The sequence below is a fragment of the Lissotriton helveticus genome, chromosome 5_1 (assembly GCF_964261635.1).
Source record: "Lissotriton helveticus chromosome 5_1, aLisHel1.1, whole genome shotgun sequence".
Lineage (NCBI taxonomy): Eukaryota > Metazoa > Chordata > Amphibia > Caudata > Salamandridae > Lissotriton > Lissotriton helveticus.
In genome coordinates, this window is record NC_136065.1 from 2,029,034,630 (window position 1) to 2,029,178,808 (window position 144,179).

Genomic DNA, 144,179 nt, shown 5'->3' on the forward strand with positions numbered 1-144,179 from the left:
GCATCGAAAGGGTTACCCTGTTGACGATCTAACCTCTCTTTTAAGGCAGTAACCTCCAACTTGGACGCTGCCAGTTCCTGCTGTACCAACAACAGAGCCTGAAGCACGTCGTCCATAGTTGCCATGGCTTGAGCCTTCTTCCGACCAGGAGGTAGTAACAACGTGGGCTCGTGATTCTGTCACGGCTGTTGATCCTCAGGGTCGGAATGATGCTCTAATGGGGTCCACCTCCAGACGTCCCCGCACTCTAGCTAAAAACCTCAGAGTGCAAGGCAGTCAGGCGAGGGAAAATATAGATAGAAAACAGGAACATCCGGGACAGGGACCTGAAATGACAAGAGGCATACGTTAACTAAATCCCCCGTTATTCTAATCTTAATCTCACTGTTGTTAACACGAACCCTCACCTGATTATGCTCAGGATATGGCTCTTCCCCTGTTTGAACCCCTTCTTCAGCTAAAGGTAAAACAACAAAACAATGGTTATGGCTCTCTTGTAACCCCCTACTTTTTAGGTGTATGTATTCTGGTAACCCAACACACATTCACTCACCAGTTGCCAAAGAGAGGGAAGCAGTAAGGAGATCACCGAAGGAATTAAGGAAAGAACAGGCTCTTCCCCCGCTCTTTATCGTTAGATAGAATCTCCGATGTTCCTGACTAGAAATGATAGAGTAAACAAACTGAAATACAGCCAACCGGCTTTTCACTCCGAATGAGTTTATTCAGAAAACAGTGTTCGACACAAACGAATTAGGAGGGGGCAATCCTGCGTCTCCTATTCGCGGTAAATGCTTTCTCTATGAGCTCATAGTTCCGGCGTGCAGTGAAGGGGGAAATCCAAGCGTCTCCACATGTACACCCGGAAAAGTAACTAAGATAACACAAAAGCGTGGAGGGGGCAATCCGGCGTCTCACACGCAAAGAACAAACAAAGCACCAGCCGGTGCCGAGAACTCAGTTCTTGGCTATAAACGTGAGCGACCCGAAGGGGGCAATCCGGCGTCTCCGGGTTCCTCACGATATAACAATTACAATTCCGCAAGTGCGCTGAGGGAGCAATCCGGCGTCTCACGCGCCTTGTGGATGACTCACGCAAGATCAATCTTTACCCGTCTTGCTTCCAGCTTGCTCTACAGCCGCAGAGCAAAAAGACGAACCTCACCTTCCCAGCAAATCCGCGGGGACAGGGCGTCCGCCAACAACAGCATACCATTGGACAAATCACGAGCACCTATTACAAGGTCCCACAAGTCTTTATACACTCTGACAATTAGCCCCCAAGGTGCAAAGCATTCTGGTAGATGTAGTTCATCATCTGGGCAGGCACCTTTGTCAGACCCTGACAGTTGTTGTCCAGTCGTTCCTTCAGGGATTTCTTCTTGGTGGTGCGGATGAGCTGGTGGTGCTTGCGGGTAGCGTGTTTGAGGGCGGTCATGTTGTCGGTGGTCCGGTCGAGGAGCCAGGCTTTCTCGAGGGTGCGGCAGGTCTTCTTGGAGTCCTTGAGGTCGTCGGTGAACCAGGATGCCTTCTTGCTTCTGGGTCTGCTGGGAGGGTTCTTTAGTGGCGCTAGGTCGTCGGCGCAGGCGGTCAGCCACTGTGTGAAGTTGCGGGCTGCTTCGTTGGGGTCCGTTGTGTTGGCGGGTGGGCTCTGGCTGAGGGAGGTGGTGAGCTGGTCTGCGGTGATCTTGCTCCAATTCCTGTGAGGTACCTGTTGCGGGTGGTGGTGGGTCGTGGATCTTTTGAAGCTGAAGTGGACGCAGCTGTGGTCGGTCCAGTGGAATCCGGTGGCGTGGCTGAAGGTGATGTACTTGCTGGAAGAGAAGACGGGATCAAGCGTGTGGCCGGCGTAGTGGGTGGGGGTGTTGACCAGTTGCTTGAGTCCGAGGTTGGCGAGGTTTTCCAGCAGGGCGGTGGTGTTGCGGTCCTTGTTGTTCTCCAGGTGGAAGTTGAGGTCCCCGAGGAGGATGTAGTCAGTGGAGGGGAGGGCGTGCGGGCTGATGAAGTCTGTGATGTCTTCGCTGAATTGTGTGCGTGGTGTCCGGGGGTCTGTAGACGAGGGTGCCTCTGAGGGTCGTCTTAGGGTCGGTGTGAATCTGGAAGTGGAGATGTTCGGCAGCGGCGAAGGAGTCGTTGGCGTCGGTCGTGATGCGGATGGTGTTCCTGTGGACGATGGCGATGCCACCTCCGGTCTGGTTGATGCGGTCCCTCCTGATGATCTTGTACCCGTCCGGGATGGCGATGGCGATGTCGGGTGCAGAGGAGGCGTTCATCCAGGTTTCCGTGAGGAAGGCGACGTCCGGTGATGTAGCGTCGAGGAGGTTCCAGAGTTCCACGGCGTGTCTGTGGACGGAGCGGGTGTTGATCAGGATGCACTTGAGGTGGTTGCTGCTGGTGTTTGTCTTGGCGGGTGCGGGGCAGGTTCGGAGGCAGGTGAACTTGCAGGTGCAGCAGGTGAAGGGTCCGTGGGTGCGTCTCGGGGTGGCTCGGCAGCAGGCGTGGGTCCGGCCGGCATTGAGTGCGTTGAGAGTGGCGGCGTCGTAGGTCAGTCGGGTCGTCTTGCCTCGGTGGGGAGGGCCAGGGGTCCTGGCGCTGAGCGCAGGCCAGGCGCGGATGGGCGCAGACGGGCTTACCTTCGGCGCTCAATCGGCGCTCCCGCTGCACGCATCCGCTGCGCGGTCGCTCTGAGGGCGTCATAAGTAAGGTACCGGAAGGGAGGAGCAGCTGGGTGGCGGGAGCGGGACGGCGAATGGAATCACAGGGGGACGGGGCCGCATGGAGGCAGCGGCGGGAAATTCCAAGAAGCAGCGGGCAGCGGGAAATTCCCAGGAGCAGCGGGAAATTCCCAGGAGCAGCGGGCAGCGAGCGAAGGAATCTGCAGGCAGGAGGCGGCAAAGGCAGGCAGGAGCGGCAGCAGTGAGTGGGGCGACCAAGCCCTGTGGAGGGCTGAGCGGTCACTGAGGTGTGTTAGAAGGAATACAATTTATGAACTGCAAGTAGCAAAAGGGTATCTGTGTTAAAAGTAGTAACCCACTTACCTAGCTATATAAAATAAAAATCCCTCATCTGTAATGTTGCATGATGTGCTTTGCAGGAGACACATTAACACCCTATGTTACTTTGATTCAAAACTGGGACGAGACAAAAAACAAATCTTTCCAGTAAATGGGTTAACCTCCAGAGTTATTTTACCATTATTATTATTCCCTGTGGGCTACTGTGCACACAATGATCTCGGCAGCATGTGCCTTTACCCTCTAAGATCATTTAAAATTTATTTATTTATTTATTTATTTATTTATACAATTTTTAAAGCGCTGCAATTACCCAGGGGTGTCTCGGCTCTGTGAGCTATGTTTGATACCACCAATGTGAGATCACTGAAAACCTGTCGATGTACTATCTAAATGCAGACTTTGCATCCAATTAACCTTAACAGATTTACTGTCACAATTCTCCTTGTTGCCAATTCTTTGTGGCACTTTAAAAAAAATAGATGGGTAAGTTAAAGCCCAGATTTTGTGTCGAGTTGCGTCACTTTTTTGACACAACCCTGACGCGAAATCGCATTTGTTAAATCTCATAATGTGCTCAAATGTACTCAAGATAGACTGGCTAAACATAAGTCTGAGGTGTTAAGATCTGATTTTACTTCTTGTGATGTTCCTTCCTGTGAGGTCCTGGGTTCTGATGCCACTCCCTGTGATGCCAGGTGTGATGCTACGCGCCATGGTGTCATTTGTATAATGCCTGAGTTGCTTACTCCCCCCGCTTTTGTTTTTAGAACTCGTGTCCTAATTGTCACTGACCAAAAGTACTGTCTAATTAAATATTCAAACGGCATTCATACACAATATTTGCAAGCTGGACACTGGGACATTATACAGTAATATTCCATCATTGTTCGCCTCTTAAAATCCATGAATCCATTCTGCAAAGACCTCGAGTAGTGGAATCAGGCTAGATAAGGCCTGACGGTCAGAGCTGCAGTTCAAGAAATTCGGGAAGCAGGCTTTAGTCCTAGCGCTCAACATCATGTGTTTCTGTGCAATCACTTCACTTCCCTGTACCTACAAACATATATGAAAACGCCTTTCTGTAATGTAACAGGCGACTCGCGAAAGCGCTCCAATGCCCTATAGGGTAGATCGAGCTGTATAAAAATCAAAAATAAAGAGGAACCTCCCTGTGCAATCTGGGCTGGAACCTGTAGGTCACGTTTATTTCAATTATAATTGCTGCATGATGCGCGCTACAATACGGATACAAACAACTGAGGACTTCTGATCAGGACTCGAAATGATTGATACCTTTTCCGGTTTTCATTGCGAGGAAATAGAAACTCCGCCCTTAGTCACCGGGTCCAGAGCAAAGCACAGGAGACCAAACTAACCATGGGGCATGTTTCAGCCAAATCAGGCAGACAATAATTAACGAGCGGCCCAGATCAACTTGAGTCCCGCCCAGTCACACTCGTAGCCACGCCCACTGACACCTGGAGCCACGCTTCTGCAGCTGTAACGCTCCCGTTTACAGATGTTCTCACGCCACTGTCTTGCTGCAGGCACTCCCAATTACAGATGGAGACGCGCCCCTCCAGAGAGACCACGCCCTTCTCATCTGTAGACACTCCCACCTCTGTTGGATCCAGCCCCGGTACGCCCGAAGAACAGGCAAAGACACGCCCCCTTTACAGACAGCAAGAAACGAAACTTTTATAAAGCAACATGGCGGCAAACAAACAGCTGAAAGAGGAGGTCTCCTGCTCCATATGCCTGGAATATTTTACAGACCCCGTGGCTGCGGACTGTGGGCATGCCTTCTGTCTGTCCTGCATCACTCGGTACTGGGAAGGGTTGGGGACAGACTTCCCCTGCCCTGAGTGCAGACAAAGCAATAAGAACAAAATATTACGGCCCGTCAGACAGTTGGGAAACATAGTGGAACTGTTGAAACATCTGCACACCCCGAGTGCGACCGTCCAGGGGGAGAACCTGTGCAGAGAACACGAAGAGAAGTTGAAACTGTTCTGTGAAGATGACCAAGAGGCCATCTGTCTGATCTGTCGAGAGTCCAAAGACCACAAGACTCACTCCGTTCTACCCATGCAAGAGGCAGCCCAGGAGTACAATGTGAGTAAAATCCAGATGTGTGATATGGGCGGTGGCCTCACCAAACTCATCTAATTTTAAATGTTGCCCAGGATTACATGGTGTGTATGCCACAGATTTATCTTTGCATAGGTTCTGATTCAGAAACGTTTTTATTTCATTTTGCACGTCGTGTATAGTCATATGTTCCTATTTATTTATTTGAAGAGTTTTATATAGCGCTGCCTAGACCCGGAGGTTTCAGCAGTGGCGGCTGGTGACCTTTGAAAGTATTTGGGGCGTAAAATTTTAGTTGGAGTGCACTGCGGCGAGCGAACGTAGCGAGCGAGCCCTCGCAACCTAAGGCGTGTTGGGGGTGTTATCCCCCCGAGAAATGTTTGAAAAAACAGTGGGCAAATGGTGCATTTTCATGCAAATTTTAGAAAGCAAAGTTGTACTGTGCACCCTTCCTGCCAGTATAATTGTCTATGCATTCTGGGCAAACATTGAAGTGAACACTGAGTTCTCCCACTCCCATTTTTTATTGTTAATTTACTGCTCTTTCAGACCATTTTCACCACTCCTGAGTCACCACTCATCCGATATTTTATATACCTGAAGGACCTATCTATTGTAGTAAAACATATAAAGAGAAATAGCCGCCATTGACACAGTGCTAAGAAAACAAGTCATGTTTCAAACAAGGTGCTCTTCATGAAACATATAGCTTGTCCAGTTTCACATAACCACTTTAATACTGTGTCTCACAGAACAAACTGAAAGGCACATGCATTGGTTTTGTTATTCAGCAATGCTGACTGAAGACGAGGGCATTTCCTTCTCCTTAATGCCTTGGTGACCGTTAGACCTCCCTGGGTATTAACAAATGCTAAATCCCTGACCATGAGTGCTGGTATTCATACTGCACCCATATGAAAATGAGCATGATCAAAAGTGTTTTTTAGGTCTCGCCTGTGTAGGCTGCGCATGCGCAGTTTCGCTGGCGAGATTTTATGTTTTTTAGTACCTTTCAATAACAGGCTGTAAGCCCCGCCCCTCTTTCCCATTGGCCGGCGTCACTATTTATGCTAAATGGCGGCCAGCTATTGGGAAAGAGCTTTTGCTGACGTAGACTTTTCTCTTTTTCTGCCGTCCCACTTGGACGGCCTGGCCTGCTTTCCTTCTGCCGTAAAAGGTTTCTTATCTTTATGGGGCCAAACACATGGCCCCATAAAGATAATAAACATTGTACTTAAGAAAGCAGGCCGAGGCCGTCCAAGTGGGACGGCACACAAAGAGAAAAGGATACGTCATGGCGAGCATTTTTTTAAAAGGGTTCCACCTTCATTTTTTATTCAGAAATTTTTGTCCTGCATTGTGTTAATATTAGTGTTATATCATTCTCTAAAATGGCCGCTCCGATAACACTAATCCTAACACAATGCAGCACAAAAAGATCTGAATGAAATATGAAAGTGGAACCCTTGTGACCGGCGCAGTAACAATCATTCCATGAGAACCTTTATTGGGGGGAACTTGCAACCCGTTTAACAATGAGAGTGACGTTCTTCAGTTTGCCAATCGTTATATCCTATTACTTGTTAATTAACTATACCTGACATTTAGGGGCAGCCTCTTTTCTCTTTCAAGTACTGGCCTAGGAGCGGTAGTGTAAAATACGCAATTGCAAAATAGGCCTATGGACAGGGAGGGTAATATTCGTATGGCTCCTGTGTCCCAGCACAGATCGCACATTTAACGCACACACAGACGTGTCCTGCAACAGTTTGCATTCGATGTCCTATCGGCGGCCCTGCTCTTTATTGGAACAATGTTTGCACCTTTTAGATCTCACGCGGATGCGCGCCAGACGTAGTTCTGCCAGTGAAATGCTATGCGCGTTGCATTCTGGTACATGTAGTTTGAATTTGGAAACGTTCTACTACAAATCACAGCATGCGTCGGATATTACCAGCAATGGCTGCCACCTTGAGAACTGTGTACCAGGTGCTCATGCAGGAGGGGGAGTGACTCCAGTCAGTGTCCTGCTCACTCACTTTGCTGAGAAGCCTCCGCCCCCGGGCTTCCCTGGCTCACAGAATGCCCTGCTTCAGATGATCATCTACAGGCGTTAAATAGTGAGCTCTGTTGATGCACGCGGACCGTCGCGGTAAGAAGTTGGTGCTCCAGCCGGATAGACGCTCTATGGAGAGGCCGCTGCTTCCCACGAGAGAAAGTGCCCTCTGGCCGCCTTCTGGGGTGAAAGGGGCAGACCTGCCATGTGCATCTGGGTCCTGGGGGATGCTCCAGGGGCACAGTCACTGGCAGGCCCCTTCAGCTCCATAAATCCATCAGCTGCAGGCTGTGTCCTGCTTTTTCCATGTGGTTGTGTCATGCAAACCTTGTGTATTGTCTGTTACACCTGCTCGCTTGATGTGAAAATCTTGATGCAGTCAATTCTGACTGTCTCCCCGTGTTAGCTACTAGTTACTGGCATGGAGTACTATTGGCGCGCTAAAAACCGAGTACAACTGACTCTGCCTTTCTACTCCAGTGGCTTTTAAAATTCTCAAACTGTCCTCATTGCCGGGGTATTTAAAGTGTGGGTCTGAAAAGGGGTTGGTTCCTTTTGTATGATAAGCAACTCACTTGTAAGGGGCAGCGTGGGACTGGCCAGCATGGCATTCTGGGCTGGCAGTGGTCTGACGGGTCGGTGTGGGCTTTCTTTTGGCCGCTGTGGCTTGATTTCTGGGCTACTGGGCTGTTGTTTGCTATTGACGTCTCTGATACTACCACAAACATTGCCTGAGGCAAGGACACATGTATGCAGTATACTGTACCTTGTAAAACCCTTAGACAGCTTGTCATTATCGTGCAATACTTCCCTCGTTTGCAGATGTGAGCTACTTCTTAACTATGCATTCACGTATGGTTAAAACACTCATTCAGATATTCACATGAAGGCAAAAGAATTCTCTAATCGCCAACATGAGGCTAGAACAGCCATTTCCAAATAAGTGACTGTTTCCCCAACAGTCGCATTAAAGATAGTCGTTCACCAAACATTCATACAGCACTCATTTGCGTTCGACCGGTCACATGCTACAGAAACGTTTACAATAAATGCACACGTTGCCAGGATAGCAATTCACTGTATACTATAAAACAATATTTATTGTCCTGGTGGAGTTTCTTGAGCAAGATCGAGATCTCCCTATAAATACTCATTCAGGCAACAGAACAGAATATGGAAGCTTTGCTAATCATGAACTTCAAATGACTACTAAGTCACACAAACAAGAATTTGCAATGCAATAGGTCTCGCAGTTACAAGAGTTAAAGCTATTGGCATTGTAAATGACTGCCTTTTATTTATGTTTTTAAAACTAAAACAATTATAAAAGGCATTGTTATTTACAATGTGAATAGCTCAAACTCGCGTAAATGCGAAACCTGTTGCATTGCAAATGCTTGTCTGATACTTTATCTAGATGACTGAGTGACAGCGTCATTTTGTATTCAGAGCTATGGCTCGGAATAGGGTTGTTTCCATTAGCCCCAATAAATGCCGATTCATAAAACAAAATGCCGTTCTGAGGGGTGGTGACAGCAGCGAGCACATCCCCCACAGTGGGCACAGTCCTGACTCTCGCAACAAAGAGCTGGGGTGTTCGCCTCACTGGCAGGAACACAGTGCTGGAGAGTGAGAAGCCTGGAAACGAAGGGGCAGCTGCATCTCTCTCTGCAGGAAGGGCCACTGGGATACATATGCACCACACACTGTAGACACTCACTGATGTTGGAAATCAAGGGGCTGCTGTAGCCCCCGCAAGAGGGGTCCACCGCTCCAAGTCACTGTCTCACACACACCTCCACATACCGTACACACTTCCAGATATTCACACGTTCAAACTGCCTTAAAAACACACATTTCGCTTCTGCGTGACTGACATTCCCTCATTCAAAGTGCATCACACAATCTCTTGTCAAAAACGTATAAACAATCAGTCACATTTGTCTGACTGAAATTCACGCATATTTGAGCGTGCGACATACACACGAAAGTGTAATCAGTCATATATATTCACCAATTTAAATATGCATTAGTAACGGGCGGGCACACACACTTGCGAAAGGCACTCCACTTTACGCCGTGTAATGAGCACACTCATATACCTGCGCACGCCCCATGCCTACACTCAACACACTATGTCACAGGTACACTCATATTTAGAATGTCAAGCAACCTGCCCCACACTCCCGATTGATTCACCCTCCCCAACTCGGTATGGTCCTGAAAAAAAAGAGGTAAAAGCGTACATGGTCGGGGAGAACGCCTGATAGTACAATGGTTACTAGAAACACTTACAAACACTGTGCAGTTGGCCCCAGATGCTCAACTTTGTCACTCTTTCTCCCTTGCCACAGAAGAAAACCAGCTGTTTCACCCCTGGCCCTCATAGATGTAATTCCAGAGCCTGACTCCTGCACTAACCCACGTGCAATGTTGTAAACAGATTTCCGCACGTGCCGTGCATATAAGACACCTGGTGTTCCATAAGTGCCATACCAGAATTAGGCGTGTCTTCAATTTTCGGTCTGGGGATGCTGTAACAACAGTTGCATGCCTAGTTCCAGTGCTCTCAAGACTGTCTCAAGGAGTGTGACGTAGACTAGCGCCAATAGTACAAGCCCCTTAAGTATCCATTTGGCGACGCGGAGTGCTATATAAAACTCCCAACTAAGTACATAACACAAAAATATTAACTAAATCAACAAAAATTATGAAAAGTGACGGTTGCTGCCCCTTCCACTGCCTTCTCGTGCAGAAAGAATGTAATATATAGCTTACAGGAGAACCAATGGAACAAGTTGGGGGGCGGCAGTGGCACGAGGAGTAACTCACTAGTCAAATTTACACACACAGAAAACAAGTTAAAGCTACGGTCCTCCGCGATTATGTATAACCAGAAGCAGGCACGGTTTGTCAATAAGACAAACAGGATGTGAAGACTTCTGTTCATTTTCTTAGGTTCCTGCTTCTGCCCCCCCACAAACTAACATCCCCAACAATCTGGTTTGCGTAAGAGGAGGTGCAAGTGATTGCTACACAACATATGGCCTCGCAATGCTTTTTGCAATCTGTGCTCACCAGTTGCGGACAGCATGACGGGTTGGCGAGGGGGGAGGTAATCACAATTGAAAAAATCTTACCTTCACGGGTCACACGCTGCCGCCTCAGCTCCTGCTACTCCTGGCCGGTTTTCCACAGGCAGCCTGAATACATGCATGTGGCGCGGTCTGCTCCGACGTCACGGTCACAGTCACGCTTGCGTCAGCAATGCCTGCGAGGCCTGGCATTGGCAAACGATGCGTGCCTCTCTCAGCCAATCCAGATGCTGCTCCAGCAGTTCCATGATTGGCTTGAGCAGGGATACTCCCCGCTCATTAGGAGACCGGGGGCTGCGGCATGAAACAACCCTCGGTCTCCTAATGTGTAGCCCTAGTGTGCATGTTCGGGCTGTTCGGGAAAAATTATCACCCAAAAACCAAACATGCACACTCTCTTGCTGCTGCGCTAGCCCACCACCACTGACCCATGCTGTCAGTCAAACCTGCTGCCAGTGCGTGCCCCACCCCCTTCAGAGCCATCCCACGCCTGACTGCCTTGGGCGTGGCCCGGTCACTGGCCGGCCTGAATTAATTATTTGAGTAAGTTAAGTTAAATTAACTTAAACTGTTTAAGTTAATTTAGTGACACTGACAGCGCCCCGATGCGACTCGATGTCTGTAGTGAAGCAACGCCCAGCGCCCTAATGGACGCACCGCCATTGGGTATTGGCGCTTTGCATGAGAACAGTTGTACTAAAGTTACATCAGTTACAAAAGCATTAAAAAAACAGCTATAAGTCACTTGGAGCATGGGGTAGGTGGGGGGATTGAGACAAGGGGGTAGGAGGAAAACAAACAAAGTCGGGCAGGAAGGGGGAGGCAGCCACAGGATCACAGAGGGAGGGGGCATGGGAGGGAAAGGAAACACAGCAGAGAGACGAGGAAAAACATTGCCCAAGGTCCGGCTGGGTAGGTGACGGCCAAAGGGTGAAACCGAAGCCAATCTCCTCTATAGCTGCCTAAACAGCTCCACCGGGCATCGGCCATGGTTGCTCGGGCTCAGCAGTCAGTACTAACATAAATGGTTTCCACCCGGGGGCATCGTCATAGTTCAGTCAGCGGCACCAATCCCGGTGATACTGGATATAATGGGATATTATTCCAGATTTGTTTCTTTGCATTCTGGGACTTGTAGTTTTATCTTTCTATTATAAAAGCAGGATTACACGTCCCAAAATGGAAAGGTAAAATCTGGACTCCCACCATGGCACTGAGATCTAAGTCTGTGCCTCTGTCGATGCAAACTCCACCTCTGAAAGACAGTTGCATAACACTGTGATGTTTGTAAGTAAGTGAAAGTAAGTATTAGCTTTATGCTGGGGCCGGTAAAGGAGGAATGTGCCTGGCAAATTATTTATTTATAATTTGTCACTATTCATGGGCCACCTCCAGCACCATCCACACCATCTGTGGCCACCCTGGGTTTGTATTCAGAAAGTGGGCAATTTGTGGTCCTAGGTGGCATAATGGCCAAAGCTTCTGACTCCGGAACTAAGGAACCACACCGTCCTCAACCTCATCACCCTTAACGTGGTACAGCAGGTCACACAGCGAACATCCTCCAAAGGTCACATCGTCACTCCTCTCCTAAACATCACCAATTATCTAATACAAACCACTCGTACCGCAGGACTGGTCCCATCACTTAGCCAACCCTAGCCCCTTGCCCAGCATCCTACCACAAACCAAGGTCAAAGACTTCTCCATAGATAACTTAATGATTGAACCCATCTTTCACCCTATCAACTCCATGTCTGACACTGTACCCTTCTCTGGTACTCTAATGTCCTTGCTGACAGTAAACGATCCATCTGCAGACTGGAAAGATAATGAAAGAAAAACAGAACTCCTGATGACCTCATTACACTGAAGTCCCTCTACAAAACACTTAGACAACTCATCGCATCAATCAAAGCAAAGTACAATACCAACACGATGAATAAAGCCTCTAACTGAAGCAGAACACTTTTCAAGACAGTGAACCTCTGCACCAACCTCCTGCTGGATCAATCTGTTCCTCACTCCATGTAAAAGTGCAACCGCTTCTTCAGTGAAAAATACAAAAGATCCAAGCGTACATTAACAAAACCATGCTTGCTTCAGCTCTAGTGCCCACCCCTTCCTTTACAATCCTAAAATGGCTATCCTTCGAAGCTAATCTCTTTCAAATCCCACCAACATACTCAACTCGCATTAATCGAATATATACAACGCTTACCTGTACCACGCATGGCTTTACCACGCGAATTTTACTTTGCATGTGTCTTTACCACGCAGCAATTGATAACGCAGGATTCTACTCCGCAAATTTTACGTTAACTAACCTCTTACGTCCCTTCTAAATTTACATAATGATGCTGATAGGCTACAAAAACATTTTCAAAACTGCTGAACAAAGTAAAATATTGTTGTTTATATCAAACCAATACTACATATTACCTTACATTTTAAATTTGTTTTAATTTACAATGCGCTTAAATTATTTTTTAAGTTTTAACTTTTGATCCTTATCTCACCTCTCCACGCCTTTCACCAGCAGCCCTTCGCGGAAACGAGCGTCAAAAGTAACACGTCTTTAAAAATAGAGATAGGACTTCTATAATGACGTACACGCCACGTCGCTGGGTCGGCTCTTTCCTTGATCGTCAGAGACACTTTACAGCGCTGGCTTACTGACAGGCTGGATGATTTAGCTCCTAAGGCTGCCCCCCGGCACACGGTGGCTCGGCAATCGGCCCTGTGGTTTACGGAGGCACTTCGCGTGGCCCGTAGTCAGTGCAGGGTGGCCGAGAGGGCGTGGCGCCGTGTGTACGATGGGGAGGCCAAACTTGCCTATAAAGCGGCGGTTAAAGCATACCATCGGGACATCCTTGGTGCCAAGAAGGACTATCTGGCGAGGAGGATAGAGGCATCGGCGAACTCCTGTAAGGAGATCTTTAATATTGTAAAGGAGTTTACTACCCCCAGCTCCCATCCGCCCCCGCCAGCTTCGGCGGATGTTTGGGCACGCGATCTTGCTGGCTTCTTCACAAGTAAGATCAAGGCCATCCAGGCCACCTTTGTGGAGGGACCGGAAGGAGGCAATGATGTTAGGGCGGACTGTAGTCTTCCGCAGATATCTGCGGTGACGCTGTCCGATTTCCCTGCTGTTGCCTGTGATGTCTCTCAGGCGTTACTGGCCAATCTTAAATCTGGCTCGCCACTTGACCCCTGCCCTGCCAAATTCTTGGCCGGGATGGTGGCGGTGGTGAATCCTCTGGTCAACTCTGTCCTCAATACCTCCTTGAGGGAGGGAAGGGTCCCCAGCTCTTGGAAAAGAGCGATGGTGATCCCCCTCCTAAAAAAACCGGGTCTTGACACCGAGGTTCTGGCTAACTATAGGCCAATCTCGCTTTTACCTGCACTGGCAAAAATTACGGAAAAACATGCCCACAGTGTCCTGTCGAGCTTTTTGGAAGCTAACAATCTGCTCCACTCATCTCAATCGGGTTTCCGTCCTAATTTTAGTACGGAAACGGCTCTGTTGGAGGTCACTGAGATCATTAGGGAGACTCTGGATGTCGGCGGGAGGGCCATGCTGGTCATGTTAGATCTGTCGGCGGCCTTCGACACCGTCCCCCACAAGGCGCTTTTAGCGAGGCTTTATGACATCGGCCTCAGGGGGACGGTGCTCAGGTGGTTCACCTCTTTCCTTGAAGATCGCCGCCAGACGGTCTGGGTTTCCCAGAGCTCAGCCGAGATGCCGCCACTGGGAGTTGGGGTTCCACAGGGTTCTGTGTTGAGCCCCACGTTATTTAACATCTTTATGTCCCCTTTGGCGGCCTTGGTGGAGGCTTACGGGGCCCAGATCGTCTCCTACGCCGACGACACGCAACTCCTCTTCACATGCGGGAAAGATCAAGAGCTTGATGGAGAGAGAATCCGGGACTGCCTTGCGCTGGTCTTCGACTGGTTCCAACGGAACAGTCTGAGGGCCAACTCGGGCAAGTCTGAGATTTTATTTTTTGGATGTGTCGTCGAGCCGGATTCGCAGCATTGGTGGCCGGCCGACATGAATCCTCCCGCTCAGTCCTCCCGGGTTGCCAAAAATTTGGGCGTTAAGTTAGATAACCAGCTGGCGCTGCGAACCCATATTCTCGGTCTGGCCGGTACCTGTTACGGAATCCTGAAGATGCTCCGCAAATTTTTGCCTTTGTTGTCGGAGGAGCACAGGAGGATTACCGTTCAGGCTCTTATCGGCTCAAGGCTGGATTATGTAAACGCCCTCTTTCTTGGCCTTCCCGATTACCTGGTTCAGCGACTCCAGGTGGTGCAGAACTCTGCCGCCCGGGCAATTTTCGGCCTTGGTAGACGCGCCCATGCCTCGGGGTTGCTTCAGAAGCTTCATTGGCTCCCTATTAGGAAGCGGATCCTGTTTAAATCCCTAACCTTGATGCACAAAGCTTTGCATGGATCAGGGGCGGGATATCTACAGCGGAGACTGCACTTTTATCATCCAGTCCGCTCTCTCTGCTCGGAATCCCTCTTTAAAGCTGTGGTTCCACGGGTGAAGAAGGCCCGCGCTGGAGGGCGATCCTTTAGCTGTCGAGCTCCCCAGATGTGGAATTTGCTTCCACTTGCGTTGCGCAGTACTGCCAATTTGCTTCAGTTTAGGAGGAGCCTGAAGACTTGGCTTTTTAATGCTTAGTTTGTTCTTTTTATTAAACTGTTTCTTTTTATTTTTCTTTTCTTTCAGTTTTAGCTGTGTTGTGTTACCTTTTAGGAGCCACTGGTGGAAAAGCGTCGGGACACTCCTTTCGAGTAGCCGTACGCTATACAAAAACAACGTAACATAACATAACATAACTTATGGTTTTTTTTCTAAGTTTTCTTCTTTTTTTTTTTTTTACATTCCGCTTGTTCATTTTGGGGGGGAGACCCCACAGCCCCCCCAAACCTCCTTTTTTTGATCGTTGCGTGGTAAAGACGTTCGTGGAATGCACCCGCGTTGAAAAGACGTTTGCGTGGTAAGTTACCCGTAGTAAACGTAACGCGTGGTAATGACTTCGTAGTAAATGATGTTTCCCGCATTAATCCTGTTCTCATGAAGAAGAGCCTTACTCTGGCCCTTCACCAAAGCTCTCTCTGGGGACGCTTTTTCACACCTACTCTCGATTGTCAAACCCTCCTTCACTAAGTACATCTTCCCAGAAGCTCTCAAGACAGGCCAGATCCTCCCGCTCCTAAAGAAACTTATATTAGACCCTGATGACCACTCCAACTACTTGCCCACTTCTCCCCTATCATTCCTCTCCAAGATGATTGTAAGAGATGTGTATAGTTAATTTCTGGATTACGTTGATTCTAACCATCTCCTGCTTAACTACCAACCTGAGATTCCTACCTGCCACATTGTAGATGCTGCCCTCCTGCCATAGATGAAAGTGATACCACAGTTTAATATCACTGGACCTCTCTGTTGCCTTCGACGCAGTTGACCAACCCATCATCATATGCATCCTGGAGTCCTGAATCGGATTTACTGACAGTGTCCTCCACTAGTTCTCCTCTCACCTTTCCAACTAACACTTGTTTATTCACATAGGCACCTCCAGGTCCCAAAAGATCACTTGCTGAGTCCCCCGAGATTCCATAATGTCCAGGGCCAGACTGACCGTAGCAGACATCATGCATTTTCCCTGTGGGCCAGAAGGGTGGGGGCCGGTTTTTGACCTGTGGGGGCGCTTTTGTTACAGGGGGCCTGTTTTGTCAGTAGTGCTGTAATATCTGACCCTGTACAAAATGCGGCAGCATTGCTTGACACTAGCACCCGCACCCCTCATCCCCCCTCACCCCACCTCCTCCCCTCCGGCTGGTGGTTCAAGGAGAATTGCCAGGACTGGTTTCTGGTCTGGTCGTGATAATGTTCCCTGTCATCTTCAACCGCAACACGGAGCTGCTTGGTGCTTTACTCACAGATAACCGCATCAAGATTTACCAATATTCTGATGATACACAGCTGTAGTTGGAAGACTGCTCTGCTTCAAACACCCAATACCTCAAACACCCCCTGCCATTCATCCAGATCCAGATATCCAGCTCCTCCCTGAAGCTCACTGCAGTCAAGCCAGAATTCCTTTTATTTTCCAAAAACAACAAATAAGAAACCTGGTTTAATGACATGAACTGCCTTTGAAGCACACCTTTCATTGAATGCACAATCACTTGGATTCACTCTCAGCACCAACCTCATATTCAAGAAAAGCTTGCAAGCCCCCCCTCCCCCCGAAAATAAAGGAAGACATGGTACCAGCTCTCCCCTTTAAAGAAAATGAAGCAATTTCTTCCAGAAAGCATTTTCAGAACTGCTCTCCAAGCCTTCGTACTCCTGCATCTGGACAGTAGTAACACCCTATTCCGTGACCACCCAGACTCCTCTCTGGCACCAATCTAGGGCATTCTACACATTGTAGCAAGTCCGTCCAAGGCCTGAAGTAACATGATCACATCACCCCCCTCGTGATGAAACTCCATTGGCTCCTCTAACCGACCCACACTATCTTCAAAACCATTTGCATCAGTTACAAAACCTTCATGACCAGCCTCCCTGCTTATCTTGCAGACAAGCTCACCCTCTCAGGTGGTGCATTCATTTCTGCAGCCAGAATACCATCAGACTAAGAAGTGTAAAAAAAGAAAGAAAACAAGGCAGCAGGTCTTTTCCATGTATGCTCCCAGTATTGGGAACTCTACCGTCATATCTATCATGTCCGCTTCCACTCTGCTCAAATTTAGGAAACATTTGAAGAAACACTTCTTTAAAGGACACTACCACTAGTGCACTAACCGTCCACAACCCAGTTTTCTCTCCTATCACTCACTGACTTAATTCTTCTCTGCGACCCTGTATAGTCCTCTCTGCTTTTTTGCTAGGTTTGCAATATTAATATTTCAGATACGCACACACATACCTATATGGATACATGCATACATACCTGCATGCATACATAAGAAAATAGCACTAAACTGGCCGGAAGCAAATAAAAAGGTTGAAAGACTGAACAAAGTGGTAAAAGAAGGAATGCATTTGGCAGAAAGCTGTGGGAGGAATTGGGAATAGTTGCTGGAGAGAATGGATGCACATAGAGTTCCATGTATGCCCTGCTTGGAAGAGTACCTTCTGCGCTATTAAAAGAAAGGAAACTAAACACATTTGTGAATCCAGAGTGAAGAATGTTAATAAATTATACCAAAGAGGAAAAGTGGGTAATGAGAAAGGAAGATTTTATAATGCAAGGAACATTTTGACTTAAAGAAATCTGCACGGATAACAAAAAATATTAGGGGATGTAATTCTGTAATAAAGAAAAGCATTGGTTGGAAACCCATTAAAAGGGATAACGTTGTTCACTTAATCTATACACACGAGTCCTTTGTTATACCTACATTTAGAGTGGAGTAGTTAAAACGAGTGACCAAGTTATGCAAAATTAGAGACTATACAAAGATATAGGTTAAGGAATAACAAAAAAAACGGTGGAAGAGGAGAGAAAGAGAAACCTAAGAAGCATGCAGACTGTTTGATGAATTAAATGTACATGGGAGATGCAGAAGAAAAATGTTAATTTTTATCTGTAAATAGGAATGTTGTTCTTTTAGAATAAGTTTTGGAAAATAATAGGTTTCTATTTCGCTTCTTGGTAAAGTTTAGACTTGCCCATAACTATAACATCCTCAAAGTGTTTGGTATACCTGAAACTGGAATGTATGGAGCTGAACATTCTATAAGGTGTGGAGACAGATGCCGGAGGAGATGTGTCTTAGAGAGTGAGAGAGCAGTTAGGGAGCAACCTGGTGGATAAAATGCATACTGAAGAATAACATTTGGAAGAAAAGGTATACTGTGTTGCCTCCATTATCACTCTATTTTTTGCTTTTTCTAAAATAAAATCCTCTTCAATGTAAATAATAATTTTTCTTCGGTGTTTTTTGTTGTTTGTGGTAGTTGTACAGCAGAAACCAACCAGTGTGAAAAGCTTAAATGCTGTCAACGTGATTGGAGTAGTAGCTGGTGTCTTGCTACTGCATCGTGATGTAGTGTTTTTAGATCTCGCCTATGCAGCGCGCACGAGCTGCATAGGAGAGAGACCTAATGCCATCAGTACAGCTTTGGGGGCAAAAACGTGCACGCGTTGCATTGCTTGCAATGGCAACGCGTGCACGTCTGACGATTTCCTTGCGGGAGCGTGCGGCGCCATATGGTCGCACGCTCCCGCAAGGGAATCGCGCAGGTCCCCTCCCCTGCTGCCGCGCACTTGTTATTCCGAGCATTGATCGCCCCAGCAGTCTTCACACTCAGACACCACAGAGCGCCGCTCTTGCATCACAAAGGAATACACTGAGCCTCGTGAGTTATTCCAAAGAGCATCACTCTCATTTCATACGTACTGGCTTCATTCCGACTGAAATTTCAAAACACAAGGACACCTGCTGAAACACCTGCTGAAACATAGGGCGTGTTGACCATTTTACATGAGGCATCGTATACTATTTTGCGGAAAGAGTGCCCACCCATCCTTGCTCTCTTAATAGCAGGAACACACACCAAGCCCGTCCCACATGATCTAAGTTGGCATGTTGGGGCATAAGGAGTGAGTAGATCAAACAAATAGGATGGACCTGTCCCCTGCATAATACGGTGGAAGACGCACAGTGTCTTGAACAAGACTCTCTCTCTTATCGGCAACCAATGGAGGGAGGCCAGCGCCACCTTCGATGATGCCCTCCTCAGGCGCATAAGAACCAGACGAGCTGCTGCGTTCTCTACACCCTAGAGTCTTTGCATACATTTAGCTGGTGCACCCAGGTACAGAATATTGCCATAATCAAGGCGCGATGTCACCAAGGCATGTACCATGGTCTTCCTGGCTGCAGTAGGTAGCATATCCACGGTTTTACAAAGGCCCCTCAGGACTCCAAAACAGGCGCCTGCCACCGGCCTGGTATGGTACTGAAAGGAGAACTTTATGTCCAGCCATACCCCCAGGTTCTTAGCCTGAGCGCAGGGCATAGGGGTGGACCCCAAACTCTGGGGCCACCATGCCGATGACCACACCGACAGCGCTCTCCCTACCACAAGCACCTCGGTCTTATCGCCATTCAATTACATGCATGTTAAATGAATGTATTTTTTAACATGTTTTGACTTTTAACAGTAAGTTACAAATGTTTTGCTGCATTGATTTTTGTTTAAAATGAGATTACCACTATTGGATTCTTTGTTAGACCTTACATTTATGAACCAGTGCCATGCTGCGATGCACACACATAGCATACGTTGTTTTGCCATCTAGCGTTGCTTATTACGTGCTAGGTCTTCTTCACCTGTATTTTCGTAAACTTCTTCCATGATTCTTTTTTGATAATTGATTTCCCCCTTTCCTATTTATTTTTAGGTTTCTACTCGTCTTTAATATTTGTAATTTGTGTACCATCCAAAATGGCATAAGTTGTGAGCAGTGGTGGGCTGTACTATTAGCAGGGAGAAGGGGGGGGGGAGGGTGCGGCTGGTTGTGAGACATGCAAGATGCACCTTAAATGGGGAATAAATGAATAGTTTGCCCTTTGGTAATGTGAGATATATTACACCGTATATCACTTTGTGATTCCATTTGGTTTATTAATATCCTTTTCATCAGGAGAGTCTGCATATGTAAAGAACAAACTTAAGTTTAGACATTAAGGGGTATATTTATCAAAATGTCGTGCAATGCAGGGCCACAAATACAATTGCTGCTCTGCATTGCTGAAAAGCAACATATCTACAAAAATAGTGCAGGGGTAAGGGACTTCTAAATCACCCTCAGCATAAAGCTGAAGTTGTAGAGGGGCTGGAGAAGCATGAATTCGGGAATGACGAGCATTGGCATAGCCAATAGGTCTCGCTTTTGGGACCTTCTAAGTATTTAGTTATCCAGGACAATATTCTTGGTGCAACAACAACTGGTGCATGGCTAAACACTTAAAAGGTCCCAAACGCGAGACCTATTAGCTATTCCAATGCTTGTTTAAAGAGGTGTGTCTTCATCTTTTCTCTAGACTGGAGCAGGGTTTGGACAGACTTTCTTGATATGGAGATGTTTTTGCAGGTCATTGGTGCAAAGATAAAGAAGGGCAATTGCTTAATTTTTCCTTTTTTTTTTGCATTTCTTTCCTGTCTGACTGATAGTGTTATAATCAGGGGTGTGCCAAGAATGACCGGAGACTCTGAGCTTGTCAACCAGATGTCCTGGAGTTGCATGTCATGATGACTTTGTAAATGCACTTGTTTAAAGGTGGTGCGGCCTGGCAATGGGAGCCCAGTGATGTGGTTCTATTTTTTCATGGCCTTCATTAGGGGTGTTGCAGTATGTTATGTGCCTCTAATGGCGGAATAGTGTGGATCTGGGAGGCCGTGTATTAGGTAGCATTGCCACTGTCCAGATGAGCAAGTACGAGGGCATGTAAAGCAGTTATGAAGTTCCTGTCTAGGAGGGATGATTTCACTTTACCCTGTAGAGAGCTGGAATCGGACAGTCTTGGTTTTCTCAGCGATGTGTTCTTTGAGGATGCGATCAGTGTTAAGTGTGCATCTGAGTGACTTGCCACTGGTTGAAATGTTTGGGTTCTAATCCTTACAGGTGCATGTCATTGTACCTGGTTTGTACTAGTTCTTGCTTGCTGCCCTTGGCTTATAACAGGATCTCTGTCTTGGTGGGGTTGAGCTTCAGGTGGGTGCTGGTCATCCGGTCTGGATGAGCTGCAGGCAGTGCTTGAGATGTTGCATGTCTGCAGCAGATGAGAGTTCTGGATGTATTGAGGAAGACTTCTAAGAAGGCTGTTAAAGATAATATGCCAAGCTCTTTGGGGTAAGTAGTGAATTTTTATTGGAGAGCACAGGTACAAGCATTCTAGAATAATCAACACTGAAGAAAGATAACACATTTACAACAAAGGCCAAAATGAAAAGAACTCATGGTGGGGTAGGAGAATGCGAAGTGTCTATGTGACATCACATTCTTATAATGGGTGATGTTCTCCTTCGTGACAGCCTAGTGGAGAGCATGGCTAAGCAAACTCTAGACCTAATGACTTGTGAGTACAGTGTGTACAATGTTTATGCTAACAAATGCAGTCTGTAGCATCATAAGGGCAGGTGCACAGCTGAAATGTTCACTAACTAATAATATGCAGAATAGCTTTTGGTAATGTTAACACTTGGACTGTTCTTTAGAAAATACTTCATGGCCACGTGGAACAACTGAAAAAGGACCTGGAGAGCCTTCAAACATGGGCAGTGGAAGAAAGCAGGACTGTGTCGAAGGTAGAGGTGAGAGGTTTCCTGGCTGTATTTGTAGAGAGATGCGAGACATTGGGGGCCTCTGACTTTAAAGAAGCCGAGAGGCAAGGGGGTACTCTCAGAGTCAGAATTGGAGATAAGCGATATGTTGGGTATTCATGACCGACCTTGAGGTAAGAGAGAGAAGTGCTCACCAGCCAGGGACAGAGAAAGACCTGAAAATGCTGAAAGGACAGGGAAACCTGCCCTTTCATATAGCGGGGTAAACCAAGGCTCATGGAAATGACCATTTCTGCTGTGTGGAGAAGACCATCACTTTGCTTTTCAGTGCCACAATTCTAACAATCTGGTATAGATAACAGACGTTCAACTAGTCTCTGAAGCTGGAGCTGGCAGTAAAAGAAGTCTCGTAGGGCAGCCACCAGAACCCCTGAGTTGGTCCAGGAGGCGGGCCAACAGACTGCAGAAGGAATGTTTAAGCCACTTTGTACAGCAGAGTGACTGCTATTCTGCATGGCTAAATGTTAGTGGTGTGGCATAGAGAACAGTGGCATAGAGGAGAGTAGTGTAGAGTGGAATTGTGTAGAATGGAGTGAAGTTGAGTGGAGCAGAGTGGTATAGGATGGAGTAGTGGAGGACAGAGTGGATTAGAGCATTGAGTAGTGGCCTGGAGTGGTGTAGAGTTGAGTGGAGTAATGTTGAGTAGAACGCGTAGAGAAAAGTAGAGTGAGTGGGGTGCCATAGAGTGGTAGCTTAGTGTGGAGTGGCATAAAGTAGAATGCCATAGAGTATAGTGGTATGGACTGGTTTGGGTGGAGAATACTGGCGTACAGTAGAGTGATGTAGAGCAGAGTAGTGTAGATTAGAGGGGAGTAAAGTGGCATATAGCAGTGTGGAGTAGAGTAGCAATCTTTGAAATCAATTGCAACAGTACATTTTAATGGCACCAGAGCACAGTGCTTATTGGCAATACTTCCTTCTCGTCCAGATATACAAGTGTTATTGGTCTTTTATGTATCCCTCTTTCACCAGCTACATGTTATATAAAGACTTCTGTTGTACTCGGCTGTGGTGGCCAAAGCGAGAAACATTCAGTCCTAAGGTGTCTCTTTGTTGTCAAAGGGGCAATAACTGGGAAAGCAGAAACACTGGTCTGGGAAACAGGGAGGTCTTCCATTAAAGTAAATCACTACAAATAAAACTGAACATGAGTCTTTTATATACAACAAAGAGCCACTAGGGGCAATTTAATATGACTGCAGTTTCTCCAGTCTGATATTTCATAGGAACATGACGTCTTTTTGTCATCCACTTACCATCTTAATGGTCTGTAGTGTTCAACATTGCAATGCACGGAAAGGCCCTGGCTCAAAACTACAAACATTGGTTTTGCAAAGTGTATTGGTTTTGTCAAATTTTTTTTTAGGTCTCGCCTTAGCCATCCCGTTAGGGATACTGGGCGAGATTATAGTAAGGCTTTTCAAAAGTCTACCCAAACTGCGGATTGGGTACAGTGCATGTGAATACAACCACGTGCATTCAGCTCACCAGGCTGCACACCCCCTCACTCGATATATGCTTGCTCGCCTTTCCTTTGATTTCCGCCGCGAAGCCGGGCGCGTGCACATCGCACGCCTGTGAGCCTCGTCATCTGACTTCAAAGGAGTCCGCTCCCCCGCCCCCTCATCTGACACCCCCTCCCCAGCTCTTGTGTTTAATTGCACCTGGTGTTCCTGCAAAATGGTGTCCGCTATCTCCTAACCTCTTGAGGCGCCCGCTTCATGCCATTTAATCTTGTTTGCATTGGATGCTGACAAAACTCTGTTCTCGTAACTTCCAGGGAAACTACGTGTTTTGAATTGCACTTTCACAACCCTTTTAGATCACTTAATTTCATGCGCGTCACTGGTATTTTAGGTTATCTCCCTCCCACTTCACGTTTGGAGCCCTCCTCCCACCCTCCGAGAACAAACGCAGCGTTTCTGTTACCCATCCCCTCCCTTTCCGTGTGCTTGGACTGAGGCAACAAGAGGCACAGGCACCCGCTCAGCTCTGTGTCTCTTTCACAATGCTTGGCTGCTGGTTGGTTATTTTTGGAGTCTACCTTGGGTTTGTGTATCAGCACGGCTCCTGCGTCAGGGGTGCCGTGCTCGAGTTTACAAAGGAGTACATTTTTATTGTTGCGATTCATCTCTTCTATAGCCGCGTTGCATGTACAGCGCATAGTCATTCTCTCCTCCCACACCACTATTTACTCTTTAGGCCCTGCCCTACTTCCCCATTACCATCCTCGCCTCCTTCATCACGCCCTCCCTGCCTCCTTTTCTGTGCCCTTTCGCTCTACGTCATATAGACACGACTGCTTGTAATAGTTACCGCTTGTTTTAAGTTGTGCAGCTAAGAACGTGCTCATACCTTGTCAACTTCATTAGTATTATTCTTAACCGCGCATACAGAGTAAACACTTAAGCACTTTATTTCAGACCCTTTTAGAAGGTTTCCGTACCTAGAGCGATGGACACATTCCAATCAGCGGCTCGGGACTCTGCACCTACTACCTGCTAACTCCAAGGTTCAGGTGGCACTTGAGGCAGGAGCCCAGGAGAGAAACGTGTACATTTTAGGACCCAAGCTCTCTATTTTCATTTCATTTACCCGATTCACAGGAATGAAAGTATTCGCACTGCCTGGAAAAGCTGCCCTCGGTCTCCAACTTGTGCCATTCTAAACCAGGGGCACCCAGAATATGTTCCACTAGCCCTAGTACCCAGCGTCTTACACACACACAAACACACCCTGATATTATTAGATCTTTCAGCGGCGTTCAATACTGTCAGCCATACCCTACTTTTGGACAGGTTGGCCGGTTTTGGGGTTCGGGATTCAGCCTACCGATGGTTGGAATCTTTTCTATCCGGGAGAACACAGAGGATCCAGCTGGGAGATAGGATATCAGGAGTGGGAGACCTGACATGTGGAGTCCCCCAGGGCTCAGCATTGTCCCCACTCCTGTTCAACCTATACCTTCAACCTCTGATAAACACACTAGCTGAAATGGGCTGCCGTGTGTTCAATTATGCCGACGATACACAGTTACTGTTGAGCATAGACAACACTATACAGGCCCAGTCACACGCACAGGAGGTGCTCAGATATATAGTCCATTGAATGTCCACGAACCTCCTAAAAATAAACCCCGAAAAAACCGAGGTGCTGATAGTTTCATCAAACTGCTCGCCCTGGAGTGACCTATATTGGCCTCAGGAATTGGGCTCGACCCCTAAGCCAGCCGACGCAGTCAAAAGTCTAGGCATTAAGATAGACAGTGCCCTCTCAATGGTCAGTCAGATCTCCACTGTGGTTGGAACCTGTACTGGCCTCATAATGCAGCTGCGCAAATTAGTTCCACTTCTTTCCCAGTCAATGCTTCGCACGGTAGTTTCTGCCACCATACTATCGAGGCTTGATTATGGAAATGCGCTCTACCTGGGCCTACCAAAAACTTTAATCAACAGATTGCAGGTGGTCTTAAATGACGCAGCTAGACTCATCTTCAAACTCCCAAGAAGAGCACATGCCTCTCCGCTATTACAGAGCCTTCATTGGCTGCCAGTTGGGCAAAGGTCAGTCTTCAAAAGCCTCTGTATAGCCCACAAATCCATCTATGGACAAGCCCCGGCGTACATTAAGGAACGGCTAGAGATTTACAGACCTGAAAGAAGCCTCAGGTCCTCTGACGCCCAACTGCTTGTATGCCCCCGGTTCAGACTGGCCACAAAGGGCGGGAGATCTTTCTCCGTCCTACTACCTAAGCTCTGGAATGATTTGCATGAGGCCCTCCGCAAGGATGGCAATCTACTCCGTTTCAGGAAAGCCTTAAAAACAATTATTTTCAGAGCAACGCTTAGCCCAGTCTAGTCTTGCCCAGTTCTTCCACTCCCTTTCGGCTAAACCGGTTGTTGTGCTTTGCGGTCAAAGCGCCCTGAGACCTGCAGGTGAATTGGCGCTATATAAGCTGACAATAACAATAACACTCTCTCTGTCTTTCACACACACACTCTCACACACATGCTCTCTCCCACACACACTCTCTCTCACACACACACACTCATACACACTCTCTCACACACACACACACACACACTCACTCTCATACTCTCACTCTCACACTCTCACACACACACTCTCTCACACACACACACTCTCACACACACACACACACACACTCTCTCTCTCACACACACACACACACTCTCTCTCATACACACTCTCTCTCTCACACACACACACACTCTCACACACACTGTCTCACACACACTCACACACACACTCTCTCTCACACACACACACACCCTCTCTCTCTCACACACACACACACACACACACACTCGCACACAATATCTCTCCCTCTCTCACACCCATACTCAAACACACACACTCTCTCTCTCTCTTTCTCTCTCTCTCACACTCTCAAGATTAACAGTAAGCTCCGCCACAGCTTCATGCACGGGGTTCACTAGGAGGGAATGCTCAAGGCGTCCCTTTAGGTCCCCGATCAGGATCTGGCCCTCCTGTTGCCAGGAGCAGGAGTCGGCCTCTGCGCGCACTCCTGATCAGCTGGATGCCAAGTCCAGTCAAAAAAGCAGAATACCAGTTTCACATGCAGTCGGACACTCTGGAAAAGGGGTACGTGCCTCATTACCACCCAGGGAACATTTCTGCCTCAACAATCGTGCTTTCATAATTCGGAAAATCTTTTGCTTCACCTCTTGTCAGACTCCCTACATAGGAACTCGCTATCTTAAGGGTTACCAGATTTTAAAATCCAAAAACCGTAGCATAGAAACATCAAGCGGAGGGCAGAAAATGGCTTAAGTAAAGTCATTAATATGTAAAGAAAACACGGACAGTGAGGCAATAGATGGAAGTAAATGCAACTTTTACATTCTGTATAATCTGTTAGTTAATACGCTTTGGCTGGAGGCTTCTCAGGAATGCTGCACTGGAACACATGAACACCCCACTTCCTCTCTGTTCATTAGACCCTCTCTGAAAACCGTGATAAGCTGCAAGTTGTGGTGAAAACTCTAGACTGTCCCAGCAAATTCTGAACACTGGATAACCTTAATAATCACTTTTTTGTGTCTGTGAATCTTTGCATAAGCGGTGCATGCACTGCCACACTTATTCAGTTCATCTTGGTGCAATTTGCGCACATCCGCAAGTCGCGCTGGTCATCAGGTGATCGCGTTGCTGATTTCCTACAGCCCTTTGGGGTGGGAACTGGTGACATTGATCAGTCTGACCCCTTTGCTCTGACACCACCACAAGCCTGCTTGTTTGGAATCTTAACTCCAAGATGATCCTTTGTGGAAGCTCCAGTGCAAGAACTTTTATGGAATTAAGCAATTTGTCAGTTTGCCATTTGAGTGCTCTCCCTCAGCTAGCAGCAAGATAATTTTTTAAGCCGGTTTCTTAAAATGGAGCACCCAGTTGTGACAGTGTCAGATGATAATAGGCAACAGGAACATTTATATACGATCAGCCATGATAATCAGTGGTGCACTGGAAAATGACCTGTGGTAAAAAATTGCTGTCTGCTGCTGATTTATTGGTCATACAAACACTTAATTCAATCACAACTTAAATGAATTAACAGGAGTATGTTTGTCTCCAGAGGCTTAGCAAGGTGGTGGTGAGTGGGTGGCTTTCCGCCCTGGGCAGCACGAGTTTTGGGGGCAGCGGCCTACCCCGCACTCTTACACCGCCAGCCACATCGCACACCATTTGTCTGAGCCTCGGCGTCAGACTTCAAAGGAATCGACTCCCCCGCCCCCACCCCATCAGACTTCAAAGGAATCCTCTCCCCCGCCACGCAATACCGAGAGCTTGTTTTTATATAGCGTTGGACGTTACCCAAGTGGACGTTACTAAGCAGGGAATATTCTGGAAGTACATAACAAAATAAACAATTCAGCCAAAGATCCATCACTAAACATCCGCAGACTGTTCTTATTAGTATATAGGGCTGCACTGAAGCACAGTTAATCCTAAACATTCCTAATAAAGTAAGTGGAACTGTTTACTTGCACATAGAATAAATATGCATTTTATGATTGAATTGGGTAACAGTAACGCTGGATATTTACAGCACTTAAAAAGGACCGAAGTGCGGCATGAAGCACTGTCTCAAAACAAGTAAGAATAATTCTCCATATTTTTATTACATTACATTATCTTGTGGGCAACCGTTTTCTCTACCTATCGATCGCCCTCACTCTATCTCTCTATCGCCCTCACTCTATCTCTCTATCGCCCTCACTCTATCTCTCTATCGCCCTCACTCTATCTCTCTATCGCCCTCACTCTATCTCTCTATCGCCCTCACTCTATCTATCGCCCTCACTCTATCTATCGCTCTCACTCTATCTATCTATCGCACTCTATCTATCTATCGCATCACCACAGCATCACTCCACACCTCCACAGCATCACTCAGGGGCACCACAACATCACTATGCGCTACCACGGCATCACTGAACGCCACAGCATCACTCGTCGCCACCACATCACTCGTCGCCACCACAACATCACTTAGCGCCACCACACCATCAATCTGTGCAACCATTCAACAACAACTGGTTCAAATATGTTCTATCAATGTTTCAATCTTTATTACAAATGTCACAAAAAGATGTTAATATTTCACTTCTGTTCTTAGATTTTCTTTACAATAAAATACACTGAACATAATCTACATAAAAGTTATTTACATAAGTTTAAGCTATTGCCATTATAAATTACAATAGCTTTTATTTAAGTATTCATTATTAAAAAATAAAAGCCATTGTTATTTGTAATATCAATACATCTAAGACACGTAAATACAACACATATTGCATAACAAATGCTATAGGTGTCACATTTGCGAAAGTTAAAACTATTGGCATTGTAAATGACAAAGCTATTAATTTCGCTATTTTCAAAACCAACACATAAATAAAAAAATTGTCATTTACAATACCAGTAGTTCAAACTTTCCTAATGCGAGACCTATTGCATTGCAAATGCTTGTTGCCTGTTTAATGGCTTAAAGTTTTTTTTAAAAAATAAGCATCATAGCGCTTTTTTTCCTGTTAAGGAAAGAACAGGATGCAGAATGAAAGTCGACACAATAGACACAAAGTAAGCAGGAGGTGGAGAGAAATGGGTGAATGGGTGTATGGAGGACACCCGTGGAATAATAAACAGAAAGCATGAGCATAAGCAAGATTGCGATGAAGCATATAATTAAAAGTCGGGAAGACTTAGGGGTGGGGAAGGAAGGAGGCAGATTGCAGTTCAGTATTGCAGAGGAAAAGGACAGCAAAACCCAATTTTGAGGGGTGGGGGTGAGCAAGAAGGAAACATGTCCAGTGGATGTAGAGTAATCGGAGATGCAGAGAACGGATGTGTTAAGTGCATTAGAGAACAAGGAGAATGAACGAACAGGGAGCATGGCCCAGAAATCACTTTTTGAGGCGGGCAGGCAAATGGTTCACAGGCGAAATGGAAGGCAAATGGGAGGGAAAGCATAATGCAGGAGGGAAGGCATGGCATGTAATGTAACCAGAACTTCCACCACTGGAACTGGGGAGCTAGGTTGGAGTCTCAGCGTCCGCACAATACCCTACGATTCTGACCAAATGACTGAACATCCTCGAGGCAAATAGAAACAAAAAATGTGTGTAACTTGTGCGAAAAAAATTGTGGCCATGTTAAATGCTCCAATACCATCAGGGTGAGCTTGTGCTATAAACCTACAAAAAAGACATCCACACTCTGCTGACATGATCCAACAGTTGCTATGGAGGCCATATAGCCGGTATCACAGGCTCCAAAGATTATTTCACACTTGAAAAATGGAAAGACAAACTTTGACTCCACAGGAATTGGTTGGCTGTATTGAAGAGGAGCACAGTACGAGCGAACACAGACAAAATTAGTTTTTAGGTTTTGCCTACGCAATGCGTACGAAGTACGCATGCGCTAGCAAAATCTAATGTTATCTCTATGTGGGGTCGGGTATCCGCCCCCTCCTCCCATTGGCTAGCTCCATAAATGGAGGCTAGCCATTGGTAGAGGGCTCTGTCTGTCAATCCCAGACCAGATTCGGGGGCGTTCCCGAGAATTTTTCCCTTTTGGCTACGTCACGCGACGTCAGCCAAAAGCCGGGAACGCCCCCGAATCTGGTCCGGCATTGAGCCGGCACCCGCCTTCCTGCTTGTTTCCCCTTGCACTCGGGAATGTCTTCTCCGCCTGTCACTGCTGTTTGCCTCCATCCCACCCGGCATTGCTCCGTGTATTCACCGCCGCGGCCCCGAGTGAGAGGAGGAAGCAGCGCCCGCCTTCAAGCCCGGGCCGCGCTGGGATTGGCCCAGCCGGCCGAGCCCCCTTCCGCGTCATCGCAGGAGGAGGAGGAGAGAGCCGGAAGGAGGAAGCAGCCTGCATCGACCGTCCCTCTCCCCGTGCAGCAGCCTCAGTTCCAAAAAAAAGTATTTTAAAGCGAACTATCCCGGCCCAGTTTCTTTTTGTCAAATTCAGTAGTTGCAAATTTTCGAGCAGCTTCAAAGCGGAATTGTTAAGATGGCCGCTGCTTCCATATGCAATCGCCAGCGTTGTCCGCTCTTCTATGTCTCTGGTCTAGTGGCTGAGCCTTTGTGTTTGCGGAAACCTCTGCTTCTGCCAATAGAGAGAGTGTAACGGCCGGCCCGCGGTGCTGGCTGTAGCGACCCCCAGTGGCAGCGCCGCTTGACAGCAGCCCGAGAGAAAGAGGAATGGCGCTGAGAGAGCCCGGGCAGTGAGAGGCCCCGGCATTTAGCGCAACCCGTGCCGGCAGTATGGTGAACACCCGGCGCTCCCTTCGCAGCAACACCGCAACCCCGGCCGCAGAGCCCGCTCACTTTATCTCCTCTAGGACTCGCTCCGGCATGGGGTCCCGCAGTGAGGCCGCTGCAGAGCAGGTCAGCCGGGGACAGGGGTTCTGTTGGGCTAGGAGTAGTGGGAAGGGAGGCGCCTGGACTCTGCAACAGCAGCACTCACAAGTTCTAGGTTGTCATCTGTCTGTGTGTGTACACACTGCCCCGTGCAGTCAGAGGGAGGCGGGCCAGCGCCAACTGTGGCTGTGTCTGGGACTGCACCCCACTGGACCCTGCACCCACCGGTAACCGGTCTTTGCAACCCCGACCGGCAGCGGAGTCTTCCATCTTTACCAATTCCCGCACACCCAGAGGAATGGAATAATCCATAATAAAAAACAAAAAAAATCCTATAAAAACGGGCTTAATCCCGACATTGTCCTACAAAAGATCTGAACCAAAATAAACTTTGAAAAACATATCACATGCCCAAAAAACTTCCAGCCAATAAAAGAGGCCAAGCCTTTAGCAGCCCCACTCTAACCAAGAGCCAGAATTTCTAGCAGACCCCATCCCAAATGTGTCTCATCGTCATTAACGACCTACCCCAAACAAAACTGCCACCCAACTTCTTTGCTATAACTATCGACTCGACCTCATAATTTGTGTACCCCGTTCACTTAGAATTGTTTTTCTTACCCTCCAACTTAAAAACCTCCATACATAAAGGAATCACCGTAATAGCAGAACTCCAAACATTGACATCTATGGGATAATTGTAATCAACTTGCTCAATCCTTCTCGGATACTCAACAGGTTTAGAATTGTGAATACAGCAACATTTCCAACCAAGCCCTAATGCGGTATGCCTATGCTAGGTTAACCATATAGAACATTAACCATAAACAAGATTTTACTGTAACCATTACCCTACTTCTCTAAAGTCAAACAATCCCCACTTAGTCATGACATAGGGGGACCCCAGCCACAAAGTCTTTACTGGCTTTTCAGGATAAACACTGTGTATGTATGTGTATTTATATCGGTCGATCTTTTTTTTTTTTATGTCACCTAATCCTAAACCCACCCATTTGCACCCTTGCGTATTTATGTACTGTTTTCTATAGCTCATACTCAAACCGCTTGGGGTTCAATGCATTGTACAATGTATTGCGGTACTATAGTGAGCGATGTGTTGACTAATAATAAAAAAAAAGGATATAACTAATGTACAGAGAGAGGTGATTATCTTATGCATACATTTTCATAATATGTACAGCAAATCCGAAAGATTGGAACATAAAGGAATTAGTTAACATTGGTAGATAAGTTCAAATTTACATCAAACAGTGGGGTATGTGGATAAGTACAAGGAGTGCAAACATTGGTAGTTCATTGAAGTAGGACCAGCTATGATAAAAAATCGTGTTATATATATATATATGGTTTAACAAAGAGTTGATGTGTTACACTTGAACCAGAATAAATAAATACATAATATACAGACTGTGATTACAGATGGAAGTCACGTTAAACATTGTGGTAATGTATAGAGTGCAAAGAGAGTATATTAAACTATCAGGTCAAAAAGAGAGTAGATCTAGAGGATGTGTGAATAAGTTAATTACTGTAAGACTCCTATCTAGCAAGTCCGTAACAATGTTAAGAATAATTATCCATAACATCAGCCGTAAACTGAGTGCACTGAAAAGCATCAGATATGCCATATTTAATATAGATGCACTTGAAAAGCATCAGATATGCCCTATTTAAGATAGAACTCTAACTTTAACAAAGGCAAAACCATTGCATTGTAAATGCTTGTTTTATAAGAGTGAAGGAAAGGCTCTTTTGAAGTGGGCTTCACTTTTAATCTGAGCTTTCCAAGGTTTTTCTGAGAAGCAGTTTGTAAATAAACAGGAGACAGGTGTGCGGGGAGGAACAGCAACAGAGGGAGGAGAGTGAGTGGGAAAAGGAGCAGCAATAGCAAGCTGGGAGGAGAGAAGGCGGCATGCGGATGCACTCGCAGGAGTGCTCGCTAGTAAATGGGAAAAAAGTGCCTTCAGAGTAGCAGCCAGTGGAAGGACACTGGCCAGTAGCCAGTGACCTGAAGTTGTACTTGGTCCAAGCTCAGCGCCACTGCATGGACAGGCAGAGCACCAAGACGTTCAAAGTCGATGTGCTGAACACTCAGAAGCATGTGAATTAGAGCGAAATTGGAATCAACCAATTGTAAGTTCAGGTAAAAATTGGGCGGATTCTAAGCCCCTTTTAAGATTTTTTTTTTCAAATACAAGAGATTTCACACACAGACAATACCTAAAAATAGAGCATTGTTACAGTTTATATGCGAGAGAGGAGTAAGAGAAACCACATATCTGACCTGTGGGCAACGACCTTCAGAAACCTTTTGTTATATTATGTGAAAAGTGCTGCATTAATAATAAGAGTGCAAAATCTGGAAAATTATTTTTTTCAACCACAAAACAGCAATGACCATCACAAAAGCAAGAACCAGGTTTGAGTCTCTGCTCAGCATCCTGTGATCCAGGGCAAATCACTTAATCTCTCATACAACAAAAACAAATGTGAACTGTGCTCTTGTAAGGAGTTCCAATACCTTCAGGTCAGGTTGTGGTCTGGCTATATAAAAATGGCAAAAAAGAAAAAAATAGTACCTCAATGGAGAATGAGCAGCGGACAGACACTAATTAAGGAAAATCGACGTGTATTTGGTCCATGCTCCACACAAGGAAATTAATTGAGGCAGGAGCTAGAAGCACGTTGGTGCAGGACGAACATGGATATTGTTGTCCTGGTCATCTTTCTTTACCAGCCACTTTACAAGACATGTTGCTGACATTTGCCGATAGAACCAATCAATATGTGTGTGCGGTATATCTTTGTAGAGGTATTTTGTCCATACATGGGACGCTACTCTTTTTAACCTTCTGTGATGGGAGATCACTGGATCTAAACAACAACTTACCACACTAGGCCCATGTCCACTGCTCTTGCCAACATCCAGCATTTAAGGATTAATGGATGGTTCCATTCTTGGCAAAGCATGTCACTGAATAGTTAAGAGCCTCCTGTACGTGTGTGTAAATGTATAGACTTTAGTTTGCATTTTCTAGTTTTTTATTCTGTAAATGTTTTTTTGTAAGTAAATCCACTATTCATGGATTATAAAGGCCTACAGCCTATATTACTAGTAAATCTGTTCTAAACCGTGTGCTGGGAGATGCGGGAGGCGCAGCGCGTGCACAGTGAAGTGCACGGACACTCCTGGAGGCAGCGGGAGGACTCGGGAGGCGGCGGCCACACCCCCTTGCTACCGGGGACTTCAAAAACAGACCTCGCGTCTCCCGCTTCGCGGGAGGCGCAGCGCGTGCACAGTGAAGTGCACGGACACTCCTGGAGGCAGCGGGAGGACTCCGGAGGCGGCGGCCACACCCCCTTGCTACCGGGGGACTTCAAAAACAGACCTCGCGTCTCCCGCTTCGCGGGAGGCGCAGCGCGTGCACAGTGAAGTGCACGGACACTCCTGGAGGCAGCGGGAGGACTCGGGAGGCGGCGGCCACACACCCTTGCTACCGGGGACTTAAAAAACAGACCTCGCGTCTCCCGCTTCGCGGGAGGCGCAGCGCGTGCACAGTGAAGTGCACGGACACTCCTGGAGGCAGCGGGAGGACTCGGGAGGCGGCGGCCACACCCCCTTGCTACCGGGGACTTCAAAAACAGACCTCGCGTCTCCCGCTTCGCGGGAGGCGCAGCGCGTGCACAGCGAAGTGCACGGACACTCCTGGAGGCAGCGGGAGGACTCGGGAGGCGGCGGCCACACCCCCTTGCTACCGGAGCCATTTCAGTCAGCCCTCACTTCCGGCCCCGCGGGACGCGTGCGCGGGCGGGCGCCGGGCTAAGCCCAGGCAAAGGGCGGGCCCTCTACGGCCCTCAACGGACATAGGAGGACGGGGACGGGCCACTACTTTTGGCTGTTTGCTGAGGTAATCTATCGACTTGTATTTCACAAACACATGCCCAAGCCCAAAGCTGGGGAAATGCCTAATACTATCCCAGATGATATATTCGCACATTCTCCATCTAACTTCCTATGGCTGGATGACCTAAATAGTCTGTGCAAGGCTAAATATGTTCCAGCAGCTCTCTCCCCCACGCGAAAACGCAGCAGCTTACTATCTCGTACAAGGGAGCTGAAATCTCCTCCGGATACAAAATCTATACCTTTCAGGGCTACGCCGGCCAAAAGGAAGATCGAGGGGGGCAAAGATAATGGGAGTCTTACTAAACCTCAAACATCTAATAAACTTTCTGTAAGTCCAATTCCACCTTTAATTAATTCTCCTCCTACTGTGTCACCATCTCCCCATCAGGCCCTTCTGACCATGATCGAGCAATTGCTGAAATCTTTAATACACCCCTTGATGGATAAAATCAGTACGCTGGAGAATAAGCTCACGGGGCTGGAGAACTCCATTGAATCTTTCCTGAAACCAACAGCCCACGTCGTAACCACTGATTGCTCGCCGACAACCGCCCCTACAAATCTACCTAACCCGATTACTCCTTATGATGCGGCGCCTATTCAATTCTCAACCACCTCTTCCTTGCTGCCCACCAATCCCACAGGCCCCCAGAAAGTGACAACATCACGCCACATCCCACTTAATCATGTGCGAACTACCCATATACATTTACCGCCAGAAGCTGCACCTTTTGTAATAGTTCTATCGGGAGTCCCTGAACTAACAAAAGGCAAAACTGAGAGACACAATGATCTTATGAATAAGGTCAAGTTCTGGTTATCAAAAAACAGACCTCTTCCTTACCATCTTGATGGCCGTATAATAAGTGTCCGGAGGGTGGGATGGCTTGGACCCCGTAAAAAAGACATCTTGGGGGATTTGATCCTGATACGGTTTAGGAGCAGACACATTGTGCCATACTTGCAAACATGGCTACCTCAAAATGCTGATGGTGTCATCTCTACTTGGGATCTATATGATTTTTACCCTTATACGCCCTATAAGTTTTCACCTAATACCCGGGGCTTTGTTAACATCCCAGTGGGCAGAGGAACCCATTTAAGTAATGGCAGTAGTTTTTCATGGGCTCCTAACTGTCCCAAACCGGCATCTTACAGTTCTTTGTGTCGTAATTACTAAATCCTTTAGAATACTGTGACCTATAACGTTGCCTAATGGTTGTGTAAAGTATGCTTAATGCGTTAACTGTGCAAATCTAAAGCTACTATGAGATTTATTTTAAAATGTTTTTAGAATGTATTGTGGTATTTGTCTGTATGCTTTTATGATTTTAATTTTTAAAATCGAATAAAGCTTTGTGATTTGATTTGGGTCAAATAATGAGAGATAGAGAGTTGAATTATTGCCGAGTTGTTGCTCAAGTTTATTGTATATTTCTTTGATTGTGTTCTGCATCGCAAAGAAATGGTTATGTATACAACTCTACGTGTATGTCTGTGAAGCCCCCCCCCCCACTGTTTGTGTCAGTTGCAGAAACTGTGATTACGTGTGTGTGAAGCATACAAATACAAAAATGTGCTTTGTTTGGCTGTTTTTAATGGAGGGAAACTTCAAGAACCAGGTGGGGGTGATCCGTACAACATTTGCGTTTCTGAAGAAGTTTCTGGACAAGGAAGAGCAACAACTTCTGAGCAAACTGGAAAAGGAACATAAAGAGAATATGAAGAACATTCAAAAGAAACTGAGTGAACTGGAGAAGCAGCAATCCACCCACCGGGACCTGATCACAGAGATCCAGGGGAAGTGTCAGCAGCAGGATGTGGAGCTACTGAAGGTGAGAGTTAACTATCTATAGAACTAGAGGGAACTACTGAAATATATTATTTAAACTTCACTTTTCATGCACCACTCGGCATTGCTTGAGATTCACATAAAATTGCATTGGGAGTGGAAGAGTTATACAAAGTAGAGAGGTTGTCATTCACTACATTGGGGCCTGTTTCTAGAAGTTGTGGACGAGTGAAGTGAAGTTATTCAACCGTAGGGATGAAAACCAATACCTGAAATCCTCTTTTGAGCAAAGAGGTAGGAGAGTTCCATAGAGAAGAAGTGAGAAGTCACCTGGAGCTCATTTGAGTTTGTCTGCTGTGCATTGCACTAAATAAGGTAACCTTCTGCATCAGTTTCCTTTTTCCTTATTTACATCAACTTATCAATGGGTTTATGAAATAGTTCAAAGCAAACACGGACGGAGCGCTGAAATGTTTCAGACACTCACCCCCAGTCACAGATCTGGGTTGAATCTATCATCGTTCTTTAGCTCACTTGGCCACCCCAGTTCAGACACAGCTATATGCAAATCAGTCTTGACCCTGTGCCTCTTGGGAACAGTTCAGCCCGAACTGCCACGCCATGTTTTCCCTGGACAGAAAACAAGCATCCTGGGACCAGTTTCGGGCTAACGGCCCTCATCAGCCAGGCTAACTTGAATCCAGTGGGAAAGTGAGCAAGGGACCCACGTCTAGGCATACCCTGCCAACTTAGGGCAAACAAAGCACACACAAGGAGATGATGGACTGAGAGCTGAAACTTTTCAGGAACTCGCCACCAGTCACAGATATGGGTTGAATCCTTCATCGTTCTTTAGCTTACTTGGCCACCCCAGTTCAGACACAGCTATATGCAAATCAGTTTTGACCCTGTACCTCATGGCAACAGTGCAGCCCGAACTGCCAAGCCATGTCTTCCCTGGACCGGAAACAAGCATCCTGGGACCGGTTTCGGGCTAACAGCCCTTATCAGCCAGGCTAACTTAAATCTAGTGGCCATGGTAATAGGAGAATCACAATTTCAGAAACTTTCACGAGGAGAATTATAAGGCAGCCGTTAATTAATCTCACCCTGTGTTTAGGGATGCAGAAACACTGTTGAGTTTAAAAGAAGCTTCTTTGCAAAAGTCAATTGATGTACCAAAGCGAATTGAGAACCCCAGTTTATATCAAGGAATTAAATACTAGGGATGGTGTGTGCAAAAATAATTTCAAGGCTAGTACCGAGGATGTACATGTGGTGCAGGTGTCTGGAAGGAGTAAGGTTAATGGGTGGAGCAAGGACAGAATGCAGTGGCCATGACAAGGGGCTTTGTTTGGTGTTGCGGAAACACCAAACAGATTCCAACTTCCAGTGCATGTCCTGCCATGAAAGCATGTTGTTATAAATGCAAGAAATTGAGACACTTTTCCAGGGTGTCATGTGGAAAAGTGAGTGAGACCAAGGAAAATGTGACCATGTGCAACTGTAGCAAGCATGATTCAGTATACCGGTTTCACCTCACTGTTAGTGCGAGTACCAGGAAAAGGGTTGAGGGTTGAGCAGGAAATGAATAATCACAAGGGAAGATTATAATGACCAAATTACATTGGAGTGTTGCATCCAGCACAGCTGTATAGAATTGGAGGATGGATTTACCAATTTCATGAGTTGCACCAGTAATGTCAAATGAATGCTCTTTGCGCCGGGGTCTCCGGCCACTAAAGCGTTTGTTTCTAAGGGTTTTTAGACTGATCAAGATACCTTCTTGATGAAGAGACTTTTTTGAAATGTGACGATTTTTAATACAGACAGGAGTCAGTTTAGGAACTTGTAAGCATTGAAAAGTTGTGATGTTCACCTATTTCAGTAAGAAACTGCCATCTGCATCTCCACAATCAATAAAACCTTGAATTCTCTAGAAACAGACCCTGTTGAACTTGTTAGCAATCTTGAGCACGCTTCAGGCTCTAGGTTTCTTGGTGAATGCCCTAATGTTGCAGTGTGGGGTTATTCAAGGAGCACATGCTTGGCATTCTCGCACCATACATTTTTGGGGTCTGGAAAAGCATGTTGGGAAATCTAACTTTTTATTTTGAGATAGACCCCAGGAGGAATTTGTCACAATGATGTCCATCCGGTGTGTGTCCACCATCTTCAGATAATTTTATCCACCATTGTGTTCAGAAGGCTGTATCTAATGGGACCGAAAAGCAGCTTCAACACTTGATTAATAAACAGTCCACTTCGAAGCCATTTCAAAATCAGACGAATTTGTTTTCCCAAGTTCTAGAGGAGATTGTGACCATGGGACAGGTTCTCATAGAATAACAGTTTTTGCTGTCTCTGGGGTTTCTTCACACCTTTTTGTTCTGGACAGAAATCTTTTTAGATTCTGTGTTTTCACTCCTGTTCGTTGGTCTGTGTTTTCACTCATGTTCATTGTTGGTAAGAAAGCAGACTGTGTGAAATTATTTGAGGAAAAATTTTAGCAGATCCATTGTGCTAATTACACCATGGGGGCAAGGTCCGATCCTAGTTCAGGGTACAACTCCATGGATGATGGCTCCACTTGGGCTGAAGGTAGAAGGGAATAATTCTCCAAATCGGAAAATCAATCAATCAGGGTAATTGTAAGCGCACTACTCACTCTTGAGCGTCTCAAAGCGCTGGGGGGAGAGGGGTAAGCAGCTCCATTGAGTCGAAGGGCCAGGTCTTGAGCAACTTCTTGAAGATGTTCAGGGAGTGGGCGTGTCTGATGTTGATCGGGAGCTCGATCCAGGTCCTGGCCGCAATTTTGGAGAAGGTTCTTCCACCTGTTTCTCTTGGGTACGTGGAAGGAGATTCTCTCATTGAGGTATTGGGGTCCGGTGTTGTGGAGGCATTTGTAGGTGTGGGTGAGTATCTTGAAAGTGACGCTCTTCTCAGCGGGAATCCAGTGGAGCTTCTGTAGGTGTTGGGTAGTGTGTTTGTGTTGAGGAATGCCGAGGACGAGTTTGGCTGTGGTGTTCTGAATGGTCTGGAGCTTGCGGAGCAGAGACTTGTTAAGCTAAGGAGATGGTCATTATCTCTCTTGCGCCTTCAATCTGGAAAATTGTCCTATTGTAGCTATAAAAAGGAAAGAAAAAGGTAAGCTTGCATTGCCTCCCAATGAGAGTCTATAGGAGTTTAAAATGTCCTATTCGAAAAACATGTTATGTCTCCATCATCCTAATGTATCTTCCCCTCACCCTTTGTAGGTGGAGGTGACTGTGTATGAGTCAAGGCACTCAGCAGCCTGTATATCGTACTGACTGCTCAGCCTTTTCTCACCAGAGGCTGGTAAATGAGTACCATTAAGCTGGGTAACAAAAACCATCTAGTATCCATAACCAGAAATAACTCTGGCTGCTAGTACGTGCTTCAAAAGTAGACTAGCATTATATTATTTTCTGTTCTGTAAAGTGTGATGGTGAATATCTCACCTGGATACTGATGCCTGTATTCTTAATCCTGAACTTCCTCCATTTACAGTGACACATCCTGCATACAAAGATGTAAAATATTTAAATACAAAGAAGAGACTTTAAAGGGCCTATGAAATATGTGAAATATAGCACGGGACAAAGAGTGGGGCCTTCCATTGGAATTGAATTGTTTTATATAGTTCATGCGCACAGTGTTATCCATCTCGCATTTTATGAATGGATGGTCTCTTCTCTATGTGGTGCCTTGAAAAGGTCAAAGAGATTGGACCTGCTTTTAAATCTAGGGGTAGCGGAGATAGACACTGTGAGTATATTTTCGGTGGCCCGGCATGGGCTCTTTGGTCAAGAAAATACTTTCTTTGAATCGAAGGTTGTAGACATTTTGAAAAACCTGTCCTCCATCTCTTTTGTGAAACAATTTTGTTCACCTTGAGAATAATCGATGTTCATAATTACACTATTTCTTACATTTTGTTATCTATTTTTCTTTTTCCAGCTTTAAACAATTTTCTTGAGAAACGTTCAGATTTCCAAAGTACTAAGTCAACATTTATCGAATTCCTAGTGAAGGAAAGTCTGATCATTGTTTACAAGTTTTGCTTAAGGTTTATAGTTGAGTACCAGAGTTTAGAGCCTGTTTGGCCTTGTCAGGCCTACCCCAATCCCCATGAAGATCCTCCACCAGTGGTTGTCAGAACTTAATAAAGTAGTCCTGCAGATCTGCAATGTCCTACGGTATGTTTGCCATGGCTTCTAGGTTCCATAATTTGGTGTACCACTTGTTTATGGTAAGGGAATTGCTCGAAGGTGGACGGGGGGAGAGGTGGTCTGCTTTTGTTCCCCAATATGCCACAGTCGGTTGTCTTTTCTACCCTTTGACATAGGTTTATAATGAAGTTATCACAAAAGGTCCTATGATTATGAGTCTGCCTCTGAAGGGCTGCTGTAATCATTCAAAGCATCTGGCTTCTCCTACGCTTTCCTTCCCCCTTCTCGCTTCATCCCCCTTGGTGATACATCTTACTTACCAAGCGATACAAATTTTACCACGCATTACATTATTATGCTACATAGTGGTCTTTCTTCTGACCCCTCTTCCTTGGGATGATATTTACTATTCATTGACTTTGAAACACCTGCTCTTTGTCACTATATGTACATGGTCATCTATATTTAATGGTTTCTTCCATTATCATCCTAGTTTAAATACTTTCTGTCATATAAGTGTCTTTAACTTTTTAACTTATGCATCAATTTTGGGTATTTATGTATCACTGTTTATCTTGATTGTATTTCCTTTTCTCCAAATGCAATAACCTATTTGAACATAAATGCATCTATCTTCATTTAGGCTCCGAGAAGCAGATTATGACCTTCCAATTTGCACCTTTGTGAATTCTCTTTTATAAATGTTGTGCCAAGATGATCCTTTGTAAGTGATTAATAATATATCATAACAGTTCAATATGTGTTATATATTGAAATTGTTCATTCAGTGACAATCCAGGTCCTTGGCAGGTGGCTTGATACGAGTTAGTGTTTTTTCATTAGTCAGAAAAAAACCTTGTCCTCCAATAGCGACTCAGTGTCCCTTTGGTAAGGAAATCAGTGCTCAGAATTGTGGGGGATGAATATTTATCTTCTTTTTTCTCTTTTCCTCCCTAGGATGTGCGGATCATCTTGAACAGGTACATTCTCTTCCTCTTACTTATGTACATCGGAGACTTGCCTTTGTCCCGTGCTTGATTTTTTAAAATCCTCCTCCTTATTATGGTATACGTTTTTATAAGGAACACTGTTCATCAACGTGTGGTTTCTTGTCACATTTGGTGCACAGTATGAAGCTGTGGCTGAAGTTTGCATTCTACATTAGATTGCCAGATCTTTAAGGGGTTCACAGAATGAAAAAATGTCTGTGCAAACGAGTAATTGCTGGCAGAGTGCTTCTAATGTAAGCAGGCATGGTAACGTCATATGGTTGTGCCTAGGCAATTGAAATTGTAGCTAAATTGTAAATTGGAACAGTGCGCTGAACATGTAAACTCCACTCCAGTATATATATATTTTCTCCTAATACATGTCATTGTAGTAGGATGATGTGACAGTAGTTAGTTAGTTTCAGCAGAAACATATCTGGTGTTCAGACCAATGACTTGCAATGCTCCTACTTTAGAACAGTTCAAACAATGGCAAAATACCTATGACTGTCAGATACTGCGCATTCTGTTACAAACTGCAACAAGGCCTAATATTTTATCAATATGGCCAAAAGTGGTCAGATTCCTTTCAAGGCAGCTTGTCTCGGAGCACCAGAACTATAGGTATCAAGGCTGGGGAAAATGGCAGGTTGATCTCGCTGTTGGAGGCTCCTCCTCCGTACCTCTCTTGCGCTCTCACCTGATGTTGGCTGTAGCACCTTGCAGCAGCAACGCCAGCGAGACAGAACTCCCTGTTCTTTATTCTATCCAACCACTCGGATCCTGATAAATCCTAAAGCCTTTGGTAAATCATGAGAACGCGATAGAAGGGAACACACCAAGGAGAACGCCTATCAGTTCAAAGGCTTTCGGATTTATCAGGATCCGAGTGGTTGGATAGAATAAAGGAGACATATAGAGCCGATCTCAAAACTGCCGGGATTTTGACTTTGTCTGGAGTGGAAAACGTAATTTTTAAATTGAAATACAAACGGGACTTGTGCATTGATTTGGGAATGAAAGCGGTTGAATAAACTTAAATTCCTCAAAGAATATCTGCATTTGTATCCGGGCAGTGATTACCAAAGAAAATTATCTAATGAAACATCAATTGTTTGATTCAGCTCATAACATTAAGCCTTGAAAATGCCCTGTGGGCGAAGCGCGCGTCGGCTGCTGCTGTGTCAACTAACATTGATTTGAAAATAAAGCACACAGATCTGATTGAAGAGTGTGACTAGACTACTTCCTCTGACTGGAATTTTGGGAAATTGGACCACATTGTGAAGGGACTTGTTTTGACTTTTTGAGTGCTATATTCAGAGATTGGAGAATAGACATAATGATTGGGTGTGCTCAGGTGTAGTGTATAAAATGGTCCTATCTGTGCATATGAATTGCTACGGGCCTGTGTTCCAGAAATTTAGGGGCTTAATACGATGTCGAACTTAAAGACCCCACCCGACAGTCGGAAGCCTACTGACCGCGTAGGGGCCCTTCTGACCAGCTCGGTCGGTTTACAGTCCGCCCCCCCAGATTTTGAAGTTCGTGGGCGGAACATAAACCGGCCGGTCATTTCGACTCAATTCCGACCGTCTCGCAGAGTATTCCTGTCGGTAGGAAGCGCACCGTAACCCCCTATGGACAGCATTTCCTCTGTCGGGATTACAATGTCGGTTTCCAACAGGCTTTCCGTGCCGACCTTTCCGACGCAGAAAGGCTGTTGGAAAGTGACTTTGGGGGCCCCTGGCAGGACCCCTTAGCCCCCACGGCCTAAGGTTGGTGGCCAAGAGCATACCTGTGGAACCCCCTGTAAATCCCTGCACTGTGCGGCAGGGTGCCATAGGTACTAAGCACCAATACTCCGCAGTGTACGCAATTGTGAAAGGGCGCATGCATGATGGGGAGTTCTATCCTGAGTAAAGTTACATGCAGTCACTTGGTGACTGCACAGCTCATTTAGCTGAGCTAAAGGCTCGAGTTCTGGCACTGGACAATACGGATCCTGGATTCGACACACACTTATTGTGTGTGATTTGTAGCACTGTGTCCAGTCTTATAATGATTACCTACACTATTGAAGCCAGAATGGATAAAAACTGCCTGACCCCGACTCATGTAATACACTCATTCAGTAATTAATGTGCTGGCGTACACGTTGCAGGGAATTCCATGGCTTATGAAGCTGCAAAAGCAACAGTTCACACTGCTGTAGTTTTTGCAATTACTCTTTGAAGTTTGAGGATCGACAGAGACATCATAGTGGCTGTCAACGCTGTTCGCAATGACACTCTTCCGAAAGGCTTTCCACTCAAATACTCCTACAAGTTAGATGCACTAAATATTCCTCATTCCTGGAGTGAAGGATAGAGTAATACCAGACACTGATCGCAGGATGTGTTTAATACTAGCTGCATATTAGGGTCTGGCATCTGCACATGCAGAGGTGGCTAACATAGCTTCATTACTGAAGCAACACTACTGATGACCGGGTCTTTACAAACAGACCAAGGACTTTGTCCTCAAATGTGTCATCTGCCAGCAGAAGAAGAGTTCTACCGTGGCGCATCCACCCCAGACACCGCTACTGATTTCAAACAAACTTCTGGCTTGTGATTGTTTGGACCATTGCGGCCCCTTGTCATCAGATCGGACTTACAAGTACATCTTGGTAGCAGTTGTATTGTATTGTATTGTAATTGCATTTATATAGCGCTTACTACTCCTAACGAGGCGTCAAAGCGCTTTTTCGGCGAGTAGCACGCTACTCCGGGACCCATAGAGGATTAGTGTGGAATTAGTATAGTGAAACATGCAAGTAAATTTTAAGTGGTGGATAGGTTAGTCAGTTATTTGGATACCGAAAGGATAACAGAAGGATAGAAGAGGGAAAAAAAGGTTTGTATGTATATAGCGCTTGTTACCCCTGATGGGATGTTGAAGCATGCTACTCCGGAAACCCTTAAAGGATTAGTGCCGAATAAGTATGGTGAAATATTAAAGTAATTTGAGTGGTGGATATTAGTCAGTTATTTGGAGTGTGAAGGGTAGCGGAGGGATAAAAGGGAAGAAAGGTTTGCATTCATGTGGCACCTGTTACCCCTGATGGGTGTTAAAACGCTTTTCTTTCTACTCCAGAACCCATAAAGGATTAGTGTTAAAAATTAGTATAGTGAAGTATGAAGTAATTTGAGTGGTGGATATGGTATTCAGTTATTTGGATAGAGAAGGGTAGGTTGCGGGATAGAAAAGGGAAAGAGGCTTGTGTATATATATAGCGCTTGCTATCCCTTAATGGGGTTTTGAAGCGCTTTATTGGCGAATAGCACACTACTCTAGAACCCATAAGGATTACTGTTGAATTAGTATGGTGAAACATGAAAGTCATTTGAGTGGTGGATATGTTAGGCAGTTATTTGCATTGAGAAGGACTGGAGAGGGGTTGAAAAGGGAAAAAGGTTTGTGTTTATATAGCACTGGTAAACCTGATGGGGTGTTGAAAAGCTCCATTGGCGAGTAGCGGGCTACTCTGGAACTCATAAAGGATTAGTGGTGAATTGGTATAGTGGAATATGGAAATTGAGAAATGAACATGTTCGTCTGTTATTTTGATTGAAAAGGATAGTGGAGGGACAGAGGAGTGGGATTTTCTTTTTTTTTTGAGGTCGTTGCAGTAGGAGGAGGCTTTTGGATGAGTAAAAAAGGGGGTTTTGAGGGAAAGAGTCAGAGGGGAGAGTTTATAACGGTTTGTTTTGGGGATAGGTATAGTAAAATAGGTGTCCGATGATGCAAGGAGGGGTAGAGTAGGAGAGAGTCTAGAAAGCGTTATTTTGGGATCATAGTAGGGGTATGGGGTTTGGGATAAATAAGAGTGGATGTAGAAGATATATTAATAGATGTATAGGGTGAGAGATAGGGTAGTGCATTGGAAAAAGTAGTAGAAAGAAGTTTGAGATGAGTCAGAAGGTTGGGCCAGAGGATATATTGAGAGAAGTATAGGCTTAGCAATAGGGTAGTGCATTTGAAATGCAAAATTAGAAGAAAGTGATAAATATATAGATCCATAAGTACATTGATAGTATATAGATGCATAAAGGAGGTAAGTATATGTAGATTAAAGATATTGATAGAGGCACAGGATGAGAAATAGGATACTGCATTGGATATGCTTTTTCAGGAGAAAGGTAACAGACACACAGATCCAAGTACATGGATGGTACATGGATGCACAATGGAAGTAAATACATGTAGACCAAAGATGATTTAAAAAAAAAAACATAATTATTATACATGTTTATACAAAGTAATACACAATATGGGCGAATTTTGCGAATCAGCGGTTCCCAAATTTGCGCGAAATCGCAAACAAATCTGCGGATTTCCCCTCGAAATCGCGGAATTTTTTGCGATTTTGCACCACCACTAGTGTGTGGGGGGGGAACGGGGGGGCTTCCATGCGAGTTCACATGCCTCTTGTGTGTATAAAAGGACAGGCAACGATCAGAGCAGCAGATCCGGGGAGAAAGAAGCTTGTGGTCTCAGGAACTGCACGGGCATAGAGCTCGTGAAAGTCAAGGATGCAAAGGCCTCCATCAAGCATCATAGCTAATTTTCGACGGTAGATATGGGGAGAACACACACCTGCCCAGCCTGGACAAAACGCACATTTTTTTGGGGCTGATTAACGTTGCCATCGCGCTGAAGGGCGCCGGGGTCCCTCGAGTGAGCTGTCCATCATAGTGGCTAAAGGGCGGGAAGACGGTGCACACCACTAGTGTGGGGCGGGCCAACGGGCGGGCTTCTATGCGAGTTCACATGCCTCTTGTGTGTATAAAAGGACAGGCACCGATCAGAGCAGCAGATCCGGGGAGAAAGAAGCTCGTGGTCACAGGAACTGCACGGGGATAGAGCTCGCGAAATTCAAGGATGCAAAGACCTCCATCAAGCATCATAGCTAATTTTCGACTGTAGATATGGGAAGAACACACACCTGCCCAGCCTCGACAAAGCGCACATTTTTTTAGGTTGATTAACTTTGCCATCGCGCTGAAGGGCGCTGGGGTCCCTCGAGTGAGCTGTCCATCATAGTGGCTAAAGGGCGGGAAGACGGTGCACACCACTAGTGTGTGTGGGGGGGGGGGCAAACGGGCGGGCTTCTATGCGAGTTCATATGCCTCTTGTGTGTATAAAAGGACAGGCACCGATCAGAGCAGCAGATCCGGGGAGAAAGAAGCTCGTGGTCACAGGAACTGCACGGGGATAGAGCTCGTGAAAGTAAAGGATGCAAAGGACTCCATCAAGCATCATAGCTAATTTTCGACAGAAGATATGGGGAGAATACACACCTGCCCAGCCTGGACAAAACACACATGTGTTTTGGGCTGATTATGGAGTTACTGAATTTGACCTTCAACTCAGGCACCTGCTTCATCTATATCTGTAAGTGCTTCCTGCAGGAGCCTCGTTGTCTACTTGTAACTATTCTCTGACCCTGCTTCGAGGGTCAGAGCAGGGTCAGAGAATAGTTACAAGTAGGCAAGGAGGCGCCGCTCAGGAAGCACTTACAGGGTACAGCAGGTGCCCAAGTTGAAGTTAATTTCTTTGTAACCATTTTGTAAATGGTTACAAAGAAATTAGCTTCAACTTAGGCACCTGCTGTAACCCTGTAAGTGCTTCCTGAGCAAAATTCGTCCCGCTCGTGAATTCTCGGATTTTGCCGCGATTCCGCATGATTCGCGGATCGCGAAATCGCGGAAAATCCGTAAATTTGCAAGCGGAACGAATTTTCCGCCCATACTTAGTATATATCTATGGTGAAAATAAATGCGTATATACAGAGGAATATGCTGTAAACATCTCTTTGCGTATGGTGCTTATGTGGGGAAGAGCCAATTCTTGAGTAGTTTTCTGAAGATAAGGTGGTTGTCGGTGGATCTTATGTTGGGGGTAAAGAGTTCCATAGTTTGACTGCTTGAACAGAGAAGGAAGTGCCACCCATGTTTTTTTTCTTGTATCCTGGGATTTTGAGGCGAGATGCCCCTTTAGAGCGTAGGTTCCTTTGTTGAATGTGTTTGGTGATTTCATTCCTGATGAAGAGCGGTCCCATCCCATGTATTGCTTTGTGGGTGATACATAGTAGCTTGAACGTGGATCTTCTGGCTACCGGTAACCAATGCAGGGCTTTCAAGGCAGGTGAGATGTGGTCTCGTGGTTTGATATGCAAGAGTAGTCTGGCAGCCGAGTTCTGAATCCGTTGTAGTCTTTTCATGGTTGTTAAAGGTGATCCGTGGTAGAGGCTATTGGCGTAATCGAGTTTGGACAGAACAAGGGATATGGTAGCTTGGACCTTGTGTGACAATCCCAATTGAGGGAAAATTTGCCGCAGCGTTTTTGTAGTGTCCACTTGGGCATTCATCGACAGCTTGGAGTCCATGATTATTCCGAGGTTTCTTACTTCCTTCGATAATTTTGGTAGTGATCCCAGTACATCAGGCCAGGCGGCAAGCAGGTCGTAATGTTTCCAATCTCCACACATGAGTATTTCCGTTTTTGAAGCATTTGATTTGAGTTGGCTCCAAGTCATCCACTGATCCACGGCTCTGAGACAACTGAAAATTGGGCATTTTTCAATGTCTTTGGGGCATTCCAGTTAAAGGAGTATTTGCGTGTCCTCTGCATAGTTATAGCACGTGAGGTGAAATTGATTGATCAGTACTGGTAATGACTTCATGTAGATGTTGAAAAGCGTGGGCGAGATGATAGATCCTTGAGAGACCCCTGCTTTTGTGGAGTATGGTTTGGACGTTAAAGGTGGGGTATGGATGACATTAGTTCTGTTTCGAAGGTAGGATGTGATCCAGTGTAGAGTGGTTACCTCTATGCCGGCTTCGTAGAGTCTTTGTTTCAGAGTGTCATGTTCAACCGTGTCAAAGGCAGCCGAGAGGTCCAAGAGGATTAGCGCAGCAACCCCGCTGCAGTCAACTGTACTCTTCAGGTCATCCCAGATGGCAAGGAGGGCAGATTCAGTGCCTCTTCCCGGACGGAATCCTGTTTAGAAGTCTGAGAGCTTGTCATTCTCTTCAATGAATTGTGACATCTGGGTGAACGCTGTGCTTTCTATCAGTTTGCCCAGGAAAGGTCCATTTGTAATGGGTCTATAGTTGTCAGGGTTCAGCAGGTCCAACTTTGTTTTCTTCAGTATAGGGCGGATGTGTGCTTTTTTTAGTTATTCTGGAAATATTCTGGTAGTTAAGGAATCGTTGATGATTCTTCTTACTGGCGTGGCAGCAAAGGATGTTAAAAGAATTGTCTTGAAAGTTTGTGGTGGACAGGGGTCAGTAGGGCTTTGACCAGGTCCATAAATTCATCGTGTGAGATGTGTCTGAAGGAACGGAGAGGCTGGGTTAGAGTATTCTTGGATTGTTGTTTTGTAAAGGGGTTAGTGCTTGTGCCTTGTTTCTGTTTTAAGTGTGAGTCCAATGTGTCAGGATGAGTTCCTTCTAGGCAATTTGGGTTGCGGAATTCATTGAGTATTTTATAGAATTCTTTATTTGCACATTTAGCATTTTGAATTCTGTCTGAATAGTACCTTTTCCTAGCTTTTTTGATAGCTGACTTGCTTGGGGTTTGTTTTGAGCCAGGTACGTTGCAGCTTTCTAATTTGTTGTTTTATGTCTTTTACTTTCTAAGTTTCTCCAAGGCAATGGATTCCTGCTTTTGTTTCGCCTTTCAGCTTTTTCATGGTATGGTGGTTGCTGCCATCATGCCGATTTACATACACGGAGTAGTCAACATTTAGGAAGGACACGTTTTCAAATCTACATGTAGATGGCAGCAACCACCATACCGTAAAAAAGCTGAAAGGCGAAACACGTCGGTGTTCGAGCAAATCTTGCCATTATTGAAGCAGCATTGGGTATCCTAGAGTATTCTTTGTCTTTTGAAGAATTGGCGATCGGAAAATATATACATATATGTGTGTGTGTGTGTGTGTGTGTGTGTGTGTGTGTGTGTGTGTGTGTGTGTGTATATATATATATATTCCATAAGATTCAATCAATGAAGCGCTCTCAGAAGGCAGGAATGTCACACAGTGTTGGTTTAATTGCTGCTATATATATATATATATATATCAAACTGTGGTTTTTCTCTGCTTTCTAAAAATGTACACCGTGGAAAACGAATAGTATCTCTTCTATCTTTACTGTGACATAACACGACCCTCCCATGTGACGATTGTTATCCAATCACTGGCATTATAAAATGGTGTTTCATTCAAATGAACATTGTCATGTGAACAAGGCTCTTGCGAGCCGAAACGTCGAGGCTTTTTTCTGCACCTTAATTAAAATTGGAGCACTTCAAATGGTCCGTGTCCGTTGCTTTTTTCCTGGCTGGAGTTGGTCCAGAGCGTGAGGAAGGTGACGGTGTGTTGGATATATTAGCCGTGTTGTTTCCAGACCGGCTTTTGACACGAGACCCTTCTCTGAACGGACGGCGCCTAAACCGGAAGCATTCTCCAGAACTTTGTACTGGATGTGGTTACCCCGGAAGGAGTAAGGCGCCTGACCCCCACCGACCTAAGGAACTACGGGCCAGCGTTGCTTAGAAAAATCGTGATCAAGGTAGTCCGCGATTTTGCGGCATGGAAGATTGAAGTTCCTGAGTTTATCTACCTTTGAACAAGTAAGCACGCGGACCGTTTTAGTGGGTGAGAAGTTTTAGTGCACGGCTGAATACACTGGTGGATATTCATCTGCAAACGTGAAAACGCCGTATTTATTCATTTTCTAAGGGTATTGCGGAAATGTCTAATGACAATGTTCGGGACCGGGAAACATTGGCAGCCACGATGTTTCTGATAGCACCCCCCTTCCCATTGACATCAGAGGAAGGATTAATGATGACGCCAGTGGCAGTAACAACAGCGCGATGAGAGATCTAATTAAGGCGCTTGAAAAGAAATCCCGCCTAGAACAATCCAAATGATGGGAATCAAAATCATTACAAAGCTACAGTGAGGTGAATCGAATACCTCGAGGCCTCCGTATACTAACTGCCCCAACATACGAGGATCCCAATCCTGAGCTCATGAGGGAATGGGCAGAGTGCAATTTGGACGCATCACGACGTCAGGTTCAGATCTTAATAAAGTATGCCGATATTGACAGAGCTAAACTATTGGTTGAAATAGCTAGCATTCAGGAAGAGTTGGAGGCCATGGGGGAAGAGGACGAGCGGGGACGTCTGTTAAAAGCAATGAATGAACGCCTTAGAAAGGAAGAAACTAAAATCACAGAAAGAAAAGCCTACAAGTTTGCGAGAGATCGCAATGACTATGAGTTGGGCCAGATTTTTACGTTTTCACGTAAATATGACTCACTCCGTAAGGGGGCAGTGAAGCCAGCCCCACCCAAACCTAAGAATGTTCGTCAAAAACAAACGGCATCAGACTCCACAGCCTCTTCCAACTCTATCTATATCTCTGACATAGAAACGGAATCGGAAACAGACCGCCGCAAACAAATACAGGCGGATAGTGGACCCAAACCTTCACCGGGCCAGGAAATTGCTTTTTTGTGTCAGCAGAGACTGAAATCACTAAGGCTGCGGAATCAAAGAGGTCAAGCCGCAAATGGGCAAATTACCGAAGGCGCCAAAGAAATAGGGCGTCAAAAAGGAGGTTTCCAAAAGAAAAAACGTGGAAAGGGACGAGTTCGGGGGCAGGGAGCTGCCTCCGTACAGAATTAACGGGGGACATTAACCGTACTATCGTCAATCTAACATCTTTACAACTAACAGCAAATGAAGAGGAAATCCTCAAATTAGGTTTGACCTATGCATCTCCTTGCAATTTCAATTATGCGGCGACACGTTGTGATGTGTATAAAGCAGTTCGTAAATTAAAACTACGAAAATTCTACACTTTGAAGGACCGGAATAAAAACACAGCCCAAATTATGAACTCTAATAGCGACATTATGATTGCCACACAAGGTACAAAAATTATTACAGAACTTTGGGAAACAGAGGGAGTTGGCTATGAAGATATTCATGGGAACGAGAATACAGCATTTGATGAAATGGGCAATAGAATTTCGATGGAAACCCATTTCAGGCCACCATCTGTGTTCGTACCAATTTTGCCCAGAGACAATATAGATGTCTTCCATGAAAATGTGGTGGGGGACCTTAAACAACTACAAAGCAAGACATCAAGTAACAAGAAAATGAAACGGCAACATAATGTTCGCACACAACAGTATGAGGTGCTAACTAAGAGACTTTCACAAGATAAGGATATCATAGTGAGGGGAAGTGATAAAGGGGGCAATGTAGTCCTCATGTCTAAAACCGACTACGACCAAGAAGCATATGCTCAACTCAACGATCGTACATGTTATGAACGAACTCAGATGCAAATATTAACAACAATTAAAACGAATTACCATCAAAAATTGTCTAAATGTAAGGCTTCTAAACTTATCAGCGAAGCGGAGTACAAGTATTTGAAAGTTGACCACGCTATTACACACATTTTGTACTTTTTACCCAAAGTGCACAAAGACCCCCAACATCCACCAGGCAGACCTATAATTTCTGCTAGAGGCAGTCTTCTGGAGCACACCTCTGTCTACATTGACTATTTTTTACAGGGGTATGTGCGGAATCTAGACTCAGACATCAAGGATACTGGGGACTTGTTGACCAAAATTATGGACATTGAATGGGTAGTGGGGGATTGGCTTATCTCGCTGGATGTTACATTGCTGTATACCAGCATTTCACATCTAGATGGTATTGCGGCAGCCAAATACTATCTCTCCAAAAGGGGCTCTGAGTTTGAAGATCACAACAAAATGTTATTGAGCATGCTTCAATTTTGTTTGACAAATAATTTGTTTTTGTTCAATCAACAGCTATACCGCCAATTTCAGGGTGTGGCAATGGGGGCCAGCTTCTCCCCTAGCTTTGCATGTTTGCACATGGGAGCTTGGGAGGAGCTGGTCCTCAGACCCAATTACCATAACATTGTTAATAACAACTTGATTAGATGGTATCGTTTTATTGACGACCTGATGATCATATGGAAAGGAAGTAAGGAGGAAGCTTTGAGTTTTATTGAGAGTTTAAACAACAATAACCTGAATCTCAAGTTTACTGCCACCCTTAGCCAAGAATCTATTACATTCTTGGGCACTGAACTATACATTCATGATGGACACCTTGAGAGTAGAATCTTCCGGAAAACAACTGCTGGAAACAGTATACTCCATGGAGCTAGTGCTCACCCAGCGCACTTAATCTCAAGCATCCCCTATGGGGAAATGCTTCGGCTACGCCGAATATGTAGCAATCCCGTAGACCTGAAGGTAGCTCAGGAAGACAGTGTAAAACGATTTTTGGAACGTGGATATTCTGAACAGACAATTCATAAAGCTATAGAGAAATCCATGTTATTAATTAGGGAGGAGCTTTGGACTGGAAGTAAAAAACAGACATTACTTGACACTGTGGAACTTGATAACAGAGTAGATTCTGAGAACAAGAAGTTCCACATGATAACAGGGTACAGCAGGCAACATAAAGAATTATACAAGATCATTAACAAACATTGGCCTCTAGTTATCCGAGATCCTGTCATTGGAGCTACTCTTCCCAAAAAGATCTCACTTACTTTCAGTAAAGCACCTTCCCTTAAAGATAAAATTGTTGATACTAGTCCAGAGCCATTTAACAAAACATCATGGTGGCAACAGAATAAGGGATTTTACCGCTGCAAGACTTGCAAAGCGTGTGTCCATGGAATAAATACTAAAACATACATGGACGGTTTCACTGATCACCCTCACCCCATAACACAGGTTTTAACCTGTAAAACCGAATTTGCGGTCTATGTTCTCCAATGCCCCTGCCTACTAATGTATGTGGGTAGCACGAAGCTTGCGGTGCACAAGCGTATCTACGTGCTATTGCAAATGGTGACAATACTTACCCAGTGGCCCGGCACTTTAGGGAAATCCATCAGAGTAATAATAACTTGCTCAAATACTGGGTAATTGACTCCGTCTTAGCAAGTAGGAGGGGTGGAGACAGGGAAAATAAACTGAGGAGACTTGAAACCAAATACATCCTTTCACTCAACACCAAGAGCCCGGGGGGGCTTAATGTTACGGAGGATCTGTATACGTGCTTACCTTAGTCAACTCTGCTTTTACACAGTATCGAATATAATCTTAAATACTGGTGTAATTTTAGCCCGGCTGGGACTTATACAATGTAGCATATAATATTCAAAATATTCTATATGTTTAAGCTCTTGATTTTTGAATCTGACGTTAACCTGTAGTTACTGCCAATTGTTTAAATACATTTGATTTCATTTGGTTTTGATGGGTATGACTGAGTATGATAGACTAGTTGGGTCTTTGGTCCCTGATAGTCACTCTTACTCAGCCTTTTGATGCACTTTATTTACGGTGATTTTATATACTTTTTAATCACAGTAACATGGAGTATAGATAGTGTTAAAGCGGAGATATCCTAGGAACAAGATATGATTTGTAATTTTTCATCAAAAACATTTACTTATGACTGTTGATCTGAATATTCTTGTAAATATTTTTAACCATATGTATGGTCTCTGGGAAATATTAATTGGATATACAAGATACAGTATTGTAATGATAGAATCCTAGATTGGGATAGGTGACTTATCATATGATAATTTTTGCACTGTTATGCTACATTTTGCACATTTGCTAGGTGTTGCACATTAGGAATTGCACTATTGCGAATTTTGCACAGTTAAGACCAATATGCATTTGCACTTTATTATACTAGAGCGCTTAATACTGTATGATATGTATATATTGGTATTTCACCAACAATTGTTATTCTCAATTCATTCAAGTCAAGTCATTCAAGTCAAGTCATTAGAAGATATGATGAAATTTATATATTTGTTCTGGAATAATCTGTGTATGAATTTGCACTTTAAATAGTGTGTATCCATTGTTAGGAATCTGGTATTTTACCGTGACTCGTTAACAAACTGTGGTTTTTATCTGCTTTCTAAAAATGTACACCGTGGAAAACGGATAGTATCTCTTCTATCTTTACTGTGACATAACACGACCCTCCCATGTGACGATTGTTATCCAATCACTGGCATTATAAAATGGTGTTTCATTCAAATGAACATTGTCATGTGAACAAGGCTCTTGCGAGCCGAAACGTCATGAGGCTTTTTTCTGCACCTTAATTAAAATTGGAGCACTTCAAATGGTCCGTGCCCGTTGGCTTTTTTCCTGGCTGGTGTTGGTCCAGAGCGTGAGGAAGGTGACGGTGTGTTGGATATATATATATATATATATATTCACTGAAAAAACCATAGGTTATACACCATATATAGTTAGGAATTAGCATTTAAAAAACCTTATTTTACTCACACAAAACCATTGAAATTCCATATATAGTTAGTTGTACTAACTATATATCGCGCACCCGCAATCCACTGCTGATCATGTCACATATTACATCATTCATGACATGGTCAGTGACATCACTGATGACATCACTGATGACATCTCAAATGACATCACTGATGACATCACTGATGACATCTCAAATGACATCACTGATGACATCTCAAATGACATCACTGTTGACATCACATCACAACTGAATGAGTGGATGTATAAGTGTCTGAATGAAGGTTTTAGTAGGTGCGTGACTGACTGTATGAGTGAGTGATTAAATGTGTCTCACTGAATGCATAGGTTAGTGACTAAACTGTCTTAATTTGTGCATCATTATGTCTGGTATTCTGTAAACTGCTGCATATGTTGATCAGTAGCTATATAAGTAACTATATGGGTTATTGATTGATTGTCCAAGTATTTGTATGGGAGACTGAGTGTGTGTGTGGCTGGCTGGGACATGTGTGACTCTGTGCAGATCAATGTGTTCTTGTATCAATGATTTATAAGAGATTAAGTATGTGTTAGAATATGTTTGAAAATGTAAGGTACTCTATGTTTAACTGTATAGATTAGAAAATGGAAGTGTGATTGATTCTTTACAGAACTGACTAGGTGTGTGAGTAACTCCAAGGATGAGTGGCAGAGTGTGAGTGTCTGTATAGGGTGTATGAGTGCATATGATAGTGTTGTAAAGATGAGTGATTGTATGTATGAATGATTGTATGGGTGAATGAGTGAATGTGTGTGTAGACGTAGGAATCAGTGAGTGCGTATGTAGTAACTAGTATTGGTGTGTCAATTGTTTAAAAAAATATATTCTGTATTTAACACTGGGTGTAACAGAGGTTATATTAAAGTGTGAGGAGATGCATTGTATTGTCACATGAAGGATATCATCAGTGATGTGACCATTGATGTCAAATGAGATGTCATCAGTGATGTCATTTGAGATGTCATCAGTGATGTCATTTGAGATGTCATCAGTGATGTCATCAGTGATGTCATTTGAGATGTCATCAGTGATGTCATCAGTGATGTCATTTGAGATGTCATCAGTGATGTCATCAGTGATGTCACTGACCATGTCATGAATGATGTAATATGTGACATGATCAGCAGTGGATTGCGGGTGCGCGATATATAGTTAGTACAACTAACTATATATGGAATTTCAATGGTTTTGTGTGAGTAAAATAAGGTTTTTTAAATGCTAATTCCTAACTATATATGGTGTATAACCTATGGTTTTTTCAGTGAATTTTCAAGGTTTTGTAAATGCTAATTCCTAACTATATATGGTCTATAACCTATGGTTTTTTCAGTGAATTTCATTGGTTTTTTAAAAGCTAATATCTATAGCTGTAAAATGTATTCTTCTTTAAATACAAAAATATATTTTATATGTTTATTAATTATTTTTTTTAAATATTTTTTTTGTTTCGCTCCCGGTCCGCGAACCGGGAAGCTTTCCGTTAGCTCAAATAGATGCCGCGACCCGGTCCGCGAACCGGTAAGAAATCAACATAGTGACGGTATCGCGTTGCCGCGTAATGCGTCTTATGACGTACTGCGTTAGCGCACCCGGAAGTGCCCCGGGGCGCGGACCGAGGCGCGGAGCGCAGCGACCCGGAAGCGATCCGCGTCGCGTCGCGAAAGCGCGACGTATCGCGTTGCCGCGTAATGCGTCTTGTGACGTATCGCGTTAGCGCACCCGGAAGTGTCCCGGGGCGCGGACCGAGGCGCGAAGCGCAGCGAACCGGAAGCTAACCGGGGAGCGTTCCGCAGCGCGTAACATGAGCGTGAGAGGTCATGTGACTTGGTAATAAAACTTTTCATTGGTTCATTTCACTTTTGGTTTCATAATAATGGAAGGCTAGGTCAGGTGACCTAAAAATAACACTTTTCATTGGTTGAGAACTTTTGCTTTTCCCAAATGATGAAAATCCCTCCTTCTTTCCTCACTCTGACTTTCATCTTGGTGAGAGAAAGACCCTTTTACTTTATTGAGAAATGGCTTCCATTGTTGCTTCAGGTAGTGTTCCCCCACCACCACCCCCACCTCCTCAAGGGAAGAAAGGACCACCTGCTCAACCAATGTTTGAGGAAGATCAAGAAGAGGAGGAAGAGGAGGAAGAGCCTCAGTTTTTGCCAGAGGAGCCCAGGAGGTACAACAGAAAGGAAAATTACATCTGGCAATTTTTTACATTTCCAGCTGGGCAAAAAAAAGTTAACGCAAGATATGTGTTTTGCCGTATTTGCAAAGATCGACTGTCAAGGGGCACTGACAAGAAGTACAGCTTCGGCAATTATACTATGCACAGGCATATGAGTAGGTGGCACCCAAATAATTATAGTGCTGCCCAGCTGCGTGATGAACAAGAAAATCCCCTGGCAATGGTGAGAACATCTGCTGTGAAAGAAATATCGGGACCAGAGGCGAGGGAGGTGATCCCGAATATTCAAATAGACATGGGGGAAGTAAGGCAAGTGTGCGTGTGGTGCGGACAAACACTTTGCCACGGAGAAAGAAGCATTATTCTTATAATGAGAGCTATCAGAAATCATGATTGCCCGAAACGCCCCAAAAAATAAATTCTTCTTTTTTTCGTTGCTCCTGTTGAGCCCTTCTCAATGAATCATTTTTGTTTCCCCCCTCCCCCCCAAAAAAACAAAAAAATTACAAAATGTTCAGAAAAAACAAAAAAAATATAAAAAATGTTCAGAAAAATAATAAAAAAAATTTAAAACAACAAAAACCAAAAAAATAAGTTCTTTTCAGAACTACCTCCCCATTATAAAAAAAATTGGTAGAATTTTTGAAACTCTGCCAATCTCTATTTCTTATAGTTCGCTTACAGTTCGCACACCGGTACGCGAACCAGGAGCGAACCCAAAAATTTTTTTTAAAAAAAAGAACAGTAAGTATAAGGGAAGGAAACAGACAGTTATGTTACAAGAAAGACATACATACAGCATTTGAAAAGTCTATCATTCATTTTTCATTGCAGTACGCTGCCCAGAACGCTTCCCGGTTCGCGGACCGGGCGCTACCCACGAAAAAAAACAAAAAAAATATTTTTTTTTTGCCCCGCGGGGCCCTTTTAAAGCCTCCACATTAAACCTAGGGGGTCAGGGAGGATCTACTATACCCCCTTATGGTTATTTCCCCCTTTGTTTTGGCCTCCTCTTGTCTCTCAATCCTACCGAGAGACAAGATGGCGGCCGCTCCGGACTGTTTAGAATGTTGACAGACACCGGAGAACCAATCAGCTTCGCTACGCGAAGTTCCGATACGCGTAAGGTCCGCGAACCGGGGCGCTGCCTGGTCCGCGCTTACAGATATATATCTTTTTTTAAACGTTAATTTCTCAAAATCCACTGGAGCACATATATTGAGACCTACAAAAGGCACATCGGGCTACCAGTCCCTACAATTTTGCCAAGTTTCGTGCAAATCCATTCAGCCGTTCGGGCTAAAAGTGAGGCTAACCGCCCTATGGAAAACTCAATGTTAAAAACACGTTTTGGGACCCCCCTTTTTTCTCGGACCCCCCTGGACGAACCCCCCCCAAATTTTCAGGGGCTGCTCAGAAACAAAATGTTCCATTTTCCTGAAAATTTCAGCCAATTCCGTCCACAAACGCCAAAGTTATTAGACATAGAATTTTCAAAAATCCCATAGGGAAAAAATCCTAACTATATATACCTACTGGCGACCGCCAGTAGGTAATATATATATATATATATATATATATATATGTATGTATATATGTATGTATGTATATATATATATATATATATATGTGTGTATATATAAATGAGTGTGTATGTGTGTATATTACCTACTGGTGGTCGGCAGTAGGTAGTTATAGTTAGGACCTACTTTCCATAGGAAATCCACAACATTCTATTTCCAATACCTTTGGCGCCGATTGACAAATCTTTGCGAGATTTTCAAAACTTTCAGTCCGCTCCTATCCTGAAAGTCTCTGGATGATGCGTGTAGCGGGGGCGGAGTAAGAAAGGGGGGTCCCAAAATGTGTTTTCCCCATGCAATTTCCCATAGCACCTTTAGCCACAGCTACAGCCCGAACTGCTGAAAGGATTTACTCCAAATTTGGCAAAGAGGTAGTCCTCAGTTCAGACATGTGCCTTTTGCTTAAATGGTGTTAATCTGCTCAGTAGTTACTGAGAAAATTACAGTTAAAAGTACATATAAATCTATAGCCGCGGTGGATCCGCGCACCCTGAGCGCACCCTCCCGATCACGCGCTGAATGCTAATTGGCTGTCAAGTGGTTGTCAACATTCGAAACCAGGAACTGTTGGCAGCCATTTTGTGCCTCGGTAGAAGCGAGGCTGAAGAAGTGTGTGGAATAAGTGTGCAAAACGTATAAAGGGGGCATGGTAGAAATACACTGACCCTCTTGACCTGTTTAGGGGGTCCCAGAAGGACTCCCAGGCCCCCCAAAATTATATATTTTTTAAAAACGCAAAGTGCGCGCAGGGTGCGCGGATCCTGCCGTAAAAAAATAAATACAAAATAAATAGAACGGAGCTTCTTTTATAATTAGCCCCTGGCGGTCCAAAATTAATAAATTTAAAGGGGGCCCAGAGGGGCACCCCGGGGACCGCCACCCCCGGGGCTACAAAATAAATTGTTGGGAGGGGCTCAAAAGCCCCTCCTAGTATAATTTGTGGGGGAGGCTCTACTGCCCCCCCAAGCCCCGGGGACCACCATCCCGGGGCTTTCTGTATTGTGAGAGGGGGGCTGCGTGGCCCCCCTCCTGGAGCCCTCCAGGGCCCTGGGGACCGCCACTTCCCCTAGACAAGACCGCCTTGCAGATTTTGCAAGTTACTTTCGTGGCATTAACTTTTTTCTGCCCTGGAGGAAAGTGAAAAACTTCCACACAATTGAAGAATACCTCTCTGGAGGGAGAGGTTCAGCCACAAATTCTTCATTTCCAGAGTGTTCTGAATCAGAAGATGGTGGATTAGTTGCCATTTCTCCAACTTTGCTGAGAAACAGGTGTGCAAAATAGAACAAGCATTTACAATGCAACGGTTTCGCCTTTGGAAAAGTTTGAGCTATTGGCATTGTAAATGACAACATTTGTTTTTGTGTTGGTTTTGAAAACAGATAAATAAATGGCATTGTCCTTTACATTGCCAATCGCTCTAACTTTTCCAAAGGCGAAACCGTTGCATTGTAAATGCTTGTTTTTCTCTTTCCTTCTAATTCACTCTCGGGGTGAGCGAGTTCTGCTGTGGAAGCGGAGGCAGGGATGGCTCATAATAACACCCATCCTCTTTTATCCACTCCAGCCACAAGCTGAAATCGCGGCCTACTTGCAGATCTCGCGGGACTGCCGCGACGGGAGCCGTGAATACTAATAATCCGTCTGGGACGTGCCTACCTCCTCCTGGCCATCCATCCATCCCTCTGCGTGCAGAGTGAGCGCGCAGAGGACTGAGCTCTGAGCAGGGACAACGCGTGGGGGCAGACAGAGGCAGGAGCAAAACAAACCCGACCCGGCTTATACACAAACTCAAAAACTGAAAAATAACCGACCCATGCGCGTCGCTGCACTGCCTTAAAAATCATTCTCATTGTATTGTATTGTATTGTAATTGCATGTATATAGCGCTTACTAGCCCTGACCACTGACGAGGCGCATTCAGAGCAATGCAGAGAATTACTCGATTTGCTCACTTGAAATGTGCGCATTTTTTCAATTTCCAAAGTACAGCCTATTACAGCTATCATAATCCCCCACAATAACACAGAAGCAGCGGGGACATAAGAGCCACCAGAGACCCGCAGCCCCTCCCGTCCTCACACATTGAAGAGCACGCGCGCCCAGAGAAACACAATTCATCACAGTTATTAATCACACGGCGGCTCCCGGTCCCCGCAGCAGTGTAAGGCGTGTGGGACATATCTGGGGCAGGAGCGCGGGTGAACAGCGAAACAGAGAAGAGACATTGTGCTGGGAAATAAAAAATGCAGCCTGAAACCAAAAGCTAGCTTTAAACAATTCATGACGTTAGAAAGAAGTTCGAAGATGCCAGGCGACCGCCGTTGTTCAAAACCTCTCCACGCCCCCAGTGCAGCAATGCAGTGATGCCTTGCCGACCATAATCTCCAGGACTGATTTAAATAAACAGCAGGTGCCGCGTTTCTTTACTCCCCCCCCCTACCTCCATTCACCCCTGCCCCCCTTCCTCCACCGCTCCCTGCCAGGGCTTTGTTCCTGGGTGTCATTACAGTACAGACAGGCTGACCCATTCCTCACCTGCGTGCATGCGCGAGGGGTGCAGGGTTTTGGATACAGACGAAGAGGGACCAGGCAGGGTGCGATGTGAGGGCTGAGGAGCCTGTCAGGGTGAGAGTGTGTGGGTTGAGAAAATGATGGGGGGGGGGGGTGCACGTGTGCGAGGCTCAGGTACGAGAGAAGGGTTTGTTGAGGGGGTTTCTGCGGATATGCGGGGGTCTCAGTTGACGAATGGAGCTGCGCAGTGCTGGGTAGCACCAAAAGACAGGGGCTCAGGGTAGGTGTGCGGAAGAGGGGGCGTGCAGCGATGCAGCATGGTGCACGCAGGACTGTGAGGTGGTGAGCAGTGCTGAGGAGCAGCAGGGTGGCGTGTGCAGAGGGGTGCATGGAAGCTATGGGGGGGGGGGGGTGGATTTAGAGGCTGTACACAGTGAAGAATGGGTGTCTGCCTCTGGACTGTGATGGGCACACACGCCATCGAGTGTCAATCTGTCCTACTTGCTGCTTCTGTTACCCCCCGACGGTGCCCAGAGAATACCCCCATCATGTATCCACTGCCAGGAGGCGCCAATGTTCTGCACCTGCCCCGATGGCACACAGACTCTAGGAGGCGCCTGCAGCCTCGGGCGCAGACCCAGATAGGATCTGTCGTGGCTCAGACCCCCGGCAGCTGGTTCCATCACCCATGACAGCGCCAGGGTTCACTGGCGGGTGGCGGGGACTGGTGAGCCACAATCACCCTCCCCGGCGCTGCCCCATCCTCTCACCGTGTTTTGTTATGCCGGGGGATCACGGTCCTATGGAGACAGGCTTCCCGCTGCCGCTCTCCGCCCCTCTCATCAGCCAGAGCCTCGTGCCTGCTGCCTGCATCCAGGCTTAGGTGTCTGCTCACCTGCCGCCTTCTCGCTGCTCGCTCTCTCCCCGACACCGACAATGTGTCCCGACGCCCCTCTCCCCTTGCAGGCACTCACCGGGTCCGGCGGCTGCTGGAGGAGAGCTCCCGCTCCTCGGGACTCTCCGGGGCCGCAGAGGGACGCTCTCTTTCCCCGGGGCTCCTCCTGTGCTCGGGAGCCTCGGGACGGTCGATGCAGGCTGCTTCCTCCTTCCGGCTCTCTCCTCCTCCTCCTGCGATGACGCGGAAGGGGGCTCGACCGGCTGGGCCAATCCCAGCGCGGCCCGGGCTTGAAGGCGGGCGCTGCTTCCTCCTCTCACTCGGGGCCGCGGCGGTGAATACACGGAGCAATGCCGGGTGGGCACCGGCCTTAAATCTAAATATTAAGCGAGGTGGGCACTCGCTCGGGGTACCACAACAGCGGCAAGGTCCCTGGCAGGGTGGGCACCTGCCAGCGGATAAAATACTCGAAAATCAGGTGCCGGCAATGCCGGACCAGATTCGGGGGCGTTCCCGGCTGACGTCGCGTGACGTCGGCAAAAGCCAAAGAATCTCGGGAACGCCTCCGAATCTGGTCCGGCATTGACGGACAGGCCCCTCGTCCAATGGCTAGGCTCCATTTATGGAGCCAGCCAATGAATGACGAGGGCCGACCCAAAGCCACACTACAGTTCTCATAAGATTTCTCCTGCGCAAAAGCTGCTTGCGCAGCTTTTTGCAGTCGAAACCTAAAAAGAGCAGATCTTGACAGAAGATGTCTTCTCCTCAGGAAGTTCAAACAAGAGTGATTGAAATGGGTGGTGTCCTTCATACTTACAATAGGAAGTGTAATGAACCAATCAGATCTCTTTTTTTCTGGTCACATGGGGTACGCGTAGTCTGCGCGTACGCAGCACGTACTCAAATCGCACCCAGCGCAACTTCGCGAAATTGTATTTATAAGCAATATAACTTTATTGAAAGTTAAAGAATATTTTTATGATTAGTTCAGATAATGCTTGTGTTAATATTTATATTAAATATATACGTTTTTTAACATTAAATTTTTTTGCGGGAGTCGTGCACCCACCGCGTCTGATGATCGTATGACATCACACGCAACTGCGCGACCGGTCACGTCGTGTAATCTGTACATGTCACGTATGCGCTAAGAGTCGCGTACCAATCGCATAGCGTACGCATTGGAAAAGTCGTACCCGTTGCACACCGTACGCAGATCCTACACAAGAGTTTAAAGTGGCGAACAAAAGGGTGCGCTTTGGGTGCTCAACTCCCCAAAAAATTAATAATAAAGAAAATAATATAAATATATTTAAAAGAACATAAAAAATATATATATTTTTTTTTTAAATACATTTTTATTAAAATTGTCTAATGTAACTTGAAAAATAAGATATCTAAAAAAAATTAAAAAATATATAGTAAAACAATTATGAGAAGAAAATAGAACAAGAAATATATTTAAAAAAATATCATTTAAAAAAACCTTTGAAATTCACTGAAAAAAACATAGGTTTCAGACATGTTATAGTTAGGAATTAGCATTTAAAAAACCTTTGAAATTCACTGAAAAAACCATAGGTTTCAAACATGTTATAGTTAGGAATTAGAATTAAAAAATCCTTAGAAATTCACTGAAAAAAACATAGGTTTTAGGGGTGTTATAGTTAGCTGGACATTTCACTTGTACAAAAGCATTGAAATTGCTCTGTTATAGTCAGTTGTACTAACTATAACTCGCACGCCCCCAATCCACTGCTGATGATGTCACAAATTACATCATTCATGACATGGTCAGTGACATCACTGATGACTCATATAAAAATGCACCTGGATCTTGTGTTGCTCTCATGATCTTTACCTAATTTACTTATTCCTGTAGATTATTTGGTTTTGAATTCCTAATTACCTGATTATAGTTCTCCATAACAATTGGAGAAGGCTTATTTTGAGGGGCTTCTCTGTGTGGATTTTCTTCTAGCCTCTGTACTATGGTCTCTTACAGTCAGTCCTCATTTTTTGAGGCACCTCAATTGAAAATAAAGGTTCTAAATATGTTCAAAGCACTTTTGAAGCTGTCACATTCCTTTCCATCTCTGTAAACCCCTTCTTGGGCTCCACTCTGAGCTTTGGGAAATTCTTTGTAAATGTGTAAAGATCACTCCTTGTCCAAACCATATGCAGAAATGCAATGTGGAAACCAAATCAAGTGTGTCTGCTACCGGGACACATAACTGAAAAAGCAAACTCACTACAGAAAGGGAAAACTTGCCTTAAGTTCTTTCAACCACACCAATATAGGTTCTTGATGAGCAGTAACCTAACTTTAGAGTCTATGCGTGTATCCTTGTCCACAAAAGAATAAGTAACACCACCCAGATGAGTTAACACACAACTAGACTATTGAGGGTTTTGTAGTGCTTTAACCTATAACCTGACGTGATGCCACATGCGTTTTCAGCAAATAGCCTTATAACATTATCTTGAGGACCTGGATTTCCATAGATCCGTAAACCTTATACTGAAATCCCAAAATGTAAACCGGTTCAGCAATTTGCATGAAAAATAACATTGCAATGAGGTTTTCAACACATGCCCTAACCCTGTAGGTTTCGTTGTTGGTATTTTGTAATGGAAGCTTGGATACTACTGCTTGAATGCGTTCTGGCGATGCTCCTAATGGTGCACCTTATGGCAGTCCACATGGTGCATACTGTGTGATGCTCAGCTCTCATACAACATGGTGTGGGGGTCTTTCTGAATCTTTATTTGGGCCCGGTTTCATGTTACATGACTCATGTGTCCTTTGGTTGAGTACAACGTTAACCATTGCACCCATCCCCCCCTTTACCCTCCCGTACCGTGGTATTTTAAGGCTAGTGACATGAAACTCTCTTACTGTGTTTAATGATGACACTTAAAACATATGATTTTACTTTGGTTCCTCTTTTTGTGAATCTCCATGCAAAAGGAATGTGTTTGGTCATGGCTTTTATGGCCATATGTTGTATACCATAAAACATTTGGGCTTTTGTAGACTGTCAGTGATTCGGCCTCAAACCTACTGAATTGTGTTTCATTGCAAATGGTGAGAACCCGGAACAAAGGCTGATGTATCTTAGCCATAACATCTTCTTCGCCACTTTTTGTTTGACTGGTGACTAAACAAAGTCAGAGTGAAAGATCTTGGAACCACACATTTCCTGTAACCACTGACTGATCCAGGACTCAGTGAAAAGTATGTTGAGAGTGCAGTGAAATCCATAAGAGAAAGCCACGTAGGATGAAGCAGTGAGTGTCTGCAGAGTGTGCTACACCCCTGGTGTAGATGACAGAGTTCAGTTAGAGTAAGCCGAGTATGCTGCTGAGAATCATTTTCCTGCATTACTCTGTAATCCACAGGTGTAATAACGTGAAGGCCCAAAAACCTCCAGAAGATGTGGTCGTGGAGCAGACTCTGAAGAGCATTGGAGAACATGCCTCCTTGCAAGATAAACTCTTGGAATTAAAAGGTATGCAGACATCTGATTGAAAGGGAAAGCCCAAGTATATAAGAATTATTCATGTTGAAAGCATGATACGAAGCAGACTTTATATACAGGCAAATGTTACAGCAAATGGAGGCCTTGTTCTGTGACGGTTAGGTTGGAGGGTCATGTAAGCTAATCAGTGATTGTTTGCAGAAGTGGAGAAGAATAAAGCGTGAGAGAAGAGTAAATTCTGAATATAGCAAGAAGGGAGGTGGTGTAAATGGTGCTGGTCTTTGGTGATAATGAAAGGACGGCTGAACAGGAAGCGCAGTGAGACTGTAATGCACGTAATCCAAAGGATGCCTGTGATTCTCAATCGGGTTTCCGTGCCAATTATAGCACGGAGACAGCCCTCGTGGAGGTGACCGACGCCATCAGGGAGACGCTCGATCGAGGGGGAAAGGCGATGTTGGTCATGTTGGACTTGTCGGCGGCTTTTGACACCGTCCCTCATGCTGGTCTCCTTTTAAGACTCAGGGAGATCGGACTGCGGGGGACGGTGTTGGATTGGTTCCAATCCTTTCTATCGGGCCGCCGACAGGTGATCTGGGCTCCACCGTTCTCAGCTGAAATGCCATCGCTAGAGGTCGGGGTTCCTCAAGGTTCCATTCTGAGCCCCACCATTTTTAAAATCTGTAGGGCTCCTCTGGCGATGGTAGCGGAGGCTTTTGGGGCCCGGGTCATCTCATATGCTGATGACACCCAGCTCCTGTTCACGTGCAGCAAAGGAGAGGTCTTTGACGGCGACAGGATCAAAGACTGTCTGAGTGCAGTCTTTGCGTGGTTTCAGCGGCACAGCCTGAAATGCAACTCGGATAAGTCTGAGCTGCTTTTCTTTGGCTGTGCCCCCGACCCGAGCTGGAAGTCATGGTGGCCTCAGGACATGTTCCCTCCTGAGAAGTCATCCTCCCAAGTGAAAAATCTTGGAGTGGTATTTGATGACGATCTATCGTTTCGTCCCCATATTATGGGACTAGCAGGGAAATGCTTCGGCATTCTTAAAATGCTGAGGAAATTTCTGCCACTGCTTTCCCTGCAATATCGAAAGACTATAGTCCAGGCACTAGTAGGGTCACGGTTAGATTACGCAAACGCGCTTTTTGCAGGCCTGCCCAAGTATCTTCTGGCTAGACTGCAAATCGTTCAAAACTCGGCGGCCCGAGCCATATTTGGCCTGCCAAGAAGAGCCGGTGCTTCTCTGCTTTTAAATAGGTTGCATTGGTTACCTATTTCTAAAAGAATCAGGTTCAAAATTCTCACGCTGGCGTTCAAAGCCCTTCATTATGTAGGTCCCAACTACATTAGAAAGAGTACTGCTTTCTATGTGCCACGGAGGATGCTGCGGTCAGCTGATTTGGCCAAAATGGAGGTGCCTACTGTCAAACGAGTTCGGATGGGAGGACGGTCCTTCCAATATATGGCAGCGTGCCTCTGGAATGAGCTCCCTCTCTCCCTCCGCAAAGCTAACAGCCTTTTAGCTTTTAGGAAAGAGCTGAAGACCATGCTCTTTTCCGTGTAATCACTGTGACTGTAGCGTTTTTTGCCTTTGTATTCTAGGACTTCAGGCCTCTTTGCCAAAGCGCCGGGACACCTCCTGGGGTAGCCGTGCGCTCTAAAAGTACGGCCTTAACATAACATAACATAACAGTTCACTGTATTTGAACTGAAGATTTTGTTATGTGCTGCATCAATGTGCTGCTGCATGAATGTCTATGAAAGTGTTCTGTAGTATGTATGACTGTAGCGTAGACTTCTTTGAGAGATCGATTCATATCTTTCTTTCTTACAAATAGAATGTGGTCTGCTGGATGCGGCTTCAAGACTTGAGAATATTTACTGTATTTCCAAATTAATTGAGGCGTGTGACCCAGGAAGGAAACAGTACTTCCAAGTAGTTATAAATACCTGAATATTGTAACTGAGTGAATTGTTTATTGGTGTGGATGGTAGTTAGCCATAAGAAATAAAGTCATTAACGTGCGGTCCAGACAAAGGTGTCAGGAATGTAATCCTGAGCTTAACCTGTGATTACTATGACACACAGCAGTCAGGGTTAGCAGAAATGTGTAAAGCATTTACGAGTACCAAAACAGTTAGAAAGTCAACAACACAACACAATTACATTGAAATTACAAAAAGCAAAACAGGGGAACCACAGACATGAGATTGTAAAGATTAGTTGGGTAAGGTGGCAGACTGTACACAAGAAAGTTCAAACTAAGGGGGTCATTATGATGGCGGACGGACCTGCGTCCATCCGCCACCCCAGAGGTGGAGGGACCGTCCGCAGGGGCAGCGGAGGTCCCTCCGTGCGAATTAGGATGTGACCGCCACCCTGGCGGTCACATCCTGTATTTTTAACATTGCGGCAGGTGCTGCTTAAAGCAGCACCCGCCGCAATGTTAAAACTGCATGCAGTGCATTTGCATGCACAAAGCGGCAGGCACCGCGCGGTGCCTGCTGCTTTATTCATGTAAATGCAGGGGGGTACCATAGGTACCCCCCATGTGCACCCCCCACCCCTTGAAACCTTGGGGGCCCGCAACGGGCCCCCAAACTGAAAAGACCACATGCTTTTCCACGGCGGAAAAGCCGCCGTGGAAAAGCATGTTTCCCCATGCATCCTAATATGGCTGGTGGTGTCTGATAGACAACGCCACCATATTAGAGCTTTTCCGCCGCGGTCAAAGCTGCGGACGGTCTTCCCGACCCCCCCCCGCCATCCTAATCTGGCGGGGGGGTCTTTTCTATCACCGCAGCGGTGAATCTGCATCCTCCGGGCTGGCGGAAGCCACCGCCGGCCCGGAGGATGCAGATTCACCGCAATCCTAATCGGCCCCAAGCCCCCACGAAAGTTTTGGATGACCCAGAAAAGCCAGTTGGTGAACCACCCTGGTGTTTGATTTGGTGCACTGTGCAAACGCGAAAGACACTTCCTCTGAAGTGAACATAAGTGCTGTGACCTCCAGGGCCCAACATCCAAAAACAGTTTGCACGATATTAGGCATAGTAGAAATGGTAATATCCGTTACCTCCTTATAGGAAAGATATGTATTTTCCTGCCATGCTTATAGTAGTTGTAGAACCACATTCAAGTCCATAGGCAAGAATGCTTTGGTTAAGAGTCTACAGACTAACGGATGTTCCTCACCCGGAAACTGATGTATGGGACGATGACCCATTGAGCTCCCTGATCTGTATGTATTCAGCGCGCGGTAAGCCAGACCTCTGTCTACCCATTCTAACAAGAAGTTGACCACCTGCTCTATAGCTGCCCCACGGGATCCAAACCCTGTCGTAAAACCAGCGTGACCACCTCCTCCATGCGGACGTGTACCTCTTGACTGTAGAGTTTGCCCAGGCTCTTCTGATAAGGGAGGAAACCCTTGCAGAAAGGCAAGTGATTTCCCAACATCCCTGTAATCCTCACACTCATGAGTCCCTTCCTGAATCAGTTGTTGCAAGTTGCCATGCGAGTCTGTCAGAAGCCGAGGAGTCGGGGAAGTTGGATTGGAAAATCCATAGAAAGTTCCAGAAGAACTGGATCCCAAACTTATGACTTCCAAAGCGACGTCGCCCACACCAGATCAATGCTGTGAGTTTGAGGGAAGCGCATACCCCTGAAATTGACTCCAATCCTGCAGGAAGGCATCTGCTGCTTCTGCAAGGGGATCCAGCTGAAAAAAATTTGAAAGCTGGTAACTGAGCCAAGATTCAAAAAGATGTACTTGACACGTACCCCACCGAACCTTCAGGTTCTGAAGTAAAGAGGGGTCTCGCATTCAGGCACTGTAGTCTGGTAGGTGCCTGGATTGCCAATCCGCAGTCTGATTGAATTTCCACGGCTGAAATTCCGCCATGATTGACAGTTTGTGAACCAGGCATTCGTTCCAGAAGTCCCTGGCCAATTCTGCTAGAACCCTAGTCTTCCTTCCCCTTAACCATTTTATATAGCTCACCTCATAGATGTTGGCGGCCAGGCTCCGAACCACAAAGGATCCGGCCAGTAGCTCTAGGCAATTGAGGTGTAAAGACTCCTCTTGCTCTGACCAACGACCTCCTGTGGTAGTATCCTCACAACGAGTGCCCTCCCATTTCAGTCCTGCATATGCTAGAGCCACCAGTAACGCTCAGTGCACGCTTCTGGAGAAGGAGAAATATCCTGGGGGTACGACAGGGCCTGGTAGTGTAATGGACCTGGAAAGATCGCATGGATTGAAGATGATAGGAGGCCCACAACCTGAGCAAAGTGCTGTAGAGAAACTTTCTCCCTCATCAAAGTTCGGCGCAACTCCCTGCGAATCAAAAGTATCTGCTTTTGGGTAGCTTGATGCATTGGCATACCGTGTCGAACTTGAACCTTAGTACAGTCATTTGTTGTGCCGGACAAAGTCTAACTTCGGATCGATCAAAATAAACCCCAGATAGCAGGTATTGAATCATCTTGAGTTGAGAGAGTAAGATCGATTTCTTGTGGTGCATCAAAAGGATGTTGTCCAGCCTCACTATACGTTGCACACCCCATGCTCGCAGCCACTCCACGACTGGCCGCAAGACTTTGGTGAAGCACTGAGGTGCCGAGGACAACCCGAACGATAGGCAAGTGAATTTGTAGACCTGATCGTCCCACTGGAACTGCAGAAACCTCCTGTGGGAAGGCGGGAGGGTATATCGGGATGGTAAGGTAGGCGTACTTTAGGTCAAGCCATACCAACCAGTCGTCGGGCAACAGGACTTCTCTAGAAGGTGAATTCCTTCCATTTTGAAATGGCGGTATACCATTCGTTGATTGAAATCCGACAGATTTATTACTGGTCTGAACATTTTATCCTTTTTCTCAACCAGAAAGATATTGCTCAGAAATGTGCCAGGGTAGAGAACAGATTGAACCATGGCCCTTGTGTAGTAGGTCTTGCACTTCCCTGTGTACCACTTGTGCCCCTTCTCATTAGAAGACTAAATGACGGGGTCTGGAAAATTGGTGTGGAATTCTATATGAAACCCTTTCACTGTTTGGATCACCCATGCGTCCCCTGTAATGGACTCCCACTTATAGCTGAACCATTGCAGTCTCCCCCATCCCGCCCACTGGTGGGACAAAAGGAGTGTTTCTTACCTTGTGGTTCCACCTGGCACATTGCTGGCTCCTCTGAAGTTTTCTTTTCTGCCGCGTCCTCTGCCACAACCTCTTGAGGGGTAGAAACCTGCAAATTTGTTATGATCTTGTGTGGCTGTGGGAGCGCCCTCTAACTCGTCTGGCCTCCCAAAAATCTGCTGGCTAAAGACCATCTTGATAGATTGTTGGGCCTTGTCCAGTGTTCAGAACCTGTTATTGAAACGTGACAACTCCTTTATGAACGGCTCACCAAAAAGACCCTCGTTTGCCACAGGACCAGCTTTGGTGGTGGCTAGTTCACCTAGTCTGGGTTCTATTTTAATCAACAAGGAACGTCTATGCTCCATTGACAATGCATAGTTTGCATTCCCTAGGAAACATAGGGCCCTCTGAGCCCATCCTGATAGGATTGTGGGATCAATCATGCGGCCTGACTCCCTGCCATCTTCCCCCATATCTAAGATTTTAGTCAGCAGACCCAGATCATCCAAGACTTTATCTTAGCAGAACACTTCTTAGGGTCTTAAATGGATATGGTTATGAATGTCGCCATTGGTGCATCAATTTCTGGGGTGTTTCTTCCTTTTTTGCCAGGAAGAGCTGTGGGCAATCTGCTTGCAGGCAACCTCCGACCTCCTGGTCCATGGGTTTTCTGATATGGCTGGCCACATAACGTGCCACAATTGGCACCGAGATCCAGTCCGCTGAGGGAGATGACAACTATACTCCGGATTGAGCATGCCTGGTTTATCTGTGGAGTCCTGATCTTGAGGAACTTCCAGCCGGGTTTTTTTGGCGCCACTATCTGGTCGCCAGGGCCTGGTTCATCACGAGTCCCCATCTGGGTTATCAGTATCATCCCCAGTATTGTCTTCAACCCCTTACTGGGGGCAGGAATTGTCCTCAGGGGTATCACCAGGCTGAGAATCTTCCTGTGGCACTTGTCTGTCTAGGCATCTTTTGAGAAAGGCCTGGCACAGCCTCTCAAAGGCATTGAATAAGGTAACATCTATGAAGAGACTTCTCTAATTTTCTGTTTGTCTTCTCTGTTTGTTTGTCTTTTTACCAGACCACACAGGTCCCTCTAAATTAGAGGTAATTTTTACGACTTGGTGGTTTTTTTGCACTATTTTTCACTACTATTTTAACTTTCACGTCCTCTGGTAGGGTGGACCTTAGCGCGCCCACACCGCCGAGGTACACATCCCATTGGTCCTGAAGAAAGCCCGGTAAATTGTACACATAAGGGCAGAAACATGTCGACCCCACGTCTATAGTGGAAATAACCAATACATTACTTGGTAGATTTCCCGACACATAATTTTAACCTTGTCAGACTGACCACAGAATAAAAATTTTCTTTCTGGTACAGTTCTTTGACAATTTTAATTATCACATTTTTTCACACAACTGTCACAAAACCAGCTCCGCAGTAATCTGGCGTTGCAGCACACCAGGGAGGCATTCGGCTTCTCCTGGTGGGCCCGATGATGAAGCATGTCACCACCCAGGGTGGTGAGTGAGGGCTTCCTGTAAAAACCTATAACGACTTCCAATGTGTAGTGTATAGGGTCATATGGTTCTCTGATCATGTGCTACTAATTTATACCTATTCTGTTGACACTCTCTTGTTGTTTCACAAAATAAGCTTGGGGGACTGAGGGTGTCCCTTACCCTCTCTCTCATATTGTTAATACTGCCTCTTGCATCACCCAACGCACTCACCTAGCAATGGTGGGGGAAGAAACTGCTTTAAAGGGCTTACGCAAACAAATAATAAGATGTCGTTCTCCAGGAGGTCTGTATTCAACGGTCATCTCCTCATATGCCTTGAAGCAATCCACCACACAGAGCTTCGGCGAATCCGGAAACTGTGGATAGGTAATGGACCTAGAATGGCACTTAGTGCGTCTCAGCAAGGTGAAAGTGACTCCATTCGGAGAAAATATCCTACTCGAGACGTCCAAAGCCCGGACGTCCGACACCCGTCTACAAGAAATGAGACAGAGAAGCATGGCCAACTTCGCCGTCAATTCCTTCCTAGAAAGGTACCTGTTCGGTTGCCATGATAAGAAAAGGTTAAAGACCTGATTCACGTCCCATAGAGCGGAATAGCGGGGCTCCGGGGGCAAAGACCACCGGATGCCACGCAGCAACCTGCAGACCAAAGGGTGCTCACCCACTGGAGCACCGTCAACCGGGACATGTCCCAAACAAATGGCTGACCTAAAGGTATTCACCGACCTATAGGCCAAACCTTCAGAAGCCAGATGAGCCAGAAAGTTTACGACGTGGACCATATCTGCGACCATGGAATCAACACCCCGTCGCACACACCAACGTGTCCATCTGTTCCATGCAGACCGGTATCTCTTAACCGTACTGTCTGCCCACGCCTTGGAGATAAGGATCTCAGCTTCTCGCGAAAGGCCTGGGGTTTCCCATCTACCCCTGAAATCCGCCACGCCATGAGTCTCAGAGAACTCATTGAAACTAGAGGGTGGCGAGACCCGTCCGGAGTTAAGAGAAGGGTCGGAAAATGGGCGAGTAGGATTGGAAAATCCCATGAAAGTTCCAGAAGAACTGGAAACCATACTTGGGACCTCCACAGGGGAGTGACGATTGTCAAATCTGCCAATTGCCGACGCGCTTGGGCCGAAACCCTCGTTATCATCGCAAATGGAGGAAACGCGTAGCTCAGCTCCCTGCTCCAATCCTGGAGAAACGCATCCGTTGCCACCGCTAGGGGGTCCGGACGCCAGCTGAAAAACTGGGGAACTTGATAGACTAGTCTGGACGCAAAAAGGTCCACCGAAAACGGACCCCAAAGGGCGTCCAACCGGGCAAAAACCGAAGGGTCCAGCCGCCAAAGGCTGAAGTCTCTGCAATGGCGGGAGTGAAAGTCCGCTTCCAGATTGTCACTCCCGCGAGATATTCCGCCGTGACTGACACCTGGTGATCGAGACAATACTGCCAAAAACTCGCCGCCAAGTCTGATAGGGCCTTCGACCTAGTCCCCCCAGCTGGTTGACAAAACGGACCGCTGAGACATTGTCCATTTTCAACACTACACATGACTGAACTGAATCTTTTGTCCAGCAACGAACTGCGAATTACCCCGCCAGGAGCTCTAAACAGTTTATATGAAGTTTCTGTTCTTCGGAAGACCACAAAACTCCTGTAGAGAGATCTCCGCACCTGGCGCCCCAGCCAAGTCTGCTGGCATCCGACTCTATGACCAAATCCGGAGCAGAACCAAAAATTGCCCGTCCGTTCCAGGCCTCCATGTGGTCCAGCCACCACCTGATCTCGTCGCGGGCTTCGTCAGACAAGGGGACCTTGTGAGAGTAAGCAAGAAGAAACCTTTCAGTCGCTGCAAGGCCCTGTAATGGAGGGGGCCTGGAAAGATGGCCTGGATGGAGGCCAACAAAAGGCCTATCACCCGGGCTAGATGCCGGAGGGAAATAAGCGGCCTTGCCAAAACTCGTCGCAGCTCGTGACGAATCTTGGTCACCTTCTTGGCCGGAAGGCTGAGCGTGGAGTCGGTGGAGTCTATCATGAATCCCAAAAACGTACTAGTCTGGACAGGCTGTAACAACGATTTCTTCTCGTTGATGACAAACCCGAGGTCCTGGAGGAGAGTGACCGCCATCTGAAGATGACTCGGGAGACTCTGGGGACAAGACGCCATCAAAAGGAGGTCGTCCAAATACACAATCATCCTTACACCCCTGGACCTCAGAAACTCCACCACAGGTTTTAACACCTTGGTGAAACACCAAGGAGCCGTAGAAAGGCCGAAGGGAAGAGAGGTGAACTCGTAGACCCGGCCGTTCCACTGGAACTGCTGAACTTGCGGTGAAGAGAAAAAACTGGTATCACTAAATACGCGTCCTTCAGGTCAAGACGGACCATCAGTCGAAAGGACAGAGTACATCTCGAAGGAGGTGAATCCCCTCCATTTTGAAATGGCGGTAAAACCAGCCACTGATTGAACTCGCTGAGGTTTATCACCGGGCGCTTGCCACCATCGGTCTTGTCGACCAGAAAGAGATTGCTCAAGAACCCTTCTGGGTGACGGGAAGTAAGGGTGATAGCGCCTTTCCTGAGAAGCGAACTGACCTCCTCGTCCACTAGAACACGGTCTTGTGCGGAAAACTGAATAGGACGAGGGGGGACCCTCTGCACCGGGGTGCCTTCGAACTCTATACGGAAACCCCTGACCGTCTGTAGGACCCACGCATCTCGTGTAACAGTCAACCATGCCTGAAAACACCCTGCCAACCGCCCTCCTATTTCTTGAGGGGAAGAAGGGAGAACTCTCACCTGGGCTGGAAGTCGTGGTTCCTCCGCAGAAGCGTCTGCCTTTACCCTGTTTTCCTCGGGTGGGGTAAAAGTTCCCAAACTGGGATTGGTCCTGGTACTGTCCGGAGCCTTTCCGAGTGGTCTGGCGCTGCTGACGACCGGCTGAGCAGCCCCTTCCTTGACCGGCCCCGCGAAAAACAAGGGGAAACACCTTTTTGATGGTCGACTGAGCCCGGTCTAAAGAGGTGAATGTGTTCACGAATTTGCCCAGCTCCTTGACAAAGGGCTCTCCAAACAGTCCACCCTGGGCCACTGGGCCCGCCTCAGAATCCGCCAGGTCCCCGAGCTTTGGATCAATTTTAATGAGGAGGGACCGGCGGCGTTCTGTAGAAAGGGCACAATTGGCGTTGCCCATAAAAACAATGACTCGTTGCGCCCAACCCGACAAGGTTTCGGGAGAAATTACGGACCCTGATTCCTTGGCCGCCTCTGCCATGTCGAGGATTTCCAGAAGGCCCAGGAGCTGCGAGCGAGCGCCGGACGACTGGCAAGGAAAGCCTGACGGAGACTATCAAAAGCGTCTACATCCACCCCTGCCTCCCAGGGCCTCTTAGGTGGGGGGGAACCCATAGTGCCCTGGGACTGACTGGTTGAAGGGGCTTTGGGACGGAGGGGCCAGTTGCTGAGACAGCTAGGTAAAGGCTTGCTGAATCTGCTGGGAAAGCCTATCTTCCAATGGGGACATAGCCTGATCAACTGCTTTATAAATGTATGAATCAACCGCCTCATAAAAGGCGTCTCCCCAGGGCATGTCAGCGAGGGGGTCTTCCTCCTCCTCATTGTCCTCATCGTAATACTCCATCGTGGGTGGCTCTAAACTACAAGAGGGAACTCCCACAGGGCCCCAAACAAAGGCCTCTCAAGGTTGGGTGGCAACCTGAATTGTATTAAGCGGTAAAGACCACCAATTTATCGGGGATAACCCCAGGGACTAACTGCTGGCAAAAAATATTATTGGAAAAAAAAAACCCTGGAGAAGGGAGCGATGTCCTGGGTTAAAGTCCCTAGCTGAAACGCTAATAGCAATACCAGACCTCTGAATACGAGGCGTTCAGCCCACCACAGTGGATACAGGCTCTCCCTCAATCAAAAGATTGGGCGCGAGGGAAAGCGTAGCAAAAAAGGGAGCTGCGGGTCGCTTATGTTCTAGAAACGCTGCCTCGCCGCTCTACACCCCTCCGGGCGTCCACCTCAGACCAGTACCCATCCAAAGACAGAGGCGTGACGTTCGAAACTCCCAGAAGAGAGATTCTACGTCGCGCCGCCTGCGGAGACCTCCGCGCCCCCTAGTGGCGGGAGGACCGGGCATGCCAGCAACCCAGCCGCGTAGGTACGGACCCGACCGTACCCGCGGCCTGCCTCTCCGCGGCGCAGCCCTTGCTGCGTGAGGCGGGAACAGAAGACGCAGCGCGTCTAACGAAAGATTTCACACGGGAACACCACGCGCTAATCAGAAAAAAGGAGCAATCAACAAAATTGCACAAGTAACAAGTGATATAGTAGCATACAATGCGCAATGAATGAATATTTACAATGAAACAGTCTTAATCACAATACCAAGCACTAAACAGTCAAGACAAACTGAAGAGTACTTATCTTGCTGCGTAGCAGCGAAGAAAGAGGAGGAGAGGGCACAGTTGATGGACTATGTGGGCTGTCTGGATCCCCTATTGGACACTGTATTTGGGACTTGTGATTGGCTGTTGCCATCGTTCTTTGTTTTCTTCCATTCCCTGTGGTTCATGGGACGTGTAGTTGTGTTTGTCTTCGCTGCTATGCAATAAAGTGAAGAAAGAAGGCATAATCCTCGCCTCCGGTCCTGACATAGAATTGCTGTGAGTGAACAGTATAGTTTCAGTGTGCCATACTGTTTCATTGCATATTTTCGATTCCTCTAAGAAGATATCAAGACTTGGTAAAGAGGACAAGTGAAGATTGGCTCTGGTCTTTGAGTTGTTGAGTTCCATATGGCATTTTGTAGCAGTTATGCAACCTATTTAAACTTGTTGAAGAAACCACTCACTCATGGTCCTTTAGCTTTATTTTTGTTGTTTTTCCAGAGTCATTCAGGTGGGGTACAATAAAGTCTCCTGTTTTCCATCAGTGCTGTTTTAGCAGGTCTTTGACCACAATGATTTCCAACATAATGAGATCTGAATTGGGATCTTCTTTCTGTTGCTAGTCAATTTTTATTACATTTTTTATTTACTCCAGTAGAACTACTAATAGTATGTGGCAGATCATTTTTACACCGCTACTTTTCGTGAAATAATATAGTGTGTTTACTGAAATAACATGCTTGAGGTGGCCACGTAGTAGTTTGATAGCGGGTAAAATTGAGATGCATACTGCTGCTGTGTGGAAAAGCTGTGCACCGTTACATTTCATCACATGGCTCCATGCTGGCACTGTACCACCCTGGAAGTGACAGAACAGATATGCATATAAACGCCACCACTGACGTCAGTTCCCTTATTTCCGCGCCTTTGAATTCAGATTCGGAGCTCTACTTCTGACAACTCCTAAAACTAAATCCAGTGTCAATAGAGCTGTTACCCCTTCCTAAAGCTACAGCAGGCCAATATACTCCTGCGGTCTGTGGCATGGCCAGCAAGATATTGCCGGCGGCCGTGGAAGACCTTAAGACATTAGCTCAGTCAATTTAGAATGTGCAAGATGCGGCCGAATACGTGATTCTTGCTGGCCTTGATACTATTGATTGTCTGGGAAGGGCAGTTGGCACCAGTGTGATGCTTCGCCACCAGTACTTAATTTGAGCCAGTGGTTTCAAGTGCTTGGCACCAACACTTAATTGTCAACACCAGCACTTATGACAGCTGTCACTGTTTGTGTAATTTAGAGATGAGCAGAACAACAGTTGTTTATAAATGCAATATACATAAAAAATAGCTAATATCTGCTGCCAAAGCCATTCTTATATCTTTGGGCGCCTTGAACAATCTGAATTGTATCCCTTTAGCAGGCAGTGCAATGGTTAGTAGTTGTGTACGAAATGCCATTGACAGCGCTGGCAGTGGGTAGTGGGAGCTGTGGTGGCCTCCTGACGAAGGCACTGGCACTTTTTTTTTTTTTTTTAAACAAATTAAGGACTGCTTGCTGCCATGCATGGATGCACTCCTCAAAGTTAATTTGAGAAGTGCATTCCTCTTTCATGTATATGCCTTTCGATGCGTCATGCCTGTGAAGAGAAAGTCATTTCTGCCACGGAACATTTCAAGGAAAGTAAGATCACAGCATACACACTGTGAGTTTTGGCCCCTACCAAACTGTTTCCTGCAAGAATTTTGGAAATTCCAAGACTACTTAGGGACACTGGCGTGTAGGCACTGCTAGTCTTCCCCAGCTCTGCGGCAGTCACTCAAGTTCTTTAGAGGTCTGATCGTGGATTTGGCAGGCAGCGGGCAGATCACCAAAGTTATCAGTCCTCCCACTACACTTTCCCTGCTGCAACAGCCACCAAGCCGCTTTAGCTTACCATTAGTAGCTCACAACCACCCTTGTAGGCAGCATCCAGCACTTTCTCCCAGAGTGGTGAGCCATCACGCTTCACAAATGAGTCCTCCAAATGGTTCAGCAGCTTTGCCCTTATTTCCCCCTCCTCTTCTCACCCCCACACCTTCCTCCCACATTGAATCGTCTCTCGGAGGTGCATCTACCCATTCTAATGCAAGGAGTCATCAAGAGTGTTCCCGACTCTGAAATATGGAAGAGTTGTTACTCTTGTGCCGAAGATGAATGGAAACCTTTGATCTATCAAAGATGTCTACCCGCTGACTGCCTTCTTGCAGAAGGACAGATTCAAAATGCTCACGCAGGCCCAGATTTATTTTACTATTGTAAATATTTATAAAATGCATATTTACCCAAATAGAATTTCAGCCATCAGAAGCAAAAGTCGCCTTTTAAAACAGCCAAGTCTTCAGATGTTTGCAGAATAATGTCTCTGTCGTATTAAAGTGGAGATAGAGGGGTAGGGCTTTCCCTAGTTTTGGTGCCAAATACCTAAAGGAGCGTCCTCCCTGTCTGGTGCTGTAAATCCATGGTACCTGAGCCAGACTAAGATTAACAGAATGTAAGGATCTAGAAAGACAGTAAGGAGTCACAAAGGGCCTCAGATAATGAGGGCCCAATTGTGAAAGCGCTCTATAGACAAATCAAAGTGCATTGAATTCGATGCACTTTGCCAGAGGCCGCCAGTAGAGGTCTATCAGCTGAGTCGAGACCGTTCTGTACTTGAAATGTGGCCAAGGAGTCGTACTGCTGCATTCTGGGTTCTTTGGAGTCTTTTGTTGAGACCTTCGAAGCTCCCAGATACAAAATATTGCCTTAATCTGTGTGATATGATCAGTGCCTGCACAATGGTCCTTTGGGTAGATGCAGGCAGGTGCCAGAGAATCTTCCTCGAGCACCTCAACATACCAGAGCCTCGGCCTTTTACAGTGACAAATCTCAGTTCCTTATCTAGCCATATTCCCAAATTCTTCACCACCATTTTGACCTCCAGCAAGGACCCTAATACCTCCAGTCACCAAGTTGAAATCCACGGTCATGGTTGGTTCCCAACTATCAAAATCTGACTTTTTGCTGCTATTGAGTTTAAGGCAATTCAGCCCCTTCCAATGGGCAACGGCTTCCAGAGTTTGAGCTGTGAGTGAGGCTCTTATCTGAGTCCAGAGTCAAGAAAAACACTATCTGAGTATTGTCCGCATGAGAGATAATGAAAAAGCTCAAAGATTCCACTTTGCCCACTTAAACGTGGAGATAGACATTAAAAAGCATCAGAAAAGAGCCTTTGGCTCTCCACAAAGTATAGAGTGTGTTGTGGATGCATACGGTTTGATATGACCTGAAAAGTTTGATGCTCCAAAAAGGATGTGAGCCAGTGATGGTCCTTAACAGTAATCCCACAGTTCTAGAGTCTCCTGAGAAAAGCAGTGTGCGATACCATGTAAAAAGCAGCACTCTGATCCAAAAGGATGAGTGCTGTAGTCTCATCCCCATATAATGTCTCTTTCAGGTTTTCCATGGAGGAAAACCTATTGAGACACGTGCAGGAGATTGTGAAATTTCAGATACTCATCTCATAATGTGTTTTTCTAGGATTTTAGCTTGGAATGATTAAGGAGAAATGAGGATGATTCTCTCTGCCTTGGAACTGAGCAATTGGATGGTATCATTTGACCTGCAGGATGCGGATTATCACTTACTCATCCTGCTGACCCTCAGACATTACTTGCTGTTGCAGAGCAGCCAATAGCATTTTTCAATATGCAGTGCTTCTCATGGCCGCATTAGTTCATCAGGTGTACATGAAAGTGACGGAGGTGGATGCTACCCATCTTTGGAGGTTGGAAATGCCAGTTTGTCCCTACCTCAGTGACCGTTGTAGAGCACGTCCACGTAACAGTGAACCTTGTGACATTGTTGGGGTTCTCTGTCAATGATCCAAAGTTGCATCTGACTTCTTCTCAGAGGCTTCCTTACATAGGAGCTGCCTCTTATACAGTACAGTTATTATCCTCTGTTGCAACGAGACCAGTACATTCAGTCTATGACCCCCAATGTTTCAGCGTCCTTCCTTTATTTCAGTGTGAGCATATCTGAGTCGTCTTGTCCACTACACCAGGTGGCAAATACAGGTTCGGCTACGGAATCTTATGTTCCAATGGGCCCAGCGCCAACGAAATCTGTAGGATGCCATCCAAATGCTGGAGGAGACAGCTCATTATCTGCAGTGGTGACTGGTCGAGCCCAGTTGGATCAGTGGCAGACTCCTTTTCCTTCTCCACCGAGAGCGAATGGTGGTGATGGATGCATCACTGCTGGGTTGGGGAGGTCAGCTTTGGGAGGTAGAGATCAGAGGACCCTGGTCTCTGTGAGTAACCCAGATCCTTATCAATCATTTTCAGTTGTGGGCCATTCAACCAGTGTTGAAATCCTGCCTGTATTCTATGAAATGTGTAGTACTGCAAAAAGATGGGCAGAGTGTATGTACACCATATGCGGGGGGTGATCGCCCATTACTGGCAGGAGAACCTGGGGGCGGGTGTGGACGTGACGGTGGTCTGGGAGGCCATGAAGCCCACATTGCGGGGGGTTGACATCGCGTGGTGTGCGGCGGCCCGTCGCCGACGTACGGAAGCCATAGTTGCTGCCGCAGCACGCGTGGAGGTTCTTGAGCGGCGGTGTCAAGGAGGGGGAGACGATGTAGCGGTGCGGCTACTCCTGCAGGCACAGCAGTCCTATGCGTCCGTGTTGCTGGACGAGGCCCGACAGGCGTGGCTGGCCACGCGAAGTAGGGTTTACCGATGGGGGGGACAAGTCCTGCACTATGCTCCATAGGCTGTGTCAGCGTACCCTGCAGCCACTGACGCTGCCGGGACTCACATTGACGGATCCGGTGGAGTTGGCGGCTAGCTTTGCTCGATATTACGCAGGGCAATATGCGCCGCGGGACTGTCTTCCGGCTGCTGAGGTCGATAAATTTATTGCTGATTTGCCCCCGAAAACCGTCTGACGAAACGCGGGCGGCATTGGACCTCCCTCTTACAGCGGAGGAATTGGGTGATGCGCTAGGTCAGCTCAACCCCGGGAAAGCTCCTGGGCCAAGTGGCTTCCCGTGCGAATTCTATAAGAAATTCCAACTCCAATTAGGGTCCCACTACAGGGCCGTGTTGGAAGCGGCGCGGGAGATGGGTAGGTTGCCAGCTGACTGGCGCCACGCTGAAGTGATGGTGTTCCAAAAACCGAGTAGGCCGCCGGACCGCCATGACTCCTACCGCCCTATATCTTTGCTTAACATTGAAGCTAAGCTGCTAGGCAAAGGGCGTTGGCGAACCGTCTTCTCCCCTACGTGGCGGATCTGGTCCACCCGGACCAAGCGGGCTTTATGCCGCACATGGCAACGCAACATAATATTCGGCGGGCACAGACGGCAGTGGACGCGATGGGGGCCACGGGAGAGAGGGCAGCCCTACTGTTGGCGGCTATTGATAGGGCATTTGACTCCATGAGCTGGACCTACCTGTTTGCGCTCCTGCCCCATCTTAACCTGGGCCCGGTTTTTATTTCATATCTCAAGCTGCTATATACCGACATCACGGCGTCCGTGCGAGTTTCCGGGGCGGTCTCTGAGAGGTTCCTAATCGGTCGGGGGACCCGCCAGGGTTGCCCGCTATCTCCGTACCTATTTGCGCTGGCTATGGAACCCCTGGCCTCCTGGGTGCGAATCGACGCACAGCTGCGGGGCTTTCGGTGGGGTGGGGGACTCACGGACAGGATCGCACTTTATGCGGATGGCGTCCTCTTTTTCCTCACGGACTTGGATAGATCGGGCCCTCGGGTATTGGAAATTATGCGCGTATTTGGCGAGGTATCGGGTCTTTATCTTAACCCTCGTAAATCCACGCTGTGGGTGTTGGGTGACGGGGCGAATGCGGGCTCCTGGGCGTCGGCCTTGCAGGTAGCGGTTGGAGGCTTGCTGTATCTTGGCGTGTTCCTGTCTGAGTCTATGGCGATCTCTTGGGAGCGCAACGTGCTGCCGGTATGGGAAAAGGTCCAGTCAGACATTAAAACGTGGTACCGAATGCCCCTTACTATATATGGAAGGTCTGCGATCTTTAAAATGGTTGCACTCCCACGCCTTTTGTATCAGCTGCAGAACCATCCGCACCTGGTCGCACCCCAGTGGTTCCGGCAAGTTAATTCCGTGCTGGGACGCTTCTTGTGGGCGGGAGGTGCAGCCAGAGTGGCGCTGCGTACCTGCTTCCTGTCCATCTACTGTGGTGGCCTTGCAACGTCAGACGTGCTGTCGTATTACCAAGCCTCCCACTTGTTAGTGTTGAATGAATGGTGGTACGGAGATAGGGGAGATCCGGCATATGCTTTAGAGCGCTCATTGATGGGAGTTAACACGTTGCATACGCTCTTGTACTCAGCCAGACTGAGGAGGCAGTTGCCTCGTGCCACGCAAGTGGTTTTTGTGATATGGCGACAGGCTCTGCGCCGCATGGGCTGGTGGGGCAGATTGACGGCGGAGACTCCTGTGTGGAGAAATGGGCGGCTCCCCGCTTTGGCCAAGCTGGCAGGGTTTGGCGGATGGGATTCTATAGGGATCTCTTCCCTGGGAAATGTTGTGTCCGGAGTAGCCCTCAAATCGTTTCAGGAGCTGAGAGACGAGTTCCATATGCCCAATACCCAATTTTTCAAATACCTGCAGTTCCGCCACGCGCTTGAGCCCTGGTTGGTGGGTCTGGAATCGCTACCGGAGTTCAGCCCCCTGGTAGCGAAAGTCTTCATGGGAGATCTTGGAGACAAGAAGGTGTCACGTATTTATCAAACCCTTATCACCCATTGTGCCTCTACTCTAAGCGCCTTAAAGGAAGCCTGGGAAAGGGACGTTGTGTGGGAAAGTCAGCCTCCGCCCATAACGCACCTGATGCCCAGGCTGCTGGCGCAGGACGCCTCTTAGTTCCCATCTTGACAATTACCAAATAAAGAGACTGGCGCTGGAAGCAGGAAAACAAGAACAGAGTTTTATTTCTCATGAGGAGAGCCTGTCATTTCGGACACTCGCATAGTGTCTTCAGGAGGTGCTCTAACAAGTTTCTCTGAGGCTTCGTCTTTTATACACATGTTTATGATGCACAAACATTCCTTATTGCAATAAAGACGCTTTGAAGTAGGAAAAAGCATGCTTGGAATCCCAGCTTCAGGCCTATTCCCATACCAGTCGTTCAGATGTCATCCTCCCCTCCTGAATGTAACAAGAGATTGTGATCTCTCAGCCGGACATTCCTACAGGACACGAGGGCAGGAGGGGATGATCAGATCAAAGGTTGGGCAGGCGATAAGATCGGGCACTTCGGTTGGTGTATCACGGTTTTGTTATGCTGGGCAGGAAAAGGGGGGGGGTGTACATCCACGAGGCTTGGTCTTAGGACTTGGGACCGGGTCGAAAGGCCAAGTGCAGCTGGGGGGGGGGGGGGGCTCGTCAGCTGAGGGGAAGGGTGTTCTTGGGAGGAAATGGGGGGGGTGTGGGTCGAACAGGAGGGTTACCTCTAGAGCAGGGTCACGCAGAGGGAGAGGGTTTTATGGCCGATGCATGAGCAGTGTGCGCGGGGAGGGGTGCCGGGGGTTTAACAAACGGGCAGAGAGGCCATGGTGCCTAAAATGGCTGTCGTGTACGTGTGTGCATGGGTCTATGCTGGCGGGATAACACAGTCAGTGTTTCGCGATATCCGTTTTGCTTACAACAAGGGGTACAGTGAACACAAATGAACACCGCTTATGTGCATATACATTGCCATTTTCAACAGTTGCCGCTTTTTTACATAAGTAAGTTCATTTCGGTGTTTAACTCCACTGACGGAGTGTACATATAGCCATGTGTGGCCAATGAAATAGCGTTTGTCAATACTAGCAGATTGCGTGTAACCATATACAGTCGATACGATTGGCGGAATGCGGTACATATGAATTTACATTTGTTGGGTTATTCATACAAGTCTAGAGATCGGCATAATACTTAGTCGGGGTCAATCAAGAAAAAGGTTCCGACACATTATAGAATCAGGTTCTGACTTTCTCTCCGGTGACATCAACATACAGTAAAAAGTGCTCCAATACCTTCAGGTCTTGTCAGTGCTTATAAGAGACTTTTGGAAAACTAAATACATGAGTGACCGATGAAACATTTTTAAAAGCAATACAAAAAATGGTTGAGGGAGGAATTCAGTTCGATACAAGCAATTAGTCGAGGGGTGGGTAGAAAGTTCAGGAAGGGGGGTCTTCGTCACAATGTCTTTTTAACAGCGAGCCATCACTGGTAGGCTCTGGTAGTCCGTCTTCTTTCGTTGGCGCTGTTGAGCACCGGCGGTGGAGCTATAGGTCCAGCTCGGATTCATCCTTACGCGTTGCAGGGTGCGATCAGTCCTCTGCCGTTAGATCACAGTCCTGTTTCCTAACTGATCTTCTTAGGGGTGCCTCAAGCTGGGCACCTGCGTGTCTTTCTTCTTCCGTGGCAAAACCTTACTCTATCTAAATGCTGCTCTTCTTTTCTGAGTCAAAAGTTATGCGAAAAGGGTGATGTTGTTGAATAATCGAGGGAAGAGAGGGCGGAGTGGGATCAGATCTGTGAACACACCAAGGGACCAAAGGAGCAAAGGACGATGAGCAGGCAGGCCCATCAGTCGGGCTCAAAAGGGACGGGGACTTCAGGCACGAGTGGGTCAGCAAATCGAGGGATTCAAGGCAGCCCTTCATTCCTTCTTCTGCCGAGTTTGAGAGTGGTGCCTCGTCCCGCGTCTCGTTGCTCTGCAACTCCACCTTTGGTTGAGGTCACACGTGCTTCATGATCTGTGGCCAGGCTGTGCGTCACGTCCAGCTCCTCTCCTCCGGTGATTGTATCTTTGAATGGGTACAAAACAAGTTTTAGAAAAACTGGCAGGAGAAGACATTTATACATCTCAATTCCGTCCCCAATCCTAAGTAGGTGGGGGATAGGTTCATCGGTCACAGTCAGAAGTCATCACTTATGGAGTATGTAGGAGGGCATTTCCACTGAATTCGTAAGCCTATTTGGCGTTCATTCGTGACGTACGTGGAGAGAAATCGGACTCCCATCGACAGTGTATTCTATCAAACTCGAGATCGAGTCCTTAGGTAGAGACTCGCCCCTTTTTTTTTTTTTTTAACCCAAGTACTGACAATCTTACATTTCCCTTCGGGGTCGGCTAACTCTTGCAAGCAGGGGGTTATCATCATGAATGGGGGGGGGGGGCAGAGGTTAAAACATGTTTTTCTTGGGGAGCGACGGTTAATCAAGGTCATCAATTACGCTTCGGGGATAGCTGATATGGAGCTGGGGTCAATCGAGAGAAGCGAGGACGCTTTGGACAGGGAGCTGGGGTCAATCGAGCGAGCAGAAGGACGCTTTGGACATCCGCACTTAAGTGCAGAGGGGTGAGGCAATCTGGGCATTGGGGATTGCATTTCTAACGAACTGAAAAACAGAAGACCATTGACGTTATAGTCCCCCTATAAAAGGCCAGATTAGGGGACATCAGTCGTCTTACCTGTCCTTTCTTTCATTACCAACTCGGGTTCTATCGTTTTGCAGAAAGGAGAGGTAGTAATATGGCAAGTTACAATCGTTTTAGTTCCTGTCAATTTTGCCGAGCACCTTTGTGTTCGAAGAGACCCAATTAGGTTTGTGCCGGTGGGGCACAACGTTACCACACAAGGGAGGAGGGAACAGGGGGACCCTCAGAGAGAGAGAGAGTCGTTCGCACTCTAAACGAACCATTCGGTACACGTATGACATGGAGAGGGAGAGAGAGAGAGAGAGAGAGAGAGAGAGAGAGAGAGAGAGAGAGAGAGAGAGACGTGTACAATAATAGGCCATTTAGTGCGCACACAACACAGAACAGCAGGGGTCAAGTAATACGGAAACACAGGCAGAGGGATGACGTAGATCCATACATCACGTACACACAAACTCAGGCGGGGGAGACAGTACATGGATTATATACAAAAATCCAAGACAAAACATAGAACAGTTATTGGCCAAAATGATCTCTTCCTGTATGCTGCACATCCTTAGCATCCTAAGCTCTTTTTACCTTTTTCTTCTCTTTTATCGTCGGCTGCCTTCACTGGTGGCTTTGGTTGCACACACTTACGCCTTTGGCAATTGGTCAAGAACTAACCTGGTCGGGCTAATGCTCACGATGGGCTGAGGCAACAGTGGGTGTCAGTTGGGAGAACAATGGGGCAGCTTTGAGTTTCATGTCTATGAGGGTGCGAAAAGGAGGTAGTAGATTTTAAACACTGGCAACATTCCTAGTCCTCCAAGCGGAGGGTACTTGGGTGAACCTCACCTCGGAATATTCCTTAAACTTTCCCTATTTAGTAAAACGTAGGAATTTATTAATTAGTGCACGTCATTCTTGGTTGTATTATTCGGGGTGCCGAGCGAAGTCATATTTTGTAGTTTCTGCTTCAGGCTGTCCTCCCAAGCGCTAAGTTTAGGGAGAGAAATAGTCATTGTTTGCTCGTCGTATGTAGGCACCATGATCGAACCCCTTTTTCCCATCTCTTCGTCCGCTAGATCACCATTTTTTTTTCGTACTTTAATCAACACTCCGATGTGACCTGCAGAAAGAGGGAAAAAGAAGGGGGGGGCGGGGGCAGCATTTAAAAACACATTAGCGCGCATAAACCCGAAAAGGCTTTTACTTTCTACATACTCGGCCTATCTCCACGGGGTGCAGTCCCTGCCAACTTGGCGTTTAAGCCCAGGTGGGGCTTCCACCCCCCCCGCTGCTGCTCGCCTTCATTGATAGTTGTCCAACGCTGGAACGCACAGCCCCATGAAAGCGTGGGATATTATGTAGTTGATTTACACACTTGCACCGATGTTAAGTTGTTTTTGGTTCTTTCTTGTGTTGGGGAAGTTTGGGTGAAAAATGTGCTGTTAGACGCACCCTTTACATCTGCTGTTCCAACAGGTCGAGGTCTGCTGCTTGCCCGAGACGGCCTTGCTACCTCTTACTACACTTATGTGTCTACAGCATTGATAAAAGTAGGAACACTTAACGTGCTAAGGTTGCATTGCTCACGTACAAATTATTCCTGTGTTGCGTATGTCTCAGGGAGTTCAAAGGTCCGCGGGGTTATGTTTACCCCTAATGCTTTATGATATTTTCTGGTGTGTATAATTCATAGCGGCCTGCCTCCGGGTTGTTGGCGTGACGCAGTGTCATCTTATGTATCTTTTTGCATAATAAATATCTTACACCAAAAAAAAAAAGAAAGCCCAGGTGGGCCGTTTAGTGTGGGAGAGATGATTATCGGAAGCCTGTGGATAGCATAGGTCGCCCAAGTGTGGTTTTACGGATCGTGTGCAGGGGGGGGGTCAGAACAAAGGGCGGTCGGTGCAAAGTGGGGGGTGAGCTCGTGCTCTCCTTTGAGGAAGAGGGATAACCTACAGTGGTACGGGGTCGTTGTCGTTCGTACTAGGGGGGGTCAGGTGGCACTCCTTCGGGGCGACTTGGGGGCATTTTAAAACGACTTTCCTGATACAGGTAGCATATAAAGTATAGGCTAAAATACCAGGATCTTTAGCAGTTGCTTTAGGCTGTACAAAAATGAAAAACACATACAACAAAAACCTGGACCGTTCATATTTGCAATATTTCTGCGTACTATACTTTTTAACCCTTAACTAATCGAGCTGAGCCATTTCACCTGTATTTTAGTTATCGGAAATAGTGGTCATTTATTCGAAACTTACCAATCTACGCGTGACAACTACGTTTGCTTTTTCCAAAAATCTTTAATAAGAATGTCGGTGCACAAATACGGGCCTACAACCCCGTGGGCCGGCCACGGAGCAGGCTGGAACTGTACATGTGGGGATACTTATTAGTGGAAAACCTAATGGAGTCGGTGGTCGTTGATTTCATAATAAAAAGTGCGACAAGTGCAATAAAATCATATCGAAACTTCAGTGTGAGCGAGTATCATAAGTGTTGAAATTCGAACTTTCAATAATCGTGATGCGCCAAAACTTAACAGCAATTCATTGTCCGAATGTTCAATCAGTACACATCTCATGTCAATTCATTGTCCGAACACATAATCAGTACCCATCCCATATCAATTCATTGTGTTTAAAAAAACTGCATACATATCTCATGACACCAAGGCTGAGCAATCGGGGTACAACAAGGAGTTGAAAGTTTCATTTGTACCAGCGCCATTTTGGGTGCAGCCAGGCAGATCCAGGCATAGTCAAAATCTCCACCAACTCGTGGTTGGCCCAGAGCCTCTTTCGGCAGTCCAAAAGTTCCGATAAAGGGCAACAGAAAGGATCGGCGGTATGAACCATCAGTCAAAGGGGGAGGGAAGCAACAATTTTTTTCTACCGGGTCATACTGGGTTTTCACCGGAACTGATCCGAGCTGTAGTCTGCAGGATTTTAGTCCTTCAAACTGAGGCTGGCGCCAGCATGGGAGCGCCGACGTCTCGCGGCTACATTTTCATCGTTCCGCGGGCAATCATGGCAGTCATTCCCCATCGGGGGTGCCTGCGGGGGTCGGGGGGGCCCCCGTGGCTCTTATAGAATCTTCAAAGTCGAGGAGAACACTTCTGATTGTGGGACTCATTTCTTAATTAACAAGCAACCGGGCCATCCCTTCACGCCGGGCCCGCTCCTGCAGGGTCGACCGCCATTTTACGAGTTCCAGCAGTCACTGCATCACAAGAGTGGACGAACCCTTGTCGGGTGAGTGGAGCGTTGGGGGTGCCACTGGGGGCCTCCACCTGGGGAGGTGGTAGAGGCTCGTTCGCGCCGCCTCTCCCTCCCAGCGCACCCCATGCCGTTTTTCTCGGCGTTAACATTCATGATGGCCGGATCAGGCGATGAGACGGGGGGGGGGTCGGAGGCATAGGCAAGACATCCCCCCCCCTGGTGGCCTGCAAGGCGCTGCTTCAGGGCCGAACGGGGAGCTCATACCAAGCCGGGGCTGGACCAGGAGATACGAGGGGGGGGGGGGTCGATGGCATGAGCAAGACATCCCCCCGTGTTGTCGCAGCCATTATTGAAGAAAGAAGAGGAGGGGACGCCCGGATCCCGTCGGCCTCGGCTCCTCTTCTGGCCCACCTTATGCGACGACCTCCCCGCCGACGGCTGGCAGCGGGACCCGCCCTACACGTGCCGAAGATCTCGTCTTCCGGATGGGCGTAGCCGCGGACCTGTTGCACTTCGGGAGTTTCCAGAATGGGGGTAGGTATCTGCTGACTTGTATCTTTCTCATGTTACCGTTATTGGGGCGTGGCAGGCGGTGGGACAGACATGTTTGGAGCAGTGAGGGGTGGCGAAGCCTAGTTGCCTCGTGGCCGTCGCGATGTCAAGCTTGGCTTCTCTCACCATTTTCATGTTTCTTATTACGGGCTTATTTCTAACGTTTCTTATTTCTAGCGAAATCAAAAACTCATCAGTGGCCTACTGATTTTGCTTTCTTATTTCTTTCTCTTTTTTTTTTTCTTTCCTTTCTAGCGTGTTTCATGCTAAAGTTTCTGTTAACAGGATACGGTGATTACTTCGTTATTGTTGCATATGTCCTTTTTATTAGGGGTGCCCTCCGGTTGAGCCAGATGACCTACCTCTAATAAATGGTCCGGGTGGAACTAGTTTACCAATCAGTGGGGAGTAGATAGGCACGAGAGATTACAACGGGGGACAAAGGTCCACATTACCTACTCTTCACTACTTGCAAACATTAGACAGAATATTTCCTTTCTACGTTATTTGCAAACAGGGAATGCCTCGAACGAACTATTCCTTGAATAATAAAATGTCCAAGTAATCAATCAATCAGTGGGGAGAAAAAAATAGGCATGACGGATTACAATAGGGGACAAAAATCTGCATTACCTATCCTTCACTATCTGCAAAGGGGGGCAGAATATTTCTATTCTTCCCTGTTTGTAGACAGGGAATATCTCAAAGAGCAATAATCGATAAAAATCGATAACAAATAATCAGTGGGGAGAGAGATAGGCATGACGGATTACAATGGGGGACAAACGTCTGCATTACCTATCCTTCACTATTTGCAAAGAGAGAGGAACGTTCCTATTCATCGCTGTTTGCAAATAGAAAATATCTCAAAGAGAACCAATACTTCAAGTACAATCAATCAATCAATCAGATGGATAAAGCCATCCTACCAATCGGACGTAAAGACGTCCTACTTAACCTTACCCGGACCGGACCGTGTGGGCAATTCTTCGCCTTCCCTTTTCCAGCGCCCAATCGTTCTCTTTCTCCATGTTTTTACCGCAGCATTCCTGTGGGATTCCATTCAGGACAGTAGGTCACTTGAGAGAGGTCCGTTCGGAATCGGTGAAGTTCATTCAATCGGCAGCCGGACGAGGGCCCTCTCAAGGCAGGTATACTCCAATCGTTTAGATGTTCACCCCATTGTCTGGACCTCTCTTACCGGACCTTATGTCGCTGATGGGCCCCGCGTTGGGACGCCAATTGTGGGAAAGTCAGCCCATAACGCACCTGATGCCCAGGCTGCTGGCGCAGGACGCCTCTTAGTTCCCATCTTGACAATTACCAAATAAAGAGACTGGCGCTGGAAGCAGGAAAACAAGAACAGAGTTTTATTTCTCATGAGGAGAGCCTGTCATTTCGGACACTCGCATAGTGTCTTCAGGAGGTGCTCTAACAAGTTTCTCTGAGGCTTCGTCTTTTATACACATGTTTATGATGCACAAACATTCCTTATTGCAATAAAGACGCTTTGAAGTAGGAAAAAGCATGCTTGGAATCCCAGCTTCAGGCCTATTCCCATACCATTCAGAAAAGGGGGTGGTGATGAACAGAGTGTCTGAATTAAGCAGACCACTCTTACCCAGTCCAAAGATCAGGGCTTGATCCATCACCGTTATTTATCTCACTGCCCCATCCCAGCTCAGAACCTGGCTATATGCAAATTAGTCTGTCCCTGGCCCAGTGCATCATGGGAACAGGGCAGACCAAACTACCAAGCCAATTCTTCACCAGAAAGGAGACAAGCTACCGGGGACCGGTTTCTGGCATTTCAGCCTCTTCGGCCCGGCTTGCTTGAATCCTGATGGAGCAGTGAGAAAGGGACTCATGTCTGAGTATACCCTGCCACACCTATAGTGGCCAAAAACGATTCAGAAAAGGGGGTGGTGATGAACAGAGTGTCTGAATTAAGCAGACCACTCTTACCCAGTCCAAAGATCAGGGCTTGATCCATCACCGTTATTTATCTCACTGCCCCATCCCAGCTCAGAACCTGGCTATATGCAAATTAGTCTGTCCCTGGCCCAGTGCATCATGGGAACAGGGCAGACCAAACTACCAAGCCAATTCTTCACCAGAAAGGAGACAAGCTACCGGGGACCGGTTTCTGGCATTTCAGCCTCTTCGGCCCGGCTTGCTTGAATCCTGATGGAGCAGTGAGAAAGGGACTCATGTCTGAGTATACCCTGCCACACCTATAGTGGCCAAAAACGATTCAGAAAAGGGGGTGGTGATGAACAGAGTGTCTGAATTAAGCAGACCACTCTTACCCAGTCCAAAGATCAGGGCTTGATCCATCACCGTTATTTATCTCACTGCCCCATCCCAGCTCAGAACCTGGCTATATGCAAATTAGTCTGTCCCTGGCCCAGTGCATCATGGGAACAGGGCAGACCAAACTACCAAGCCAATTCTTCACCAGAAAGAAGACAAGCTACCGGGGACCGGTTTCTGGCATTTCAGCCTCTTCGGCCCGGCTTGCTTGAATCCTGATGGAGCAGTGAGAAAGGGACTCATATCTGAGTATACCCTGCCACACCTATAGTGGCCAAAAACGATTCAGAAAAGGGGGTGGTGATGAACAGAGTGTCTGAATTAAGCAGACCACTCTTACCCAGTCCAAAGATCAGGGCTTGATCCATCACCGTTATTTATCTCACTGCCCCATCCCAGCTCAGAACCTGGCTATATGCAAATTAGTCTGTCCCTGGCCCAGTGCATCATGGGAACAGGGCAGACCAAACTACCAAGCCAATTCTTCACCAGAAAGGAGACAAGCTACCGGGGACCGGTTTCTGGCATTTCAGCCTCTTCGGCCCGGCTTGCTTGAATCCTGATGGAGCAGTGAGAAAGGGACTCATGTCTGAGTATACCCTGCCACACCTATAGTGGCCAAAAACGATTCAGAAAAGGGGGTGGTGATGAACAGAGTGTCTGAATTAAGCAGACCACTCTTACCCAGTCCAAAGATCAGGGCTTGATCCATCACCGTTATTTATCTCACTGCCCCATCCCAGCTCAGAACCTGGCTATATGCAAATTAGTCTGTCCCTGGCCCAGTGCATCATGGGAACAGGGCAGACCAAACTACCAAGCCAATTCTTCACCAGAAAGGAGACAAGCTACCGGGGACCGGTTTCTGGCATTTCAGCCTCTTCGGCCCGGCTTGCTTGAATCCTGATGGAGCAGTGAGAAAGGGACTCATGTCTGAGTATACCCTGCCACACCTATAGTGGCCAAAAACGATTCAGAAAAGGGGGTGGTGATGAACAGAGTGTCTGAATTAAGCAGAGCACTCTTACCCAGTCCAAAGATCAGGGCTTGATCCATCACCGTTATTTATCTCACTGCCCCATCCCAGCTCAGAACCTGGCTATATGCAAATTAGTCTGTCCCTGGCCCAGTGCATCATGGGAACAGGGCAGACCAAACTACCAAGCCAATTCTTCACCAGAAAGGAGACAAGCTACCGGGGACCGGTTTCTGGCATTTCAGCCTCTTCGGCCCGGCTTGCTTGAATCCTGATGGAGCAGTGAGAAAGGGACTCATGTCTGAGTATACCCTGCCACACCTATAGTGGCCAAAAACGATTCAGTTTCAGGGGTTCAGTACTCTGCTTAATTCAGAGACTCTGTCCATCACCACCCCTTGTTGTAAATAATTTTGTCCACCCTAAGCGTGGAAGGGTATACTCAGATGTGAGTCCCTTGCTCATTGCACCATCAGGATTCAAGCAAGCCGGGCCGAAGACGCCTGAAATGGCAGAAACCGGTCCCCGGAAGCTTGTTTCCTTCCCAGTGTAAGAATTGGCTTTTGTAGTCTGGTCTGCCCTGTTCCCATGATGCACTGGGCCAGGGACAGACTAATTTGCATACAGCCAGGTTCTGAAACTGGGATGGTGCAATGAGCTAAAAAACGGTGTTGGATCTAGCCCTGATCTCTTGACTGGGTGAGAGTACTCTGCTTAATTCAGAGACTCTGTCCATCACCACCCCTTGTTGTAAATAATTTTGTCCACCCTAAGCGTGGAAGGGTATACTCAGATGTGAGTCCCTTGCTCATTGCACCATCAGGATTCAAGCAAGCCGGGCCGAAGACGCCTGAAATGGCAGAAACCGGTCCCCGGAAGCTTGTTTCCTTCCCAGTGTAAGAATTGGCTTTTGTAGTCTGGTCTGCCCTGTTCCCATGATGCACTGGGCCAGGGACAGACTAATTTGCATACAGCCAGGTTCTGAAACTGGGATGGTGCAATGAGCTAAAAAACGGTGTTGGATCTAGCCCTGATCTCTTGACTGGGTGAGAGTACTCTGCTTAATTCAGAGACTCTGTCCATCACCACCCCTTGTTGTAAATAATTTTGTCCACCCTAAGCGTGGAAGGGTATACTCAGATGTGAGTCCCTTGCTCATTGCACCATCAGGATTCAAGCAAGCCGGGCCGAAAACGCCTGAAATGGCAGAAACCGGTCCCCGGAAGCTTGTTTCCTTCCCAGTGTAAGAATTGGCTTTTGTAGTCTGGTCTGCCCTGTTCCCATGATGCACTGGGCCAGGGACAGACTAATTTGCATACAGCCAGGTTCTGAAACTGGGATGGTGCAATGAGCTAAAAAACGGTGTTGGATCTAGCCCTGATCTCTTGACTGGGTGAGAGTACTCTGCTTAATTCAGAGACTCTGTCCATCACCACCCCTTGTTGTAAATAATTTTGTCCACCCTAAGCGTGGAAGGGTATACTCAGATGTGAGTCCCTTGCTCATTGCACCATCAGGATTCAAGCAAGCCCTGATCTCTTGACTGGGTTATTTATCTCACTGCCCCATCCCAGCTCAGAACCTGGCTATATGCAAATTAGTCTGTCCCTGGCCCAGTGCATCATGGGAACAGGGCAGACCAAACTACCAAGCCAATTCTTCACCAGAAAGGAGACAAGCTACCGGGGACCGGTTTCTGGCATTTCAGCCTCTTCGGCCCGGCTTGCTTGAATCCTGATGGAGCAGTGAGAAAGGGACTCATGTCTGAGTATACCCTGCCACACCTATAGTGGCCAAAAACGATTCAGAAAAGGGGGTGGTGATGAACAGAGTGTCTGAATTAAGCAGACCACTCTTACCCAGTCCAAAGATCAGGGCTTGATCCATCACCGTTATTTATCTCACTGCCCCATCCCAGCTCAGAACCTGGCTATATGCAAATTAGTCTGTCCCTGGCCCAGTGCATCATGGGAACAGGGCAGACCAAACTACCAAGCCAATTCTTCACCAGAAAGGAGACAAGCTACCGGGGACCGGTTTCTGGCATTTCAGCCTCTTCGGCCCGGCTTGCTTGAATCCTGATGGAGCAGTGAGAAAGGGACTCATGTCTGAGTATACCCTGCCACACCTATAGTGGCCAAAAACGATTCAGAAAAGGGGGTGGTGATGAACAGAGTGTCTGAATTAAGCAGACCACTCTTACCCAGTCCAAAGATCAGGGCTTGATCCATCACCGTTATTTATCTCACTGCCCCATCCCAGCTCAGAACCTGGCTATATGCAAATTAGTCTGTCCCTGGCCCAGTGCATCATGGGAACAGGGCAGACCAAACTACCAAGCCAATTCTTCACCAGAAAGGAGACAAGCTACCGGGGACCGGTTTCTGGCATTTCAGCCTCTTCGGCCCGGCTTGCTTGAATCCTGATGGAGCAGTGAGAAAGGGACTCATGTCTGAGTATACCCTGCCACACCTATAGTGGCCAAAAACGATTCAGTTTCAGGGGTTCAGTACTCTGCTTAATTCAGAGACTCTGTCCATCACCACCCCTTGTTGTAAATAATTTTGTCCACCCTAAGCGTGGAAGGGTATACTCAGATGTGAGTCCCTTGCTCATTGCACCATCAGGATTCAAGCAAGCCGGGCCGAAGACGCCTGAAATGGCAGAAACCGGTCCCCGGAAGCTTGTTTCCTTCCCAGTGTAAGAATTGGCTTTTGTAGTCTGGTCTGCCCTGTTCCCATGATGCACTGGGCCAGGGACAGACTAATTTGCATACAGCCAGGTTCTGAAACTGGGATGGTGCAATGAGCTAAAAAACGGTGTTGGATCTAGCCCTGATCTCTTGACTGGGTGAGAGTACTCTGCTTAATTCAGAGACTCTGTCCATCACCACCCCTTGTTGTAAATAATTTTGTCCACCCTAAGCGTGGAAGGGTATACTCAGATGTGAGTCCCTTGCTCATTGCACCATCAGGATTCAAGCAAGCCGGGCCGAAGACGCCTGAAATGGCAGAAACCGGTCCCCGGAAGCTTGTTTCCTTCCCAGTGTAAGAATTGGCTTTTGTAGTCTGGTCTGCCCTGTTCCCATGATGCACTGGGCCAGGGACAGACTAATTTGCATACAGCCAGGTTCTGAAACTGGGATGGTGCAATGAGCTAAAAAACGGTGTTGGATCTAGCCCTGATCTCTTGACTGGGTGAGAGTACTCTGCTTAATTCAGAGACTCTGTCCATCACCACCCCTTGTTGTAAATAATTTTGTCCACCCTAAGCGTGGAAGGGTATACTCAGATGTGAGTCCCTTGCTCATTGCACCATCAGGATTCAAGCAAGCCGGGCCGAAGACGCCTGAAATGGCAGAAACCGGTCCCCGGAAGCTTGTTTCCTTCCCAGTGTAAGAATTGGCTTTTGTAGTCTGGTCTGCCCTGTTCCCATGATGCACTGGGCCAGGGACAGACTAATTTGCATACATCCAGGTTCTGAAACTGGGATGGTGCAATGAGCTAAAAAACGGTGTTGGATCTAGCCCTGATCTCTTGACTGGGTGAGAGTACTCTGCTTAATTCAGAGACTCTGTCCATCACCACCCCTTGTTGTAAATAATTTTGTCCACCCTAAGCGTGGAAGGGTATACTCAGATGTGAGTCCCTTGCTCATTGCACCATCAGGATTCAAGCAAGCCGGGCCGAAGACGCCTGAAATGGCAGAAACCGGTCCCCGGAAGCTTGTTTCCTTCCCAGTGTAAGAATTGGCTTTTGTAGTCTGGTCTGCCCTGTTCCCATGATGCACTGGGCCAGGGACAGACTAATTTGCATACAGCCAGGTTCTGAAACTGGGATGGTGCAATGAGCTAAAAAACGGTGTTGGATCTAGCCCTGATCTCTTGACTGGGTGAGAGTACTCTGCTTAATTCAGAGACTCTGTCCATCACCACCCCTTGTTGTAAATAATTTTGTCCACCCTAAGCGTGGAAGGGTATACTCAGATGTGAGTCCCTTGCTCATTGCACCATCAGGATTCAAGCAAGCCGGGCCGAAGACGCCTGAAATGGCAGAAACCGGTCCCCGGAAGCTTGTTTCCTTCCCAGTGTAAGAATTGGCTTTTGTAGTCTGGTCTGCCCTGTTCCCATGATGCACTGGGCCAGGGACAGACTAATTTGCATACAGCCAGGTTCTGAAACTGGGATGGTGCAATGAGCTAAAAAACGGTGTTGGATCTAGCCCTGATCTCTTGACTGGGTGAGAGTACTCTGCTTAATTCAGAGACTCTGTCCATCACCACCCCTTGTTGTAAATAATATTCCCATACCAGTCGTTCAGATGTCATCCTCCCCTCCTGAATGTAACAAGAGATTGTGATCTCTCAGCCGGACATTCCTACAGGACACGAGGGCAGGAGGGGATGATCAGATCAAAGGTTGGGCAGGCGATAAGATCGGGCACTTCGGTTGGTGTATCACGGTTTTGTTATGCTGGGCAGGAAAAGAAGGGGGGGGGTGTACATCCACGAGGCTTGGTCTTAGGACTTTGGACCGGGTCGAAAGGCCAAGTGCAGCTGGGGGGGTGGGGGGGGGGGCTCGTCAGCTGAGGGGAAGGGTGCTCTTGGGAGGAAATGGGGGGGTGTGGGTCGAACAGGAGGGTTACCTCTAGAGCAGGGTCACGCAGAGGGAGAGGGTTTTATGGCCGATGCATGAGCAGTGTGCGCGGGGAGGGGTGCCGGGGGTTTAACAAACGGGCAGAGAGGCCATGGTGCCTAAAATGGCTGTCGTGTACGTGTGTGCATGGGTCTATGCTGGCGGGATAACACAGTCAGTGTTTCGCGATATCCGTTCTGCTTACAACAAGGGGTACAGTGAACACAAATGAACGCCGCTTATGTGCATATACATTGCCATTTTCAACAGTTGGACCCCTAGATGAGGACGATTGGAGGGAAGCCTTGGAGTCCCCGCGAGGGACTGCTTTCGCGGTGCGTCTCAGGCTGGTCCAATTTAAATATTTGCATAGGGCCTATTACAAGAGGGAGCAACTGTGGAAAGCAGGCTTTATTGGATCCCCGGAGTGTTTGCGATGCGGAGCTGAGATGGGTACCCTGCTGCATACGGTATGGTCGTGTGTTGGCCTGACCAGATTCTGGAGGGGTGTGTGGAGCTGCCTGTCGGAGGTGCTGGGGTGGGATCTTCCCCGTACCCCTCGACTGGGCCTTTTACATGTACTGGAGGGCGTGGGGGGAATACCTACAAGCGCCACCTTTTATTGTTGGGTCTTATCGTGGCAAAACGGTATTTGGCACAAGCTTGGAAGAGTGATCGTGCCCCCCGTTGAACGCGTGGAAAGCAGGGATGGACTACTTTATGGGGCTAGAGCGCCCTGTGTTTGAGGCCAGAGGATGCCCCCGGAAACATTACAAAATTTGGAGGAGGTGGGCGGAGTATCGGGGTCTGACCCTGGTGCCCCCAGTGGAACCTGATGATGGTCTAGATGTGGAAGATGGAGTATAGGCCCGAGGGAACACGAGTTTTCTGGCTGGACACAAACATTCTGGGAGGCTTATTGGGATCACGTGCACAGGGTTAGGGAGGGATAAGGTGGGCCATGGGGTGGATGTGGGAGGCTGGGGGGGGGGTTACGTGGGGTTGTTTTTTTGATTGGGTTTCTGTGCTGCTCATACCAATGTTGATATTTGGCAGGCCCTCCTGACTGTGGAGAACTGCATACATGCCCTACCTGCTCAATCAAATAAAAAAAAGAATTGTTGTGAAAAAAAAGATGGGCAGAGTGGGGTCCTGGGTCCAATGGGGCCCTGCACCTCTAGAGTTGGCTGGAGAAAAAAGCCATTTTCCTGGTCTTAAACCACCTTAAGACTATAGGTGCAACACTAGACTGGATCATTTCCAAAGAAAAAATTATTAAATCAATCCAAATCGACCCCTGCGATTGGTCAGACCATCATATTATCACCATCCAGAATACCTCCAACAGAAAAGAAATCAACCTCACAATCAATCAAACCCAGACAATGGGTTTGTGACATAAAAACCTAAAGTTGGAAATACTGGCAACTCCATACAAGAAAGATCTTCTTCCTCCTAATAATATGGAGGACGTCAACTCCTACAACAAAGTATCCTAAAATCTAAAAAAGACCTCTTTAGATCGGAACTTGACAACGCCAAAAACAGACCGAGGAAAATATTTGAAATATTAAAACTGCAGTCACACAAAATAGCCAAATCCACACTCTTGACATCAAAATCACATCTAAGCAGCGAAGAATTCTCCTCCTTCTTTACTGTGAAAGCCGCTTCCCTAGGGAAGGAACTCAAGACTACCGCTGACAACAGCACTACCTCTAAAAATTCTCCAACCAATCCTCCAACCCAACCTACTATATCAGGAGCCAAAAATTAAGCCCAGTGGTCCTCCTTCAAACTTTACAGCCACAGAGACATCACCAAAATCATATTGACTATAAAACCAAACAACCTCTACAACGACCCCCTTCCGTCAAATTGCTTGTCATCTATCTACCATACCTTCATCCCTATCTGGACCAAGATAATCAATGCATCGTTTTTGCAAAGATCCATCCTGGATTGCCTAAAAACTGGCCAAGTTATCCCCATCCTAACAAAACCTACAGAGAACCCTTCAGACCAAATCAATTTCCGACCAATAACTAACATTCCCATGCTAGCGAAAGTAATAGAAAAATGTGTTCAACAACAGCTTAACCAACACATAATGAACTTAAAACTGTTTGACATCTGTCAATCAGGTTTCAGACCCGGGCACAACACCGAAACAGCTATTCTACATATAGTAGATGACGCCCTACTAGCATTAGACAGTAATGAAACATGTCTGCTTGTGCTGCTTAACCTCTCGTCTGTGTTCGACGCTGTTAACCACGGCAAAATACTCTAGAGACTTGAGAATAGGATGTGCATATTGGGAACCGTCCTAAAATGGTTTACATCCTTCTTAGATAACAGAACACAAAGATTCCTGGTGAATCTAAATCTATCCACACCATCCCCAAACCTATTAGGAGCTCCACAAGGCTCAACACTATCTCCATCACTATTTAATCTTTATATCAAACCCTTAACCAAAATACTACAGCAGGCTAACATCTCCTTCCACATGTATGTGGACAACACCCAGCTACATATTAAGATCACTTCTCTGGAAGAGATTAAGATGATAAACCAAGCATTAAAAAAGACCGTCCATTGGCTAACAACCAATCACCTTAAGATATACTTTCAAGAAAACAAATTCCTTCTGATGTCCCCCCAAAAAACCTCCACGGTGTGGAAGGATTGGACCTAGATGATCACTGCACTAGACTGCACTCCGATCCTTGTGGACTCTGCCAATTCGCTAGGAAATACTCTAGACAAGAACCTTAATATGCAATCCCACATCAACTTGATGGCTAAAAATGCCCGTTTTCACCTCGGCTATCTTAGAAAAATGAAACCTTACATCAGACCTCTAAACTGCAGTTCAGTCATTAGTCATCTCGAGACTTGAATATGGATGTACTACCTTTTCAGGACTATCCAAAGTCTCAACAGCCCCGCTTGAAGCCTGTCTTAATGCAGCCGCAAGAGTCATAACAGGATCAAATACATTTGACCACATTTCCCCCCCATCTTAAAGCTCTCAACTGGCTGCCTTATGTAGCAAGAATCCAACTAAAAATGGCCTGCATCACTTATAAAGCGATCTATCACAAAACTCCATTGTACTCCGCACAGAAAATTTCGATTTCTGGAGGAAGCACACTCTTACAGAGCGGCGGTTCCCCCCTTCTAAAACCTCCAATACTCCTTAACCCCTTCTGTGCGGCCGCGATTCCCCCCGTGTGCGGCAACCGCACGAACAGGGCGGGGCCGTGACGAACCCCAGCCGTCATCAGCACACGAGCACCGTGGAGCGTGACGGCTGGGGTTCGTCACCAGCATGGAAGGGGTTAAGAGAAAAAAACATACAACAGAGCCCTTTCTGGAGCTGCACCAAGAATATGGAACTCGCTCCCACCAAGCATCAGAAAAATCCTTGCTAATGAGCAAATTCCTCCCTTAATCCTCAGCTGCCCTTTTCACTTCATGGTCTAGAAGCCCAAGCTGAGTATCTATCTCTCAAGCTCTTCCGTTACCAGACTCTTGATGGAGCAATTCTCTCTATTACTGGGCGCATCCCGCGTATCCTTATTCGTATTTAGATTTTTGCTTGAGGACTGCTACACCTATAAATACCCAGAACAAGTGCATATGTATTATAAGTTAATAACCTAGGCTGAATGTACAAAGGTTTTTCCTCGTCTCACTTTTGTATTGTTGACAATTACAACTATTTATTGATTTCAATTGTATTGTTCAAAACCACATTGCTATATATATGTGAAGTGCTCTGATACCCATTTCTGGGTCATGTTTGTGCTATATAAAACACTAAAAAATACATAAAATAAAAAATGGCTGCCAGGGTGGACAAGCTCAGCCGTCAGCATCTGGCAGATCACTAATGTTGTCTGCATACCAACGTGGAATAGTGCCAATAGTTCTGCTTTGTTCGTTGGAGTTTCTACAAAGAGAGTCACTATGATTTGCGTTCTGGCCAGAACAGGACGCCGGACTCCTGTATGCCTTTTCACCCCTACATCTCGTGCACCGAGTTCTGAGAAAGATCAGGAAAGGCCAGGTCCTAGTTATCCTAATGGCTCTGGATTAGGCCAGGAGAGGATGGTACCTGGAACATCTGTGCATGAGCATCTGCCTTCTGTTCAGGCTACCACTTTGAGATGACTTGTATCGCAGGGCAAGGCCCTTCACCCAAACTGGAGCAATCTAACCTCCAGGCACCTGTCATCCGAAGTTGCGGAGGTCATCCTGTATGTCAGATTGGTTGCCACATCAGGGGTTTGGACATATGTGTGGCCTGAGGGTGAGCCCACAGGGCAAACCCTTACAAGCCAAACTGTTGGATATTGTTTTGTTTGTTTTGCCTTTGGCCAGCATGGCAGTAGTCACTATTTAAGGTTATTTGTCGGTCCTTTTTGCCTTTTGGCATTTGCTGGACCTACCGTACTTGTTTACACCATCTGTTGTGATGAGATTTATTAAAGGTTTGACACTTGTTCCCTCTCAAATGTTTTGTGATGGCGCAGTGGGACCCTAACTTAGTCTTGATGGTTGTCATATGTACACCCTTCTAGGTGTTGCACATCTACTCATTTTATCTTCTGACTCAAAGAACTATATACCTTTTTGCGATCACTTCAGCTCTTAGTGTGAGTGAACTTTAGGCACTGTCGATGCAACTGCCTACAATAGCTTTTCTGCAGATAAACTGGTGCTCCGAACTCAGGTGGCCTTCTTGCCAAAAGTCATGATTCCTTTCCACGTTGGGCAATCCATCACTCTCCCAGTTCTCTTTGCCCCTCCTCGCCTCACAAAAGAGCAGGAGGGATTCCAACAGTTTACCTTTGTCAAGGTGACTAATCCTTTGCGTTAAGAGCTGCTGCACACTGGCTCAATAGCAGCCTCTGGCGGGAATGAGGGCCCATTTCACCAGGGCTAAGGCTGCTACCACTGTGTTGCCTGCATACTTAAAAATACAAGGGGGGAGAAGTAGGTATACAAAACTAGGTCGCCCTCCGAAGACGTATCATGAAAGAAAAAGCCCAGAGTGCTGGGTTCTGAGACCTAGCTTGTGTCATGGCATGAATTCACACATTAAAACAACACAGGACTTCGTGTGACAGTAGAGACAGACACACATTTAGACACACATAACATAGAATGGTTTTCTCAATAATTACTTTACACGGTGCCTACTAGCACTCCATGGTCTCTGGGGGGTGGGGGGGCGGTGTCACCCTTCGAAGTAATCCTGGTAGTGCGGAAAAAATGAAAACAAAGTGTGGTTTTGTTACATTGCTAAAGCCCAATATTATTGTTATTACTAAACAATAATATCGGGCTTTAGCAATGTAACGAAACCGCACTTTGCTTTCATTCTGTTATGTGTGTCTAAACGTGTGTCTGTCTCTACTGTCACATAAAGTCCTGTGTTGTTTTAATGTGTGAATTCACGCCACAAATCACTATGTATATTTTTTTCACAGCACTTCACCGGACCAGAGAGTTTGCACGCACCAATATGGAGCAAACAAACTACCATATTCTGCGTGCAGTATGAAGGAAGTTATGTACCCTGACTCTATCGAGAAAGGGGTTGTGTACCACTAATTTTCCCTTATTGTTTTACTGATATACTGCGTAGAATCAGATCGTATGTATTATCACGCATACTTTTATTAGTAGCAGCGTCATATGTTTTTTGTATCATATTTTATGTTCCTATGTAGGCAATACCAGGAGTGGCATACACGGGGCTGGTCCCTGTGTGGTCCTGATGAAAAGATAGGGGAAGCTTGAAACATGTCGACCGCACACTGATCCCACCTTCATTACAGGTCGCAACACAGTGTCCTACCCCATTTTAAACCATACCAACCTAGGAGCAGTAATAAATTTGTTGAGGCCCACTAGCACTGTATTTTTAAATCACTTACACCCACTCCGCTACACTTGCACTACACATAGTCCTTCACAAAAATAGTGCTCCTACGTAATTCGCAAGTCGTAGCACGCCCCTTTTCGTAGAGAACTGGGATGGTCCCAATGATGAAGCATGTCACCAAGGGGCAACCCCGGTAAGTGAGGGGACTCTAGAAATAATTTTTTTTTCTTTCTTAAAGGCTCTGTCTGACCACATTGGCCAGGAGCCGTGACACAAGCTAGGTCTCAGAACCCAGCTCTCTGGGCTCATTGCATGCATACTTGACATCTGCCAGGCTGTGCGTGGGCATCAGTGCACACGTTCACAAAGCAATACTGCCTTGACAACCAGGACTGTCCGGAATGGCTTTTTGCCAGTCCGGTCATGCGTGACTTTTTGATTTGAGTCCACTCCGCAGACTCTCTGCCTTCGGAAGATGCTGCTTTGGTATCTGTTCTAAAGGTGAGTAATCTGTGGTTAGAAGTATCTATCCAAAGAGCAATTTAGAGTATTTTAGAGCACCTTTAGAGTTTTGCTATGAAATATGCTTCTTAATCCAGTCTGGGGCCTGGGCAATATTCTAAAGGTGAAGCATCTGCAGTTAGAGTATCCACCAGAAAGAGCATTCCCTTAGGTGTGTAACTTGTTCCGTTGCATCTCCATTTTGGGGAAATTAAGAGAATTAGCATCTAAACATATAAATTATAAGTAACTCAAAAGGTATGATATATTTAAAATGCTATATGATAATTTGGGATCTAATCTAGCATTTTGTGTCTTATTTATACAGAAACATTTCCTGCAGAACTGGGTAAGTTTGATAGAGGTTATGAAATGTTTTAATGTACTGTTTCCTCTTTATGGTAATTGCATATACCCACTATTTTCTTCTTACTTTTAGAGAGCAGCTACATAACACCTGGTGCATGTGAGTAATGTCCATGTATTTGGAGATGCTGTAGCACCTGTGAAGCCACAGGTTACAGGGCTGTAGAGGTTCAACTTGGGGGTTCAAAGGAGTTATGTGCTGTTATTACCTAAACTTATTGAGCACTTATGACCTTGTTATAAAGTGATCTGCTTGCTGGCAGAATTGTTTATTTATCTGGTCTAAGATTGGATGAGCTACCAAACGTCATGCTGCCGTATTTGTTTTTAAATCTAACGTTAAAGTTACCTGTCAGGGAATTCACAAAATTATAATGATGGAAAATATTTGAAACCCGGTATGGTAAATTAATAGCTTTGTCATTAAAGCTGGGCTAAATCAGATGTTAGATTAAAACAATTGCAGATTGGTTTAAGAAAAGCAAAAAAGGGAAGAGATTGGTAATATGATCTCATATAGTCAGACAGATCTGTCATGTGGATTACTTAATTAAACAAATATGGTTTGTGATTTTAAGATTGACAGATCAGTCAGCAGTGTCCAGCCCTGGGTTAATGTTTATTCTGAAGCTCAGACAATAGTGTAATGAAAATTCATCTAATAAATGAATATTATCTTAAAAATGGCCACAGTCAACCTTATGAGAAAACGCTGAGTCTCTAGTGAGTATAATCCTCCTCCGTTTGGTAAAAGCACACCATGTTCTTCACACTCCATGGCTTCAACAAGCTCATATAGCCTTCACACAGGCAGTTGTCTGCAGAGGCCATTTGAGTGCATGACAAAGACTGATGATGTGGCAGTGATGGGTCCAAGCCACATCTGAGAGAAGGTATAGGAAAAGTTTCCAATGTTTTATTGAACAGCAAAAAAACTGGAAAAATATCTAAAAGCTATCGAATTCTCCCGCATTTAGAGGTGGGAGTCCTGAGTGCCAATCACTGTGCAGTTGGGAAAGCCTTCCTCAAGAGCACACGCTGATAGGGATGGCTTCCCAAAATTACCAGATTTAAGGTAGGCCTTCAAAGCCTTATCTGCTCCCCGGTTCCTCCATGTGAACTATGATAGTCCTGAGCAAGATTAATACCTCCTTTTTCATCAAGGACATTAGGTTTTGTTTCTGAAAAAAGACCCCTGTAAGGGATTTGTTTGGAGGTGGGGAAGAGGGCCCTACTTGCCAAGGCTGCATGCCTGACCTGCAATCACTTCCATGCTTCCCTGGTGTGGAAAAACGTAGGAGAACCCTTAGAACCCTTCAGTATGGAGAGTGATCCAGTTTAGACTGTGCTGCCACCAACCCAATTGAACGATTGGCGGTGTGCTGTATGCTAAATGACCCCCACCTCCATCCCCTGGAAACTCTGTTTTCCTTTTATGCACATGCAGAAGAAAAATTAATCTGTTGCCTTGTCTGCGTTTATTTGTAATTATAAAAAAAGATGGAACATGTACATTGGTTACTATAGCTATTACTCCCACTATTTGACTTTTGTTTCCACTACCTTTTAATGTATGTGCAGTGTTTGGATACCTTAAAGGGTAGGTTCTGTTGAGTAATAGAAATTAGTAAACCTCACAATTTATTTTTAGTAAAACCTTAATAAAATGATGTGTTGTGTTTGGCCATTTTTTAAAGCACTAATTCCTATCTTTATCAAACATGAATGTTCCTTTTTATATACAAGTGTGGAAAAATTATGGTTGACACGTCCATTTTCACAGGATAAATACATAAATGTGAGTTCATCCAATTCGAAGAAAATATGGATAAATACTGAATAAAAGAATAAGTATCTTGAAACTGGGAGGTTTATTCACTAAATAGGTTTATTTATCAAAAGTATATGATGAAAATAATAAATTTTTAAAGGAAATGTGGCAATACTAACAAACTCAAATTGAAAGTTTCAAAACTCCCACCATATAGATAACTATTGTCAGATAAATACATAGATGCATCTGCTTAGCTGAACATGTACTGTTTTTGTTTAGTTCTTATTTTCACTTGTCACAACTCAAGGAGGTGATATGGAACAATGTTGTGAGGTTCATTAGAAAATATGTGGAGGAATCAATGTCAGAGAAAAGAGCAAAGAGTAGCTCGAATTATAGAGCAATAGGAGAGTAGACACTCTACCTGGAAATCAGGCAATGAAGCTGGCCAGAAACACTCGAGTGAGACAAAAGGCCTCCGTTTTAGATATTTTGTCTTCTTAAAGTGCAGCAATGAATCTGACCTCTTAGTATGAGACAAGTGTCTATCAAGTAATCCGATCAGAAGAGGTGAGAAACTGATAGCCTAGCATTGAATATACTCTTGAAACAAGAGGCAGTAGGATTAGTCACAACCAAGAGAAAATATGGAAATCACATAATTTACAAATTAATAGCATTAGTGAAGATTGACACGCCTGCCCCCCAAATATAGTGTTCAGTTCAAGAATATAGCATCTCTATGGTACCTGCTCCTCACCCTGTACTGTGAGGTTTGGAGTAGCAATAACTTCCCTTAAAAATCATGTGGTACATTATCCCTGGATGAGCACTGGTTAGCTAGAGGGGCCATGGGGTGGAAAGGAGGGAGGAATGAGGGGTATATAGAATAACGGGATGAGGGGTAACAAGTGGAGGGAAGGGTGGGTTTAGGTGGGGTAGACGATTGTTCAATTAAAAGGAAGACAAGTAAGAATGAACTGATGATTTGGGACCTGATGTATCAATTCTTCTTTTTTTAATACAGCCACTTTTCCTACAGAACGGGGTAAGTTGAATAAATAGTAATAAATGGTTTTGTGTAACCTACTTCTAGCTGCTAGATTTGATTTGACACTTTCTCCATTTTCTTCTTCTTACTTTCAGAGTGGACGTACATTAGATCCTGGGCAAGTGAGTAAAAATCTTTCATATTGACAGTCACAAACTCTTAACCCTTTATGGAGGCTTCCAGAAGCTGAAACTCAATAGGAGGGGCAATGACAATGCAGACAAGGCACACGCGGCCATAGGAGAGTATAGAAATCATCTGGGCTCAAAGAAGGTTGCAAGGACGTGTTAAGTCTCATTTGAAGCCACACTGTCACAGAGAGGTGACCTAACTAATGTGTGGCGTATTACCTAAAGCGCGCCAGGAGGGCCATAGGCACTTGTGCAAGATTCCTGCGCACCCAGGGCACTTTCGTATTACAGAATCAGCTGCTGATGCCTGTGCTGCCATTTCTGTAATACAAATAGCGCTGGCGCACATATGGAACCGCCAATGGCCTAAGGGTGCATGCCCTCATGTGCATGGGGAGTGGGCCCATGCAATGCAAATGAGGGAAACACTTTGCTGATCAGCAAGCACCAGATTTTGATTGCTTGAACAGAGGCACAGAGGCTGTCGGAAGGTAAACTGACTCTGCCCCACAAAAAGGTGGCACACAGTCAGTGTGCTTCCCCTATGAAAGTGAACCCTGCACAGGGAAGAAGGGTCCCATGGGGCCCGCCAGACATCCCCCTGTAGGCGTGCGCTGTCACTAACTGTAACAGCCAGAAAAGGAGCTTACTGGCTCGTCTTTGGAAGGTAGGTTGGATGCCACCTGCAAAGTGAATGAAAGAATGGCTGCTTCAAATAGCTCATCTACATTTCACTAATGTGATACCCCAAGTCAGCCATGAGTTTGTGTGTGTCCTAGGGGCAGCGAATTTAATGTAACAGGCGTACTATTCCTGTTTGCCCTCCGCGCACCTTGTTTAACGATGCATCAACGCGCAAGCAGGGACAATCCTGTGGACTCTACAAACCCAGAGAGGGAAAGAGAGGAATTACGGGATTGTTTCATGTACTCCCTAAATAAACCTGAACATACGAAAGTGGAACAATCCTGGGTAGCAGTGCCTATTTTGACAGTATTCGCCTATGTCACTGGAACCACACAGGACTACGATTGGCCGCGTCCCATTAGCGTGATTACTGTTGCTCGTCAGGCAAGGCGTGGTGATGCAGGTGGGTGGAGAGGCTGTAGGCGGTGAGTGTGCGGCGTGTGTGAGCGGTGGTGTTCGAGAATCGAAAAGAGCAGGGAGCCGGGCACTGCGAGGCTGTTGGGCAGCTGCACGTTTCGCAGTTTTCTGAGCTCGGAGGGTGGACATCGGTCGAATCACGGTAAGGCGGCAGCGCGTAACCAGCACACGTGAGGGGGTTCGAGGTACAGGGGTTCAGAGGCTGTCTGGGAGGCAAATTATCGCCATTCCCGTCGCTGACGGGCTCTGGTGTGTAGGTGCTCCCGGGCGGCTTTTTCTCCTGCCCCCCCGCCCCCTGAATCACGCAAGTTGCATGGCGCACGGAGCCCCTCGCGCTTAGACCTCTCACCCAAGTTTTCTCTGCCCAGATTACCCCTCGCAGCCCCCAGTGCACCCTCAGGGCTCTTGGCGGGTGGCTCCACTCCCCTGTGCTCTTAGCCCTCAGCCATCCCCTGCCCCCTCGCCCGTCACCTGGCCTGTCAACAGAACTCACTAGTTTTGGGGCTGCTCCCCTTGCTCCTCATCCCAGAGCCCGCCTAGGTCTCGACCATCTCGGCCAGGCCCTGCCGGCTCCACACCAACCCCCCCACCCCCTGACGTGCCTGCACTTAGCGCTCTGTGATCACATTGCGCCTGTGCTGCACGAAACCCTAGTTAATCTCGGGCCTTTCGCTTGAGCCGGAGGGGAGAGGTGGTGATAGCCGGTGGGGTCAAGGTTGGGGGGGGGCCTAGGGTAGTTTGGATTAAGCGAGCAGGGGGGTGCCACTAGCTATATACATATATAGCTATATAGTTGCACAGTTATAACGCACTGTGGCCAAACTCCAAAACCACGCTGCAATAAAAAGCTACTGCGAGCCACCGCAAGCCCGGCTTAGTTCAGTCGAGCCTTGGCTCTGGGAGTATTCAGAAGAGCTCAACTATACCTCGGAACATGAGATCTGGAAAAGTAAGGAAGTACACGGCGCCACCAAAGCGAAAGAAATCCAACCAATCTGATGTCGCCGAGGCGTCAAACCAGGCCAACCACAGATCAAAACCTCAAAAACCCTTAAGCTTGTGGGACTATTTCAGAAAAACGCCAACAAAGACTGTTGTATCGTCACAACCACATCTTCAATTCCCAGAGGTTATCACATCTATAACCCCGGTTCAACCAGGGTTGATCCATTTGGCCTCACCGCAACATTGGGCATTCGAAACCAAGAAGGCGACAGCATCATCAGAAGTTTACATCTTTGGATCTACCCACAATAATCTGCCGAGGAAGCGGCGAAATGATGAAACTTCCATCGTAAACAGCAAAAATTTCCAATATGCCCATTCCCCATTGGGCAAGTTTCCTGTGTCCCCAGCAGAGGACAAAGGATCATCTCACTCATCGCAAACCCAGTTGGAGGGCACCTTGTGCACAACAAAGGCCTGCTCAGTTCTAACACAGTCCCCTGAAGCTCGCCCGGCGACACCAATGGAGCCCTCTGTGGTTTTGCCTCGGCAAACAACGACGGCGCAAATCCATAGGCAAGTCAACCTTGTGCCTCTCAACAGCAACCACAAACAACAACCACTCTAACTATCACCAGCTTCGAGCCCCTCGTACATGATATTTTCGCCACCTGGACTAACAAAGGACTCACTGCAAAATCAGTCAGAACCGCCCGACTCGAATGATCAGCTCATCTCAGATCTGTCTCTCTTTTTCAAGACCACTCAAAATTCCCCCAGGCACACCTCAAACGAAAAGTCCAACACCAAAGATCATACAGCAACTAGTGCCTGGCCACAGCTCCTCCAGACCCTCCAACAAACTGTTAACGCATTAAACTATCACTCGGTAAAATTGGAGGTGCAGGTTGACCTATTAAACACCTTTACATTATTCACGTCTGGGATCGAAGGCAAACTAGACAAACTAAACAATTTAATCTTAAGGGCGCAAGCCTCCACGAAGCTTGCCCAATCAGTTTGCTGCTGCTCCCCCATCATAGACTCTCTCTCTCTGCTTCCAGAATGCCTAACCACCGTCATAAGGGAAGTCAAGTTGATGAGGGGAGGAAACGTCCTCACTACACCTTCCTCCCCCCACAGCAAGAACAGCAACACCTTACCCAAGACCTTGTCAAGCAGAGTGCAAATATGAACGAAGGGGTGCCGCTAAGAGCAGGAATAACAACCGGCCCAATTGAGCCGAACGGGCAGGGCCTCTGTGGTCAACTACAACCAAAGCCGGCAGACGACAACGGTCCACCATTGACTTCAACTGGGCCCACAATCAGCCCAGACCAACTTGTGACCGGGTCAAAAGACAGCCCAGTGCCCCAGACCGCTCCAACAGTGGAAGTTCCCCCAGCGCTCCCCCCACCATGCAGTAAGAGAGAGCGCAAACGGCAGCGTAAAACTAGAAACAAACTCAGGGCAAGTTCCAATGTGGCCCACCAGGAACTCTTCCCTCTTTTTGTAAAAGCAGAGAATAAAAAACTCCACACCAAAACCAGTGCATTATTGCCTACGTCAAACCACAATGGAGAAATCCTAGGAATAATCACCCAACAACCAGCGAGGAGCTACCAGGACCAAAGCAAGCCAAATACGGACCTAGAAATGGACGACCTAAACGCATCCACAGAAAACACAGGGATGAGCTCAGACAAGATAAGTGCAACCGGGCCCAAGACGGTACCAGGAAAACCTAAGTCACCGATGGCTCCAATTCCACCCGGAAAGGACAATGTAACGTTAAGATCAAACTACTCTAAAACCATTCGTAATAATTCAACAACTTTGACTAGCCACAGCCCACCGTTGAAGTCGGCCCTGCAAAGATTGACACAACAGACACACGAACCCAAACCAGCCATGTTACCCAATAAACTTGACAACCTGCTTCTAAGTGCACCGGAGGCAAGCAAAAACGATCCATCGTGCCATCAGATCCTATTGGCTCCTGAATATGAATCCAAGGGTCGACACAACATTCTTAAAAGATCGAACCTGATAAAACTCGTGGAAGGCATCCCGGGGCTCGCAGGGTTGTCCACGGATAGCATTAATTCCATTGAATTCTTTCCCCCCAGAGGTAACCAACCATCAGAGGTCACTGTGGCGACTTGTAAATCGGCCAGCTTGGTAGGAGCTTTTTTGGAACACAAGTCCATCTTGCGAAACTGGGGAATTAGTGTGTACCCATATTCCACGCCAGGGTATCCAATTTCCCTGCTAACCAGATCGACTTCACCTAGACAATCGGTTACCATTAAATCAACAGTACATGCAAGACCTTACTCCGTTCTAAAAAACGCGTCCGGACCAGACGTCGAAATGAAATCCTTTAAAAAAGACGGTGACAATGCAGACCCAAGCCAAGGCTGGGGGTGGCTGCCAGCGATCCTGTCCTCTAAAATCTCAAACTGACCGTTCGTGGCAGAGACGCAGGCAGAAAAATATAAACCCCCTGGAAAACCAAACCCAGCAGCAGAACTACAGTTAAATACAGACAACAGGCAAGGGCGGTTGCCCTTCTCACTGTGCTCATGGAACATCAGCGGGCTCCACCAAACAACCTCCAATGACGACACTCTGGCCTTCTTACGCAAACATGCAGCAATTGCCTTACAGGAAACCTGTGCCACAGAGGGCCGCCCTATTGCAGGTTACATTGAATTTTGGAAGCCAGCACTTAGGGACAGCCGCTACGGTCACTCTAAAGGCGGTCTGTCTACATATATTTCTAACAACTTAAAAGGTTATTTCAATCAACTTTTACTCAAAGAAGACTGGTTACTTGGGGTCACAATTAACCCGTGGAGGAAGCAGCGTTCACTCTTCCTCATAAACGTGTATATTAACCCCAGCACCCGTACTAAAAAAGACCACCTGGCCCGCCTCAGTGAAATCATGAATGACATTGCCACAGAACACCCCAACTCGGACCGCATTGTCACGGGGGACTTCAATACCAATTTATTCCAGGGGAAAGCAGCAGACATGGAAGGAACCGCTCTGACAAACATCATTGAGGCCATGACTCAAACTAAACCTCCGAATCAAGCCCTCAATAAACTGGGTGAGCTCTCCGTGATGAGATTCTACAATCCAGGCTACTTGGTAATGAATGGCAGGTCAACCAGTGACTCTCCCCCAAACTGGACCTGGTCAAACGGAAGCAAAAACTTACCTAGATTTCACCATCTGTAATTCAGAACTATTATTCAATCTGGCCATTTTTTGCATCCATCCACGGCCTGAAAGTGACCACAGGCCGCAGGTTATTTCTCTCAACACAAAGACAGAATCCCATAAAACGGCGCCCGTAACCTACAAGGGAATATATTCTGAAAATTTAAAACGTCTCAAATGGAGTGAGATTAACAGCCAGAATATTTTAATAGTAAGTAAGGACTTTATCAAAGGCAGATTCGACCAAGACGCCTCCCCGACAGTGAAATGGTCGCTGTTTTGTTCTCACCTGATCAGCTGCTTTCCAGCGACAGTGCAGGGTTCAAGCCGCACTCTATCTGCCGGGTTCGCAGTTTCCACCGACACAAAGTCTCTAAAGAGAACGAGAAACAAAGCTCTGAGGTCACTTTCAAAATTCCCGGGGAATAGCGCCTATCTTACTATATACCATCAAACTCAAAATGCATTCAAGAAGGCTATTACCCAAGAGAAGAGCAAGAAAAAAAATTCCAGGAAATTCTGGGCTCTCGTCAACCGCACCAATTTGAACCTGACAAACTCTGGCTCAGCAAATATTCAGGAATCGGAATGGGCAACATACCTAATGGACCACTTCCAGGCACAAGACCACTTAGATCTTATTGGATCAACCAGTGCATATTGCACTGGCGCTGGTGTATCATTGAGTACTCCATCTGATCTAATACAAGGGTCTGCCGCGGAATATGTACTAACCGAAGAAAGAGTCACCAAAGCAGTGACAAAAGGGCAACAAAATGGAGCACCAGGTCCGAACGACCTCCCACAGAGGTTGTTCAATTCGGACATTCCCTTCTGGTCCACGGTGCTAACAAACCTTTTCAACTACACTCTGAGGACAGCAACAATCCCGGACTCATGGCGGGGTGCAATTATCCACCCCATTTATAAATCTGTATCGCGCGCTGCCCCTAACAACTACAGATTAATTGCCCTTTTGGACATAGAGGCGAAACATTATGCTGGGCTTATCCTGGAGGACCTTGGGCAATGGGTAAAGGACCACCATCTGATACCACTGAATCAAACAGGGTTTGTTGCCAACTCAGGAACCATGACAAATTTATTAGCAGTCTCTACCATCATCGACAAAGCCCTTTCAACATCCAGGACAGCATTTTGCTGCTTTGTCGACTTCAAAGCTGCATTCGACAGGGTCCCCAGGGCGGCACTCTGGGAAAAACTGAGGCAGTGGAGAATTCCAGATAAAATCCTGAACCCAATTATCCAACTGCACTCCAGTACCTGGGTCCGAGTGAAGTTAGGGTCCGGCACGCATCTCTCGCGAAAAATCATGACCTCACGAGGCGTCAAGCAGGGATGCGTGCTGGCCCCCCTTCTCTTCAACCTTTTCATAGCAGACTTGTCAAGCACCCTAGACAAAGTAAACAGTCACCCGCCTAAAGTAGGAGGTACGGCATTATGTAATCTTTTATATGCCGATGACCTGGCCCTGTTTAGCCTCACAAGGGTATACAAAGGCTTCTCGACTCACTGATGCAATACACGATCATTAACCAACTTGAAGTCAACATGAAAAAGACCCTGATTGTCCCGTTTGGCAAGAAACGTTACGGTGGTGGTGGCTGGTCACTTAACAAAACAAGCCTTCCCACTGGCCAATCATATAAATATCTAGGCGTTTATTTGGATTTCAGGGGCAACTTTATAAAGCAGAGTAGTGTTATCGCAGCCAAAGCCACGGCACTAGCGGTTTCACTCTCTAAGCTGTCGAAGAAACTTTCAGGTCCAACCTTTTCTCCCCTATTGGAAGTCTAAAGAGCAAAGATTGGCCCTACACTATCATATGGTATAGAGATCTTTAAAGGTAAATGAACACCGCTTTAAATAAACACACACCTAAAATTTACAAAAAGGTACTCCATCTGTCAAGTTCCGCATCCCCAGCACAGGTCAGATTAGAGTTGGGGTTAACAAATTACGAAGCCTTTAATGTTGGTACATACCTTAAGCTTTGCCACAAATTAAGACAGGCTGAACCAGGTACACTAGAATCCCTAGTCTGGAAAGAAATTAACGAGAGCAATCCAGGAGGATCATTTGGCTGTCTTTTGAAGGACTATACCCATCAAATATCAGCTGCCGACCTCTGGGCCCTCAATCCTAGTCAGTCTGTCTTTAAAAACGCAATCAAAAAATGTGTGAGATTGACATCTCTCGCCACTAACTAAGCTCTTCTCACGAAACGCAGCCATTCCTGGGCAGTAGTCAACTCCTATAAACGGCTATCCCCTGCTATGTATTTTTCCACCACATTTTCACTCTATTTAAAGCGCAGTTTTATAGCCCTAAGAATGGGGGACTGGCGCTTTCTTCAAAATCTACCCATTTGGCGTCGTAAGGAGGAGGACACAACATGTAGAGGATGCGGGTTAGTGACAGAAACAATTTTGCACGTGGTTTGCATCTGCCCTACCTTCAATTCTCAACGCAGGTGTATGCTCAGGCCAGAATGGAACAGGTTGGGAGTTCGGACCTGTAGGCATGCCATCATTACCGCTCTGTCCACGGACAACACTGTTTTAAATATAAAATTGGCCCAATTTATCCAGCAAGCGTATTGCAATCTCAACACAAAGAAAACTGTTATGGCTTTGCCACCCACCTTTTAGTTTAAATAATGTACTGTAACAGAATTTCCAACAATCAGGAGGGTCGTAATACAAATTGAAATACTGTACCATGTATGCTTATGGTTCGATTTTATCATTTGAATATAATGGGAGCTGTACGAGAGACGCCAGGTCATGTTGCACATAACAGTTTAAATTTCTATTTTTTAATGCTTTTTGTGCCCGTATGTTTTTTTTTTTACCTTTTTTTATTCACAAAACTGTACACAATGTGATCTGTGAAAAACTTTTAAAGATATTGTTTTATATCTAAATAAAGATTATTATTATTATTATTATTCACACAGGACTATGAGCCCTCAGATTATTGGTCGATATGCATACTGTTAACTAGGCGCGCCCACTGTACATAATTACACCTTGGCCCCCAATTCTGAGTCACGTGTCCTGGGAAATGTACCTGCAAAATTAGGAATGATCCCGGATGCAGGAAAACCAAATGCCTTTCTGCACACATGATCTACCTACTGAAAGCAGATGGGAAATGTACATGGAGAAGGGCTTGTAATCGGGGAATAAGATTGATAATAAGGGTTGTAACCCCACAAGTATTTTATCAGAATGGCTGGTCATTTTTTGTCAATACCAATGGAAACACTAGAAATATTTTCGAATTCTGGCATTGATCTCCCTTTGGAGAAATACTTAAAAATGCAAATACAAAGAGAAATGTCTATTTCCTAATTCTAGAGCAAATAGAGGTGGAATTGCTGTGTTTAAAAAGAAAAAAGGTGTTCTTTTATATGAACTCCTTTTAAAGTACCAGTCCATGGTCTTTTCAGAACAACAGAAAACAAACATATGGCCAGCACTGAGAAAGGGGGTCGGTAACTGGGGTGGAGATGCCGTCGGTAATAGGTAAGTCTGGGCTCTGTTACCGCTCATGGCAAACATACTATATCCTACACCGACTTTGAGTCCGCCTTCTGTTGCCAGTGGCACCTTTTTTCCCCGAAGCTTCAGCCATTGACTTGAGAAATTGCAGCTTGCTTCAGCCCTGAGGGGCATTTCAGTGTCTCCGTTTTTCTATTGCTTCTTTGTGTGTGTCCTTCCACTTCCATTCGAATGCATGGACGATGATTTTACAGTCTTTAGGAGTACTGGTAGCAATGACAAACCATCTAAAAAATGTATAACACAGAAAGGACAGCAACTATTTTTTTTCCATACCATCTTTTTTTTCCAGATGCTTAGTCTGTGCTCACTGCCTGATGCGCAAACAAGTGTTGCTAAAGTCTGCCGCACACCATACAAATACCACACTTATTGGATTTATTAATGATTGTTTGTTCTACCCTATAGCAGTGTAAATGCTCATACTGAAATCATGTATATTTAAACAAGGGTGACCCCACAATGTTCAAAGAACCTGGGGTAATAATGCATTTTGCATGAAACAGTGGTTCACTTAGGGAATCAGTCACATTTAAGAGGGAAAGCGTTGTCTTGACTTTTTACTAGAGAAAACCATTTTTAATCTAGATAAAACTGCCAATTCAGACAAAACTGCCAACAAATGTTTCGTCTACCCATAGACGAAACACGTGGTTTTGTCTGAATTGAATATCACAAGAGAAAAGAAAAAGAATAATAAAAGAAAAACGCCATTTGAAGATACTTATTGATGTGCACTCTGCTTTTTGGTTTGAACTTACTTGGTCATCAGAAAGAAAATTTGTGTGAAATGAGATGAGTACATGAAACATTGATTTCATGGTTCTAAGGCCCCCCACATAGGCCGTTTTTGTAAACATAAGGGTGTGCTGCAAATGTCTTTCTAATTGTTATATCTTTGTTTATACAACTTTGTTATTGCAACCAATGGTACTCTTTGGGTAGTGGGTGCCAGAAGGATCAGAATAGCACCCCGATAACAGTAACAGATTTCGTATTGATAACTCCTTGTGTTCACACTGTGAATTGTTGATTGTAAATGATTACTAGATGTGCGATTCCATCTCTTATCTCTGTATAAGGGAACACTACCACCTCTCTTTTGGTTTAAAGACATGACCGATCTGAATGAAGATGAAGAACCTTATTGTATGCTGATAATTTATGTTGCAAGGCACCTCTGAAGACCAGCACAGATCACAATACTGGTCCCATCCGACCCCCGCTCAAGGTGTATGATGTACTGGTTACCCCACTAGTTATGATATGTACGAATAATTAATTAAGAGCTGTGTTCTTCTTTTTAGGTTCTCATGGTGTGAATAACATAATGGAATGTTCTTATTGGAAACAGAGAGTTTGAAACAGGAAGATATGAGTTCATTAACTTTGCACTCCATTGAGTGACTGTTTTATCCACTTTTCCTGTTAGGCAAACAACATTGTTGTGCTCCCTCTGTATGATAGGCTCTAAGCCTCTAAGCTGGGTGCCTGTGTGAGATGCTGATACCATGTGACACGTGGTGGCACCGTGTAAGTTGGTAGGCCAGGAGTCAATGACATCAGTGAGAGGTCAGTCCTTAAATGCACATATATTGTGGGCAACAGGAAAAATATCTGACTACAGAAAAAAATGTTTGGATGAAATGAGGACTACTGAGCCCTTCGGGGTGCATGCGGCATCTGTCAGATGCTTTCCTGCTTCAAGTGTTAAATATTTGGTGAAAGCCAGTAACTCAGTGCTCCTGTTCCCAAACCCTTCAGCTCAGGGGGCAGCTCTCGCCGCCCCCTCTTGATTCTGCTGTGAGCTATTACAACATTTGAGCTATAATAACATGTTGCAGCACTTATAGACTAGAGTACCAATACTGCACCACAGAGTGCAGTTTGAAAAAAAGCTGTGATGATGATAATACACTATTAGTTACTACAATTTACTGACATGGGGATGATGTGACCCAGGGGTGGTGCATCAGGACTGAGTAAAGCTCTCTTGCTGCAGTGACCCGCTGAATAAGAGTGATGTGTTTATGGTGGGCAGCTGATTTCTGATCTGTTATCTCTGCTTCTCTCTGCTTTACAGCTGCGGTGACCCTGGATCCGGACACTGCTCATCCATGGCTTATCCTGTCCAAGGATGGAAGAAGCGTGAGGCTGGGAGACAAAGCACAGGATCTGCCCGACACGCCCCAGAGGTTCATTATATACCCCCTTGCCCTGGGGAGAGAGAGACTGAGCTCTGGGAGACATTACTGGGAGGTGGAGGTGGGGGACAAGACCCGCTGGACCATGGGGGTGTGTGACGAGGCTGTGAACAGGAAGGGGGAGATCACACTATCACCTGAGCATGGATTCTGGAGAGTGTGTCTCAGCAATGGTGAATATAAAGCTCTCACTGACCCCTCCACCCTCCTGACCCCCTGTGCACCCCTCAGCGCTGTGGGCTTCTTCCTGGACTATGAGGTGGGCAGGCTCTCGTTCTACAATGTGGATGACCGGTCTCTGCTCTTCACCTTCTCCGGGGTTTCCTTCCCCTCCACCCTGCGGCCCTACTTCTATCCCGGGGACAATGATGAAAGGAGGAATGCGGGAGAGCTTCGGATCCGGCCGGTGACCCAAGAGTGAGAGCACAGTTTGGTAAAACAAATTATAGTGACGCTCAGCGCAACCCACAGCCTGCAGTCAGCACACCTGTAGCCAGTGCCCCATCACATATATTTTCTATGCATTGTTCAAGCTGGCAGTAAGTCACATTACAACAGCCCTGTAGTTTCTATCTTCACCTCTGCACTCCTCCACTAAACTAGAACCCAGCAAAGATTTTGCATATGAAGCAATACTGTGCAGGACCCATGTTTCCCTTTGTCCTTGAGCGTTACTGAGCACAGGCCTGCCAGTGCAGAATATGGTTTCCTCCTACCCACCCCCTTCTGCTACCCCCTGGATACAGCTATCGCCCCAGTCAGGTACACTGCTATGAGGATGCAGCCCACACAAATCCCTCCATGTTCCTATCCAGTATCAGGTAGCGCTAAAAAATATTCTAGATGGTGACTACAACATTTCAAAAGAATGGATGCCGTTATGAGTCTGTTTACCTTATTTGTTTTAATAAAGACAAAGGCAATCAAAAACAGTAATTGTCAGCTGATAAACATTTGACATCCTTCATTTTGCGATTCCATATGGAAAATATTAATACTGTTTCATCTGTTCAAACGTCACTTTACCACCTTGTGGTCAAATCAGGCGTGTAGCCTAGAGTATATTTTTGGGGGGGCTGGAGCATGGCCCCCCTAGAAATGACATAAGAGGATTACATTTTGACTCTCACTGCCTCGGTCTCCCTTCCTGTACATCTTGCCAACATTAAGATCCCTTTACTTTCTTATACAGTGTGTTTTTTTCCCCCTTTCTACCTCACCACTCCCCCTCCCCCCCCCCATCACTCCTGGCACTGGGTATTCTCTCGTAAAAAGAAAAGAGAGGGATCCCTTAATGTACTCAAGGGAAATAGTGTACTACTACCAAAGCAAGAAGGGGTTCCCTTGACGCCAACTTCGGTTCTAACACAATAGTCAAACAAACATGTAAAATATCACACTTGTATTTAATAAATGATCATTACACCGTAAAAAAAAAATTCCATAGCATTTTCATTTCATTATACAAAGCAGATTAAGCAAGTTAAAATACAAGTAAACACTTGTAACACTTATTTAAAAAAATTGTTAACACAGTACAATATCTCCTAAAAGATATATCCCCTGTTATAACAGACACACTTTATAATAAACAGACAGAGTCCAATTTATGACCAGCATAAAGAGAGAGACAACACAAATGTTTAGACGTAACCCCCTGTCCAATATCCATACATATCCAAAGGAATGCAAGGACCACACTATTGATGTTCTGATCCAATCGACATTCAACTAGTTTATGTCCTTCCTAGAATGATGTTTTAGCAGCGTCAACACATTTCAATGATTTTTGGATTATATTCCCATCTTTATCAAGACATCAATTTTATTGCCTCCTATTCCTCGAGAGTCAATCAAGTCGCGAAGAAATGTAAACGAGGATAGTTTCTATTCATGTGCGCATACTAAATTTCTTTCCTTGGCTCATTTCTTAAAAATGATGTTCGTGTCTTATATCAGGAATCTTCCGAGTAGTGTGGTTTTCTGTCCTTTCACCGCTTAAATTGTATGTATCTTTATCGTCTTTACACTCAAATATCAAATCCCATACGCTATGCTTGGCGTTCGGTTCTCGATGTCCTTATCTTGTTAGTGAACCATTGAAACGCGTTGACGCTGCTAAAACATAATTTAAGGAAGGACATAAACTAGCTGAATGTCGATTGGATCAGAACATCAATACTCTGGTCCTAGTATTCCTTTGGATATGTATGGATATTAGACAAGTGGTTACATCTAAACATTTGTGTTGTCTCTCTCTTTAAGCTGGTCATAAATTGGAATCTGTCTGTTTATTTTAAAGTCTGTCTGTTATAACAGGGGATATATCTTTTAGGAGATATTGTACTGTGTTACCAATTATTATTTTTTTAAATAAGTGTTACAAGTGTTTACTTGTATTTTAACTTGCTTAATCTGCTTTGTATAATGAAATGAAAATGCTATGGAATTTTTTTTAAGGTGTAATGGTAATTTATTAAATATAAGTGTGATATTTTACATGTTTGTTTGACTATTGTGTTAGAACTGAAGTTGGGGTCAAGGGAAATCACTTCTTTCACTGGGTATTTTCTCTCACCACTTCCCCCTCTACTATCTCTCACCCCCTACCTAGTTGTACTAGCATTGACTCTTGTAAAGCAACCACATTTCTTTACAGCCAGGTTACCATTATTTAGTGTTGTTTGTAAAGTATCAAGGTCACGAATGTCAGCATGCGCGTATGTGGACTTCACAATAATCCACATATAGTCGAGGTAGGCATCCATAGGCAAGTGTGGATTTACTACTTCTAACTTCACATCTGCTGCTTTGGTGATATATTGGTTGTTCATAAAGTGATCATATCATCAAAGGATATGCACAGAAAACAGCAAATCTGCTTGTTTTCTATAGGACACAAATTTTGATATGGTACGGTGTCTCAGAGAACACCATCAGACAAAAGGATATTTAGGGATGTTGTCTGCATGAGTTTTGTTTGACTATGTGAGGAAATGTGGTTGCAGCCCCTGTATAATAGGAGATAGTGTAAGACCTTCAGGAGGATAGTGCCCATGCACTATCATCTATATAATCAGTATTGTCAGCCACAAATGAGGTGATGAAATTGGTCCAAAAACCAAAGGATGCATAGCCGTGGAGAACAAATTTACGCATCAGGGCCCCCAACAAAAACGTTAGAATCTCTCTGTAGTGCCTGCTTATTCCAGATGATTCTTTTTCATGAAGAGAAAGAAGGCATGCGGCTTCTGATTTCACAGGACCATAATTGGCCTCATTCCCTCACCAGGCAATTTCTTGCATAGGTACTGCATTTGTTGATTATATAGATTCTATGGGTGGTGCTGTTCCAAACAAGGTTCATGCAGTAGGTTACTTTGTTGAAGATGTTGCTTTCACCACAATATTTGTAGTTGGTTGGAAAGCTGGCAACTCAGCATGATCACTAGTCCCTGGGAAGGAACCAATGATTTCAACTTGTCTAAGTGTCTCTCAGATTAGTTCTGGAATATGGAGGCATGCAATGTTTTAATCTGGAGATACTTTGATTCAGTTGGCTGAACAGAATCGGCCGGTTGATGTTTCTTGACATGGTCAACCAATACCTTCCTTCATAACAGGCAGTTGTGGCAGGGTAAAGGTGAGTGTGCCTTCTACCCCTAGATCTGGTATAAGTTGTCTGCAGGATGATTCAAAGGTTTCTTTGTTGACAGCCCATTCCTGGACTAAATCTCCCACTTTTGGGAGCCACCCATCAACAGCAACTTCCTCTTAAGTGGCAGAATCAGGCAATCTTTTCTTATTTCCAAGCTTATTTCACATGGCTTGATTATTCTGCAATATATGTATGCATGAGAGTTGGTCAAATGACTCCGTCAGTCAGTCAGTCAATCCACTTTATTCGATTACTTAAAATCATAAAAGTACAAAAACAGAACACAGGCTTAAGCAATATTACAAATCATTAGACATAACAATTAAAATACATAGATATTTCATTTCATTATAAAACACTATCACCTAATCAGACCCCTTAATTTAAGAAATAGCAGTAGACCTCAAGCGATGACTTAAGATGAGCTCATCCTCAGATATTTCTTATTCTTAATCCTCACTGCTGCTATTAAAAACAATACGATTTTAAAAATATCATCAGGGTTATACAGAGATTGTAGGAAAACTAGCGCTGGTCTAACCTGGGAAAACCCCCCTTCCTCTCAGGATAGGTAATAGAAATCTCATGTGAATATTGGAGTAAAAGTCACAGAACATCATAAAATGTAATGTGTCCTGCGGCGAGAAATTATTACATTGGCAGGGTTCAGCATCATCAGGATTACACCATCCCTGAAAATCCCCCAATGTTAGATGAACGTAGAGAAGTGCGACTCAATGGTTAGAGCGGCAGACCCTGATGCAGAGGTCTAACCCGGGACCAGGGTTCAATTCCCCGCCTCGGCGGGTCTTGGGCTCAAAAATTCCACGGACCTGATAATTCTCGCCTCGGTGCCTATTCCAATCATGGAGTCCCACTCTGCAACTCTGGGTAATAGCTTGCTTAATCTCCACAACGGCCCCACAACGCTAAGGGTGCCTGGCCTCCACCTTGGGGGTGCCCAGGAATGGACACCTCACAGGGAAAGCCAGGATGGGTTCCACAGCGGTATTCGTACAAGCGCCTTGAGACCCTTGCGGGTGAGTAGTGCGGTATACAAGTATCAATTTACATTTTTACATTTTAGATGGATCAGATTAAAACGGAGCCTGGTTAGGAGCCAACAATGATACAGCTTATTGACAATTGACAGGTAGGGTTCAATGTTAATGGATGTTTTTTGACACACAAGTATAATTACTCAAAGTACACTTTCTGTGGTGTACGCCAAGTTAGTACCCCTCTTGGCAAGTCATTGAGTGCTTGCTGAGGCCTCTATGGCATTGGTTCATATCCTGCAGTCCTCAATGCCTACTCCGGGGGGAGGCTGCAACGGTATAGGAAATAAAATATTATTAACAGATCAATAAAATACATTTACATAAAGAAAAATTAAAAGTTTTTAAATGTTCTGTAAATATGAAGTAATTTGAAATTGGATATAAAAAATTAAATTAGCATCCTTATTTGAAATCATTGGAGCAGCCAAAGTACAGTAAACAGAATCTAGTATGGCTGATTGGTGGTCTCAATTGCACTGGGTATGCACCAACAGACAGCATGCATTAGGAGCATAAAAGGCAAAGTGATATGCTAAAGCATAACCTATAGATTTGTATTTTGGAAACAAAACTACACTTTGAGAAAGCTCTAACCGTCCTAGTAAAATTTTAAGTTTCACTTTTTTTTTCATTTGCGAATTCAATAAAATATTTCAGAATTTGTGTATTTATTCAACATTTGTTTCTGTATTGTTGTGTATTATTTGGAGGTTTAAAACACAGAAATTGATTTTTGCCATGTACTGAGAGAATGATGGTTTGGTGGGCGATAGTGTGGCATTGGATAGGGCTGTTTTAATTTTCAGAAAGTTGTAGAACTCGATGTCTGCTAGGTTATGTCAGGATTTCAGTAAGTTAGGATATCATAGTTTGAAACATGAGCCCTGAAATAGGAAATAGGTTAGTTGAATGAAAGTTTGCTATAAACAGCTGAATAATTTCTCGTATTGTAGTGCAAGTCTCAAATTACAATGGATAAGAAAGTTCTTTGCAGTAAGTCAGGACAGCATATTCTGAAACACGAGCTCTAATATAGGTTGTCTGACTGATAGTACGTGATCAACAGCTGAACAATCCTTCGTATTATAGTGCAAATTCCAAACCACTAAGGATAATAAAGTTTCTTATAATGAGGTAAAATAACGATTAAATCATCCTCATTAACTAAATAATTATGAACAAGTGCATGGTGTCAGGGCAGCAGATCTTGATGTACGAGCCCAGAAATAGGTTATTTGATCAATATTACGTCGTAAAGGGCCAAATGATATTTCGTAATATGGTGCACTGTTCCAACTACAAAGAACAATAAAGGTTTTCACAAAAAAAGGAAAAACCCCAGTAGAGAGGATTCACGATAGAGCTACGTCACAGTGTGATGCGCTTAAAAGCAGCCCGGAATAGGGGAGTAGTCCTCTGTCTACTTTGATCGCGATCGCCCTGACGCGGAAGGAAAAAACACCAGGAAGGTCTGCCGTCGGATTAAAAAGGTAGGTGGAGGGAATGGGCTTTTCCCGCCAAAGTACTTGACTGTAGCGTAGATGAAGGGGTAAATAACGCCCACTTATTTAACAACACGGGTGGTTCAATTGAGCAATTAAAAAGTCTATCGGTAATCCCTTAACAGATTCTTTAAGACGCCAATATGTGCGAATAGGCAAATAGGAGTAGGGATAGCTCCCACGTGGTACATTCAATACCTGACGGGTGTGTTCTTAACTGTGAACATACAGACTGGCTCTGTTCTTATAGATACCTTTGTGTTATTTCTTTTGAAAATTACACAGCCACGAGCGACCGATACCTGGTGTTAGGAAACTACCTTGAAACAACAGTCCCACAGGAACCAGGTAAGCGGCTTAACACCTAGACAGAGTTGTTGCGTATCGAGGCTAGTAAGTTTAACTCTGTTTTCTAAAACTATAATCTAGTAATAAAAACAATCTCCTATATAGGTGGGGTACTGATTTATAAACAACAACTCCGCCTAACGCAGGACGACATACAGAGTTGAGTCGCCGACAAACAATCGGGAGGTAATAATTTGATATATCTCCATTTAAAACGAAGGACAGAAAATTTAATAACATCATAGCTTTGTAAAAATAACCTGATTTGAAGACAGTGAAGTGGCTAAATTCCCAATTTTCATCAACAGGGGTCCTTCGTAAACAACATAGATACTTTTTAACATACGTGCAAATGAATGACGCACTACAGGCAAGATTGAGCTAAACACTGCCGGAATAAATATTCACGAAAAAGGTAAAAACGTAATGATTTACCCAAGCAGCTTAGATCCATCATGAGTGTTTCCCAATTATTAATTTGCTGCATCATATTATTTTTGACAGCTGGTGAAACAGGGAGTCGCATTGACTAACCCACATGATCTATTTAAAGTGTGCAAACAGTTCACCCTAGTGCGTTTGCACAGGTGAGTCCCCTTTATGATTTACATAAAAGGTATCCATTGGCACGATTTTGTCTAATGGAAGTGCATGGTGTGAATGAGGAACCTCATCTATGATAGGTTGGAAGCATGAATGACAGTGAAACACTTACAATGTTCAAAAAATTAAAAGAAAGTGCAAAACAGACTTTTTGTTTAAAGATTGTAAATGAGTTTTAGTTAGTATTGTTGCTAGAATGACAGGTTGCCTTTTTGCATAGAAAAATGATGAAGTATATTTTAACATATTTAGTATAACAGATAGGATTAGGTAGCAGAGATTATTTTACTTTATGGTAAAAGAAATGTTTTATCTCTGCACTAGGGGCCAGATGAAGGTAATTCATATTTACCTACTCTTGAATACCGAATTTTACCGATTCGGTATTTAAGAGTCGGTAAATATGAAGGGGGGAGATGTAGGTATTACAGAATCTGTAAATACCGAATCGTTAAGATTCGGTATTTACCGATTCTGTAAATACCGAATCGGTATTGCACATTGATTCCTATGGGCCTTGAAGCACATAGGAATCAATGGGCAATACCGATTCTGTAATTACAGAATCGGTAAATACCGATTTTAGCAAGGGTGCAGGGGGTGTCACTTTGACACCCTCTAGCACCCCAAAGACGGGCATGTTTGCCATGTGGCATGTCTGTCTGTCACATGGCTATGTGTGCATGCACACATGTGCATGCACACCTGGAATCGATATTTTACCACCCAATTGGATTGGGTGGTAAAATACCGATTCTTAAAGCCCTGTGGCACTCTGACATGTGCCAGCTACATCTGCATTTACAGAATCGGTATTTTACCGAATCGGTAAAAACAGAATCGGTAAAATACCGTTTCTGTAAATGCATGCCCTACATCTGAAAACCCTAATAGCGGTCGGAAACGGCCAAAATCGGCTGTTTCCGACCGGTATTAGGGCTCCTACATCTGGCCCTAGGTGGCTTACTGGAAGTGGAGAAACTAAAAAAAATTGGTCCTGAAGAAGGAGGCTAAAAATCAGCGAAAGCTTCCGAAACGCGTCAACGCACTTTACTTTTGTTAAATTTGGAGTGGTCAACTAACATTTGGTTATAGGGAAGATAAGCCCTACTGTGTGTTGCCAACATTGGGTTCAAATTAACAACCATAAGACAAAGTTTACTGTCTTCCCCCCACTGTTCTCTTTCCTGTGCCATATATTGTGATATAGAAATTTTAATTGTAGATATTGTCTTTTAATTTTGTATATTCAATTGTAATGAAGATTGTGTACTGAGTATATTATGATAATACCTTTGGTGTTTTTTAATTCATCATGCAAATAAATAATCTGTTTTTTTTATAAAGCTTGTTCTTGTAAGTGTTTCACGTGATAATGGTGAGAGTTTGAACCCTACAAAGGGTTGGTTATTGTGAGTGATGAGTAAATGAGTTGAGTGTTACATAACTATTCCCAAAAGGAAAACCCTTTTTTTACTGATCGGTAACTTGGTGCTCTATTTCCTTTTGGTTTATATAGAGCCCCTCTCTTTTGTTTAAAGAGGATTTCAGTATGCCAAACGTGGTGGGGTAACCCCCTTCTTCTAGTTGGTCTGGGTGGGAGATGCCTCTCTCTATCCATGTGTCGAGGGCTAGGCATTTCCCTTTGTATCTGATATTGCTATTGGTCCAGAGTGACTCCAACTTAGAGCCCTGTATGCTGTTCTCCATTTTCTTATCTATTCTTAGTAGGGCAATTTTTGTGTTTTTAAAAATGGAGTTGGGGATGTGAAGTTGCTTATTAGCTGTTAGCAGCGCCATCGGGTTTAAGTTGTTCAGAATGGATTTCTCCACTTGTAGCCATATGGGTGTGTATCCCTGAGAGGGTGATATCCAGAAAACCCCTTGTTTCGAAGGTTCTAAAGTCTGCCAAGTTGAACCCTCCCAGGTTTTTCTCCAGTCTTAGTTATTTTATGCTTATCCGTGCCTTCTTCCCACGCCATAGGAATTTAGTGATCAGGCTACCTACCTGCGGTGGAAGTCTTCTGTGAGTAGGAGTGGGATCATGCTGATCAGGTAGTTGATCATTGGGGTGATCATCATTTTGATTGTTTTGATTCTGCCTCACCAAGTTATACATTTCGGGACCAGGTCTCCAGGAGTTTCTTTACTTTTTCTAACAATAGTTTCTCATTGTGGCCTAGTGTGCTCATGAGGTCGTTTCCAAAGTGTATCCCTAGATATTTGATAAACTCTGATTGCCAGGCCAGGCCCAATCCCCCTATAATGTCCCTAGTGCAGTGGATGTTCAGGGGTTTGAATTCTGATTTATCCATATTGAGCTTATATCTTGAGTGCCCTGAGTATACCTCTATGGTGTCTATCAGGGCCTCAATTGAGGCCTTTGGTTGCTCCGATACAATAAGAATGCGGCCAGTTTTATACCCACGCCAATAATATTGACCCCTTTTATTTTCTAGTTTGCCTTGATGTCGCAGATCAGGGGCTCTAGTGCTAGCAGAAAGAGTGAGAGGGACAATGGGCACCACTGCCTTGTGCCGCGTTGTAGCTTAAGTGGTTTGGAGAGTGACCCATTAATGACAATACGGGCTCTTGGGTCCCCTTATAGAGCCATCACCTTCCGCATATATCCATCTCCTAAGTTGAAGGATTGCATGCATTGTTCCAGGAAGGACCATGATACCCTATTGAAGGCCTTCTCGGCATCAAGGGTAAAAGCTACAGCTGCCTCGCATTTTTTGGCTATGTGCTCTAGTATGTGGCAGAGAAGCCTGGTGTTGTCGTTAGACATCCTCATCCTTAGGAAACCCACTTGTGAGTTGCTTATTAGGTTGGGTAGGACGGGATTTAGACTGGTTGCTAGGATCTTTGCATATATTTTGCAGTCCACATTAATGAGGGATATGGGTCTGTAGTAAGCATGGGCGGATCTAGCGGATCTTGCGTACGCGAATTTGCGTATTTACGGATTCGCAATCCGCAAAATCCGCGAACTCTCGCGGATTAGCGGATTTTTATGTTTTTTGTGTTGGCGAGCGTTCGCGAGGATTTGTGGACCATTTCGCAATTGCGAACTTACTTTTCGGCTCGCATAGACCGCGACTATGTTGTTTCTACATCTGGTTTATCATCACAGGTTCCCAGCACCCTCTGTTTCACCACTGCCACCCTCTGGTACACCCATGCCACCCTCTGGTACATCCTCACTGCCACCCATTAGGTTTGTTTATCACTGTAGATTATGGGGGTGAAAAAAAGCAAGCACACCTGCCCTGCTTCAACTGCCATGAATTAATTTGGGGTTGATTAATGTGTCAGTGATTTTGAAAATTCCAGTCTGGCTGGCACCTGCTTCCTTCCTTATCTGTAATTTGCTTTCTGTTGCAGTGAAAGCAAGCACACCTGCCCTTCTTCAACTGCCATGAATTAATTTGGGGGTGATTAATGTGTCAGTAATTTTGAAACTTCCAGTCTGGCTGGCACCTGCTTCCTTCCTTATCTGTAATTTGCTTTCTGTTGCAGTGCAATTTTTTTTCACAGGACCTTTATGGTCTACTTGTAGCTATTCTATGAGCCTGCTGTTTGGGTCATAGCAGGGTCATGGAATAGTTGCAAATAGGCAACTGAACTCTGGAGGGGCCCCTCAGGAAGCACTAGAGTGAATGGTTACTAATGTTAAGTTTGAACTTTTGCACCTGCTGATTGCTTTCAGTTTAGCAAAAATTGTTTTTCTGCAATTTCGCGCGATTTGCGGGGCGCGAATCCGTGCGAGATCGATTTCGGAAGCCGCGAATGCGTGCGAATACACTATTTTTTTTTTTGCAGGGTGTATGTTCGCGTGATTTTTTGCGTGTTCGCAAGGCGCTTGTAGCTATACGTTTGCGAAGTTACCCTAGCGGTCGTACACGGGCGCGGCCATCTTGTTTGTGTGACGTAATTCCGTTTCCGGCCGCTATGTGTAATCTCGCAAAGTGTGCTGCTCGCTAGTACAATTTTGCGCGTGATCGCGAGGAAAATCTCGGGCGAACTTACCCACGCGGTCGTGAATGGGCGCGGCCATCTTGTTTCTCATTCATTGCTATGGTTCTGGGCATGCTTTCTGTATCCTCTCTGAATCTCTGCCATCCTTTGCTTGTTTGAAGTTTATTTGATCTATTTTACTTATTATCTATCCCTCTATTTTTCTAGCTCTATATTTTTGTGTTTTCTCCTACTATTTGTTAATTTTAAACTACTTTTTTAAACTCTTTTATTTTCTTCTTCCCTATTCTATTTCTTCTTTATTATTTAACTCATTTCTGCCCAGACCATGGTAAAGGGAGCCGGGAAGCACCCTGAGAAGGGGAAGGGTCCCGCACCCCGTGCCCGGCTCCCGTGCGGGCGTTTGAGGGGGGAGCAAGTGATGCCACGGGAGATCTTTAGCGCGGAGGAGGTGGCCGCACTCATCTTCCACGTCCAGCGCCGCCTCCCCAAGACGATCCTGGGAGGCGGCAAGATCGCAACCGGCTATGGCATCCGGGAGCGCCAGAAGCGGTGGGAGAAGGTGTGCCGGGCCATGTTTAAGCTCTCTGGGGTCCGGCGCACCTATAACCAGGCCACCCACCGCTGGACGGATGTCATGGACCGGGAACGGGACTTGCTGGACGCGCTCGGCGTAGAGGTCCCCGGGCTTGGTGAGTAGTAGTAGCTATTTCTAGCTATTTCATCACTAATCTGTTTTATCCGGCTCTGTTATTTGCAAATCTTTGTTCTTTACCAAGAGCAATAATGCTGCCGATTACATTGTAGGTAAATTATATTTCAAAATCTTCTATGCATTTCAGGTGCACTGCTCTCCTTCAGTAGCCTTGCTTGCTACTATGCTTATTTGTTTTGTATTTTGTGTTCATTTCATTGGCCTGAGAAATTATGTATGAGTGTAGTGTAAAGAACTGCGTAATGCTAGACACTAAGGGTCATATTTTCAATTACCGGCGCATCCCTGCAAAGTAGCAGGGATGCGGCAGTAATTGTGCGCCATGCCACCACCACCACCCATGGGCCCAAAACGTCACAGAAGCCTTACGCATCTGTGCCGTAAAGGCGGCGCATTGCTGGAGTTGCGTGCCAACGATGGCGCAGCTCCAGCAATGCTCTGGGGTGCCCTATCTCCCCAATGCTGCATCAAGCCGTACGTCGGCTTCAAGCAGGCGCAGGGTTTGAGTCACGCATCATTGTCCTAAAAGTGACTGATTGACATCTTGTAGATTTCCCTCAGCCACTTTTAGGATTAATTCCTGCGCAGGAACGCCCTCCCTTGCGCCAGAACGCCCCCTGATGGTGCAGGGCTTTACAACGTGATGCATCTCCCATATGCGTTTTTTTTTATATATACGCCGCACCATGGCGACTCTTTTGTTCTGCCGCTGCGTCACAAAAGTCACGCAACAATGGAGGAAAATGAGCCGCAAGGGACTTCTAAATCAGCCCTAACAGACTGAAGTCCAGTCCTTCCTTTAGACACATGGCTATAAGAAGAAATAGTGGTGGTGGTCGGTGGATTGATAGTTTGAGTATTCACTGATCTGCAAGCAGGATGGACTTTGTCTGTCACTTCGCTTGCTGCGGACTGCTGCCTGCCAGGCCTAGGCAAACCTTTTTAGTAGTCTGTTTATTGAGTTACATAGGAACTTTGAAAGTCAACGGTCCGCAAATCAGGCAATACGAATAACGTAGTATACCACATGAGATAGGTCAATATATCCCGTGGAATAGTTGTCTATCTATTTGCTATTTCTCCAAAATATTTTGTTATTGTTCTTTTGAAATGTTTGATTTGGTTGACAAATCTCATCCATGTTTTCTGGTCTTTCTTTCTTTCATGTTGTACATCAGCTCCCCCCAAGGGCAAGAGGACACAGGAGGAGGAGGAGGAGGAGGGTGCTGTTCAGGAGGATGCAGGCCAGGATCGGGCACGCGAGGGCTCCTTTGCTGGCCCCAGTAAGTTTTAATTTTAATAAAAAGTACCTATTTTTTCCTAGCGTTCCTCATTCGATTTTTTTCTAAATCGTCTTTGATCTTCTTGTAGACTGGATCTAAATTCTTATCCTGCCTCGACTATGACTCCCTGTGGTACTACTAGATTATTCTTATTAGTCTGTGTGTGTAGCTAACTAAGATTGCACATTTGGCAATTCCATTGGACTCCCATTCTAGTCAGCAATAGCTCTATGCACTGAGTGCAGTCCTCTGGGATTGTCCATAATGTCTTTTCAAGTCTTCTAAATGTTTATGCTTTGACAATTGCCAACAATAAAAAGGTGAATGACCACCAAGAAAGAATAAGATACTACTTTTGGTTTGGATAGGAGGACAATCCATTCTACTACTGTTGCAGGGACAAATCTGCACAAACCGAACTATGAACACTAAATAGTGCATTGTTTATCAATTATAATAGGCGCAGGTAGACTTTCTTTCCACATACCTCAGTGATATCAGACTTTGAAGAACCCCCAATCTCCTTACTGACTAGATAGTGTGGCAGAGTCATTTAGCTCCCTAAGTCACCGATGATTGATCCCCAATGATCATTAGATTATCCTACGCAGGACAAGAGTACAGAGTCACAGTCAAGAAGTGTCAGAGGCACTCATGCTTGCAAAAATTCCAAAACCTTTAGCTCATCCACTCTAGTCTGGAGGACCAAAAACCACAGAGTCTATTTAAGTTTAAAAGCTTTATTAAAAGTAAACACATTTATTAAAATCAACTTTGTCATAAAAGTAAACGTTTAACTGAAAATTGAAAAGTGCTTAGTGCTAACGATTAATTGGACACATTTCTTGTGGTCGAGCTGAGCTCTCACCTGGTTTGAACTTGAGCTTGACCCTGATCGTGTTCTTAGAAGTCAAGCTTCTGTTAGGAGAAAAAGTGTTGTGTGTTAAAAATAAAAAGCAAGCATTCATCAGTTGTGCCAAAAAGTGCAGCAAGACAACAGCCTTCCCTGGAAAAAGGGACATTTTTACTGTAGAGTATACAGTTACAAATTATTACATTGTATTTCGTTTTTTTTAAATTTCTTTATTCCTCCTAGACCAAATATTATATAGTAGTGAGTGGTGTATTCTAACATTCTTAAATGTACTTTGTAGGTGGAACATCTGGTGGCGGGGCCAGCGCGGAGGTGGTGGTGGTGGATGAGGAGGACAACACTTCTGGGGGGGAGGCGGTGCGAGTGCCGGACGACACCAATGTGCCTGTGAGGGTTCACACGGTGGTGGCGGGCAGAGGTAAGCTATATATTCCTTACTTATTGAGATTGAAGACTGCATAGTGTGCTTTCTGCACGGGTGTATTATAAATCAACCAGGTAGTAGCCTCCTCTAAATGTACTTCGACTTAGCTGTGAAGTTTTTGGTGAGAAGAATCCCAATAAGATCTTAGATGAACTTGATGGATGGGATGAACGAAAAGCGAAGGAAGGGTGTAAGTAAGTGTGGAAGGACGAGACATTTTATGATGGCTGGCAAAGAAGAATGATATGTGTTTGCTTGGCCCCCGAGGTGGCTGGGAAGGAAAGAATATGGTATGGTGCATGGCTGGGTCAATGATGAAGCAAGGATGGGTGGAAGGACAACAGCCTGGGTGGGTAAAACAGAAACTGTATGTGTGCATATACTTTGAATGGATGGATGCCTGGAGCATGGTATTATCTGACTCTTAGATAGCACATGTGTATCTAGAGAGAGTAGATGGTCACTGGATGAATTAAGTGTTACCTTGAAGAGCATGTAACACCGCACCCGCACGTCCGTTCCAGTGTAGGGAAGGCAAGGAAAAGAAATTGTAAAATTGTCCAATACTACCATGAATAGTAGCAATAGTTTGTATTGCAACTGCAAGCACAGCATATATCCGGTTATTACGGTGGACACTCCGTACCTCTCTTAATAACTTTAGTTTAGTAGTAGTACGTCATTCATGTGTGGGTGTATCACTGTTCACTCAATAATAAGCAAAGCACCTAAAGTCATCCCATATGTCATCAAATACATCCCATGTGAAGTGATAGATAATCAAATTATTTAGCTTCTTCATTTTCCTTTTCTAGTACTCATTTGCACTGTAGGGTGAAAGGTAAATTAATTAAGCAGTAGCCCTTGTAACAGAGTATTCTCAGTGCCACCCGTAATAGAAAAGTAATAGCTTCACCACCTGCATGTACTGGACCGGTACAGTAACGCAAGTCTGTCTCACTCATCATGGTGTGCGTCTGTTTTTCTCGGGTGCAAGTTCACTGCGCTGGCATTCTGCCGGCTTGCATAAGATAACGTACCAATTTTCCTAAACAAGAGAGAAGAAGAAGAATAACTGGTGTACTGTCATAGTCGACTGTAATGGAAGTCCATAGTGGTCGTAGAATTTGTTCATTAAACTACCACTAATGTTAGAGCAAGGATGCAGAAGTGGGAGGTTAGATAGATACTGTCCTCAATAGTTATGTACTGTGCTTTCAATGTGCTACTTGTACTGTGACACAACTTTCGGCTCAATCACTTTGTGTTATTAATGTTAAGGAGCATTGGTTACAGACTATGTCTTTCTTTCTTCATATAGTTGCTCCTTCCAAATCGACATCACGGAGGGAGCAGGCTCGAATGGCCCGGCAACGGAGGCTGGATGCCACTGTCGCCGAATATCGGCGGCTGGTGGCCCTGGAGGAGGAGGAGGACACGCAGTCGACCGGTGCAACCCCAACATCCTCGACTGGGACAGCTGCATCCTCCTCCGTGACCCCACGGGCTGCCAGCCAGCGCAGTGCTCCAGCGGTACGGAGCCGGGCTAACAAAGCCAACCGCCACCGCCAAGCAGCAAAAAGACCAGCTGCCCCCACAGGAGCTGCAAGGCACGCCAGCGCCGCCTAGGAGTCAGAATGTCCTACCTGGAGCAGGAGGTCCTTAGGTACAAGAACTTGGTGGAGGGCCTCCGCTCCGACCATGCCACCCTCCGCAAGGAGTATGATGCCCTGGCCGCAAAATTCGCCAGCACCCTCCAGTAGTGGAGTGTCCCTTGCCCTTTTTTTAGAGACTTTTGGGGGGTGGGATTTGGGAGTTGGGTTCTTTTTGGGACTTTTCAAAGACAATCGTTGGGGTTAGGGAGGGTCTTGAGGGAGATTATTTTGTTAGGGCTACATAAATATACTTTTTTAAACTTTATCTCACCATACCTGTTTTTTACTGCTTTTCAGCCTGGTGGGTGGGGGTTTAACAGTAAGTTTGTTTTCCTGAAGAGTCCTAGGACTTTAGTAGTACTACCGTCAATCTCTCGTCTAGTCCTAATACTCCATTATACTACCTCCCACCAAACGCTTATCTTACCTGTAATTTGTGTTAGAAATTAAGGCTAGGCCCAGGGCTGGCTCCACGTGAAATGGGGATTAAGGTTGGCAATCCTGGGCGGATGAAATTTCCTCATTGCGGTGGTACTAGTGGTGTGACACAGTGGCAGTTGCATGCCTATGGAAAAAAAGAAAACGAAACCTGGTTTGTCCTTACTGTAGCATTACAACAGTTACGGTATGATCGAGAATATAGCAGGTGACAGTACACTAGAACAGAGCCACAATGTAGCCAAACAAATGGTAAAGTATTGCAAGTATAACTAGTACTTGCGTTGAATTTATTTGACATTGGCTCCTACTACTACAAGAAATAGTACTGAAGCTGAGTAAGTCTAGAATATATCCTCGTATTCCTTCACCAGCCTGTTGCTATGACCTTATCCTCCCCAGCAAGTGTGTGGAATTATTGATGTCATTTAGTCAGACATCAAGCAAAACCACACAGCCCTGGGGAAGAGGGTTAGGGTTTGGAAAATGGATGGGAATGGGGGTTTCTTTTTGGGTAGGTTTTGTTGAGAGAAGAAAAAAAAAGCACAGCATGGACAAACAATAATTGAAGATAAAGAAATCTTTGGGTACAAACTAAAGCTAACCACATGCAGTCACACTCATAGAAGAAAACAATGGATACTGTATCTGTATTCTGTATGTTGTTGGAGTTGTCCTGTTGAATTTGCATGCAGCAAACAATTCCTCTTATTAGCGGCACTCCTCCATTCCAGCTGACGCTTCGTCCATCAATGTTGGTGACACTGACAGAAGACACCCTGTCCACTGCCTGCCTGGCGGATGTTGACTGAAACCCGGCCTGTAATTATTGAACGGAAAACAGGAAGTGCTATTACAATACCACTGATAAATAAATATAAGGTATGTACGCTGTGTGGTGCAAAAAGTCACACTTTGATTTCCCTAATAGACAGTACAATATTTTTGAAATTGCGTACTCTGTCTGAGTCACCTTTTTAAGGATAAATAAGTATGGCCAAAATAATTTAGCGGATCTTTCCCCTCAAGCTAGGTGTACTGTAAACTGTGTTTTAGAACAAAATTAGACCTTCCCAGCCATGCTCCCACCAAGACCCTTACTAAAGCCAGTCGCAAAAATGTAGAAGACCCCCAATCAGATCTCAAAAAACGAGGCGTAGCAGAAAAATGGTGACAAAACGTACTTTGAAAGTAAAAGTAGGCACAAATACACCCTTACCCACCGTGGATTGTATTCAAACCACTTGCAAGCAAGCAAAAGTATCCATAGCCAGCATCGCTCAAAGAGTGCTCTAAAACCCCAGAACTGAGTTGCAATAGAACACCCCGAAACACATGCAATCCTGCTGCTAGGGCTAACCCTAACGAACCCTAAGTTACAAAAAGTGCCAAAAGGTTTTTCCTTATGGATTTTGTCCAAAACACTTCTATCCGGTATTAGACCTTCCCAGGAATGCCCCAAGACCCGCCAACCCACCCGCAAAAAAGCACGCGACAACACCCCCAAACAGCCAAAAAGCAAAATCTCATACTTACAATATCTCTCGGCCTTCGGTCCAAACGCGCTGTGCAGCTAGGTCATCATCATAACTCCTGTTTTCCACCACGGATTTCCTGAAAAGCAAATGCAATCAAGATTAGACTGTCGCAGCAGTGCTCCCAGACGCCAAAACTCACCCACAAACACCCGGAACCCCGCCAAAGAGCACCTCAAAGGCAAGCAAGTCAGCAAAAACGGCAAGAAATTTCCGCCTCATATTTGGTCCAAAACACTTTTATCCGTTATTAGAGCTTCACAGCAATGGGCCCAGAGCCGTCAACTCACCCGCAAAGAAGTAGAACACCCCCACAAGTGCTGAGTCTTTCTTCATTGGGCGTAATCCAGCCCTCTGCTTTGAGGGAAATAGGAGGAGGAGGATAGAGGAGCATGTTCTTCTGAACTTGTGAACCTGAGGAATGTAGACTGCGGCACCTTCAAATCAATAAGCAAACAAGTGAAGACAGTTCTGCTGATGGGCTTGTTTTTGGGATTAGGTGATTAAAGTTTGAATTAAATTAACTGTGCAAAACAAAGAAAGACAGACACACAGGAATAAAAGTGAATAAGGACGAAAAAGAAAGTTATTGATTCATTGTCTCATTTTCAGGGCTCGGTGTCAGGGAATAAGAAGAAGATTTCGTCATCATACTCTGCGAATTCAGGCAGGATGAGGTCAGCGTCACCGAACAGAGAACAAATCCCCTCATCTACGTTGCCGTCCTCCTCGTCTTCATGCGGCGTGCTTTCTGAAATTTTGTAATCTGGTGGTGTGAGGTGCTGATTCATCTTGATCATTGTTAGCCTCTCCACATTTTTGGGCGAGAAGCGGCTCCGTTTGGGAGTTACAATGCCACCAGCAGCACTGAAAACACGTTCAGAAGACACACTTGCGAGTGGGCAAGACAAATAGTTTATAGCCAGGTTGGAGAGCTGTGGCCACAATTGTTTTTTCCCATGCCAATACTACAATGGCTCATCATTAAGAAAGACCTCTGTTGAGTCATTCAGATAGTCCTGCACCATCGACTCAAGGTCCTCAACGGTTCCTCCACTTTGCTTACTTTTTGCTGTGCCTGTGACCTTTTTTTGAGAACCATACCCAAGCAAAGTTAGCCAATCCGCTTCAGCAGCCACTGTTACTCTTGTGTGTGGTGCAGATGATCCGGTTGCCGGTGTCTTTAACGGCTGAGAGGTCACTTGTGCCACAGCCACAGGTGCAGAAGTGGATTCTTTTGACTGGGGATGGCCTGCTGATGCTGATGCTGATGTACTGCCTTCTCCTTCAATATCCTGCCGTTCTTTTTCAAACCTCTTGGCTGACCAGGCTAGCCAACGTTTGTACTTTTTAACATCTTCATCAGCAAAAGGAAAGAATGCTTGGGCTGCCAGCGCCTTTTTGTAGCGTGGATCCAGAATAGTAGCACAAATGTAATGCTGTTCTGAGTTGATCTTTTTAAGATGTTCATCACCACGTAGGCGCTCTAATAATTTCTCCGACAAAAGAAAAGGGTCTTTGTTTTTTTCATCTTTTTCTAACTCAGAAGACACCGCCTTCAGTTGGTGCTCCAGCATGCACAACAATGGGATAGCTTTTCCCAAATTACAGTCCTCCTGGCTGACTGCACGCGTGAAGAACTCAGAAGGACGAAGCATGTCTGTCAGGCTTTTAACTATGTCCCATTGCGTCACACCCATCCGCAGGTCCTTCTGAGCTGTACCCTCTTTTAAGAAATAGTGATCGAGTACCGTATACTGCTCATACAGACGCTCAAGCATGTAGAAGGTTGAGTTCCAACGTGTTACCACCTCCTGGATGAGTGCTTTCACTGGAATTCGACGTTCAAGTAGCAGGCTCCTCAGATGCTTCCGGGCCTTAAAAGAATGGCTGAAATGGTTGCACATTTTGTGGCAGGTGGCCATTACCTCGCACGCTGGACTGTCTTTATCACTCAAGAATTTTTGAACTACCAGGTTGATACAGTGCGCCAAATACGGCACTCTGAAATAGTCACCCAGCGCCATGGCCTTAACTACATTGGCGCCATTATCCGTGGAAACATAACCAATCTTGCGTTTTTTTGGGGACAGCCAGTGAAAGACCTTTTTGTTAAACTCGTCCAAAATGTTTTGTGATGTGACTTTTCTCCAAGCCAAACCTGGCTAGTGTTGCATGTTTACGAGCAGCTTTAAAAACTTGGTCCGGGTCAACACCTGCGTTTAGCTTTGCTTTAACACCTGAAAAAGAGACCCAGTGTGCAGTGATGCACATGTAATCAGCGCCTGCGCCACTGGTCCACATGTCTGTTGTCAGATGTATTGTGTGAACAGCACTCTTCTGCAAAGCTGCCCCAATCGCCTCCAGCACATCTTCATGTAGTGCTGGAACCGCAACTCTGGCAAAATAGAACCGGCTAGGAACCTTCCATTTAGGGCAGAGCGTTGCCACTAATTCTAGAAAACCTACCGCTTCTACAAAAGAAAAAGGGAGAAGGTCCACAGCTAGCATTTTAGCCAGCTTAGTGTTATACAGACGCGTCAGTGGGTGGTTGCGTTCATATGGCGCGTCTGAAGAAAACATGGTTCTAATGTTGCCCTGGACCAAGCATTTACGGGATGATAATGACTTCGTTGACCCAATTATGCTCGCTGGTGAACTTTTGCGCGTTGGTGTCTCACTCGCTCCAACACTCTTAGTGTGCCTCACATGGGGTGTGCTGCTGACAGGGGTACTGGGTGTAAGTGAAGTGTTTGACACGTCTTCTTCCTCCTCGTCATCATCAGATGCAACATCAATGTTTTCTTGACTTCCAATTCGGGCTTCCTTGATCGCCTTTAGGTGCGCAAACCATTGGACAGTGTGCTGTCTCCTAAGATGACCTCTCTGGCCTCCGGTACCATAGTTGGTACCAAACGTACCACGACTAACTGCAACCTTACAAATGGTACAAATGGCGAACTTTTCCCTTTTTGGGCAAACAGTAAAGAAGTCCCATACTGGGGACTTGAAGTGTCTGTGGGGGCCGGAGGAGGCGGCGATACTGGTGGTGGTGGTCATGCTGCTAATGCCAGATGAAGTGGAGGATCTGGATTGCCCAACTTTTGTACGTTGTGCACTTTCACCGCCACTAATTAAGGTCGAGGTGGATGGAGGTCCCTTCTTGTGAGAAAGAAATATGGAAGCGGTACGAGTTGGTGTACTACTTAACTCCAATGATTGTGGTGTTTCCACTGCCTCCTCGTCGACAACATCATCATCATCACGCTCAGCAGCTTTTCGGGCTAGGGTCAAAATGTCTGTTTGCTGCATGCCCGCTGGGGCTGCAGTGACCTTTATGATGACTGGGTCGTCGTTGTCAGAGTCTTCATCAGCAGCAGTATCCGCCACTTCTTGTTGAGCTTAATCATCACACTCCATAACTCTGAGACTTTGGACGAGCTTCCTTTTACGCTTAACTACCTTTGTCAGATCATGTGCCTCACTCTCAGACGGCAGTGGTGCTGGTTCCCAATTTTGATCCGTATCATCAGAAGGAGGTGTGCTTGAAGAAGATGTAGACACCACCCTTGATCTCTTCCTTGCTAGGGGTGTGGAAGAAGACAATGAATGATCATCAGGAGGAGTGTCTTCCTCAAATGATACCTCGCCTTGATTGTCGATTTCCTGATGTGCCCCTACTTCGGGAGGAACAACTATTGTGGGCACTTGTGACCCTCCATGCACCTCTGCTTGCGCATCTCCTTGCGCTGCCTCTCCTTCCACATATACTTGGGCTTGTACTTGCACATGTGGTTTTTGTTGCGGCTGTGGTTGTTCAACACTCGTCAGATGAGTTACAACAACCTGTGTTGATTGAGGGACATTGCTGCTACTTTCTTGCGATGAGCCAACATCATGTGATTGAACAACTAGACTAAGTGCCTCTGCAGCACTGAAGGGCTTGGACTTAAGTTGGCGTGGTGGTGGTGGTGGCACTGAGCCCAATGGAGCGGGGGTGCCGCTCCCAGCTTGGTCCCCAGCAGATCCCGCTGCTGCTGCAGGCATACTTTTTTTTTTACTCCCAAAAAAAGGGGCGGCCGGCACACCAGTCTCCTTGGTAACTTGCTTCTTCTGCTCCTTACTGGCAACTTTCTTGCTAGAGGAGCTACGGGTAACTTTTTTTGGGGCCATCTTCTTCAGAACAGCAGGCAGCAGTTGCACGAGTTGCAGAGTTGTCTGTGTCCAGACGTGACGTCGCGTGACGTTATGCTGCACACACACACCGCTGCAGGACTTCTTCCTGGCACTGGTGGTTCTCTAGAGTCTTGTGCACCTAAAAGCAATGCAAGACAGAGGAACATCAGTTCAGTTATACACCCCAAAAAATGGAAAAACACAGAAAAATAAGCACAATCCCATGCCATCCATGATGTTTACATTCAAGACACCACACAGAAAGACTAGGCCCATGCAACACTCACTACCCCTGGGCATAATGGATGAAAAGTAGGCTAAATAAGTGCAGGCCTCAGACACTGCCTCTCTTCAAAATGGCCCCTTGCACCCCAAGCACATGTTGCCTGTACCAGCCAGCACTCAAGATGGCCACCACCACCACCCACATGGCCAGTCCACATCAACAGTACACCCCAAAAAAACAGAAAAACACCCAAAAATCACCACAATCCAATGCCATCCAGGATGTTTACCTTAAAGAGACTGAGACCCCACAGGCACACTCAGTCCATGCACCACTACCCCTGGGCAAAAGGCCACACCAGCAGCCCCAAAAAAACGACAAAAAACAGCACAATCCCAGCCCATCCATGGCCTCAATGGTGTTTAAATTCAAGAGGACACCCCACAGAAAGACTGGGCCCATGCAACACTCACCACCCCTGGGCAAAGGGCCCCACCAGCAGCCCCAAAAAACGACAAAAACCACAAAATTCAGCACAATCCTAGCCCATCCATGCCCTCAATGGTGTTTTAATTCAAGAAGACACCCCACAGAAAGACTAGGCCCATGCAACACTCACTACCCCTGGGGATAATGGATGAAAAGTAGGCTAAATAAGTGCAGGCCTCAGACACTGCCTCTCTTCAAAATGGCCCCTTGCACCCCAAGCACATGTTGCCTGTACCAGCCAGCACTCAAGATGGCCACCACCACCACCCACATGGCCAGTCCACATCAACAGTACACCCCAAAAAAACAGAAAAACACCCAAAAATCACCACAATCTAATGCCATCCAGGATGTTTACCTTAAAGAGAGTGAGACCCCACAGGCACACTCAGTCCATGCACCACTACCCCTGGGCAAAAGGCCACACCAGCAGCCCCAAAAAAACGACAAAAAACACAAAAAACAGCACAATCCCAGCCCATCCATGGCCTCAATGGTGTTTAAATTCAAGAGGACACCCCACAGAAAGACTGGGCCCATGCAACACTCACCACCCCTGGGCAAAGGGCCCCACCAGCAGCCCCTAAAAACGACAAAAACCACAAAATTCAGCACAATCCTAGCCCATCCATGCCCTCAAAGGTGTTTAAATTCAAGAAGACACCCCACAGAAAGACTAGGCCCATGCAACACTCACTACCCCTGGGGATAATGGATGAAAAGTAGGCTAAATAAGTGCAGGCCTCAGACACTGCCTCTCTTCAAAATGGCCCCTTGCACCCCAAGCACATGTTGCCTGTACCAGCCAGCACTCAAGATGGCCACCACCACCACCCACATGGCCAGTCCACATCAACAGTACACCCCAAAAAAACAGAAAAACACCCAAAAATCACCACAATCCAATGCCATCCAGGATGTTTACCTTAAAGAGAGTGAGACCCCACAGGCACACTCAGTCCATGCACCACTACCCCTGGGCAAAAGGCCACACCAGCAGCCCCAAAAAAACGACAAAAAACAGCACAATCCCAGCCCATCCATGGCCTCAATGGTGTTTAAATTCAAGAGGACACCCCACAGAAAGACTGGGCCCATGCAACACTCACCACCCCTGGGCAAAGGGCCCCACCAGCAGCCCCAAAAAACGACAAAAACAACAAAAATCAGCACAATCCAAGCCCATCCATGGCCTCAATGGTGTTTAAATTCAACAAAACAGTTGTATCATGCACCCATAACCAACACTGGTCCTACTGGATACTGTGGCTACCCACAATATATTTTATTTAATGTTCTGAAAAAGTTCCAAAATTGTAGTTGCAGCAACTGTAATGCCCCAAACAAACTTATTTGTGGAAGTTGATTTCTAATCCAAAAGTGATCCAAAGAAAGTTAAAAAGGCCTCAAATCCAAATATCCAGCAGCACCCACAAAAAGTAATCCTTCCAGGTCAAGGTCCAAATGAAAGTGACCAGCACATGAAGAAAGCACTGGGAGGAGCCTGCTGGACAGGAACAGGAAGTTGGAGACTGTGGGGCACTTCCTTCCTCCCCCCCCCAAAAATGGACTCCTTGCAAAAAAAAAAGGCCATGCAAATGTCAACCTGAGGAGTGATTCTGATAAAAATCATCATTTTCTGAAGGTTTATCCTGTTTGCTGGTGGATTTCTTGTGCAGAATTGCTAAATCTCTATTTCGCGAGTGCAAGATTGTTCCTTTCCCCCGCAACTACGTGTTCGCAATTGCGAACTCTCGCGAGGCGTGCTGTGCAAGGTGGCAAGCCGCGATTACGTATTCGCGGGCGCCAAACTCCCGCGGGATCCCGCAGCAAGATCCAAAATGGCGCAGCACTCGCAAAATATGATCGAGAAAAACAACTTGGCAAACGCTGAGTGACGGAAAGTGAACGCCGTGAACCACGCCGCGCGCCGCAATATTGTATCACCAAGCAAAAAGTCCGCCGCGAGCGAATTCACGGATTTTCGACAAATTCGCGAAAGTTCACGGATTGCGAATTTGCCGAAAATCCCAAAAATCCGCGAGCGGAGCGGATTTTACGCCCATGCTTAGTCTGTAGTTCTTGGGTGACGTCTGATCCTTGCCCTCCTTGGGGATGACTATTATGTTGGCTTTTAACATGGACTGTGATACCATCCCATTTTCCGCACAGTAATTGAACACCCTCTTCATGGTAGGTTTCAGCTGTTCTAAGAAAGACTCGTAAAGGGCGGGTGTAAACCTTTTCGGCCCTGGGTCTTTGTTATCTTTCAATTATTTCACTGCCATTTCAATCTCGGCGATGCTAATTTCTTGCCCTAATCTCTGTGCCTCTGCATCGGATAACTGTAGGAGACCAAGTCTGTTGAGGTATTTTGTGCATGCCTCCAGATCCAAGGTCTGGTCGTTTTTATAGAGTTGCTGATAGAACTCTTGAAAGGTCCTGAAGATGTCTTTGTGTCTTGTGTGTGTTTTGTTGTTTGAGTCTGTGATGGATGATATGGTAAATTGGTTACATTTATGTTTCAGGTAGGAGACTAGTGGCTTCCC

General features: G+C 46.0%; 1 protein-coding gene across 4 annotated transcripts; it reads left to right on the forward strand.

The window, feature by feature from the left end:
- Positions 1-4,505: 4,505 nt before the first annotated feature.
- Positions 4,506-119,592, forward strand: LOC144756203 (E3 ubiquitin-protein ligase TRIM39-like). 4 transcript variants are annotated; one of them, XM_078645810.1, is made up of 10 exons: positions 4,506-5,132; positions 21,514-21,609; positions 36,087-36,317; positions 41,425-41,447; positions 65,509-65,618; positions 104,598-104,618; positions 104,709-104,735; positions 107,437-107,457; positions 107,556-107,582; positions 118,542-119,592. In XM_078645810.1, the coding sequence occupies exons 1-10, from the start codon at positions 4,728-4,730 to the stop codon at positions 119,081-119,083; spliced, it is 1,503 nt and encodes a 500-aa protein (XP_078501936.1). In that variant the 5' UTR covers positions 4,506-4,727; the 3' UTR covers positions 119,084-119,592. The 4 variants fall into 4 exon arrangements, with proteins under 4 accessions (XP_078501936.1, XP_078501937.1, XP_078501939.1 ...); XM_078645811.1 differs by having other exon boundaries at positions 4,660-5,132; positions 21,514-21,603; XM_078645812.1 differs by lacking the exon at positions 104,709-104,735 and having other exon boundaries at positions 4,661-5,132.
- The last annotated feature ends 24,587 nt before the right edge of the window (positions 119,593-144,179 follow it).

What these genes read in the sequence shown, in the direction of transcription:
- LOC144756203 (XM_078645810.1), top strand. Translation starts at nt 4,728, where the DNA reads ATGGCGGCAAACAAACAGCTGAAAGAGGAGGTCTCCTGCTCCATATGC. An exon ending in CTACATAACACCTGGTGCAT is followed by an intron (nt 104,736 to 107,436) that starts GTGAGTAATGTC and finishes TTTTTAATACAG; the next exon opens with CCACTTTTCCTACAGAACGG. An exon ending in GTACATTAGATCCTGGGCAA is followed by an intron (nt 107,583 to 118,541) that starts GTGAGTAAAAAT and finishes TCTGCTTTACAG; the next exon opens with CTGCGGTGACCCTGGATCCG.